Below are 144,179 nucleotides of genomic sequence, written 5' to 3'. Positions count from 1 at the left end.
GTGCTCTTCCCCGTTCCAGACCTGGGATAACACTGCCCCTAACCCAACGTCTGATGCATCAGTTTGTACCACGAAGTCCTTAGAGAAGTCTGGTGAGTACAACACTGGCTGGCTACATAAGGCTGTTTTTAAGGACTGAAATGCTTCTTCAGCCTCTGGGGACCATTTAACCATGACCGACTCTTTCCCTTTTGTCAGGTTGGTGAGGGGCACAGCCTGAGAAGCAAAATGGGGAATGAATCATCGATAATAGCCAGCGATTCCCAGAAAGGCTCGTACCTGTTTCTTGCTGTTGGGACGTGGCCAACTCTGTATGGCCTCGACTTTATTGACTTGGGGTTTTATCACCCCCCTCCCAATAGTGTACCCAAGATATTTGGCCTCCTCCTGTCCAATGGTACACTTCTTTGGATTGGCCGTAAACCCAGCTTCCCGGATAGAGTCTAGGACTGCTTGTACTTTTGGCAAATGTGAGACCCAGTCTGTGCTATGGATAATCACATCATCCAGGTAAGCTGCAGCATATTTCTGATGGGGCCTCAGAATCGTATCCATTTTCCGCTGGAATGTTGCCGGTGCATTCTGTAACCCAAACGGCATTCTCTTATATTGGAATGCCCCATCTGGGGTTACAAACGCAGTTTTCTCCTTGGCCGACTCGGCCAGGGGAATTTGCCAATACCCTTTGGGGAGATCAAGAGTTGTCATATATCGGGCTGTTCCCAGCTGGTCAATCAACTCATCTATGCGCGGCATGGGGTAGGTGTCAAATTTTGTAACTTTATTCAATTGTCGAAAATCGTTACAAAACCGCCAGCTCCCATCAGGTTTGGGCACTAGTACGATAGGACTGGACCAGTCACTCTGGGACTCCTCTATCACACCCAATTCCAGCATCCTTTGAACCTCCCCACGTATTGCCTCCCGTCGGGCCTCTGGTATTCTATAAGGTTTTAGTTTTACCCTTTCTCCTGGCGGGGTGATAATGTCATGCTCTACGCCAGTTGTTTGTCCCAGCAGCTCAGAGAAAATCTCTTTGTTACGAAGTACAAACTCTTTAACCTCCTGTTGTTGGGCTTTCGATAAGGTGTCTGCTATTCCAACCTCAGGAACTAAGCAATCAGGCTGTGCTTGTGAAAAAGTCTCTGCGACTAGGGATTCCCTATCCCTCCAGGCTTTCAGCAGATTGACGTGATAGATCTGCTCCGGCTTTCGCCTTCCTGGCTGTCTAACCCTGTAGTTCACCTCACTAATTTTTTCAATTACTTCGTATGGACCTTGCCATTTGGCCAGAAATTTGCTTTCAACCGTAGGGACTAGCACCAAGACCCTATCCCCCGGGCAGTGGCGGAACTACCGCCATAGCAGCACATGCGGGCGCTATGGGGCCCGCAGTCAAATGGGGCCCGGTGAGGACAGACGCTATGGCTCCGCGGGAGATAGCAGGCGGCTCCGCGGGTGGCCCGCGGGCAGTCCGCGGCTCCGCGTGTGGTCCGCGGGCGGCTCCGCGGGTGAGAGCTGGCGGTACGCGGGCGGCCCGCGGGTAGTCCGCGGCTCCGCGGGTGGACCGTGGGCGGCTCCGCGGGTGAGAAAGGGCAGTCCGCGGGTCCGCGGGGGGCTCCGCGGGTCCACGTGGGGGCTCCGCGGGTCCACGTGGGGGCTCCGCGGGTCCACGTGGGGGCTCCGCGGGTGATAGTGGGAGGCAGATGAGAGTGGCCGGTCCGCTGGTGAGAGAGTGGGCGTGAGCGGGCTGGCCAATCAGGGAGCTGATGGGCGAGGGAGCATAGAGATGACATCATCTCTCGCCGCCCTCTCATCCCTGCAGTGCAGTTCCCCCCTCACTGTGCAGGCAGCCAGGAAGCAGAGAGATGACATTATCTCTCTGCTGCCTGACTGATAATCTGCTGGCTGACTCTGTGACACAGCAGGAAAGTGGCAGAGCAAGTGACAATCCATAATGTGTGGCAGGCGACGTGGCAAGTGACAACCCAGGACGTGGCAAGTGACAATCCGTAACGTGTGGCAGGTGACGTGGCAAGTGAAAATCCATGACGTAGCAAATGACAATCCATAATGTGTGGCAGGCAACGTGGCAAGTGACAACAAGGGACGTGGCAAGTGACAATCCGTAACGTGTGGCAGGTGACATGGCAAGTGACAACCTGGATGTGGCAAGTGACAATCCGTAACATGTGGCAGGTGACGTGGCAAGTGAAAATCCGTGACGTGACAAGTGACAATCCGTAATGTGTGGCAGGTGACGTGGCAAGTGACAACCCGGGACGTGCAAGTGACAATCCATAATGTGTGGCAAGTGACAATCTAGGATGTGGTAAGTGACAATCTGTAATGTGTGGCAATCTAGGACGTGGCAAGTGACAATCCGTAATGTGTGGCAGGTGACGTGGCAAGTGACAACCTGGATGTGGCAAGTGACAATCCGTAACATGTGGCAGGTGACGTGGCAAGTGAAAATCCGTGATGTGACAAGTGACAATCCGTAATGTGTGGCAGGTGACGTGGCAAGTGACAATCCGTAATGTGTGGCAGGTGACGTGGCAAGTGAAAATCCGTGATGTGACAAGTGACAATCCCTAATGTGTGGCAGGTGACGTGGCAAGTGACAATCCGTAATGTGTGGCAGGTGACGTGGCAAGTGACAACCCGAGACGTGGCAAGTGACAATCTAGGACATGGCAAGTGACAATCCGTAATGTGTGGCAGGTAATGTGGCAAGTGACAATCCGGGACTTGGCAAGTGGACAATCTGCAACATGTGGCAGGTGACATTCTGCAACGTGTGACAAGTGACAATCTGCATCTGGTGGCAGGCGACGTGGCAAGTGGACAATCTGCAATGTGTAGCAGGTGATGTGACAAGTGACAATCCTTAATGTGTGGCAAGTGACAATCCAGGACTTGGCAAGTTACAATCCATAATGTGTGGCAAGTGACAATCCAGGACGTGGCATGTGACAATCCATAATGTGTGGCAAGTGACAATCCAGGACGTGGCAAGTGACAATCCATAATGTGTGGCAGGTGACTTGGCAAGTGACAATCCGCAACATGTGGTAGGTGACATTCCGCAACGTTTGACAAGTTACAATCTGCATCTGGTGGCAGGCGATGATGGCAAGTGACACGCTCAGGGATCCCACTGATTTTGCATTATGGTGAGTTGAACTATTTCATTTTATATAACAGAACAGAAATTGGTTAAAAGGCCTGGAGGTCAGCAATGTGTTCCCTTCAGGGGCTGCATAGAGTATACTGCATACTTTGTTGTTCAAAATTAATATAAGCCGTTGCCTGGGTACTGTGCCACATGGGTGTGGTAGTCTGTTGTTTAATGGCATTAGTTCATTTTTTTTGGTGGGGGGGGGGCCCATACAACATTTTGCTATGGGGCCCTGTGATTTCTAGTTACGCCCCTGCCCCCGGGGAAAAAGTACGGGTCTTGGCCCCACGGTTGTACACTCTCTGCTGTGCTAACTGCGCTTGGGTTAAATGTTCCTTTACGATTGGCATTACCTGTGCAATTCTATCTTGCATCAGGGCGACATGCTCAATCACACTCCTGTGAGGAGAACTCTCATTTTCCCAAGTTTCCTTGGCGATATCCAGCAGCCCTCTTGGGTGTCTCCCATAGAGCAACTCGAAGGGTGAGAAACCCGTAGAGGATTGGGGTACCTCCCTAATGGCAAACATCAGATAGGGTATTAGACAGTCCCAATTCTTTCCATCTCTATCCACCACCTTCTTTAACATTTGTTTTAGGGTTTTGTTGAATCTTTCAACCAACCCATCTGTTTGGGGGTGATACACAGATGTACGCAATTGTGTCACTTTGTACAACTTGCATAATTCTTTCATAACCCGGGACATAAAGGGTGTACCTTGGTCCGTAAGCAGTTCCTTACAAATACCCATGCGGCTAAAAACAAGAGATAGCTCTTTGGCTATGGTTTTGGCCGAGGTATTTCGAAGAGGAGTTGCTTCCGGATAACGGGTGGCATAGTCCAATATAACCAAAATGTACTGATGCCCCCTAGCAGACTTCATTATCGGATCTACCAAATCCATTGCGATCCTCTCAAAGGGGAGCTCAATGATAGGAAGAGGTACCAGCGGGTTACGGAAATGTGGCATAGGTGCCGACTTCTGACACACAGGGCAGGAGGAACAATAATTTTCTGTTTCCTTCATGACCCCAGGCCAATAGAATCTCTGCAGTACCCTCTCTCTGGTTTTCTCGGCCCCCAGATGACCTCCCAGAATGTGCCCATGGGCCAATTCTAACACCAACTTCCTGTAAGGTTTGGGCACTACAAGTTGCTCAATGGTTTCTTCTGCCCTTTGAGCCACTCGATACAGCAGGTCCCTTTCCATAGTGAAGTAAGGATAAGTGCAAGTCTTATCTGGGTTCACTAACTCGCCATCTATTTTCACCACATTTTCCCGTGCCTTTATTAGGGTGGGGTCTTTTAACTGTTCTGTGGCAAAATTTTCCCTGTTAACCTCAAGATCCAAAAACTCCACAGACTGCATGTTTTCATCTGAGGATGTTGGCTCCTCCCCAGTTTCTCGAGTTTCCCCCGCCAATACCGACAAGGGAAATTCAGGAGAGTCCTCACCACTCCCAGAGGAATTCTGGTCATCTTCCTGGTTTATAGGGGCACCAGTGGGGGGGACAATCCCAGAGTTCCCAGAATTTTGGAAAATCCCTTCCCACAATAGCATCATGTGGTAAGTGAGACACTAACCCCACCTGATGAGAGAGGTTATCTTTGTGGGTCTCAAAAAACACTGAAGTTACAGGATACTCTCGGGTGTCCCCATGCACACAAATGACAGCCACCCTGTTCTTCCCAGAGACCTCTGTAGTAACTAATTCAGCTTTTATCAATGTTACCAGGCTACCTGAATCCAGCAACACATCAACATTTCTACCATTAATACACATTTTACATAAATGTTTCTCAGGTCCCCTAATGGCAGTGCATGCAACTGTCGCAAACAGCGACTGACGTCTCTCCCTTATAAAGTCACATTGCATAGGCTCATCCACAACGGGGCAATTGGCTGCAATATGTCCCTCTTGCCGGCAGCAGTAGCAAATAATCTTTTTCGCTGCCTCTTGCAGCATGGGCTTCCTGGGCTGCTCCCGCCAGACCTTATGTAGAACTCCCACCCTCTCACTCTCTCCACCCTCACCCCTTGGAGTCATCTTACCCGCCACTGGGGATGATCTGGTCTTAGGGTGGAAAGTCCGTGAGTCCCTGGAAGAGGTGGTCAGGTTCTCTGTAGCCAAGTACCTCTCAACCAGATCCACAAGTTTATCTGCATTTTCTGGGTCTCCATGGCTTACCCATTTTTGGATGGCAGTAGGTAGAGTTCTCAGGAAACGATCCATAACAACACGTTCCACAATGTTTGGTGCGGTCAAAGTCTCTGGCTGCAGCCACTTCCTGCTCAGGTGAATGAGATCATACATTTGAGACCTGGGGGGTTTTCCAACCTGAAAAGTCCAATTATGCACACGCTGAGCCCGGACGGCCAGGGTGACACCCAGCCGTGCCAATATTTCTGTTTTTAGCACCACATAGTCTTTTGCTTGGTCAGGCTCTAGGTCATAATAAGCTTTCTGCGATTCCCCAGTTAACAGAGGGGCCACCAGTCCAGCCCATTGCTCCTTAGGCCACTTTTCCCTTTCAGCAGTCCTTTCAAATGTGGTCAAAAACACCTCCGGATCATCCTCTCCAGTCATTTTTGTCAATAAACGGCTCACACCAAAGGATGCGGTATTATTGTAACCACTTGCTTCATTGGTCTGCGGACGTTGCTGTATTAATGTCTCTATTTTCTGTTGAAAATTCTGCTCTTGCTTCTGCAACAGGTCTATGAAGCGGGCTTCAGATTGCTGCTGGGCTTGTTGCTGAGCTTCCAGACTCTGCAGGTGAGCTTTCTGCTGGGCTGCAAGGCTCTGTTGTTGAGCTGCAAGGCTCTTTTGTAAAGCCGCATTTGTTTGCTGCTGATTTGCATTTGCTAGAGCCAGCTGTCTCAGTATCTCCTCCATGCTGGCCTTTAAAAAAAATGAAAAAAAACTGCCAAAATTCTCCACCAACTGTGAGGGGTTAGCTCGGCAGCGGGTGTGTGTGACCCCCTGTATGGGTTCACAACACAAAATCAGGCACAGCAGACAGCGTTGTAGGTGCAAAAAACAAAAGATGCGGTTTATTTATGCTACATGCAGTGATACATATAACAGCCAAACAAAAATAAAACATGAAAATAAATCCTGGTAAGCTTGACCTCTAACTACACACTTAGGCCGCGTGAACACGCGGGGACTGTTCGCCCAACTTTGTCCGTCAAACAGTTTCGGCAAACAGTCCGCTCAAAATTAGCATGGACGGACATGCCCACACACGACGAACGAACAGTTTGCTGAAACCGTGCGCGATGACGTGAACGGCACGTACGACGGGACGAAAAATACGACGTCCTATACACTGCATTATAACTTTCGGCGTGTAAATCCTTTCTGAGCATGCGCGGAACTTAGTTTGACGAACAAGCCTACACACGGGCGGACTGTTCGCTCAAACAAGGTTTCAGCGGACAGTTTTACGGAATTTCCGAAAAACCTTGTTCGTCAAACTGTCCGCTGAAACTGTCCGCTGAAAGCCCACACACGAGCGGACTGTCCGCCCAAACACTGTTCAGCGGACAAAGCCTTGTGCTGCACCAGTCCCTGTCTCTGTTGTAGAGGTTTGCCACACAGGCGTTAACTCACCACACAGAACAGATATCACACTCCCCAGTCTATACAACACAAAACTGGTTCCAGGATGGAGCATCTCCCTAAGCATGCTGGGGTTTTTTGTAGAGGTCTTAATGAGCCCACTTACTTCAGCTGGGCTCATTAACTCTTCCCCTCTAATTGTACAAGTCTGCATAAAGCCTGAATCTAGGGCACACATATTTCCCATCCTGGATACAACCAGGTGATTTTACCTGCGTGTTGCCACAATATATATATATATATATATATATATATATATACACACACACAAAAAAAACTATGGAATGTCTAGACAGTTTATGATATTGTAAACACATATGAAGTCCTCTTTGCACCCAAAGGGGCTTAACCATAAAGAATTTTTTGCATTATAAATACTTTGTATACTCCTTCCACTATACTTTATGTGCCTTTAAAGTCCACCTTAGGGAATATTTTCTTTTCTGCTTGTAGGGTGAAAACCCGCTTGGGAGCGGAGTTACCAGGAGCACAGCGTACCACCTGGGCAAAAGTAGGCTTATCAGGGGCAAGGCCCCACACTGATGTTACAGTAGTCTGTATATTATCATTAATTGCTTGGACTGAGCTGGGACAATTGTCCATCACACTTGTACTGGGACGATTGCTATTAGTCACACACACACATTCAATTTCCCATCCGGAACAGTCACAGTTTCTGCTGCAATACCAGCTGTCTCCTGAAGCTGCGCTGTAAGGACTTCAGCAGCTGTGGGACAAACAGCTTTAGACTCAGCTAAAGGAGGATTAATAGGTTGGGCTGACACCTGTGGTTCCTCTACAGAAATTAAATTTTTTTAAATGTAACTTTTGCTGCACTGCAGCATCAGCAGGCACACCATTGCTGCACAAAGGATTAGCAACTAGACACGTGCAAAAGGAAAAAATTTGTTTAGTTTCATTTTAATTCGTTAATTCATTTTGTTTAGTTATATTCGTTAAATTCATTTTTGGATTTCGTTTCGTTTTCTACCGAATTCGAAAAATCGGTCACATTCGAAAATATTTCAACCAAATTCGAAAATATTTCTACCGAATTCAAAATAATTTCAACCGGATTCGAAAATATTTTGCGACCCGATTTTAGGGCCATGTATCCCGGGGTCACTTGGGGATAGAAACCCCAAATTTGGAGATGTTGTAGTGCTAGTTCTATTGTTTGCATACCAAATTTGGTGTTTCTCGCTATAAGTGACCGAGATATGTGGCCCCAAATTCGGGTCGCAAAATGTAATTATCTGCTGCAGAAAAGTGCTTGGCATATTGCCCATATCTGGGGGTCACTTGGTGGCAGGTGACGTGGCATGTGGACAATCCACAACTTGGTCACGTGGCACTCGTGGCCGGTCACGTGGCAAGTGGACAATACACAACTTGTAGCAGGGGACAAGGCAAGTGGACAATACACAACTTGTGGCAAGTGGACAATGACATACAGCATATGCACTTGCCTTGCGATCGACATCCCTGACTTCTTCAATCAGGCATGCTGACAACTTCATTGATATCATAAATATAAATGAAATAAGATGTGTGTGTTTTTTTTGCACTGGTACACTGCAAGTATGAAAAGTTACATTTTATACGAAGTAGGGACTTTGAGGAAAACAAAGCCTGGTAAGGCCCAATAATTCCATCCCTAGGGACTTTAAATGATAACACGGCCTGGTAAGGTCGTGAATATCCATCCCAATTACATTAACCAACAAGGGGGGGGGAAATAATTTACAAAGGGGGTGGGACTTTAAATGCAGCACATGGAAGCAAAACAATAAAAGGGCGAATGTGAAGGAGTTTTATTGATACATCAATCTAAATATACAAAAATACATAATAATAGTACAAATAAATAAATACAAAATAATAATGCAAAATAACATACATATAATGATACATATGATAGTAAATCCATTAAAAATACACTACAATTAAGTGCATTTATAATATAAAGTAAACAAAACAATATAAATATAAATAAAAATAATGAATTCATATGATGTAAACAATAAAACTTTTCCTCATTCGTCTCTAAAAGACATGGTATATGACAATACTTTAAAGGTAAAATCCGCAGGACCTCTGACCTCACTAAAGCTGAAGGGGGAGTAAGAATTCTATAATGACATAGAGGTCTTAATACAATTTGGTAAATACATAGAAACCGGTAGCTCTACGCGTTTCGTGGCTAACCGCCACTCATCAGGAGCAAGCATATATGGGATCTAGGAAAAAGATTTTTTTATATGAGAATAGAAAAATTAAATAAATATATAAAGAAAATTCTATATATAAATGACTAAAGAGGCAAGGTTGAATGGATAATTACCCCAACCAAAGCTAACTTACTAGAATTCGCTGTGTGGCTGATGCGGTAGTGGGACTGGAAAAGCGGTCCGGAAAACAGCCCTAACCGGGAGCTGAGGTGGACAAACACCCAGCACCGATATGAGCGGTAGCCAGGGTGAGTGACTTGCAGGGACATTCTAAAGGGAAGGGAAAGAAATGAGAATGTGGGGGGAGGGGAAAGGAGAAGGGGGCTGAGGAGGAAAGGAAGGGAAGGGAGGGGGATTAAGGAAGAAGTAGGGAATTTACATGAATATGTACAAAAGATATAGAGGGAGGGAAGCAAAAGGGGGGAAAAAGAGAGAAAAGGTGAGGTTTTGTAAGTGGTGAGTAAAACACAATAGTGTGCAAAAGAGGGAGTGAAATTTGTACAGGTGTAAACTGGAAACCAGTGAATTAGAAGAATCAAAGTAATAGTGTTAAGTGAAAAAAAAAAAATTATACCTGGTAAACATGATGGTCTTGGTGAAAAGAGCCGAAAAAGTCAGATACTGGCTAAACCCAGTAAAGGTGGACATAACGAACGCCCTGCCTGCCAGGAACACCCGGGGAACAGCCCAGAAAAAAACATCGGTCACCGGGGAGTCCACCAACGCCACGCCATTTGGCGGAAGGGAGGGCGCCGCGCGCCGGGAACCGGAACCTCCGGTCCTTCGGCGCACAGCCCAGACACTCATCGCCAATGAGCATGGTATATACAGGCCATGGGCGATGACGTCAAAAAAGCCGCCACGCCTACAGCGTGCAATGCGTGACGTCGACACGTGTACACGACGCCTCCAGCCGCCCTGTACACAAAAGTTAAAGGAGAGGGAGGAGGCCCGCAAGACGTGTCGCAGCACCCGGAACAGGAAGAAACCAGACCACAATGCATCCCAAACTCGCACCCTCCAACACAGCGCAAACTTAACACAATACCAGTTAAAATAAAATAAAATAAAAGAGGAAATGAAAATTAAAAAATGATAAAAAATATATAAGGAGCAACTAATAGAATAATAAAAAATTGATAAAGGAAAAAAGAAAGATATATGAATAAATGAAATATATCGAAGGATAAGGATAAATTAGATAAATAAATAAATCAGGGGAGGATCAACATAGGTCATAGGCCGGGTTCACACCGCTGCGATGCGGGAACGCCGCGAATCCGCTGCGTTTTCCCGCATCGCATTACTCCCGCCGGCAGTTCACACTGCCCTATGCGGACGGCTGGGAGTGTCAATGATATGTTAATGACACCCCCAGATCCGTCCGCATATCGCAGTGCGATCTGCCGACTCGCACAGGAATCGGATCGCATGGTGTGAACCCCCATGCTATCCGATTCTGTTGCGGACCAAAAAAAGGGTCCCGTGCGAGTTTGCTGCGGGAGCGATGCGAATTCAGCCATACTATCTGTATGGCAGAACTCGCATCGCTACGGAGATCGGATGTGATTTGCGGTGCGAATCACATCCGGATCTCCCCCCGCAGCAGTGTGAACCCAGCCATAATGTGCAGACAGAGTACTATAGCTAAACTATGAAGAGCTAAACCATGTGGTGCCATCCCGAATTTCTAGAGACATTTTATACGAAGTAGGGACTTTGAGGAAAACAAAGCCTGGTAAGGCCCAATAATTCCATCGAATTTAGTATATAATGATTTTGATTTTAATTGGAAAAGATTTTAATAGAATATAAAAGAATGGACTAGAAAAACAATAGAACAGAACAGAATAAAATATAATATAATCTATTCTGTTCTGTTCTATTGCTTTTCTAGTCTATTTTCTATTTTATTATAATCTTTTCTATCCAAATTTAAAATTCATTAATTAAAAAATTTGAATTCCTACTATTCGAAATTCTAATGTATTCTATTCAAATTCGAATTTCAGAAGATGGTTGTATATTCTATTTTATTCTATTAAATTATATTTTTTTTCTATTCTGTTCTAATCTTTTCTATTTGAATTAGAAATTTTGGAAGATGGTTAGTTACTTATACTTACTCATATATATCTGTCACATCAACTTTTCATACTTGCAGTGTACCAGTGCAAAAAAAACACACACATCTTATTTCATTTATATTTATACATCAATGAAGTTGTCAGCATGCCTGATTAAAGAAGTCACGGATGTCGATCGCAAGGCAAGTACATATGCTGTATGTCATTTTCCACTTGCCACCTCATCTGCCACAAGTTGTGTATTGTCCACTTGCCACGTCACCTGCCACAAGTTGTGTATTGTCCACTTGCCACTTCACCTGCCACTAGTTGTGTATTGTCCACTTGCCACGTCACCTGCCACAAGTTGTGTATTGTCCACTTGCCACGTCACCTGCCACAAGTTGTGTATTATCCACTTGCCACATCACCTGCCACAAGTTGTGTATTGTCCACTTGCCATGACACCTGCCACGAGTGCCACATGACCGGCCACGAGTGCCACGTGACCTGCCATGAGTGCCACGTGACCAAGTTATGGATTGTCCTCTTGCCACGTCACCTGCCACAAGTTGGTTCCTAGCACCAAGTGACCCCGAGATAGACAATATGTCAAGTACTTTTCTGCAGAAAATTTGGGGTTTCTAGCTCCAAGTGACCCAGAGTTACAGGGCCCCAAAGTCGGGTCGCAAAATGTCAGCACTTTTCTGCGTCAGAGAATTTGGGGCCCCGTAACTCGGGGTCACTTGGAGCTAGAAACCCCAAATTTGGAGATGTTGTAGTGCTAGTTCTACTGTGTTTAGGGTTTCTAGCTATAAGTGGCCACGAGATACGTGGCCCCAAATTCGGGTTGCAAAATGTCATTTTTTTAATTTGATTCGAAATTTCGTTTGAATTCGTTAGCATTGTAATTCGGTAATTCGGATGCATCCGAATGTCAGAATAATGAAAATTCGTCCGAATTTCGATTCGGAACGAAACAAAATGCACATGTCTATTAGCAACTTGATTGTCACTGGGCACACTTTCAGCATTACTCATGGTGTTAAATGGAACAAAAACTGTTTTATCCCCTGCTTGGGGCTTGACATTATCAGGCACATCATCAGTAATGTCCTCATCACCAAACGCCAGCTGATCCCCCCACATAGGAGACTCCATTGCCTGGATGGCCCTCAGCATGCCTCTTGAGTCCTGGGAAAGGGAGGCCTGCAGTGGATGGACTAAAAGGGAAGTAATGGAGGGACGGGCATGACAGGGATGTTTAAGGAAGCTAGGGGGTTAAGCCACAGTGAGAATAGGCTGTGGGGGAGGAGCCGGGGGAGAGTGTGAGGGATGGGGAAGGAGCCCTATAAAAGGTGGAGGGGCGTAGCAAAAGGTCAGTTCGACGGAGGGGACAGAGAGAGGAGGCAGTTTTTCCCACCCTCCCTCGTTTTAGGTTTTTGGGGTATGCTGGTGTTGTTTCTGTTCTTCTTTTTCAGGTGGCGTTGATCGGATGTCATGACTAGGGATGAGCTTCGTGTTCGAGTCGAACGTACGTTCGACTCGAACATTGGCTGTTCGTCCGTTCGACGAAATCCGAACACTTGGTCCGTTCGCGTCAAAATTCGCGTGGCGCTCACGGCCCACAATGCACTGCGATGGCGCAGTGCATTGCTGGCTTATGATTGGCCAAGCATGCACTGTGACCCTGCATGCTTGGCCAATCGCAGCGCCAGCAGCGAGGAGAGCCATGATTGGCCACAGGCAGGATGCCTGTGGCCAATCATAGCTCAGGCTGTGTAGTGCACGCCCCACACTATATAAGGCCGCCATTGAGGCGGCCTCGTGTAGTATGTTGGCATCTGAAGCAGTGGGTGTTCTGTGTACCTTCAACACAGTACACACCGATCGTTTTTGGCTGATTTCCTATCTTGCTGTTGTGTAGTGGTTATTGTCTGTGCCCTGACCGCAGTATACACCACTATATTCACCTCACCTATATAGCTAGTGATCTATCTTTAATAATAGAGCTTGCAGTCAGTAGTGTTAGGAGATAGTGCGTGCTGTCTGCGTGCTCTGTACCCAGTACATACCGCTATAATCCACCTACATAGCTGTTCTCTATTTGAGCCCAATTGCCATCTGCAGGAGTTATTGGAAGTTGTGTGTGCCTCCAGCACAGCACAGTATACATCTGTATTTTCCCCCTTTATCTCTGCTGTTTTCTGGTTATTGTCTGCGTGCCCTGACCGCAGTATACACCGCGATATTCACCTCACCTATATAGCTAGTGATCTATCTTTAATAATAGAGCTTGCAGTCAGTAGTGTTAGGAGATAGTGCGTGCTGTCTGCGTGCTCTGTACCCAGTACATACCGCTATAATCCACCTACATAGCTGTTCTCTATTTGAGCCCAATTGCCATCTGCAGGAGTTATTGGAAGTTGTGTGTGCCTCCAGCACAGCACAGCATACATCTGTATATACCCCTTTATCTCTGCTGTTTTCTGGTTATTGTCTGTGCCCTGACCGCAGTATACACCACTATATTCACCTCACCTATATAGCTAGTGATCTATCTTTAATAATAGAGCTTGCAGTCAGTAGTGTTAGGAGATAGTGCGTGCTGTCTGCGTGCTCTGTACCTAGTACATACCGCTATAATCCACCTACATAGCTGTTCTCTATTTGAGCCCAATTGCCATCTGCAGGAGTTATTGGAAGTTGTGTGTGCCTCCAGCACAGCACAGTATACATCTGTATATACCCCTTTATCTCTGCTGTTTTCTGGTTATTGTCTGCGTGCCCTGACCGCAGTATACACCGCGATATTCACCTCACCTATATAGCTAGTGATCTATCTTTAATAATAGAGCTTGCAGTCAGTAGTGTTAGGAGATAGTGCGTGCTGTCTGCGTGCTCTGTACCCAGTACATACCGCTATAATCCACCTACATAGCTGTTCTCTATTTGAGCCCAATTGCCATCTGCAGGAGTTATTGGAAGTTGTGTGTGCCTCCAGCACAGCACAGCATACATCTGTATATACCCCTTTATCTCTGCTGTTTTCTGGTTATTGTCTGTGCCCTGACCGCAGTATACACCACTATATTCACCTCACCTATATAGCTAGTGATCTATCTTTAATAATAGAGCTTGCAGTCAGTAGTGTTAGGAGATAGTGCGTGCTGTCTGCGTGCTCTGTACCCAGTACATACCGCTATAATCCACCTACATGAAAAAACCTTAGTGTTAATGATTCCAGAAACTGAACATCAGTCAGACTGTGAAACCCATAGAAGTACACAGCATAGCAGGGGAGCCAGGACATCACATCCAGAGACGGACAGGAGACTCAGCCAGAATCTGAGTGATACGACACCTTGAGACTTTCGAACTGACCGGAACGGACTACGATCTCGGAACACCCGAAGGTGTGGGTTGTGTTTTACCTTCCCGTCCGGAAAGAGGATTCGAGTCGTCCGAGTCAATGTGGAGTGTCTGAGGAGCGACCTTGACCGATCCAAATGGTTTGGGAATTCGTATCTGCGCACATTAATAGATGTTCTGGTAAGCCTGCATTACTTACTTAAGTTGCTGTAGTAAATGATTTTACGTGGTCAAGCACTCTCACCGGAGTTACATGGGATCAACTTCATTTGTGTTCACTGATATTTCACTCAACCAATAATTATCTTCACTTGTATGGGACTTTGAAAAGTCACTTTCGTATATTCAAGGGAGAGGACTTTCTCTTTTGATTTGATTTCTCTGTTTTGTTCTTTAATTTTTTCTGTTTTCGTTTCTTTTGTTTTTTTAGAAGTAATTTTGGTAAACACACTTGTTTGGCATTTATATATATATATATATATATATATATATATATATATATATATATATTTTTTTTTTTTTAGAAAAACATTTTTTTGGTTCACAACCAAACATTTTTTTTTTTTTTTTTTTTTTTGCAAATTAACTTTTTGCACAATACCTTTCTTCACTGATGTATAATATTTTCCTTCACTGATGTTCAGTTTCTGGAATCATTAACACTAAGGTTTTTTCATTAAAGATCACTTAATTGTATTTAGTTACATGTTTAATTTATGTAATAGCAAGCGCTGCACTGTTTTTCACATTTTTGTTATTTGGGCCTAGTATCTGGGTTATTGTGTTCAGCTGCTGTTTTTTTAATTAATTTTTTACCAAGCGCAGATTTTATATTTAAATCCACCTACATAGCTGTTCTCTATTTGAGCCCAATTGCCATCTGCAGGAGTTATTGGAAGTTGTGTGTGCCTCCAGCACAGCACAGTATACATCTGTATATACCCCTTTATCTCTGGTGTTCTATAAAAAAAGGCATCTGCAGGAGTTAGTGGGTGTTGTGTGCCTCCAGCACAATATACCCAACTGCTGTTTTACCCAACTCCCTTCAGGCCATTACCATGTCTGGAAGGCCAGCAAGGAGAGGCAGACAGGCATGAGCCGATAAAAGAGGGCAAGCAGGCTCTGTGTCTAGAGACAACAGTGCTGGTCGTGGACGCGGTGCATTGTCATCAGCACGTGGCCATGGGACATGCTTGTCCTTCTTTTCGGCAGCTGGACATGTTGAACCGCAACATGCCAACGACTTGGTAGAGTGGATGACCAAGCCCTCTTCATCCTCCTCATCCTCTCTCACCCAGTCTCAGGGTAGTAGCAAAGCAGCTGCCAACGCATCGTCTTCCCTCCTCTCAATATCATCATCAGTGACTCCTTCCCTAGACCCACCACGTCCTCCTGACGAGTCTCCTGAACTCTTTGAGCACAGTGTTGGGTACATGCTCCAGGAGGATGCCCAGTGTTTGGTGGGCTCTGATGATGACACTCAGCTAGAGGAAGGCAGTAGCGTGAGCGCAGAGAGAGGGGATGCTCAAGAAGGACAGCAATCTGGCAGTCATGTTCCACAAGCTGCAGCATACTGCCAGGTTTGCTACAGCGATGAAGAGGGAGGGGATGATGAGGGCACTGACTCCACGTGGGTGCCTGGAAGGAGGGAGGAGGAGGAGGCACATGTCCAACGAGGCAGGATGCCCTCCGGGGGCCAGCTTAGGGGCAGCACACCGACTGAATCACACCGCAGAGCTCTGCCTGTGCAGGGCGCTGCCTCTGCGCGTTATTCTAAAAGTTCTTTGGTGTGGGCCTTTTTTGAGACGAGTGCATCAGGTCGCACCGCTGCTATTTGCAACATATGTCTCAAGCGTATCTCGCGTGGCCAAAACATCAGCCGCTTGGGCACCACATGCTTGACCAGACATATGTTGACCTGCCATGCAGCTCGTTGGCAAGCGTACCTCAAAGACCCACACCAAAGAACAAAGCGGACCTCTCCTTGCTCCTCATCAGCTGGCATCTCCAACCCCACTAGACCTTCAGTCCTCTCTGAAACCTGCTCTTAGAGGAATGAAGGTGTAGAATTAGGTGTGTCACAGCCAAGTGCTTCCGGGAACTCTGCTAGTGGTACACCCACGTCCGATTATAGCAGGCAAATGTCCCTGCCCCAGCTGCTGGACCGGCGGAAGAAGTTTACTCCCAGCCATCCACATGCCCAGCGGTTGAATGCTAGCTTGGCTAAATTGCTAGCACTTCAACTGCTGCCTTTTCAGTTGGTAGACTCTGCCCCCTTCCGTGAGTTTGTACAATGTGCGGTTCCTCAGTGGCAGGTCCCCAAATGCCACTTTTTCTCACGGAAGGCGATTCCGGCTCTCTACCGGCATGTGGAAGGCAATGTCCTTGCCTCGCTGGACAGGGCGGTCAGCGGTAAGGTGCATATTACCGCTGACTCATGGTCCAGCAGGCATGGACAGGGACGTTACCTGTCTTTCACGGCCCATTGGTTCACTCTTCTGGCTGCTGGGAAGGATGCAGGACAAGGTGCAGTAGTGTTGGAGGTTGTTCCGCCACCACGCCTCCAAAATGCTACTATTGGTTGTGACACACCTCTCTCCTCCACCCCCTCCTCTTCTTCTTCCTCCATGGCCTCTTCCAGTGCTCTGTCCTCAGAACCAGCGGTGCTCCGTAGGCGTTCCAGGGGCTACGCAAGTACGCAGGCAAAACGATGCCATGCCGTGCTTGCGCTGGTTTGTTTGGGGGACAGGAGCCACACTGGGGCGGATGTTTTGTCAGCTCTGCAGGGGCAGGCCGAGAGGTGGTTGACGCCACGCCAGCTTAAGCCAGGAATGGTGGTTTGCGACAATGGCACCAACCTCCTCTCCGCCCTCCGACAGGGACAACTGACCCATGTGCCCTGTGTAGCTCACGTCCTTAACCTGGTGGTGCAGCGGTTCTTGGGCAGGTACCCCGGCTTACAGGATGTCCTGAAGCAGGCCAGGAAAGTCTGTGTGCATTTCCGCCGATCATTTAATGCCTGTGCTCGGCTGGCTGAGCTCCAAAAGGAGTTGAACCTGCCCAAGAACCGCCTTATATGTGACATGCCCACCAGATGGAACTCAACATTGGCCATGCTGCAGCGGCTGCACACGCAGCAGAGGGCCATCAATGAGTACCTGTGCGACTACGGCACCAGGACAGGGTCAGGGGAGCTTGGTTTTTTCTCACCACGCCAGTGGGCATGATCAGGGATGCATGCACTGTCCTGTCACCGTTTGAGGAGGCCACAAGGATGGTGAGCAGTGACAGTGCATGCATCAGTGACACTGTACCTCTTGTCCACCTCTTGGAGCATACGCTGCGTGGAATAATGGACAGGGCACTTGAGGCAGAACAGAGGCAGGAAGAGGAGGACTTCCTTGCCTCTCAAGGCCCCCTTTATCCAGACAGTGTTCCTGCTGTGCCACCCATCACACAGGAAGAGGATGAGGAGGAGGAAGAGGAGGAGGAGGATGCATCAGCATCAGCATCAGCAGCAGTCTTATAGGGATGATTTACAGTCCCAAGAAACATGTGGACTTGTACGTGGCTGGGAGGAGGTAGCTGCGGATCATGTTGTCCTTAGTGACCCAGAGGACTCCGGACCGAATGCCTCAGCTAACCTACGCTGCATGGCCTCCCTGATCCTGCAAAGCCTGCGGAAGGATCCTCGTATTCTTCGGATCAAGGAGAGGGACCATTACTGGCTGGCCACTCTCCTTGATCCACGGTACAAGGGTAAGGTTGCCGACCTTATCTTGCCATCGCAGAGGGAGCAGAGGATGAGACATCTCCGGGAGGCCTTGCAGAAAGGTCTGTGCAACGCGTTCCCAGAGACTGGGAGGTTACAAACTCCTGGTCCTGGACAACGTGTTGCTGAGGCATCAGTCAGAAGGAGCGGTGGAGAAGGTGGCCGTCTGACTGATGCTTTCAGACAATTTTTTAGTCCGCAGCCCCAAGGTATGATTGGTTCCAGCACCCATCGCCAGCGTCTGATTTACATGGTGCAGGAATACCTAGGGGCAAGGTCAGACTTGGACACCTTTCCCACCGAAAATCCTCTGGCTTACTGGGTCTTGAGGATGGATCACTGGCCAGAGCTTGCACAGTATGCAATTGAGCTACTGGCCTGTCCTGCATCCAGCGTTCTTTCGGAACGCACCTTCAGTGCTGCTGGTGGCTTTGTTACCGATCACAGGGTGCGCCTGTCCACCGAATCAGTTGATCGACTGACATTCATCAAGATGAATCAGTCTTGGATCACCCACAGCTACCAAGCACCTGAAGCTGATGTAACCGAATAATTTTTTTTGAAATACCACATCCCTTCAAGACTGCCTATGCTGATGCTGAGTGACTGTCCTGTTATGTTGATTGTCTATCCTCTTCCTCCTCCGCTGATATGTTGGAAGAACATTTTTGGTTCTGGGTGATGCCAGCAGCCCAATTTTTCTGCCCCTGTTTAACAGGGGCGTTTAATTACAATTTTTGATGCAATGCTTTGCAGCAGGGCTAATTCCTGCAATAAAACTAGAGTATATGGCAGAGGTTGCAGTGTGGTGGCACCAGCACCAGTGCCTAAGGCCCAATTTCTCTGCCCCTGTTTAACAGGGGCGTTTAATTACAATTTTTGATGCAATGCTTTGCAGCAGGGCTAATTCCTGCAATAAAACTAGAGTATATGGCAGAGGTTGCAGTGTGGTGGCACCAGCACCAGTGCCTAAGGCCCAATTTTTCTGCCCCTGTTTAACAGGGACATGTAATTACAATTCTTGATATAATATTTCACAGGAGGGCCCCTTCCTGTGCCCACTCAGAGTAACGGTGAGGACTTATAGTGTTGTGGCACCAGCACCACAACCACCAAAGGTCAATTTTTCTACCACTGTTCAACAATGGCATGTAATTACAATTCTTGATATAATCGTTCACAGCAGGGCGCTCCAGCGCCCACCAAGAGTCACTTTGAGGGCTTACAATGTTGTGGCAAAACCAACACCTTGTTCCGCCATTTCTGCAGAGCATATAGGGCAGGCCCCTACTTTCAAACATCCAACTTACAAACATCTCCTACTTGCAAATGCAAGGAGACAGCAGCAAGTGAGATGAAAAAAGATGGACGACAAAACAAATTATACAGGGGTGATAACCCTTCCCTATGTTTTCCAAAAAGCTTAAAAATAGTTTTTTTGACTGGAGCTACACTTTAAAAATGTACCAGTTGAAAATTACAAACAGATTCAACTTAACACAACAAACCTACACAGTCCCTGTCTTGTTTGCACCGCCTGTATACTGCTGTTCTGAGTATATAGGGCCTGGGGGCCACACGCATTTCCTTTTTTTAATATGGGTACAGGGTTCCCCTTAATATGCGTACAAGACCCAAATAGGCTGGTAATGGGCAGGGAGGGCTACCCATGCCATTTTTCTGAATGATTTTCAACCATATTGCAGGAACCAGATATAACATTAAAACCGCAAGCAGTTTTAAATGGTGTTATTTCCGTTAAATGTCATTTTGTGCAGGGACTGTTCTAAACACGGGAAACACGTGGCACTTCACAGGCATACTACAGACACCCCACAGGCACCATATTTAAAGGAATATTTCACTTTTTTTTTTCACTTTAATCGTCATTAAAATCAGTGCTCCCGCCAAAACGGACGTTTTTAAAACTTTTTTTTGCATTGACCCATGTCCCCTGGGGCAGGAGCCAGGTCTCCAAACCATTTTTAGGACAGTATCTTGCATATTAGCCGTTAAAATTAGCACTTTCCATTTCGAACGTTCGAGTCCCATAGACTTCAATGGGGTTCTAATGTTCGTAACGAACGTGGGGTCCGTTCGAAAGTTCTGGTGCGAACCGAACCGGGGGGTGTTCGGCTCATCCCTAGTCATGACAGCTGTGCGGAAGGAATTGGACACTGGCGGTGTGTGTCTGGTGGTCTTTGACGGTTGGCGGTAAATCAGAAGTCATCTGATAAGGGGTGGGGGGCCCATTGCTAGTATGGGTCCCTCCGGTGTATTCCTGAACGTTGGATGGAATACCGTTATGGTTATCACTGCGGAGGTTGTCTCCGAGCGGTCACAGCTGGAGGCCTGGGAAAGTTGGAAGTGGGTACCACAGTGAGTTGTTTGGTTGGTAAAGTTATGGGTCACCGTCAGAGATCACCAGACCGGGCATGTTAGCTATATGCTATTCGTTACCAGATGTGCGTTATGGTTATATGTACTGTATATGGTTATATGTATATTGTTTGGTTATTTATATATAGATATAGATATATATATATATATCTATATATATATATTTTTTTTGATTGGAGTGTTTGAGTATTGTAATAAAGACTGTTATGGCCATTTTACTCCAAAGCAAGGTGTGGTCTCATACTTTATGAGGTTAAAATGGGGTGGAGGTTGGAGTGGAATGGGTAACAGGTAAGAAAGGGACCTTTAGACTACCCTGGTCAGGCATGGGGCTGCTTACCTCTCCCTGAGGGGCGGGGGGGGGGGGTCAGAACATTGATCCGCAGTTCCGGCTGTACAAGCCCTCACGCTGCCTTCATAAACATCTTAGCTCCACACTCAGTTTGTAGAGTTTGTGTCTCTCCCTATTCAGGACTTTAATCCCGACCACCACTCACTCCTGACTGGCCTCTGAGCCTTCATCCTCACCAGGGGCAGAGAGATCACCAGCCATGGCTTGTATAGGGGCAGGCATGCCATCCAACAGCCCAGGAGATATCTGCGAGCTTCCAGCAGGAGAGGCCCCACTGACCTCCATGGCTTCCCCAGAAAGGGGCTAGGAGGGCTGGGAGAGATTTCACCACACTCTCCTCTCACACAGATCACCTGCAGCAGCCTCAGAATCACAGCAGGAGAGACACCTTCCTCCTGACACACCTGTGCTCCAATGATGGGTGGTGCACTATTCCTCCCACTGACACCAATGATGGGGCACCATTTCTTCCACTGACACCAATGATGGGGCATTATTCCTCCCACTGACACCAATGATGGGGCACTATTCCTTCCACTGACACCAATGATGGGGCACTATTCCTCCCACTGACACCAATGATGGGGCACTATTCCTTCCACTGACACCAATGATGGGGCACTATTCCTTCCACCGACACCAATGATGGGGCACTATTCCTTCCACCGACACCAATGATGGGGCACTATTCCTTCCACCGACACCAATGATGGGGCACTATTCCTCCCACTGACACCAATGATGGGGCACTATTCCTTCCACTGACACCAATGATGGGGCACTATTCCTTCCACTGACACCAATGATGGGGCACTATTCCTTCCACTGACACCAATGATGGGGCACTATTCCTTCCACTGACACCAATGATGGGGCACTATTCCTCCCACTGATACTAGTGATGGGGCACTATTCCTCCCACTGACACCAATGATGGGGTACTATTCCTCACACTGACACCGATGATGGGGCACTATTCCTCCCACTGACACCAATGACGGGGCACTATTCCTTCCACTGACACCAATGATGGGGCACTATTCCTCCCACTGACACCAATGATGGGGCACTATTCCTCCCATGGATACCAGTGATGAGGCACTGTTCATCCCACTGACACCAATGATGGGGCACTATTCCTTCCAATGACACCAATGATGTGGCACTATTCCTCCCACTGACACCAACGATGGGGCACTATTACTTCCACTGACACTAATGATGGGGCACTATTACTTCCACTGACACCAATGATGGGGCACTATTACTTCCACTGACACTAATGATGGGGCACTATTACTTCCACTGACACCAATGATGGGGCACTATTCCTCCCACTGACACCAATGATGAGGCACTATTCCTCCCACTGATACCAATGATGGGGCACTATTCCTTCCACTGACACCAATGATGGGGCACTATTCCTCCCGCTGACACCAATGATGGGGCACTATTCTTCCCACTGACACCAATGATGGGGCAATATTCTTCCCACTGACACCAATGATGGGGCACTATTCCTTCCCCAAAGGATGCATTGTTTACTTCCACTGATGCCAGGACAACTTCTACTCCCATAGGCCACCCCCTTCCTCCTCAAAGTCTGAAGAACAGTAAACTGGCCTAGTGTTTCGAAAATTAGGAGACCTCTGATCTATTGGATTATTAAAAATGGCTGTTTATATTGTTATTACAATGCTGATATTATAATGTGAAAGTTTATGCTGTGGCCACCAACCGCCACGCAAATGTTAGTTAGTTTATCAGAAAATGGCCAACGAATATCTATTATCCTGAATTATTTTTGGCCTGTCCTTATGTACCACCTAATATCTCTATTTTTATGTGGAATATCTCTGAATATATGTGAGATCCAACGTTAAAACCACTTGATCTTACCGGATCTAATGAATATCTATTAGCCTGAATGATTTTTGACCAGAAAACGTGAAAAGGTGGGGCCAGCCCCCCTCCTTAATCACTTAACCACTTCCGGACTGCTGCACGCCGATATATGTCCTCACTTTGAGCTAGCTGCCATAACCTCAGTATCCTCTTCTTCAGCGGGTGGTCCGGTTTCCAATAATAATGGTCTCTGCGGCGGGCCACCCTCCTTCCCACCGCTCTCCGGTGCCCTCCACCGCCCTCCACCACTTTCCGAAGCCATCGGTAGCGGCAGAGGCAATTGGATCCTTCTCTTTCCTGGGTAAGGGGATGAATGAGGGGAATATGGCCCCCATCCGTCTCCATACCATTGCAAGGTGGAAGCGATATCAAAACGTCACTTTCATCTATAGCTCTTAAAGTGCCTTTTGTTTTTATTGCATACTAGGCGTCCACGCAATATAGCTGAAAGACGGCTGCAGCGCGGATGCCAATTGTCGGGAGACCATCCCTGGACTTCCTCCTGTTTACTTACGCAATGTGCGATACCGTGGGCGTGCACCGGGGAAGTTCTGTGCTGGCCGTGTTCCTAGGACACAGCCAGTCACAGATCGCTGTAAATGGCCAATCACAGCAGCCGTTTACAGCGCGATCGGCGTGTCCAATGAGAGATGATCTCATATGTAAACATATGAGATCACCTCTCATCGCTGGCTCTCCCTCCTCACACTCTGTCACTGTGTGAGGAGGGAGAGCTGAACGCTGAAATGTGAGTAGAAAAAACACAAAAAAAATGCAAAATTACGTGCCCACATGTCCCCACTGTCAGTGCTAGTGCCATCTGTCCCCACTGTCAGTGCCATCTGTCCCCACTGCCATCTAGTACCAGTGCCATCTGTCCCCAGTGCCACCTGTTGTCAGTTCCATGTGACCCCAGTGCCCCGTATAAGTGCCACATCAGTGCCACGTGTCAGTGCCACATAGTGACATCTGTCATCAGTGACACATCAGTGTCACTTGTCATCAGTGCCACATATTAGTGCCATCTGTCATCAGTGCTATCTGTCAGTGCCACCTGTCAGTGTCACGTGCCATCTGTTATTAGTGCCACGTGTCATCAATGCCATCTGTTATCAATGTCACATGACATCAGTGCCACGTATTGGTGCCATCTGTCATCAGTGCCACTTATTAGTGCCACATGTCATCAGTGCCACATATAAGTGCCATCTGTCATCAGTACCACGTATTCGTGCCATCTGTCATCAGTGCCACATCAGTGTCATGTGTCATCAGTGCCATGTATCAGTGCCATCTGTCATTTTGGTATACTCATGCCATGTGAGAGAAATAAGAATTTTTTGTGGAAAAAAAAATCAAAAAAATCTTCATTTTGCAAAGAATTGTGGGAAAAAATTACAACATCAAAAACCTCACTATGCCTCTTACTAAATACCGTTGAATGTCTACTTTCCAAAAACGGGTCATTTGGGGGGTATTTGTACTTTCCTGGCTTGTTTGGGTCTCAAGAAACGAGATAGGCCACCAGTACATCAGATGTGATCAATTTTTTATGATTTGCACCATAGCTTGTAGACTATAACTTTCACAGAGACCAAATAATATACACTAATTTGGGTACAGAAACAAAGAAAATGAGTTTTTTTCAAAATTTTCGGTCTTTTTTCATTTATAGCACAAAAATTAAAAAACCTAGAGGTGATCAAATACCGCCAAAAGAAAGCTCTATGTGTATGAAAAAAATAATAAAAAATTAATTTGGGTACAGTGTTGCATGACTGAGTAATTGTCATTCAAAGTGTGAGAGCACTGAAAGCTGAAAATTAGTCTGGTCATGAGGGGTGTTTAAGTTGTCAAGTGGTTAAGAGGTCCTGTCATGCTTTTTTCCTGTTACAAGGGATGTTTACATTCCTTGTAGAAGGAATAAAAGTGACACTTTTTTTTTTTTTAAAACAACAGTGTAAAAATAAAAAATAAAAGCTGAAATAAATAAGTAAAAAAAAAAAAATGTAAACCTGCCTGCCGAGCTTGTGTGCAGAAGCGAAAGCATACGTGAGTAGCGCCCGCATATGAAAACGGTGTTCAAACCACACATGTGCGGTATCGCCACGATCGGAAGAGCGAGAGAAATAATTCTAGCCCCAGACTTCCTCTGTAACATAAAACATGCAACCTGTAGAATTTTTTAAATGTCCCCTATCAAGATTTTTAAGAGTAAACTGTCGCCATTCCACGAGCGGGAGAAATTTGGCGCGACATGTTGGGTATCAATTTTCTCGGCGTAACATTATCTTTCACAATATAAAAGTAAAATTGGGCTAACTTCAATGTTGTGTTATGTTTTAATTCAAAATTTTATTTTTTTCCAAAAAAAGTGTGCTTGTAAGACCGTTGCGCAAATATACGGTGTGACAGAAAGTATTGCAACAACCGCCATTTTATTCTCTAGGGTGTTAGAAAAACAATGTATAATGCTTGGGAGCTTGTGAAGTAATTTTCTAGCATAAAAAACAGTTTTTAACTTGTAAACCACAAATCTCAGAAAGCGGCTTGGTCCTTAAGTGGTTAATAAGTCTCTAACTATGTGAGATCTAACGTTAAAACCACTTGATTTTACCGGATCTAGCAAATAGCTTCCAAAATAGCTGTTTGGTCAATTTTTTTAGCCCCCCCCAGCAAATAACTGTAATATTGCTTCTTCTGTGTGAGATCTAACGCAAGCAACGGTTGATCTAACCTGATCTAACAAACTGCATAAGATTTTTGCAAAATTTTTAATTGGGGGGGGGGGGGGTCTAACCGGGCAGAGGTAGGTTTTGATGCTCTTCCCACTCCTCCTGTGGATGATTATTGTACTGGTGATTTTGTCCCTGATGTGAGTGTGTTATGTTTAAGTCCTTGTACACACGGTCGGAGATTCCGACGGAATGTGTCCGATCGGACCGTTTTGTCGGATATTCTGACTGTGTGTGGTCTCCATCGGACTTTTTCTGTCGGAGTATCCGACGGACCAAGTTTTCCAACTTGTTGGTAAAATTTTCAGACGAAATGCTCCGATCGAACATACTCCGATCATGTGTAGAGCATTCCATTCGGACAAAGTGCCACGCATGCTCAGATCAAATTCCTACATCAAAGCTATTGGCTACTAGCCTGAACGTAGTCCCGTCGGAACGAAATAACGTCATCATTTTCTGAACGATCGGATTTTCAGACAACTTCATCCGACCGTGTGTATACAACAGTTTCGGACAAAATCCAACGGAATCTCCTACCGTGTGTACAAGGGCTAAGGCTACTTCCACACTGAGACACTTTTAACCGTTTTTTGTCTGCTAGTGGGGATTAAAACTGGCAGACTAGAGCCGATAAAATGGTAAAGCCCCGCCGGCGCCCGCCAGCCCCAGTGTAAATGCAGACTTACTTTGAGGTAGATGAGGCTACTTTCACTCTGAGGTGCTTTACAGGCGCTACAGCTCTAAAAATAGTGCCTGTTTGGCACCTGTAAAGTGTCTGTCTTGTGTCTCCAATGTGAAAGTGCACTTGCAGGTCGGTACAAAAAGTCCTGCAAGCAGCATCTTTGGATCGCTGTAGGAGTGGTGTGTTTACTGCCCCTAAAGAACCCCTTCCCATTGAAAACACTGGGGCAGCACCGATAAACCGCCAGAATAGCGCCGCTGCAGTGGCGCTATGCGGGCGATTTTAACCATTTTTCAGCCGAATAGCTGAATAGTATAGCACCGCTTTACAGCCGACGCCCACAACTCCCTAATCTGAAAGTAGTGAATACATCGATCCTATAACGCTGCAAAGATGCGGCTTGCAGGACTTTTTTGACCATCATGCAAGCGCACCGCTCCAATGTGAAAGCCTGAGGGGAGTGAATTGAGCAGATCTTTCAGGTCGCTTTGCAGGCGCTATTTTTAGCATTTTTAGCCATTCTTTATTTTTAGAATGGCTCCCCTGCACAAATTGCCGTAGCTGTATGGAGGCTGCTTTAAGGGGTATAGGGGGCACGAGCACACGCTGGCCGCGGTACTGAGGAGCCGATGCACATGCCCGGCGGCCACGATGTCCACCGGGCACCCGCAATCGCGTTTAACAGAGACAGAGCGAGGATGTGTATGTGTAAACACACATATCCATGTTCTGGCAGGGGAACGGAGACAGATCGTGTGTTCCTAGTATATAGGGACACCAAACAGTCTCCCCCCAGGCAGTCCCCTCCCCCTTAGGCCGCGTACACACGCGGGGACTGTTCGCCCAACTTTGTCCGTCAAACAGTTTCGGCAAACAGTCCGCTCAAAATTAGCATGGACGGACATGGCCACACACGACGGACGAACAGTTTGCTGAAACCGTGCGCGATGACGTGAACGGCACGTACGACGGGACGAAAAATACGACGTCCTATACACTGCATTATAACTTTCGGCGTGAAAATCCTTTCTGAGCATGCGCGCAACTTTGTTTGACGAACAAGCCTACACACGAGCGGACTGTTCGCTGAAACAAGGTTTCAGCGGACAGTTTTTCGGAAATTCCGAAAAACCTTGTTCGTCAAACTGTCCGCTGAAACTGTCCGCTGAAAGCCCACACACGAGCGGACTGTCCGCCCAAACACTGTTCAGCGGACAAAGTTGGGCGAACAGTCCGCCCGTGTGTACGCGGCCTTACAGTTAGAACACAGTGAGGGGACACATTTACTTGATCGCCCCGTAGTTTAAACCCCTTCCCTGTCAATGACATTTATACAGTAATCGGGGGCTATTTTTTATCTCTGATCACTGTATAAATGTCAATGGTCCCAAAAAAAGTGTCAAAAGCGTCTGATCTCTCCGCAGCAATGTTGCAGATATCCGCCATTACTAGTAAAAAAAAAAATAATAATAATAAAATTCCCATAAATCTATCCCCTATTTTGTAGATGCTATAACTTCTGCGCAAACCAATCAATATATGCTTTTTACGATTTTTAAAAAATTTTTTTTACCAAAAATATGTAGAATATATATCAGCCTAAAATGAAGAAGAATTATTTTTTTTATTTAATTTGGGGATATTTATTATAGCAAAAAGTAAAAAATATTGTGTTTTTTTCAAAATTGTCACTCTCTTTTTGTTAGTTTTTTTTGTTTATTTTTTTAATAAAAACCGCAGAGGTGATCAAATACCACCAAAAGAAAGCTCTATTTGTGTCATGGTCAGTTAAAGTGACGCAGTGCCGTATTGCAAAAAATGGCCCGGTCAAGAAGGGGTAAATTCTTCCGGGGCTGAAGTGGTTAAAACAACAAGGGCAGAAGATTTAAAGTGGAAGTAAACCCACTTTTTTAACTTTTACCTACAGGAAAGCCTATAATAAGGCTTACCTGTAGGTAAAAAAAATATCTCCTAAACCTGTACGGTTTAGGAGATATTCCCCTCGGTATGCGCCGCTGACTGCAGCGGCGCATGCGCACAAGGGGGTTCTCTCCGTGAAAATCCGGCAGCGCTCGCCCGGCCGGATTTAAATCTCCCGCGCGCATGCGCGGGAGTGACGATATCGCGGCTCAGGCCACTCACAGCGCCGGAGCCGCGATACCCGGAAGAGACGCCGAGGGAGCATGTCGGCTTCCTCGGCGTGGATCGGGCGAGATGTCGGGGCCTCGTTCTAAGGTAAGTATTTCATAATGAGCTAGTATGCGGTGCATACTAGCTCATTATGCCTTTTGCTTTGCAGGTTTAAAAAAAAAAAAAAAAAAAAAATGCGGGTTTACTACCGCTTTAATAGATGGGAAGATGAAAAAATGACTGAAGATCTGCTTGAATGATGCTGACAGTGATTCAAATCGGAAGACTGAGGACATCTTGTGGCAGAAAAAGAATACTGCATGGAGACATTTCCAATAAAATCAGTGTGATAGAACACTAAAGAGAAAAGGAAATATTTTGTTCTCTGTATAATGAAATACAGAAGTAGCATAGTTGCCAACATTGCAAAAAAAAAAATCCTGGTCACTTTTTGGCTGCAGGCGGAGTTGTATTATGAGGGGGCAGGGCATGAGGTTTGGCATAGGGAAAAGCCAAGTGCGCTGTGGCGAAAAATGGGCGTGTTTACACAAAATAGTGGGCGTTGCTTAAATGGGCTTGGCTCAAAAGGGCGTGGTTAGAGTCTGAGATGAATGCGGGCTGGAGAGGGAAAGGGTGGGAGAGGGATGGAGGGACAGCAGCCCCAGATCCTACACAACAACAGAAATATGTGTATTCTAGAAAGTTTAACAATCAGCAGATACTCCAAACACCTGGTGTTAGCGCTTGATTGTTATGGTGTCAAAATGATTGAAGCACATTATTTATATTATTACATTGTAATAAAAAATGAAATCATTCAACTCACCATAATGCAGAATCAGTGGGAGCCCTGAGCGTGTAACTTGCCATGTTGCCTGCTACCAGATGCCATCAGGTGCCAGAGTCCCTCCTTACATCAGGTGCCCCATTAGCGGAGGTCCTTCCTAGTGGAGGACAGTAGACACCCGTTGCACGTTTTTGTGTTCACTCCTGATGTGTGTGCACTTTTTTTGGCACCAGGTGGAAGTTTTTGGGTGTGTTTTGCACGCCATACGCTTTTTCAATATAAAAATAAATAAATTTGCGGAGCCTTCCTCACATCAGTGTCCGAAGTAGCGGAGCCCCTCCTTACATCTGTGTCTCCATCAGCGCAGTCCTCCTTACATCTGGTGTCCCCATTAGTCCTCCTTACATCTGTGTCCCCATCAGTCCTCCTTACATCTGTGTCCCCATCAGTCCTCCTTACATCTGTGTCTCCATCAGCGGAGTCCTCCTTACATGTGGTGTCCCCATCAGTCCCCCTTACATGTGGTGTCCCTATCAGTCCCCCTTACATGTGGTGTCCCCATCAGTCCTCCTTACATGTGGTGTCCCCATCAGTCCTCCTTACATCTGGTGCCCCCCTGTGACATGCAGACTGCCCCCCCTGTGATATCAGTGTGGGTGGGTGGGTGGGTGGCGCCGCAGCTCAATTTCTATATGGCCAGCCTACTTTTACTACAGTCTTCTTGAAAATGGAGGACCACTAGCGGGCAGCGGCGCGGACCTTGGAGGCAAAAATCGGGGGAAAAAATTATTTCCGGGGACATTTCCCGGGAAACTATTAAATCTGGAAATTTGGAATAGTTGGCAACTATGAAGTAGTATTAGTGTAATAGAGGGTATATAAATACATTTCAAGTAACAACAAGGCCTGGGGAATGCCCAGGAAAAAGCCTACTTACCACCAGCTCGCAGACAACCAAACTGACCTGTCTAACAGTACGTTAAAAACAGGGGTTTAGTCAGCACGCATTTGCAAACGCATGCGTAAGCCACCCTTGTATCTGTGGTCCTAACACTAAAGTATGAGTGTCCCCACAGTGGAGGCACATGCATTCTAATGGATAGATGAGGTCAGGTGGACTGAAGGGGAGCCCACCTCTTCTTAAAGGTACATGCCACACACCAAACACCCAGCATGTAGCACAATGGCTGCAAAGGTTTTGGTGCATTGCTGCACCAATACAAATACGATATGAAAAAACTCTCCACCGCCCTCATCTATAGCTGGCTATAGCAGTAAGTGGCATTGGAAGGCTAAATCAGGTAACAACAAGGCCTGGGGAATGCCCAGGAAAAATCCAATAATACTTACCACCAGCTCCCAGACAACCAAATTGACCTGTCTAACGGTACGTTAAAAACAGGGGTTTAATCCGCACGCATTTAGCCTTCCAATCCACTTACTGCTATAGCCAGCTATAGATGAGGGCGGTGGCAAGTTTTTTCATATAAATGCATTTCTGTCTTTATACTCCTCATGGCACTATAGGGTGGCTTATTAAATGTTTACAAGGAAGCTTATAAGTTTTGCTTCCTATCTTTTACTTACAGACCACATTTCTATAGAAATATGGGGCTGCATTTGTGGCCTTGTTCGGAAATTGCTAGGTGTCTGCCTTCAAGTATTCTGAAATAAAGACACATCCAAGATCTCCTAAAGCCGCGTACACACGTAGCCGTCTGTCCGACGTACTTAGTCTGGCGGACGTCCGCCAGACTGTCCGTCGGAATTTTCGAACGGGCTACTTGCCCACACACGGCACTTTTTCAACGGACTAATACAGCGTACTAAGTCCGCCGTACTAAGTCCGCCGTACTTTCGAAATGAACGGACTCGCCCACACACGCGGACGAAAGTCCGCTCATTTCGAGCGCGTCTCCAGGTAGGCGGGGCCCGCGATGGAGACGTCGCTGGCCCCGCCGCCTGGTATGGACTTAAAGGGGAACCCCCAACGCCGAAAAAAATCGGCGTGGGGGTCCCCCCCAAGTCCACAACAGACCCTTGTCCGAGCACGCTACCCGGCCGGCCAGGAAAGGGGGGCGAGCGAGCACCCCCCCTCCTGAGCCGTACCAGGCCGCGTGACCTCAACATGGGGGGTGCGATGGGGAAGGGGGGGCCGCGCGGCCCCCCCACCCCAAAGCACCTTGTCCCCATGTTGATGAGGACAAGGGCCTCTTCCCGACAACCCTGGCCGTTGGTTGTCGGGGTCTGCGGGCGGGGGGCTTATCGGAATCCGGGAGCCCCCTTTAATAAGGGGTCCCCCGGATACCGCCCCCCCACCCTATGTGAATGAGTATGGGGTACAATGTACCCCTACCCATTCACCTGTAAAATAAAAGTACAAAAAAAAACACAACACACGAGATAAAATACTTTATTGCACAGCTCCGGGGGTCTTCCGTCTTCGGGGGTCTTCTCGCCGGACTCCTCCGCTATCTTCTTGTAGCTCTTTTGCTAGCGGAGGAGACCGGCTTTCTTCCTCGCCGCCGGTCTCTTCTCCCGACTTCGGGGGTCTTGTCCCCCTCTTCGGTTCTTCTGCCGGGCCACCGCGCCTTCTTATAGCTCTTTTACAGGCGGTGGCCCGGTCTTCTGTCGCCGCTGCCGCCTTCCGTTCTTCTTCTTCTTCTTCTTCTCCAGGAGATGTTGACTCGACGATCTCTCCGGCTGCAATGCCAGGGACGCCCTGCGCTGCCACTTATATAGGGTCAAGGGGCGGTGTCACATGGCTTTATGTCACATGGGTTGGTCACATGGGTTGATGTCACATGGGGACTGTGACATCGTAAGGGGGCGGGGTCACCATGTGACACCAACCCATGTGACATAAAGCCATGTGACACCACCCCTTGTCCCTATATAAGTGGCCGCGCAGCGCGTCCCTGGCATTGTGGCCGGAGAGAGCATCGAGTCAACATCTCCAGGAGAAGAAGAAGAAGAACGGAAGGCGGCAGCGGCGACAGAAGACCGGGCCACCGCCTGTAAAAGAGCTATAAGAAGGCGCGGTGGCCCGGCAGAAGAACCGAAGAGGGGGACAAGACCCCCGAAGTCGGGAGAAGAGGCCAGCGGCGAGGAAGAAAGCCGGACTCCTCCGCTAGCAAAAGAGCTACAAGAAGATAGCGGAGGAGTCCGGCGAGAAGACCCCCGAAGACGGAAGACCCCCCGGAGCTGTGCAATAAAGTATTTTATCTCGTGTGTTGTGTTTTTTTTTGTACTTTTATTTTACGGGTGAATGGGTAGGGGTACATTGTACCCCATACTCATTCACATAGGGTGGGGGGCCAGTATCCGGGGGCCCCCTTATTAAAGGGGGCTCCCGGATTCCGATAAGCCCCCCGCCCGCAGACCCCGACAACCCTGGCCGTTGGTTGTCGGGGTCTGCGGGCCCTTGTCCTCATCAACATGGGGACAAGGTGCTTTGGGGTGGGGGGGCCGCGCGGGACCCCCTTCCCCAAGGCACCCTCCCATGTTGAGGGCACGCGGCCTGGTACGGCTCAGGAGGGGGGGGGCGCTCGCTCTCCCCCCTTTCCTGGCCGGCCGGGTAGCTTGCTCGGACAAGGGTCTGTTGTGGACTTTGGGGGACCCCCACGCCGATTTTTTTCAGCGTTGGGGTTCCCCTTTAAGTCCATACCAGGCGGCGGGGCCAGCGACGTCTCCTTAGCGGGCCCCGCCTACCTGGAGACCCGCTCGAAATGAGCGGACTTTTCTCCGGGCGGGAAAAGTCCGCTCATTTCAAAAGTACGGCGGACTGGCACACACACAGCCGGATTGTCCGCCGAAATGCGAGTACGGCGGGCAGATTGATGTGCAACACGGCATTCTAAGTCCGCCGTACTTTCGGGTCAAAAAAGTATGCCGGAGGCTACACACGGGGGGGGGTTGTTTGGCGGACTTGAGTTTGCCGGACTTTTCCACCGGATTGTTTGATCGGGTGTACGCGGCATAAGACACTTATTTGTACAGAGCAGTGAAAGAGAAGTAGATTTCTCCACTATGATTTCAGGTTTATTAAAAGAGAAATAAAAAATAGTGTAGCGCTTCTAAGGTGAAAAATATGTTGAAGGAATGCTCCTATAACAAAGAACATATAAATGTGTAAATAAACAAAATAAAGTCCAAAGAAATGGATGTAGGCTTCCGTGGAAGGACCGGCACAATGGTAGTCAGACCGTATCACAATACGAGGCAAATCTCATTAAACGGACATGTCCATGTACGACAGCTTGTCTGGAAACATTGGGAAAGAATAGATGGGTACTTCTTACCAGATCTGTTGGACTCACACAGTCATATGACGGTTGAGTCAATAAGGCTTAGGGTCACAATCTGGGACCGAGGAGTGGATCAAAGTGGGTTCATCAGCCTGGTGGAGAGACTTCAAAAGACCGTATATCCAAATGATGAATCTCACCGATGGAACTTCGGAATGGTTAAGAAATCCAACTCAGGTATAGCTCACTGCACTCCGATACTCCAAATACCCCAAATGGAAGATATTTAAAGGGTTTAGACCAAAAAAGAAAAAAGAAAGAAAAAGCTCCACATGGTGCGGGTCAGGCGATAAAAAATAGTAATTTATTAAAAGTCAAAAGAGTAACAAATGACTTAGTGATCACAAAGCAATAAGGTAAAATTTAAAGTAAAAGCAATGTGGGGTGCCAACAGCTAGCCCGACGCGTTTCGACACATATGTCTTCAACAGGGGCATGCCCCTGTTGAAGACATATGTGTCGAAACGCGTCGGGCTAGCTGTTGGCACCCCACATTGCTTTTACTTTAAATTTTACCTTATTGCTTTGTGATCACTAAGTCATTTGTTACTCTTTTGACTTTTAATAAATTACTATTTTTTATCGCCTGACCCGCACCATGTGGAGCTTTTTCTTTCTTTTTTCTTTTTTGGTCTAAACCCTTTAAATATCTTCCATTTGGGGTATTTGGAGTATCGGAGTGCAGTGAGCTATACCTGAGTTGGATTTCTTAACCATTCCGAAGTTCCATCGGTGAGATTCATCATTTGGATATACGGTCTTTTGAAGTCTCTCCACCAGGCTGATGAACCCACTTTGATCCACTCCTCGGTCCCAGATTGTGACCCTAAGCCTTATTGACTCAACCGTCATATGACTGTGTGAGTCCAACAGATCTGGTAAGAAGTACCCATCTATTCTTTCCCAATGTTTCCAGACAAGCTGTCGTACATGGACATGTCCGTTTAATGAGATTTGCCTCGTATTGTGATACGGTCTGACTACCATTGTGCCGGTCCTTCCACGGAAGCCTACATCCATTTCTTTGGACTTTATTTTGTTTATTTACACATTTATATGTTCTTTGTTATAGGAGCATTCCTTCAACATATTTTTCACCTTAGAAGCGCTACACTATTTTTTATTTCTGTTTGTTGAACTTTGTTTGTTTGAGTGTTGGCTGCTGTACTTTTTCACGTATATTTGATCTTAGCGCAGTTGGCTGCTGTGCTTTTTATGTATATTTGATTTTAGCGCAGTGTTTTCCCCTATCCCTATTATTAAAAGAGAACACCATTGGCGCGAGAATGGGAGGACGTCCATTTACCCCCCCCCCCCTGCATTTTAAGCCAGCGCTGTAGCCATCTTTTGGCTATAGCATGGGCACAAAGTGGTTAATGACAATTCATTCACTCCCCTTCTCTCGGCACTAAGCATGCTAGTGCATCGGTGTGGCTCTCCCCCTTAACCTGACACAATGGATGGAGCCAGGATGGGATTGAGGGGGGTGGATGGAGCTGGGATGGGATCGTGGGGATGGATGGAGCCACTTAGGGATCGGGGTGGTGTGGTGGATGGAGCTGGAATGGGATTGGCGGGTGGATAGAGCCGGAATGGGATCAGGGGAATGGATGGAGCTGGAATGGGATGGGGGGGATGAATAGAGCCAGAATGGGATGGGGGGATGTATGGAGCCAGGTGGGGATCAGGGGATGGATTGAGCTGGGATAGGATCAGGGAATGGATGGAGCCGGGATGGGATTGGAGGGTGGATGGAGCCAGAATGGGATGGGGGTGGATGGAGCCGGAATGGGATTGGGGGTGGATGGAGCCAGAATGGGATTGGGGGGTGGATGAATCCAGAATGGGATGGGGAGATGGATGGAGCTGGGATGGGATCGGGGGTGGATGGAGCCAGAATAGGATCGGGGGTGAATGGAGCCGGAATGGGATTGGGGGGTGGATAGAGCCTGAATGGGATCGGGGGAATGGATGGAGCCTGTATTTGGATCAGGGGGTGGCTGGAGCCAGAATGGGATCATGGGGATGGATGGAGCCAGGTGGGGATCAGGGGATGGATGGAGCTGGGATGGGATTGGGGAATGGATGGAGCCAGGATGGGATTGGGGGAATGGATGGAGCCGGAATGCAATTGGGGTGGTTGATGGAGCCAGGATGGGGTGGTGGATGGAGCCAGAATGGCATCAGGTGGGGGATGGAGCTGGGATGGGATTGTGGTGGTGGATGGAGCTGGAATGGGATGGGAGGATGGATAGAGCCATAATGGGATGGGGGGATGGATGGAGCCAGGTGGGGATCAGGGGATGGATTGAGCTGGAATGGGATCGGGGAATGGATGGAGCCGGGATGGGATTGGGGGGGTGGATGGAGCCAGAATGGGATGGGGGTAGATGGAACCGGAATGGGATGGGGGGTGGATGGAGCCGGAATGGGATTGGGGGTGGATGGAGCCAGAATGGGATTGGGGGGTGGATGGAGCCGGAATGGGATTGGGGGGATGGATGGAGCCGGTATTTGGATCAGGGGGGTGGCTAGAGCCAGAATGGGATCAGGGGTATGGATGGAGCCGGGTGGGGATCAGGGGATGGATGGAGCCGGGTGGGGATCAGGGGATGGATGGAGCTGGGATGGGATCGGGGAATGGATGGAGCCGGGATGGGATCTGGGGAAACGATGGAGCTGGAATGCAACTGGGGTGGTTGATGGAGCCAGGATGGGGTGGTGGATGGAGCCAGAATGGCATCAGGTGGTGGATGGATTTTTTTATGATACGGCACTGCGCTATTTTAACTGACAATTGCGCGGTCATGCAATGCTGTACCCAAACAAAATTGATATCATATTTTTCTGACAAATAGAGCTTTCTTTTGGTGGTATTTGATCACCACTGGGTTTTTTTATTTTTATTTTTTAATTATATAAACAAATAAAGGCAGCAATTTATAAAAAAAGAAAAACTATATTTTTATTTTCTGTTACAAGATATATCCAATATATTTTTTTAAATAAATAAACTTTCTTCATAAATTTTGGCCAAGATGTGTTCTGCTACATGTCTTTGGTTAAAAAATCCCAATAAATGTATATTGATTGGTTGGGCTGAAAGTTATAGCACAGGGGTCTCCTGACTTTCTAATCAAAGGGCCAATTTACTGTCCTTCAAGCTTTGGGGGGAGGGGGGGAGGGGTGAGGCTAGTGGGTTTAGTAAATGCCCTGGCATTGATGCCCCATCATTGGTTTTAATGAGTGAAATAGTGCCCCATTATTGGTGTCAGTAGGGGGGGAATGGTGCCCCGTTATAAAGACAAGCAAAGAGCCACAACCCATCCCCCGGGTTGCAGTTTAGGGACCACTGTTAGAGTGTCTACAAATATATATATATATATATATATATATTGCCTTTTTTTTTTCATTAAACTAGTACGGCGTTGTTTAAGGCTTACAGTGGGATTGTGCAAAGGGAAGTCTGACACTAATTGACGTTGGGGGAACTGACTAACTGCCACTGATATCACCAGTGACACTAATACAGCGATAATACTATACACCAGGGATATGCAATTAGCGGACCTCCAGCTGCTGCAAAACTACAAGTCCCATCATGCCTCTGCCTCTGGGTCATGCTTGTGGTTGTCAGAGTCTTGCTATGCCTCATTGGAATTGTAGTTCTGCAACAGCTGGAGGTCCGCTAATTGCATATCCCTGCTATACACTGTCACTCTACTAAAGGCACTGGCTAAGAAGGGGTTAACATCTGGGGTGATAAAAGGGTTAAATGTGTGCCTAACGATGTGTAATGTGTGTGCTTTTTACTAACAGATCTCTGTGTTTCTTGCAGATATAAGAAACAGAGAGATTGTTCCCTCTGTTCAGAGCTCTGTGTTGATTGCCAAGACAGGGTTCTGGGCTGTAATTGGATACAGCCGATCAGCAGGTCCCGGCTGTGAATCATTGGCTGGGACCTGCTGACAGACTCTCGCTGTGTAAAATCGAAGCGGGTGTCGGTGGGGGGTGGGGGTGTGTGTGTGTGCGCGCACTAAACCCGGAAGCAGGCAGCGATGTACCTGTACATTGTTTTGCCTGTGCTCAGTCAGAATCAGTGACCCGTCAGTTTAGGTAATGGAAGCGATGCTCTGTCAGCTGCACATGCGTTCCACCATTATCAGGTTTGCTAATCTGACAGAACACCTGCAGTCAGAAGAAGGCGGCAGCAGACATCTTACTGCACCCAGCTACATCTTGAATTTCACTGTAATTTTAGCAATAAAGTGAGCAGCTATAAATAAATATAATATGTTGACATCTGTGATGCTGTTAAAAATAATAATAATTTTGAAAAAAACACAATATTTTGTACTTTTTGCTATAATAAATATCACCATTTTTTTTAACCATTTCAGCCCTGGAAGAATTTACCCCCTTTCTGACCAGAGCACTTTTTGGGATTCGGCACTGCAACGCTTTAACTGACAATTGCGCGGTCGTGCGACGTGGCTCCCAAACAAAATTAACGTTCTTTTTTCCCCACAAATAGAGCTTTCTTTTGATGGCATTTGATCACGTGCTATGTAGTTTTTCTAAAATTAAAGTTGCCTAAACTGCAGTTTGGTTTGGGTGTAATTATCTAAATTGGGCCTCAGCATCAGTCTGACTGGACTGTGAGATGTTCAGCCTGGCCACAGGGGGCACTGTCTCTTCTGGCAGGCATTGAACTGTGGTTTGGTCAGGCGCTTAAGTTACTCTCTCTTGGAGCCTGCCCAGTGGGAGTGGAGCTCTCGCTGTGCTTCTGGGAGAGGGTACATAAGATGCGGATGTCATGTGGTTTGGGGTTCCAGTCCAGTAGGATGTGCTGACTACTTGGTCCTGGTCCTCCTGACAAGCCCCCAGGAAGGCTATGGCCTGGGGTGCGGATCCACCCGACTTTAATGTCTTGGAGCGGGCTAGCCCAAGGCAAGGAAACGAAAGGAAGATTCTGAGGTGGATGGGTGCCATCTCCGGTTCGGGAGAGACCCAGTGTGCTTCAAGCATTCCAGGGGAGGACTCTTTAGAAGAACATCACGTACGGATTGGTTTTCTTAACAAGAGCCTGGAAGGGCTGAAGTAATCAAAAGAATCCGGTCTGGTGGATATCGCCAAGCAGGCTGAAATATCCAGGTATCCTACAAGTGCTTCAAGTTTAGTTTCCTTACATGTTCTGCAATGTCTGTGCAAAGACTTTGTTCCTGAATAAGCACCTTGTTGGCTGCTAGGCCTTGTGAGAGAGGGACTGTCCAACCTGAGTGATCATCCAGCTGCGAATGGCTATTCTCTGGATGTAGTCAAAGTAAGCAAGTTCTTTAACGTTTTTGGACTTTGACACAAGAGTACCTGAACTTCCTTTTCCAAATTTCTTCTCAGTTTAGGCCGATATGTATTCTTTTACATATTTTTGGTAATAAAAATCGCAGTAAGCGTATATTGATTGGTTTGTGCAAAAGTTATAGCATCTACAAAATAGGGGATAGATTTATAGCATTTTTATTATTTTATTTTTTTACTAATAATTTTTATCGGGACTGTGACATTATGGTGGACACTTTTGACACATTTTTAGGACCAGTGACAATTATACAGCGATCAGTGCTATAAAAATGCATGGATTACTGTAAAAATGTCACTGGCAGGGAAGGGGTTAACATCAGGGGCGATCAAGGGGTTAATTGTGTTCCTTCTCTGTGTTCTAACTGAAGGGGGGATGGGACTGTCTAGGAGAGATGACAGATCGCTGTTCATACTTTGTATGAACACAAGATCAGTCTCTTCTCCCCTCAGAGAACCGTGATCTGTGTGTGTAAACGAGTGTGTCACGAGCGAACGCACCCGACGGGCACTCGCATCGGCTCCGGGGGCGAGCAGTGGGTGCCGCAGTGGCCACAGGGTGAAGCGATGTAACATAACATTGTTTCGCCCAGCCGTCTTATATTCGGCCACTGCAGTGGTTGGTTGGCAAGTGGATAAAGATTTTCTTCTTAACTCAAAGAACAGACTAAAGTTATAGATCCTGTAATATCCGGGATGATGCAGTCACACAGGTCATCACACATGTATTGATGATACTGTCACTCAGTATATAGAAGGGGTGACGTTATAAATTGGGTCACATTTCCCCTTGGACACCTCCAGTCACATGACCTTACATGACATCACCACGCTGGGCTGTGCCCGCAGAGGACTCTGGGTGATGTAGTTGTGGGGTGTGTTTCCTTCTCCGGCAGGGGGCGCTGCTCTCAGCGTTCTCTCTAGAGCTGTGTCCTTGTGTGTGCGTCGCTCTCCGCAGACCAATCCCCTCACATCAAATCTGCACCGTCACCGCTGCACTTCATTTCCCGACATGCTCCGCGCCGCTCCGCCTTCATCAGCTGCTGCTTTGCTTTCCTCAGGTCAGCTGACTGGTGACTTCTGGGCTCTACAGACTGAGAAACTTGTGGTGTGCTGAGGAAGAGAGCTGCTGGGGGGTCCGGACATCAAGGTAAGGGGGAGGAGGGGATGGCAGCATGGGGTGCACACTGGCACAGCCTCCTGTGCCTTTTCCTTGCCTGGCACTTCTTTCTATTGTTTGCTAGAATTGCAGAAAATGAATGGAGTCCAATTAAGTGTCATTAGTTGTGTCCTGAGGGCTCATGTAGATGGCACACTTCTCCTTCCATTGTTCCTGGGAGCCCCTCCATAGACATGAATGGGTGAGATCCCAAACACAAGCTACGTCCCGGGACTTATACCCAGCAGATGTAACTTTATCACCACTGCCAGTAAAGTGAAAAACTTTGATTACTTGGATACAATGGCACCTTTAAAGGGATTGTAAAGTCTCAGGCTGCATTCACACCTGAGCGTTTTCAGCGCATAAAACGCCTGAAAAACGCCCAAACACGCAAAATCCCATTAATTTCAATGGCACCTGTTCACATCGGAGCGTTTTGTCACCTGAAGCAAAATGCCCATAGCTCAAAAAAGAACATGAGCTTCTTTGGAGTGGATTACAGGCGTTTTTCTGTCTTTTACATTGGTGACCTGAACAAAATCGTGGTAAAAATGCGTGTCTTTGAAATGCTTGGCTGTGACTGCAGCCGCAAAGTTTTTCACCTTAAGGCCCCTTTCACACATGCAGATATTATGTCCTTATTTCATCCATCCGTTTGCGGATGAAATACGGACATGTATGCATTCCTATGGGATAGCGGGTGTCTGCGGATGAACATCCGCAGACGCCCGCTATCGTCCGCCTCCGCTTTTGTCCGATTCTGCAGACGGAGGAAAATCCTATTTTTCTATCCGTCTGCAGAGCGGATCGGTTGAACACGGACAGACGGTCCGTGCTCATCCGATCCCCATAGAGGAGCGCGGAGAGCGGCGGTCCCTGCACAGTGGGCAGGAACCACCCTGTTATCCGCCGGCTCAGCGGGGACAACGAAGTGATCCCCGCTGAGCAAGTGGATCATTACTGATCCATCCCCTGTGAAAGGGGCTTTATGCATTCTATGAAAAACCTTCTGTCACTCGGCAGCCCCCGTTATACTTACCTGAGCCCTGTGTTTCCCACAATGGGAATGAGCACACCAGCTCCGGCTGGTGTTTTGTGTCCTGATTGGATAGATAGCAGCACAGCCATTGGCTCCTGCTGCTGTCGATCAAATCCATGACCTGTGGGGTGGGGCAGAGTTCTGCTTTTGTATCAGTAGAAACCGGACACGAGCGTGCCCGCCTGGGTGTCCGCGAAGGAGAACGCTTCTCAGATGGGGCACCCGAGAAGAGGAGCAGCCTGGAGCGCTGCTGAGGAGCCCCAGAAGAGGAGGATCAGGGTCATTCTGTGCAAAACCAACTGCACAGCAGAGGTATGTATGACATGTATTTTTTATATATTTTTTTCTTAAAAACCCTGAACCTTTACAACCCCTTTTTTAAAGGGGTTGTAAACCCTTACAGACCACTTTGACCTACAGGTAAGCCTAGATTAAGGATTGCCTGTAGGTCCTTGAAATATTTCCTAATCCTACACGGTTTAGGAGATATTTGCAAAAAGACAGGCGCCGCTGTCTACGGTGCATGCGCTGCAGACAGAGGCACGCAGGCGCACTGAGCATGCTGCTGTTAGCGGCGATATGCCGTTAGTGGCAGCTCCTGTACGCATGCGCGGGAGTGATGTCATCGCTGCTCCGGCGTTGAGTGGCCAGAGCAGCGATACCCAGACAAAGATGGACGCTTTGCGCTACAGGGGACAGCGGTGACATCGTCATTGATGATCAATGGCACCTTAAAGAGTTGATAATCAGCTCAGCCCCCATCCTAGGTGCCCTTCACAGCTGCCAATCACTGGCCATCAGTAATGCCTGTCAGTGCCCTTCACAGATGCCAATTAGTGCCCATCAGTAATGACTGTCTGTACCTCAGCATCAGTGCTGCCTACCAGTACCGCCTCTCAGTGCCCATCAATTCTAGAACTTAGTGCTGTCTCATCAGTACCCGTCTGTGAAGGAGAAAACTATTTTATAACAAAAAAATTTTTTATTATTTAATTTCTGTATTTTGTTTAGCAAAAAATAAAAACCCCAGAGGTGATCAAATGCCACCAAAAGAAAGCTCTATTTGTGGGAAGAAAATGATAACAATTTAGTTTGAGTACAGCGTTGTATGACCGCGCATTTGTCATTGAAAGAGCGACAGCGCTGAAAAATGTCCTGGGCAGGAATGGGGGGAAAGTGCCCGGTATTGAAGTGGTTAAGTGCAGGAGAAGTTACATGGAAAGTATTTAACCCCTTGCCGCCCGCCATATAACAAAATGATGTCGGCAAAGTGGTTGCGATATCCTAACCGGACGTCAGGTGACGCTTTTCAGGATATCAAGCCGATGTGTGCCACCCGGGGCGTGCATAGCGGCGACTGTTCCAGCCTGTCAGTCTGCCACACCGCAACTACGATCTAGGTAAAGAGTCTCTGACAGTGACTCTAGCACATGATCAGCCATGTCCACGATGTGAACAGGAAGAGCCGCTGATCGGCTTTTCATCACTCGCATCTGACAGACGTGAGTAGAAGAGTGTCGATCAGCTGCTCTCCTGAATGGGGGGGGGGGTCTGTGCTGATTGTTTATCAGGCGCAGCCCCCCCTCGGATGCCCACCCTAGACCACCAGGGAAATGCCAATCAGTGCCACCTCATCGGTGTCGCCTTATCGGTGCCCATTAGTGAAGGAGAAAACTTACTTATTTACAAAATTTTAGAACGGAAATAAAAACTATTTATTTTTTTCACAATTTTCAGTCTTTTTTTTTTTTTTTTTTTTTTTTTTTTTTTATTGTTTAGCAAAAAAAAAAACTGCAGACGTGATCAAATGCCACCACAAAGCTCTATTTGTGGGAACAAAATGTAGCAGTGTAGCATGACTTGGCAATTGTCATTTAAAAAGTGACAACTCTGAAAGCTGAAAATTGGCCTGGACAGGAAGGTGCGAAAGTGTTCTGTATTGAAGTGGTAACATTTTTAAAAATATAACATGTACTCTAGAAGCCCTCCTCAAACCTTTTGTATGGGGTCCTGACAGACACAAACTGGCATGGCAGACGCTAAAAAACCCACCTGACCTGGGAGGTATGGCACTACCAGATTTCAACTTGTACTATATTTCGTCTCAATTATCACAACTATACCACATTGACAAGACAGACAGGGAGAGGTTCCTCCAGCTGATGTGCCCCAAGTGGGCCAGATACACTAAAGACCCTATTTATGCGATAACAATAAACACCGGAAATACTGCTTTGAGGACTGGTGAGCTGGCCCTACTGCGTCAATACAGACGCATATGGGACATTGCCTCCGCTAAACTAGAGATTCCCCAATATAACGACTTCACCCCATTATGGCACAACAAGGTCCTACTTGAATTCTTGCGAATTCCTGATGTAGATTGCTGGTCCACCTATGGAATCTTCTATCTCCATCATTTACTTACCAATGGGACTCTAAAAACCTTCCACACACTCCAAGAGGAGTACAATCTTCCCAATCATATGTTCTTTAGATATCTGCAAGTCAAGCATGCAATTCGCACTCAATTCCCATTGTCCCCCCCCCTAAGCCCACTTCAAATGTCGCTATGGCAATCATCAAAAACGAATTTCAACCTTCTACAACCTACTCTCCACCCCAGTAGCAACTAAAATAGCTTATGGACTTAAACCTCGCTGGGAAAGGGCGGTGGGACCTATCGAAGACGGGGAATGGGAGGAAGCTCTGGAATTCTGTAAGGCAGTTTCCCCAAAACTGTCGGACAGGCTGACTCAAATTTACATACTCCATCAAGCGTACCTTACCCCCCTCAGGGTTGCCAGGTACAGAGGCTCCCAGTCCACTTTGTGCCAAATGTGTGGAAGGGAGACAGGAACATTCATTCACTTACTGTGGTCATGCCCCAAAGTACAGGGACTATGGACACAGATAGTAAGATTCCTACATGACGAAATGGGCTCTCCGGCCACGCTGGACCCAAAAATTTGCCTTTTAGGACTCTTGCCAGACTCGACCGACAGGTACATGAAGACATTTCTACACGAGACGTTATTCACAGCACGAAAGACATTAGCTAGGAAATGGATGAGTACTTGTCCCCCGAGCATTGCAGAAATAAACACCCTCCCCTACAAAAAATTAATATACACCAATAGGGGATGTCCTGAGAAATACTACAAAATCTGGGACAGATGGCTGCAGGAGTCTAGCACTTGTTCATAGCCTGTTTATGCACAACACATAGTAATGTAAATGACAAGTAGATCCTCCGGCCCATGGGTAGTGAAGTAACCCAAAACACTGACACAAGGTACCTTTTTGCTTTATTTATTTCATGCATAAAATGTGATGTGACATTGAAGATTTGAGATGGTTATACAATGGTTATTTGAGGATCTGTACGATATGTACCATTTTTGTAAATGTAATCTGTAACATGTATGCACTGTAAATCGAAATAAACCTGGTTGATTTAAAAAAAAAAATATATAACATGTAGGCCTCATTCACCCAACTGTATTGATTTACGTATGCTGGCAGCAAGATCCTGCATAAAACGTTGACTGTACACTTATAATGTCTGCGCTAGTGTTTACATGTGTACAGTTTACATGGACCCTATTGGCCGCTGCTCAGGGTGACATGTAAATATCAACATTGTGCAGCCAGCAGAACCACCGCTGTGATTACACACTATTACTGCTGATTACACGCTATTGATGTTTACATGTCAGCCCTGAATGAGTCTTTGATAGGGCAGCATGTGTGCATAATGACCTCAGATGATCCTGAATGGCTGAAGGCCAAGATAATACTGCAGATTCATCAATGACTTTATTGAGGGCCAACATTTTAAACTTCAAAGTGTATAATTGGTGCCACTGACTATTTTTGTGTCAGCCCTGAGCAATTGCGGTGGCCAATGTGTGTACTAGTAAACCTTAGCAACATCGTTTACATGTGTACTGTGTAAAATATGGCCCAGGTCACAGGTGTGGGTTTTTTTTTTTTTTTTTTTTTTTGCTTTAACCTGATTAACGCAATGCATCATTAAGCTGATAGGCACAACTGTGTGAATTGGCCCATAGCCTTCTATACTTCTGTGTATGGGTGTGTACAGAACTGTAGAGCATACTCCTCTGTAGGTGGGGTTTGTGACGCTTGCTTGAAAGGGACCTTGTGCTTCTCAAATCAAGTTCTCCTGCATTTCGATGCCTTTGTGAGTGTTTACACATTTTAGTTGCATTCAGAGTATCTAATCTGCTTCTGGATGCACAGAATTTCTTTTAACTCCACCAAATTGTTTTCAGGTGAATTTACAGAAAAAAAAGTGCAGCGCTATAAACTCGGTGACTAAAGAGAGAGATTGGTGATAACAAGTTGTATATAAAAAGTTGTAGCCACAAAAGAAATGAATGAATTTAAAAAGTCCTCACTTAGCTCCTACCTCACTGACAACAACCTTCTTGACACCTTACAGTCTACTAAAACCTCGCTAATGACCTACTAAAGCCAATGGCCACTACTCCATGCTCATACTAGTTGACCTCTCTACAGCCTTTGATACTGTCCCCTCCGCCTCAAACGCCACACTTGGCCTTCAAGACTCTGCTCTTTCCTGGCTCTCCTCCTAACTATCACAGCGCTCCTTCAGTGTGACCTATAACTCTGTTTCCTCCTCACTTCCTCTTTCTGTAGGGGTTCCTCAAGGTTCTGCCCTCAGACCCCTTCTCTTCTCTATTTACACCTCCTCCCTTGGTCTGTTAATAAACTCCCATGGTTTCCAGTACCACCTCTATGCTGACGACACACAAATCTATCTCTCTACTCCTCACCTCACTCCTTCAGTCTCCTCTCGCATTACTGACATATCAACATGGATGTCACACCACTTCCTCAAACTCAACTCAATCTTTCTAAAACTGAGCTCATAATTGTTCCTCCAGCCTGTGCCCCTACCCCCTGATTTCTCCATCAAGATCAATACTCCCCTCGTGCTAAGTTACTAGGTGTAATCCTAGACTCTGACCTGTCCTTTCAGCCCCAAATCCAATCGCTGTCCAGATTTCACCTCCAAAATACGCCCCTTTCTAACCGTTGAGACCATTAAGCAACTTATTCACTCCCTTGTTATCTCTCGCCTTGACTATTGTAACTCCCTCCTCATTAGCCTACCTCTCTGCAAGATATCCCCTCTTCAGTCTATCAGGAATGCTGCTGCCAGCCTCATCCACCTTACCAACCATTCAGTCCTCTGCCAATCCCTCCACTGACTTCCCACTGCCCAACGAATACAATTCAAATCACTAACAATAACATACAAAGCCATTCACAATTCTGCCCCGAGCTACATCACCAGTCTTATCTCCAAATATCACCCAAACCGTCTTCTCCACTCCTCACAAGACCTTCTGCTCTCTAGCTCCCTTGTCTCCTCCTCCCTTGCTTGTCTCCAGGACTTCTCCAGAGCCTCTCTCATCCTCTGGAACTCACTACCCCAATCTGTCCAGCTATCTCCTACTCTGTCCACTTTTAGGCGATCCCTAAAATCTTATCTCTTCAGGGTGGCCTGTCCTGCCTCCCAGCTAACAACCGAATCTTCTACTCCTCTCATCAGTTCATCCCTCAGTCCCTACCTTTTTTTTTTTTTTTTTTTTTTTCACCAGCCCCTCCCTCTTAGCCCACGTACACATGGTCGGAGATTTTGCCAACCAAATCCGTCGGATTTTGCCCGTCGGATTTAGTCTGACGGATTGTGTCCGAAACTGTTGCATACACACGGTCGGGCCAAGTTGGCGAAAAATCCGATCTTTCAGAACGTGATGATGTAATTTCGTTACGATGGGACTAGATTCAGGCTAGTAGCCAATAGCTTTGATGTAGGAATTTGATCTGAGCATGCGTGGCACTTGGTCCGATGAAAATGCTCTACACATGATCGGATTAGGTCCGTCCGGCCCAGTTGGTCGGGAAATATTTCCAACATGTTGGAAAATTGGGTCGGACGGAGATTCGGACGGAATCAGTCCGATGCATACCACACACAGTCGGATTATCTGACGACACGGTCCGATAAGACTCATTCCGGCAGATTCTCCGACCGTATGTACAAGGGCTTGGACTGTAAGCTCGCAGGAGCAGGTCTCCCCTAACCCTCTTGTTTTGAAGTGTAGTGTTTTTCTACATTGTAAAGTGCTGCGCAAACTGTTGGCACTATATAAATCCGGTATAATAATATTTAACAGGAATGAGTAGAATGAACAGTGCAGCTGTTTAAATCAAATGTTGAGTATTAACATACCGTGGTATACAAAATAAAATGTTACTAACATGTACAAAAACTCTGAAGCCTCGTACACATGATCAGATTTTCTGATGGGAAATGTGTGATGACAGGCTGTTGGTGGAAAATTCGACAGTGTGTATGCTTTATCAGAAAAATGTTTGCTAGTAGCAGGTTTTAAAATTTTCTGCGAACAGATGTGTGTTGTCGGATTGTCACACGTCCGTCGGACAAAAGTCTAAAGTACAAACACAGATGCTCGGAAGCAAGGACAAGCCAGAAGTGGTCAGTCCTCTAAACTAGTGTTCATAATGGAGAATTGACATTCGTGGATGAAGCTGCTTTGCTGGTGATACTGATGGAGTTATTGTAAACAAATTTTCAAAGGCTTTTTTCTTTTCTAGTGATATCAAGAATAATAATATGTGATACCGCAGCACCATTATCCCGTAGTTGTATTTTTGATCTTAAAAAACTATGTTGGTGTCCCTTGTCAATTTTACAGTTTTTTTTTTTATTTATTTTATTTTTTTTTGTTATGTAACTGCCTACTCCCCAACTGTCATTTTGAAGTAAAACATAGCCAGGTATTATTCTCCACAATGTTTTATTTTTTTTTTTTTTTATTTTTTTTTTTTTGTGCATTAAAAAAAGAAAACAAATACAATTAGACCTCCTATCTGCCAATAGAACTTTAAGGGATTGTAAATTTTTTTTTTTTTTTTTTAAATAACAAACATGTTATACTTCCACTGTGCAGCTCATTTTGCACAGAGTGGCCCCGAACCTGCTCTTCTGGGGTCCCTCGGTGGCTGTCTCTGCTTCCTCCCGCAGGTACTTTTCACTTTCATGTGAGCTCCCTCGCATTGTGAGAAGCACCTGCGGGCGCGCTCCCGTGATACAGCGAGCCGCTATATCTGCTGACTGTATCACATGGCCCCGCCCCCCGGTGCTCCACATCAGTGTATGTGATTGACAGCAGCGCGAGCCAATGGCTGCACTGCTTTCCATCCATCCACTCCAGCCAATCAGCGGCCAGGCTGAGTGGTGAAGAATGGCGGGGGCGAGCGCGGGATTTACGAGGGGTGAGGTAAGTAAAACGGGGGGGCTCGGGGCGCAGGCACTGTCAGATGTTTTTTCACCTTAATGCATAGAATGCATTAAGGTGAAAAAACATTTACCTTTACAACCCCTTTAACCAGAAAGTGCATTCTATGCATCCAAAAATATAGAAAATATACCAAATCAATAAAATAAAAAAAAGTCAAAGCAATAACTCCAAGGCCAATAATAAATAACACGTTATCTCCTCTGATTCCGCAATATGTCTGGTTGACGAACGGCCGTTCAGAAACGAAATGAAAAGCGCAAATCGACACTCGCCAAACTTCTACTAACACAAAATTATCAGAAGGAGCCAAAAGGGTGGCGCTAAAGAGCTGAAAAACAACGTAGTACATCACTGTTCGTATTTGTTGGCCGACAATTTCTTGGCGTCTTGTATGCAAGACAAATTTGGGCCAGCGCCCTTTGGACAAAATTCAGCGGTTTTGTTGGCGAATGATCCGATCGTGTGTATGAGGCTTAACACCATCATTTAATTCATAGTATGTCCAAATAAAGTGCGCTGTGCAAATAGCGAAACAACATTTAGTTGTGCAGCCCCCTTGGTGATTTAAAAAGTATATATGTGTATATATAATGGGAGGAAATCCAAGAGTGTAGGACTAAAGGAGTCACCAACGTGTGTGCATCCACCACCCAGGGGTGAAGAATAAATACGCCAACCAGAAGGTAGCATCAATCGGGCAAGTGATATCAAAGCTCTGGATAGCGAGTGGTGCAATTCCTCCCTCCTCCTGACAACCCTCAACCCAGCATGTGGGAATATGGATCCAGGATGGTAGTGTCCAAGATGGTAAGAACCACCTTCCACCACAAAAAACGTTTGGTAGGTTTATGGTTAACGGCATCCATAAAAGACAACAAAAAGCCTCCTCATAGTGAAAAACCGTATGTTACGGGTTTATTTAAAATAAAAGGCTTTACATAGATTCCGAGATGTATTGCATAAAGTAAAAAAGCTCCTCTGATCGCAAAAGCATAAGATTCAAAAAAGGCGCAATGGCATGGAAAGGACTTGTCAAAACTGAAGCGTTTCATCTACAAAGACTTCAACTACGGTATGAGTCCACATCCACACAATAATCAGTGGTAATTGAACAAACCTGTATACAGCATATTGACGTGGCTATATTCAACATGGTGTCCGGCGTGTGTTCCAAGCCTCAATGTGGCCACCAGTGATGGTAGGCACTAGACCACATGAAGGCTTGGCCTAGCCCTAAGCTCCAGACATCGCTCAGTTGCACAGCCACCTCCGTATCACTTCCGGGTGGCCTCCCCCACCTCCTTTTGAGGCTAAATCGGTGTGGATCAAACCTCAATACAATCATCAGCTGCAATCATAATTCCGGCTGAATATCTGTCATCTGGGTGGCTTCTTTGACATTTAATGGAGCCACACAAATGTATCAGCTGACGATTGTTTTGAGGTTTGATTCACAGTAATTTTAATCCCGTTTAGCCTTTTTTTTTTTCCTTTTTCTTCTTTTTTACGATTCATATGAATTGGCGACTTTTAAGGTGTCAGACAAAAACAATAGATTACGTCATATGTTAAATTCATATCAAATTATTATTATTATTATTTTTTTTTTAAGAAAATATGAATAGAACCGCTGGTGCGGTGCAGTTTGTAGCGCGGTGTACTTGCTGGTTTACTGCAGTTTAGCTGTATAAGCCAAACATATACTGTATTTCATGAAGAAAGGACACAAAGCTGGATGTACATTCCCTGACATGTGGTACAGATTATTGTCCCTCTTGTTGGACTGATGGAATTCTTTGTTTGTTTATTGGCAGGAAGGTTTGGGAAAAGTGTACAGATGCTTCTCATCAGGGAACTTCTGAACCAGAAATGATGGGGGATGGGCAGGCATTAAAGCTTAATCACATAGGTGCGGAGGCACACACAGCATAAAGAAATGTTGGTGTTTGTGTCTAGCGCAGTGTGGCGCCGCTTGCAGGCAGCCTGTGTTAATAGAGGCACAGGGGTTGCACAGACATCTGAGTTTGACAGGATGGGTGCATGGCCTCGGATGCTAACTGCCTACGCTTGAGGTCAATGCGCCCGCCCTGCATACAGCATCTGTGTCTCCATTTTAGGCCGACCATACACTGAACAAACTTTTTTCCTGCAACCACACAGTGATGATAGGGGGCCATTGTCTGCTGCGGGCAGGGAAAGCCAGCCCCATGGGAGAAGATGGTGATTACCGCCAGAGGCTGTAGCAGCCGCTAACAATAATCGAAATTAGCAAACTGGTTGTACCCAAGTGGTATGTTTAGCCTGCCCATTAATGATTCAAATCTCAGCCAGTTCAGCAGGAACTGGCTGAAATTCGAACAGTGTATGGTTGGCCTAACCAAACGGCTACCTACAAGCAATTCCATGCTACATACACTTGAAAGGATATTAATGTTTTTTATAGTTATGCTTAGGGGTGTACCTAGAACATTTGGCATGTTTTTGTAACGTTTTGGGTAGATCCTATATGTAGCACCCCCCACCCCCAAATTTAAAATGTAAATGTACACAAAAATTTGTCATTGTGAAATATGAATTTAGCCTACCTTAATCCTTTCCCAACCAGCCACTGCAGTTATAATGTGGTAGCTGCCGGGCACCCGCGATCACTCGTGTCAGAGCGAGAACTGGGATCTGTGTGTGTAAACACGCACAAATCCTGGTTCTGTCAGTAGGAACACACAATCTGTCTCCTCTCCCCTAACTAGGAACTCTGATCTGAGGAACGATCCAATCCGTGAGGTGTTTTTTTTTTTTTTTTTTTTAAATCCATTGCACCCCTAGTATTCAGTGGCTATTTTTAGCTCTGATCGCTGTATAAATGTCAATGGTCCCAAAAAACTGTCAAGGGTCTATCGCAATGTTGCAGTCCCGATTTAAAAATCGCAGACCACCGCTATTACTAGTAAAAGATAAAAATGGCATAAATCTATCCCCTATTTTGTAGACACTATAACTACAAAATACTGGGGGTTATTTGCGAAAGGCAAATCCACTTTGCACTGCAAGTGCACATGGAAGTGCAGTTGCTTTAAATCTTAGCCCTTGTTCGTACGGTCGGATTATCCTACCGTGTGTGGGCTCCATCTGACTTTTTCCGTCGGAATGTCTGACCAACAAAGTTTGAGAGCTGGACATAAAATTTTCCGACAACATAATCCGATCGGGTTTTGTCTGATCGATTGTAGAGAATTCCGATCGGACAAAGTGCCACTCATGCTCAGATCAAATTACGAGTCCAAAGCTATTGGCTACTAGCCTGAATGTAGTCCTGTCGTAACGAATGAACGTCATCACGTTCTGAACGATTGGATTTTCCGAAACTTTGACCGTGTGTATGCAACACCAGTTTCGGACAAAATCCTTCGGAAAAAATCAGACGGAAAATCATCTGAATGTCCGACCGTGTGTCTAAGGGCTAAGGTGTAGATCTGAAATGAGTGGAAGCTCAAAGCTGATTTTATCATCCAATCATGTGCAAGCTAAAATGCTGTTTTTTGGTTTTCCTTGCATGTCCCCCTCGGATCTACAGCGACTTTACTTCCAAATGCACTTGCAGTGCAAAGTGGACTTTTCTTTAGTAAATAACCCCTAGTGTGTGTGGTTGTTTTATAGCGCAAAAAAAGCCAAAAACCGCAGAGCTGATCAAATGGCACTACAAAAAAGCTCTATTTGTGGGTGAAAAAGGGCATACATTTTGTTTGGGTACAACGTCGCATGACCACGCAATTGTCAGTTATATTGAAGCAGTGCCGTATCGCAAAAAATGGCCTGGTTAGGAAGGGGGTGAATTCTTCCAGGGCTGAAGTGGTTTAAAATCCTTGCACCAGCCATGCAGCCCCCTATTTATTTATTTTCTACACAGATGAAAGTGCAATTTGCATTAGTTGCTCCACAAATATTACAAATAGCAAAGCACACCTCCATACCCAGCACATCTTTGTACCCCTTAGCATGCCTCTGTGCCCCCATCTCAATAGCCATACTTTTATCTTTGCACACCTTCACAGCCCCCAGCACACTTCCATCTCCCCCACAATACTCTACACTTCCAGCACACTTCTGTACATCGCTGCAACCCCCACACACACTGCTGCATTACAGATTAGTAGTTCTGTGATGCTTGCTATAGTGACCGAGCAACTCGCTGCACAGCCAGTGCTTGTCCCAGTCAGACGCTTCTCCCCCTCCACTGTAAAATGTGAACTGCTGGCCGGAGGTGTAAAAGGAGATGTCGGTGTCACAGAGCTTCTCCCCACGCCACTGTCCTCTCCTGGTGTCTTGCAGAGAAAGTTTCCCCCGGCGGATAAGGACCCCCCCGTACTGCGCATGCATTGCGCAGTGTGAGCGACTACGGAGCCGCCGAAAGTCTCAGAAGAGGAACAGCTGATCGTCAGCTCAACATGGCGCCTGCGCACTACATTCTGCCCTGAGTCAAGGTTCAAGCCCCACCATCTAAGTGGACATAGCATTAGAATATAAATATGCTGAGCGATGTAAGGCTGTTCCCGAGGCATGGCGAAGCGAGCCCACGAGGGGCCCTGTTACAAAGTGTTTTTCTACAACAGTGTTGGCACGCAAGTGCCGTGTACAGCTGACTCACAGGTGTTCAGCATTGGCTATGTTCAGCGGCCCCATTGTGGTTAATGCTGCGCCTGCGCAGTATTGGGGGGAAGGGGTCATTATCTGCCAGGGGGAACTTTCTCGGCAGAACACCGGCTGTCTGCCTCTCTGCACCCATAGGGACTACTACTACTACTAAGAAAAAAATAAAAATATGCACCCAAGACGGACCCGGATGTAAACCACAACAAAAAATGTCATCTATAGTGATTTTTTTTTTTTGTTTTTTTTCCTCCATTTCAGGTTTTTTTCTTATTTTAACTTGCTGATTCTTCCAGTAATACACTAAAAGTCCATAGTGTGACAACACTAACTTGCTGTACTGTATCGGGACATCAGTGATGGGTGGCTCACATGGACACCCCTGCAGGCTCTTCCTATGGTCCCTTAAACCAGCCATACATGGTGAACCGACAGGGATTTGAACCAGGCTGATTGTACCCAAGTTGATCGCTCAATCAAAACCAGCATGTTGGATTTTTCTGCGATTTTTTTTTTTTTTTTTTTTTTTTTTTTTTTTTTTTTTTATTTATTTTTTTTTCTGCGTAGGGTTACTGCCAGCATGTATCCTTGTACGAGGAAGCAGATGCACTGACAGGTCTGCAGGAGACTTGCATGGCATCAGCGATCACTGGTTCACTAGTGCTTTATAGGCTCCTGCAACAAAAAAATAAATGCACTTTTTATTTATTTATTTATTTTTATTTTTTTCTTGCCTGCAAAGAAATGTCCATTTATTATTTTTTCTGAAAAGGTGAACTTATCCTTTAACCTCTTCAATATCAGACACTTTTGTCCCTTTCTGACCAAGCCAATTTTTTTAGCTTTCAGTGCTGTCGCAATTTGAATAACAATTGCGCAGTCATGCTAAACTGTACCAAAACCCTTTTTTTATTTTTATTTATCGTTTTGTTCCCACAAATAGAGCTTTCTTTTTGTGGTATTTGATCACTGCTGGCATTTTTTATTTTTTGCACAACAAATAAAAAAAGACCGAAAATTTTGAGGAAAAAAAATAGTTATTCTTTGTTTGTTATAAAATTTTGTAAATAAGTTTTCTCCTTCGGGCACGGATGAGACTAATGGGCACTGATAAGGTGGCACCAGTGAGTTGTCACTGATAGGTGACACTGGTATACGGCACTGATTGGCACTTATGGGGGGCACTGATGGATGCCACTGCTGGGCATCACTGATGAGACATCTGGCAGGCACTGACTGACAAGATGTGTGGGCACTGGCATTATTTGGGCACTTACTGGCATCCCTGGTCATCCATCTGTGGGAATCCCTGGTGGTCCAGTGTGGGGGGACTGCACTGATAAACAAGGAGATCCGCCGATCGGCTCTCCTCTACTCGCATCTGTCAGACGCGAATGAATAATAGCCGATCAACGGCTCTCCCTGTTTACATCATGATCAGCCGTGATCGGATACGGCTGATCACATGGTAAAGAACCTCCATCAGAGGCTCTTTACAGAGATTGGGGTAGCGGTGTGTCAGATTGACACACTGCACCACTGATTGCAGCGATGCGGGCGTGCAGCTGCTGTTATCCTGCTGGACGTCATGTGACGCCCAGTCAGGATAATCTTTAACAACTTCCCACCTGGCCTATAGCAGAATGACCACCGGGCGGGAAGTGGTTAAAGATTTTTACCTTTAATGCATTCTCTGCATCTGTGCTGCAGGATCCCCCTCAGCCCACTCTTATACTTAACTGAGCCCTATCTCGATCCAGCGACGTGCACAAGAGCAGTGTCTCTCTGCCTTACCTTCTCATTGGCACAGATACAGCTGTGTCTTATGGATCAAACTGAGGGAGCGAGCACTCACAAGCCCGGGGGGGGGGAGTCCAAGAAGAGGTGGATCAGGGCTGCTCTATGCAAAACCATTGCAAGGAGAAAGTATAACACATTTTGTTTTAAAGAAAAAACACTTTAAGGTTTACAATCGCTCCCATCAACTTGCTAATGAGCGACGTAAAGTACCTAGAAATGAAAAATATGAGTGGACTAAATAAGATTAAAATGGAGAGAGCTTGTAAGTCGCAATGTTTTTATTAAGTTGAGAAGAAAAATATACAATCTGTAGAAACACAATGATATTTTGGCTTAAAAAAAAAAAAAAAAAATGGTAAAGATATACTGTATTTATTGCTAATGGAGATTTCTCTGTTTCACCGTTTTTTACAGGCTTGTGTCCTCTGTTCCTTTTTTAATCAATCCATTCTACAAGAGAAACCATGACTCCAGAACAGAAGAAACTGATGAACATCTTCATCTTGGGCTTTGCCTTTATGTTCATGTTCACTGCCTTTCAGACTTGTGGCAATGTTGCGGTATGTCTTTAAGAAGAAAACTTCTCAATGTCCTTTTTAAATCTTACATGTTTTGTTTCAGAGGAGAACTGTTTTTATCACTTGTATGTCTTATCTCCGGTTAACAGATCCTTTTGGCTTTAGGCACAGTGAATTTGGAAAGTATTTACAGTGCTTCACTTTTTCCATGTTTTGTTACAGCCTTATTCCAAAATGGATTACATTCATTAGTTTTCATTCTACAAACAAAACCCCATAATGACAACTTGGAAGAAGCTTGTTTGAAATCTTTGCAAATTTTATTAAAAATAAAAAAACAAAAATCACCTGTACATAAGAATTGACAGTGTTTGCCATGACACTCAATTAGCCTCAGGTGCAATGTTTTTCCACTGATCATCATTAAGGCTGGGCTCACACTGGTGCGATAAGGCTCCGACATTGGGAGCTCATGTCGCATGACGTGTGAAAATCAATGTTTCCCTATGGGAGCCGTCTTAACTGGTCCGAGACAAGTCTGTCTGACTTTGAAAATGCTCCCTGTACTACTTTGGTCTGACTTTGATCATACTTCAGCCCATTGAATTGCATTGAAGTCGGATCGCCGCCTTGCCTGATCTGACTTTGGCATGTGACGTGTGCTCTGATGATCTGGAGGGGGAAATCCACACCAAATTTTAATTAAAAAACCGGCATGGGTTCCCCCTCCAAGAGCATATCAGGCCCTTCGTTCTGATATGGATTTCTAAGGGGAACCCCCTACGGCGAAAAAACTGCGTGAGGGCCCCCCCAAAATCCATACCAGACCCTTATCCGAGCACGCAGTCCGGCAGGTCAGGAAAGGTGATGGGGACTAGTGATTGGGCCCCCTCCCTCCTGAACCGTACCAGGCCGTATGCCCTCAACATGGGGGGCCGTGGGTGCTTTGGGGCAGGGGGTGCACTGTGGCCCCCCCACCCCAAAGCACCTTGTCCCCATGTTGATGAGGACAAGGGCCTCTTCCTGACAACCCTGGCCTTTGGTTGTCGGGGTCTGCGGGTAGGGGCTTATCGGAATCCGGGAGCCCCCTTTAATAAGGGGGCCCCCAGATCCCGGCGCCCCACCCTATGAAAATGGGGTACGTCGTACCCCCTACCCAGTCACCTGGGGGGGAAAAGTGTAAATTAAAAAAAAAAAAACTAGATTTTGTTTTTTGTTTTTTTGTTTTTTTTCGGCATAGGGAGTTTCCCTTAAAATCCATATCAGACAAGGCCTGGTATGCTCTTGGGGAACCAAACCCATGCCGTTTTTTTTTTTTTTTTTTTTTTTTTTTTTTTTTTTTTTATTGAAAATTTGACGTGGAGTTCCCCCTCAAAATTAATAAAAAAACACAGTGCCTGCTATTGGCGGGGATGCAAGTCGGATTCCCGTTCATTGAAGTCAGACACGTCTCTGACTTCAAGTCGCAGGGTAAAGTCGGATCCAAAGTAGGATGAGTGTCGTGTCGCAGCAGTGTGAGCCCGGCCTAAAATGTTTCTACAACTTGATTGGAGCCCACTTGTGTTAAATTCAATTGGACATGATTTGGAAAGGCACACAACTGTCTATATATGGTCCCCCAGTTAGCAGTGCATATCAGAGCACAAACCAAGCCATGAAGTCCAAGGAATTGTCTGTAGACCTCTGAGACAGGATTGTATCGGGGCACAGATCTAGGGAAGGGTACAGAAAATTTTCTGGAATCCTAATGCTTGTAAATGAACGTGAAACCTCCCACAATGGAAAGGCATTCATGGGACAGTACAAAGTAGCTAATAATAATAAAATAAACAAAACTGACACAAAATATCTTTAAATGGTCATAAATATTATTCAAGGGGTTACCTAAATTTACTATGATCAAATTTACCAAAATTTTAGCTTTCAGCATCAAATTAAATTTTAAAATTAACAAAATGATCCGATACCAGATCTCAATCACCATGTCCCTGCAGACTTATAATGGAAGATGAACCCCCACTGAATAGCACAGTGACATATAACATTAATGATAAGAGGGAGGGTGGGTAGAAGCGCAGACCGCTCCTCTTCAGGTGGCTGGCAGGTGTAGCAGCAATCTGGCTTTTATAAGCAGTCAGAGGGTGAGCAGAACAGCCTGCCAAATTCCTCCAATGGCAGCTTGTTACTAAGGGAGATTGCACCAATAGAACCTGCTGAGAGAACGGCACAGGCAAAAGAGCCCTTTGCCCTGTCCCATGCAGGTCCCCGGATAATGCCGGGAGCTAAACATTCTAATGGATAGATAGATGGCAGCTGAGCCTGGAGGTATGACATGTATTTTAATAAAAAAAATAAAAATAAACAAAAAAACCAAGGGCATTTACCATAACGTTAAAAGAGGAAAGAACACTTGGGGCTTTAAATGAGGCCGTGACCTAGTAATATTGATTGCCTCCATCCCTATCCTAAATAAAATGGGGGTGGGGGGGAGCGCAAGGAGTTGGGACTTTAACCACTTAAGGACTGAGCTTCTTTCTGAGATTTGGTGTTTACAAGTTAAAATCCTTTCTTTCTCTTTCTTTCTTTTCTTTTCCTTCTTTCTTTTCCTTCCTTTTTTCTTTTCCTTCCTTCTTTCTTTTCTTTTCCTTCCTTCTTTCTTTTCTTTTCCTTCCTTCTTTCTTTTCTTTTCCTTCCTTCCTTCTTTTCTTTTCCTTCCTTCCTTCTTTTCTTTTCCTTCCTTCCTTCCTTCTTTTCTTTTCCTTCCTTCCTTCCTTCTTTTCTTTTCCTTCCTTCCTTCCTTCTTTTCTTTTCCTTCTTTTCTTTTCCTTCCTTCTTTTCCTTCTTTTCTTTTCCTTCCTTCCTTTTCCTTCCTTCTTTTCCTTTCTTTATTTTTACACTGTTCTTTAACCACTTTGCGCCCAGGCCAATTCTGACATTTCTCTCCTACATGTACAATTCATAATTTTTTTGCTAGAAAATTACATAGAACCCTCAAACATTAGATAGAATATATATATATATATATATATATATATATATATATATATATATATATATATATATATATATATATATATATATATATATATATATATTTTTTAGCAATGACCCTAGAGAATACAATGGCGGTTGGTGCAACTTTTTATCTCTGTATTTACGCAGGAAAAAAAAAAAAAAAAGATACCCAACATGTCAAGCTTAAAAATTGCACGTGCTCGTGGAATGGCGCCAAACTTTGGTATTTAAAAATCCCCATAGACGACACTTTAAATTTTTTTTACTGGTTACATGTTTTGAGTTGGAGGTCTAGGTCTAGAATTATTGCTCTTGCTCTATCGTTCACGGTGATACCTCACATGTGTGGTTTGCACACCGTTTTTTTTTTTTTTTTTTTTTTTTTTTGACACTTTAAAAAAAAAAAATTGATTACTTTTATTCCTATTACAGGGAATGTAAACATCCCTTGTAATAGGAATATGGCCTGATTGGACCTATTTACAGTGAGATATGGGGTCAATAAGACCCCACATCTCGTCTCTAGGCTGGGAAGCCTAAAATTAAAAATAAAAAAAAACGATCACGGCTTCCCAGCCAACGTGGTGCTGTTATTTGAATGCAGAGGCCGAGCGTGACGTCATAACATCGTGCCCGGCCTCCGAACAATCATAGAGACTCCGGTGACCATCTGGTCCGCTGGAAATCTCTGTGATCACCATCTGGGGGCTGGCAGATCCTGTGTACCACTCACCGATGGAAGCGGTGAGTCAGTAGAAACACTGGAGGGAGGTGGGGGGACGCCCCCTCCGCCGCCCTTAAGAATGATCAAGCCGCGGAACAGCCGCTATAATCATTCTTATGGTGCAGAGAATCGCCGGCTGAAAATTACGATATCTGAATGATGTCTGTAGCCTCGGGCATCATTCAGATATAACCCCGGAAAGTCAAGGATGTCCACTCGGCGCAAAGTGGTTAAAAAAAATTAAAAATTGTCACTTTTATTCCTATTAAAAGGAATGTAAAAATCCCTTGTAATAGGAAAAAAAAGCATGACAGGACCTGTTAAATGAGATCTGGTGTGAAAAAGACCTCAGATCTCATATTTATACTAAAGTGCAATAAAAATAAATAAATAAATACAATTTTTAATCTTTTTAAGAGCGGAAGTGATGTTTTGACGTTGCTTCCGCCCTGCAATGATATGGAGTTGGGTGGGAGTCATCTTCCCCCTCGCTCAGCTCCACATCTAACAGGGAGAAAGATCCGATCACCACAGCCAATGGTTCCAGTAAGCAGCGGAGGGCACCGGACCGCCACCGATGAAAGTGATCAGCTAGCTGCTGCCATAACGATATTCCCCTTCCAAGTGCCGATGTATATTGTCGTCAGCCGGTCCGGAAGTGGTTAAATGAAGCATGTAGGTACCGTATATACTCGAGTATAAGCCGAGATTTTCAGCCTCTTTTTTGAGGCTGAAAGTGCCCCCTCGGCTTATACTCGAGTCACCGCTGTCTGACTGCTCGATCAGCGTATCGAGCAGACAGACAGCGGCCATTCTAAAATTCAAAAGCCGCGCCTCCGTCTCCGCCTCCGCCTGTGATAGGCGGAACACTGAATTTCCCAGCAGTCAGTGTTCCGCCTATCACGGACATCCGCTCATCCTCGTACTACGGACGAGTATGAGAGGATGTCCGTGATAGGCGGAACACAGGCTGCTGGGAAATTGAGTGTTCCGCCTATCACAGGCAGAGGCGGAGGCGCGGCTTTTGAATTGTAGAATGGCCGCCGAGAAGAGCGGCGATCCTGGAGCGGCGATCCATCGGCACGGCACGGGACGGAGGAGGCTCGGGACGGAGGAGGCTCGGGACGGAGGAGGCTCGGGACGGAGGAGGCTCGGGACGGAGGCTCGGGACACAGGTAGGCTGGACACACACACAAGGCTGCACGGACACACACAGGGATGGGCACACACACACACACACACACACACACACACACACAGGGATGGATGGATGGATGGACACACACACACACACACACAGGGATGGATGGATGGATGGACACACACACACACACACACACAGGGATGAATGGATGGATGGACACACACACACACACAGGGATGGATGGATGGATGGATGGACACACACACACACACACAGGGATGGATGGATGGATGGACACACACACACACACACACACACACACACACACACACACACATCCATGGATGGATGGATACACACACACAGGGATGGATGGATGGACACACACACAGGGATGGACAGCCATGTCTCACCCTCGGCTTATACACGAGTCAATAAGTTTTCCCGTTTTTTGGGGGTAAATTGGGGGCCTCGGCTTATATTCGGGTCGGCCTATACGGTATACAAATTAAATTTTATTGAAAATCAGTATAGTAAAATATAATGGTAAGCAAATCAATACAATAAAATTCATATAAATCAATGCAATTACAATGAGGATAGTTGGCCACATGATTGCAGACCGTTGGTATCACATAATACATATTCTAAAAAATTTTTAAAAATTATATATATATATATATCTCTATCTATCTATCTCTCTCTCTCTATATATCTCTCAAGTAAAACATAAGAACACGGCATATAATAGCTCTATGCATTTTGTGTATTTATCCACTCTTCAGGAGCATGCATGTGGATTGGATGAGTAGTGTAATATGATGGGGATAAACACTAATGGTCTGACCCTGCCAAGGAGGAAAAAAGGAATGCAGTAAATAGACTTAAGATAAAGAGAGAACATGCAGCTAGTGCAATAGGAGCCACCACCTTGGACTTTTAAGGCAGAAATGGAAGTAATGAAGTATGTAAAAGGCAACCAAGCGCCACTTTTATCAAGTACAAAAGATGAATTTTATCATCAAACAGTCACTTTAAAATACACAAAGTACATCAATGAATTGGTGTGTGCGATACATAGCGCAGCCCTAGGAGCGCATCCTGCTCCACCTAGTGGCCAAACAGACCAATAGCAGCCAACATGTATACAGTGGAGAAAAAGAACCAAAGGGAAAAATAACTGACAAAAAATGAAATAAGACCATGACAAAACAAAGGAAATGTGAAATAAATTGAATACACATACATGGCGGTTAAATATCAAATAAACATGATTGACAATAGAGTAAGTCATCCACAGTTCAAACATGCAGTTATGAAAGTAATCATATATTTGTAAAGCTATGCTGTGAAAAATCAACAAAATTGTATTGAAAATACACAACCCCCCTAGCAGTAAAGATCTCAGAGAAAAATGTATAGTTCAATCACTTATTGGGACCTGATGGTACAGTGGCCCATAAGCTGAATCTCCTATAAGATGGAGAAATAAAAATATGGCTAAGGATGGTACATTCACGGTTTGAGATGAAAAGGGGCTATACATTTTTTAATTCCTTTCTCCCGGGCTTTCATCTGGGGGGGGGGGGGGTGTGAATTGAATGCCTCATTTAGGCCAGGTGGGGAGGTGGCCTGTAAATTAAATTTTCCTATGCTATTCCAATGAGCCCTGTATAGAAGTACCCTTTTAGCCTAAAAATATTGTACAGCTAATTTATATAAAATTACCCGTCTCCATGTACCACACAGAATTGTTGAAATTTTTGCAGATTTATTAAAAAAGATACACTGAAATATAACATGGTCTTAAGTATTCAGACCCTTTGCTGTGACACTCAGATATATATATCTCGGGTGCTGTCCATTTCTTCTGATCATCCTTGAGATGGTTCTACACCTTCCTTTGAGTCCAGCTGGGTTTGATTATACTGATTGGACTTGATTAGGAAAGCCGCACACCTGTCTATATAAGAGCTCACAGTGCATGTCAGAGCAAATGAGAATCATGATATCAAAGGAACTGCCTGAAGAGCTCAGAGACAGAATGGTGACAAGGCACAGATCTGGCCAAGGTTAAAAAAAAAATCTTTTGCACTTAAGGTTCCTAAGAGCACAGTGGCCTCCATAATCCTTAAATGGAAGACGTTTGGGGAGACCAGAACCCTTCCTAGAGCTGGCCGTCTGGCCAAACTGAGCTATCGGGGGAGAAGAGCCTTGGTGAGAGATGTAAAGAACCCAAAGATCACTGTGGCTGAGCTCCAGAGATGGTCGGGAGATGGGAGAAAGCTGTAGAAAGTCAACCATCACTGCAGCCCTCCACCAGTCGGGGCTGTATGGCAGAGTGGCCCGATGGAAGCCTCTCCTCTGTGCAAGACACATGAAACTCCGCATGGAGTTTGCTTTAAGAAACACATGAAGGACTCCAAGATAGTGAGAAATAAGATTCTTTGGTCTGATGACACCAAGAGAGAACTTTTTGGCCTCAATTCTAAGCGGTATGTGTGGAGAAAACCAGGCACTGCTCATCCCCTGTCCAATACAGTCCCAACAGTGAAGCATGGTGGTGGCAGCATCATGCTGTGGGGGGGTTTTTCAGCTGCAGGGAGAGGACGACTGGTTGCAATCGAGGGAAAGATGAATGCGGCCAAGCACAGGGATATCCTGGACTAAAACCTTCTCCAGAGTGCTCAGGACCTCAGACTGGCCCGAAGATTTACCTAAAAATTGCTGTCCACCAATGTTTACCATCCAACCTGACAGAACTGGAGAGGATCTGCAAGGAGGAATGGCAGAGGATCCCCAAATCCAGGTGTGAAAAACTTGTTGCATCTTTCCCAAAAACACTCATGGCTGTATTAGATCAAAAGGGTGCTTCTACTAAATGCTGAGAAAAGGGTCTGAATACTTGGGTGATATTTCAGTTTTTTTTTTTTTTTTTTTTTAATCTGCAAAAATGTCAACATTTCTGTGTTTTTCTGTCAGTATGGAGTGCTGTGTGTACATTAATGAGGGAAAAAAATTAACTTTAAATGATTTTAGCAAATGGCTGCAATATAACAGTGAAAAATGTAAGGGGGTCTGGATACTTTCCATCCCCACTGTGTGTGTGTGTGTGTGTGTGTGTGTGTGTGTGTATGTATGTATGTATGTATGTATGTATATATTGTGAGGGGGTTCGCTCGGTAGCGGGTGTGTGTGACCCCCTGGATGGGTTCACAACACAAAGTCAGGCACAGCGGTGTAGGGGCAAAAAACAAAAGGTCCGGTTTATTTAGGCTACATGCAGTGATACATATAACAGCCAAACAAAATAAAACAAGAAAATAAATCCTGGTCAGCTTGACCTCTAACTACACACGTAGACTCCCTGTCTAACAACTGGGTGCAGCCTTGTGCTGCCCCAGTCCCTGTCTCTATTGTAGGGGTTTGCCACACAGGCGTTAACTCACCGCACAGAACAGATCTCAGACTCCCCAGTCTATACACACAAAACTGGTTCCAGGATGGAGCATCTCCCTATGCATGCTGGGGTTTTTTGTAGAGGTCTTAATGAGCCCACTTACTACAGCTGGGCTCATTAACTCTTCCCCTATAATTGTAAAAGTCTGCATAAAGCCTGAATCTAGGACACACATATTTCCCATCCTGAATACAACCAGGTGATTTTACCTGCGTGCTGCCACTATATATATATATATATATATATATATATATATATATATATATATATATATATATATATATATATATATATATATATATATATATATATATATATATATAGTGGTGGGCTCCTGAAGAGCACGTGCATGTGTTTTTTCAAAATTAAACTTTACCCAAACTACAGTTTGGTTTTGGTCTATTTTCCTAAATTAGACTTCTTTATCAGTCTGACTGGACTGTGAGATGTTCAGCCTGGCCACAGGGGGCTCTCTCTTGGGTGTCAGGCGTGGAACTATGGTCTGGTCAGGCGCTTAAGTTGCTCTCTTTCGGACCCAGGTCAGTGGGAGTGGCCCTCTCGCTGTGCCCTCCGAGAGAGGGTATTTAAGATGCAGACGTCACATGGTTCGGGGGTTCCAGTCCAGTATGATGTGCTGACTACTTGGTCCTGGTCCTCCTGACCAGCCCCCAGGAAGGCTATGGCCTGGGGTGCGGATCCACCCGACTTTGATGCCTCGGAGCTGGCTAACCCAGGGCAAGGAAACTAAAAGGAGGATTCTGAGGTGGTTGGGTGCCGTCTCCGGTTCGGGAGAGACCAATTGTTCTTTGAGCATTCCAGGGGAGGACTCTTTAGAAGAACACCAGGTACGGATTGGTTTTCTTAACAAGAGCCTGGAAGGGCTGAAGTTACTGAAAGAATCCAGTCTTGTGGATATCGCCAAGCAGGCTGAAAGATCCAGGTATCCCACACGTTTTCTACAGCTTAGTTTCCCTACGTGTTCTGCAACAACGTCTGTGATAAAGACTTTGTTCCTGAGTTAAGCACCTTGTCTGTTAGGCCTTGTAAGAGAGGGACTGTCCAACCTGAGTGTTCATCCAGCTGTGAATGGCTATTCTCTGGATGCAGTCAAAGTAAGCACGTTCTTTAATGTTTTTGGACTTTGACATTGAGAGTACCTGAACTACCTTTTCCAACCCTCTGATCCCAAGTTGAAAGACTGTTCAATGGTTTGAGTTTTTGCAAATAAATCCATTCAAGTAGATCTATTGTCAGTCTCAAGTTACTGGGCCATCTACCACGGGACATCCCCTAGATGTTTCACAAGGAAGGTAACTGTAAGCCCAACAATAACCAGCAGCTCCGGGGGATATATGTATGTGTTAACAAATGCTTTAAGTCTTACCTTGTCAGTATTGTATAAAGAAACAAACACCCAGTTGTGTGTTTTGTGTGGGTGTGGTGTTTTTTTTATTTTTTTTTCCCCATCATGCAAATGTCCAGTTATAATTTTTCATTTAAATTAAACATAACCAAGACAGAAAAAATATGTTCTCCAGAAGTCCTATGTATAACTAGCATTGTTGCTCTTTTCTGTGTGGGTGTAAGGCCTTCATGCTGGAACTCTGCTGTTCTCCATTAGTATAGCGTTTAATAGGAACTAGACTTTGCATTTCTTAATACTTTTCTGAAGAACAGATGGGGATGAGGGGAGATAATTGTCCTCTGGATACCTCAAATCGGCAAGCAAGAAGATTCACCAGTTTAACACAAAAGTGCTGGAATAGCAGCTTCAATCTCTTTAGTAAACCCTTGTGACAGCCTGAACTTTGTCATGTTGACTTTTACAGTCTTCTAAAACCTGCATCCTGCTGGCATTCTAATTCAGAGATTGGTCTTCGCATCTGTTGGTGAAATCGCAAGTCACTAAGCAGCCTTTTTTTTTTTTTTTTTTTTTTGCTATAACTTTCTTGGAGGATTGGAAATCTGGTCATAGCTGAAATGTAATGTGAAGGGCAGGTTATAGGACAGGGGTATAGGATTTTAGATACTATTAAGAAAATAAAAAGTAGTATTAAATATCTAATTGTAAGATAAAGGCATTTGATTATCAATACAGATTGAGATGACATTGAAGCTAAAGCTGGCCATACACATTACACAGTGTAGATGGATAAATCTCCAGCTGCAGCCATTGTATTCTGGCACTCAGCAACACTGGCTATCAAAATACCCGAACAGCAGGTCCATCTAGTTTGGATGCAGCAGCTATAAGGCCGACAAGGTTCCGTACGTGCGCGCGTGTGTGCGTGCGTGTTCTTTTTTTTTTTTTTTCCCCAATTGAGGGATCGTGGGCGGGAGATGGCTGTCAGGTTCATCAGGAATGAGATTAGTTAGGCTGACCTTCAATCACTTTGAAGGCTGAGGTCACTCTGTGTATGGTTGTTGCATAGATTTATTAGTAGGAATTGATTTTAAAAAGAATTGGTTTTGAAAAATTTCTAAAAAAAATAGATTTGAACTGATTGTGTTACTGTTATAAGGAAGCGAGAAACAATAGACCAAGACGTTGAAATTCAAAGTGGCTCCCGACAGCTTAGTGATATGAGACTTGTGCAGAATGAACATGTTCTGTTTGTATTTTAACCTCCTGTATAATTTTTGTTTTTCTTGCTTCCTCACAGCAAACTGTTATCTCCAGTTTAAATAACACAGAATTCCGTGGCAGTGGTTACACAAGGTATGTAAAATGTCATCTAAAAAGGACACCATCTGAAATGTATAGTAAGGTATACTACACTCCAGCAAAAATGTTTTAGTTTTGGATGGAAACAAGATGATCATTGTCCTAGATGCGGAGCATCAGGGGATTTCATCCACATGCTTTGGAGATGCCCAAAGCTATTTAAGTATTGGATTGAAGTAGTAGACAGTATAAATAAAATCTTTAACGCTACCCTGGAACCAACGGCTAAGATCTGCTTACTGGGAAGTGTGGAGAGGGGCAGAGCTCCGAAAGAAACTCTGGAGCCAGTTTTGAGATGCCTTTTTCAGGCAAGAAAAATGATTACACAGAAATGGCAGGCACATACCCCCCCCGCTGCTGCAGAGTTGGGTCGATACAGTCAATTTAGTAGTGGGAAATGAGAGAGTGATGTATACTCGACAGGATACTTATGGGAAATATTATCAGAATGTGGAAATCCTGGCTAGAGGAGGGGGGGGGGTATCCCCCTTAAGGGGGGATTGGGACGTATTTATATTTTTCACAGTTTTTTCTTTTTTCTTCTTCTTTTTTTCTTTTCTTTCCTCCCCCCCCCCCCCCCCTTTCTTTTGTAAATTTTTTTTTTTCTATTTTTGGATAATTAGTGGATATAAGTACTATATTGTAACATTTTATGTCATGAAGAAAGTATTTTTTTCATAATTGCTATTTTTTTATACTGTCATTTCTGTTATTGCTATGTTCTTGGTGTTAAATTATTATATAAATGAATAAAATAAGTAAAAAAAAAAAAAAAAATGTATAGTAAAGGAAATGATCATTTAAGCCATTAAGACCTATTTTTAGCTCCGCTTTACCGTAGTTTTAGCGGCGCTATTCGGCTGCTAGTGGGGTGGTTTTAACCCCCGCTAGCGGCCAAAAAGGGGTTAACTCCACCCTTAAAACGCTGCCGCAGTGCAGTGGTATGACAGTGCTGCCCCATTGATTTCAATGGGAAGGAGCAGTGAGTTCACCTCTTTCACCGCTCCAAAGAAGCTGCTGGCAGGACTTTTTCTGATGGGCTTTCACACTGGAGTGAATGGAGCAGCTGTTTTAGGGCGCTTTACAGGCGCTATTTTTAATGCTATAGCGCATAAGCAATAAGCATATATTGTTTGGTTTGTGCAAAAGTTATAGCGTCTACAAAATAGGGGATAGTTTTTATGGCATTTTTATAAAAACATTTTTTTTTTTTTTTTAATCATGACTGCGACATTATGGTGGACACGGGGGAATTTTGACACATTTTGGGACCATTGGCATTAATACAGCGATCAGTGCGAATAAAAATGCATTGATTACTGTAAAAATGTCACTGGCAGTGAGGGGGTTAACACTAGTGGGCATTGATGGGGTTAATGTGTCCTAGGGAGTGTTCTACCTGAAGGGGGGGTGGGACTGTGCAGGGAAACTAACAGATCGCTGTTCATACTCATACTCTGAACAGACGATCTGTCAGCTCACTGCTCAGAGAACCGGAAACTGTGTGTTTACACAAACTGCTCCCGGTTCTCCGTATGCCCGAGCGATCGCGGGAGCCTGGCCGTGATCGAGACTGCTGGGCACTTGCATCAGCTCGGGTGGCGAGCAAGTGCCCCCCTAGTGGCCCTTTATGTTACCGACGTAGCATAATGGCGATTCGCGCAGCCGAGCCATGTTGTCGCAGTACAACTGCGGCAGCTGGTCAGCTAGTGGTTAAATTCACCTGTCAATGAATTTTAAACGATTTCTGTAGCATTTCAGATGATGTCAAATGCAACAGTACAAGTAGGAGAGGCAAATAAACCTACTTTAAAATGCTTCTTCCCCCAGTATCCGGTCTACATTTCATCATATAACACAATGTAAATGCCACTTTTTTTTCCCGGGTTTTTATTTATTTATTTTTTATGCAGTCACATGACTGCAAAGTTCTGGCTCTTCGGTGTAACTATGTTGTTAAACTCCTTCCTTTACCAGCCACAGCTGCTCATGAACACACAGGAGCAATAATTTTGCAGTCACATGACCACACAGAGAAGCTTCTGGGGGAACAGGTTTTTACATTGTGATGCATGCTAAAATTGGTGCACTGGGGAGGAAGTAGATTTCTTCTTCCTTTTTTATATAAATATTGTAATTTAAGATGACTACTGTAGTCTGTTTTTAGAATGCTACTGCATACTCAAGACATATTTGTGTTTTTGTTCACAGCATGGCCATCATATATGGAGTGTTTTCAGCTTCCAATCTTATAGCTCCTTCTGTAGTTGCCTTGATTGGCTGTCAACTTTCAATGTTTGCGAGTGGTTTATTTTATAGGTGAGTATCTGCTCTTTTTAAATATTACAACTGTATTCAATTAGAATTCTCTGTAGTGGAATCAACCATGAAACATATAAAATCTATAATTTATTTGCCTAGGTGGATGCTGCATCTGTCTCCCACTGCTGGTAATACTGAGAAATGAGTGATCAGAGACTGCTGATCGCTTGGTTCTCTGTCTTCACTGAGCAGAGAGCCAGTGACTGTCCTGGCAGTTGTTTCTTTCTTTCTCTTAATTCCATGAGCGCTGAGGCTGGTGCATGCTGAACTGGGCTGCCACCTTCTCAGGCATGTATGTCTTCTGTTCTCTTTCTGAATATATTGCTAATAAGGGGGTCTTACTATTGTGATGTACTCCAGAGAAAGTTTGACAAATGCACCCCAAGTGTGGTAACTTTACTTGCTTTGACTGCTGAATCTGTTTCAAAATGTGCTTCTGCCTGATCCTACTGTTTTTAGTCATGTTTAACCACTTGCTTACTGGGCATCTTAAACCCCCCCCCCCCCCCTCCTGCCCAGACCAATTTTCAGCTTTCAGCGCTGATGCACTTTGAATGACAATTGCGCGGGCATACAACACTGTACCCAAATGAAATTTTTATATATTTTTTCCCACAAATAGAGATTTCTTTTGGTGGTATTTAATTACAGCTGGGAGTTTTATTTTTTGCTAAACAAACAAAAAAAGATGCAAAAAAAAATAAAATCATGTTTAATAGTTTTGTTATAAAATTTTGCAAACAGGTCATTTTTCTCTTTCATTGAAGTGCGCTGATGGGGTGGCACGGATGGGCGGCACGGATGGGCAAAGATGGGCACAGATAAGATGGCACGGATGGGTGGCACTAAGGGGCACTGATAGATGGGACTGATGGGCACGGATATGTGGCACTGGGGTGCAGCACCTTTGTTGAGGCAGACTGTGGGCACTGCTGGGTGGCACTATGGGCAGTGCTGGGTGGCACTGACAGGGGGCAGGTGGGCACTGGCAGGGCTGGCCGTGATCGGGACTGATGTCCCGATCAGGGCCGCCGGTGATCGGCTCTTTTTTTTTTTTTTATCCTCGCGCTGTCAGTGCGAGGAGGAATAATAGCCGATTACCGGCTCCGTTGTATCAAATGATCAGCTGTCATTGGCTGACAGCTGATCACGTGATAAGGGGTCGGGATCGACCCCTTGCTCGGATCAGTGATCAGGTGAGTCTCATACTCGCCGATCACAGAGCGCGCAGGCCGCTCGTGCACGGGACGACGTCAATAGACATCGTCCCGGCAAAGGAGGTCTGCGCTGTAGCCGTCATTCCGCTATAGCGCGGGTCTCAAGTGGTTAACTGTATAAACTTCCCTGTGGGTTAAGGCCACACTCTGTGATTCAAAACCAAAATTACTCTTGCGGACTGCCCCCCAGCAGAACCTGGTTAGGCTTTTGTATGAAAGATCTTTTGGTGGTCAGATAATCTGTTTGTGTCTGTCAGTATGCAGAATTAATTTGGCCATACACATTACAATCTGATTTTAGATTGTACAACCCCCAGTTTTGGTCAATCAAACTGTAATGTGTTTGACCTTTTGTAGCACTCATTTATCAAGGACGCTGATTGCAACATATGAAATTGTACTGTCTGTATATTGTAAACAATTTCACTGTACAAGGATTTAAAAATGACTATCATGTTAATGGGTATTACAGCGTGTGTGTATGTGTGTGTATTTTTTATGTATGTATGGATCTTTTTCCTTTTCCATTGTCTTATCTCATGTATTTAATTCTGAAATAGTTGTATGCTTTCCCATAACGTTGGAACACCTCGCTGCATATGGTAGGAGCCAAACATGACAACATGCATTATTTAATCACACTGACGACTTCTGTTTTTTTTCTTTTAGTGCCTATATTGCAATGTTCATCCAGCCATACACCTGGTCATTTTATACGTTATCTGTTTTAATCGGGATAGCTGCTGCTGGTGAGACTTTTCTGCTTTTACTTACCGTAATATATATGCTTCTCCAACCTTAAAGCGACCATCCTTCTTTTTTATTTTTATTTATTTATTTTAATTTTTTTTGATGAATGAAAAAAATCTTAACAAATTTCTCCATCTATGCTACAGAGTGTGGATGGACAAATCTCCCACTGTGGTGGATTGGATGCAGGCGCTGTTCGGCTGACTCTTTCTTTCTTTTTTTTTTTTTTTTTCTGGATGACTTTTTTTTTTTATTTTTAATTCCTCATTCCTCATGATGGTTGAAAAACGTGCTTTTAACAGTGTTTTGTACTAGTGTGTTTATGGGCGTTTTTTAATAAAAAAAATACACAGAGGACACTCCAAAGTCCCACAATGCATTGGAAAAAATAGAAAGCCGAATGCTAATTAACATGCGTTTATCTGGGTAGCTCCCCTGTATGATAGGCCGAGGCAGACAAAGATATGTCATCTGGTGCTTGTTCTGGCACCAAATGATGCATGGGATGTGCACTAACGCCAGGACCTTTTTGAAGCATGGGTGTCTATCCTTCAGTACCATTCTATCTTTTTCATACATCATGGGGCACAGAGTCGGGCTAATATTCAACTGGGTTATATTCTATCTCCAGGTAAATGGACACTGGTAGACCAAAGGTCTTCAGACAGGAAGTGATCCCTATATAACCCCTCCCATACAGGAAGCACTTCAGTGTTTTTTTTTTTTTTTTTTTTTTAACCAGTGTCTGCAAGGTGGATGGCACGGTTTGTGTGAGCTTTCTGAGCTCCAGGTCTCTAATCTCACAAAAGTTTCTTAAATCAAGGGATTGACCGATTGGATCCATTTGACACAGGCTGTATATGCTTAGGCTACTTTTACACTGGGGCGGTATTCAGGCGTTACAGCGCTAAAAATAGCGCCTGTGTAACGCCTGAAAAAAAACGGCCCCTTTAACTCCAGTGTGAAAGCTGGAGGGCTTTCACACTGGAACGATGCGCTGGCAGGACGGTGAAAAAAGTCCTGCCAGCCGCATCTTTGCAGCGGTGAAGGAGCGGTGTATTCACCGCTCCTAAACCGCTCCTACCCATTGAAATCAATGGGACACCGCGGCAATACCGCCGGCAAAGCGCCGCTGCAGCCGCTGCCGCTAAAACGACGGTAAAGCGCCGCTAAAAATAGCGACACTTTACCGCCGACGCCGCCCCCGCTGCAGTGTGAAAGCAGCCTTAGATAAATGGTACCCGAGCCTCGCAAAGAAAACTCAAGATCCTGTGAGATTTTGCCTGTAATGCCGCCTCCATGCGATGGACCCTGCGAAGTGGAATCCTGGATACCACAGCTCTAAGGCATTCCTGCAGGGTGCTGTACAGGTCCAAGGGAGTGGACCCTAAACATGAAAAGGGTACCTAGTCCTTGAAGCTCCTCAAGTGACAGGAATGCTGCGTACACACGATCAAACAATCCGGTGGGACAAGTCCGGCAAACTCAAGTCCGCCGGACAATCCGCCCGTGTGTAGCCTCTGTCAGACTTTTTTTTTTTACCCAAAAGTCCGGCGGACTAAAAGTATTTTTGCACTCCAATCGGGGGACAAGGTGCTTTGCGGTGGGGGGGGCTGAGCGCCCCCCCCCTTTCCCAAGGCACCCCCTGGCACGGCTCGCTCGTCCCCACCCCCTTTCCTGGCTGGCCGGGTACGCCACACCAATTTATTTATTTTTTTTGGCGTAGGGATTCCCCTTTAAGTCCATACCAGGTGACGGGGCCAGCGACGCCTCCTTATCTGGCCCCGGCTACCTGGAGACGCGCTCAAAATGAGCGGACTTTCCTCCGCGTGTGTGGGCGAGTCTGTTCATTTCTAAAGTACGGCGGATAGTCCGGCGGACTTAGTACGCCGTATTAGTTCGCTGAAAAAGTGCCGTGTGTGGGCAAGTAGCTCGTTCGGAAAGTCCGGCGGGAAGTCCGCTGGATAGTTGGCTACGTGTGTACGCGGCAGAACTCGCCATGAAGGGTGAAGATTGGGATCTTAGTTTATAAGCTACCCTGTGCCTGGGTGGGTAAGTGAAACCTCTTTACCATTATTGTGGGGTGTCCCAGTTACTGTAACAATCAGTCAAGCTAGCTAGAGGCTTGACACCTATGTGGGGTGACCATATGGGGGATTTTAAGGCTAGCTGTGGGTGTTTGCTAAGTGTACCCTCCCCCCCCCCTTTTTTTTTTTTTCTTGTGTCTGGCTGTTTCTTACCTGTATGATGGAACACGAAGGTGCGCCATTTTGCCTTGGTTCACCAGGGCGCATGTGCGTTCGCAAGAGTGCCGCTGTGTTCAGCAGTTGTTGTTTGGCGGCCATGGCGCACATGCATTTGCAAAAGCACCACTAGACTTAGCAGTTGTTTGGCACCATGGCGCACGAGGCGTCGCCGCACATGCGCAGTAGCCTTTATCTGGGCGCACAAGGATTCATGTCATATGCAAAAACCACGCCTGTTCGCCGGGACCATGCACGCAGCGCACACACAGCTTATTTAAGCTGCATAGGCCAAGCATGCAGTGCTTCCAGAAGGCAGCTGTGGGACACATAGCAGGCTCTGGACAGACACTTGCAACAGTTCATTCTTTCCTTGCTGGGTCACGCGAGTCACCAAGTGTTGCTTGGCAGGCTAAAGGTACTTAGCAGGATTGTTACATAGGGGCTTGGGAGCCCTATTAAAGGGTCTCCCTTCTGAGTTGTTTTAATACTACACCCAAGTACTCTCTCTTTTTGTGGCGGGTAAATGTCTTCAAAAAAGAGAAGCAGCACTAACACTATAGGGAAAGGCACCCAATGTCGTCAGTAGTTCCTGATGAACCTAGTCATATCCCCTGAAAGACCAGATGCTTCTGGGCAATCTACGCCGCTGCGTCTTTCTGGTATTGTGCATACAGTCAACGCTGCTGCTTCACCCTTTATCACTAAGGATGAACTGTCCTTGGCCCTAGCCAGGTTAGAGCACAGGATTTCTGGCATGATTGCCTCCCTCCCGCAGGGTAGCAGGAAGCATGACAGATCCCCCTCCCTGGAGCCTCCTAGTCTGGAGCAGGAATGGGTTGAGGTTCAAGCTCAGGACTCTGTGGCGGGCCTGGCAGATGAGTCTACTTCTGAGCAATCTGGACAAGAAGATATTCCGTTAATGTCTGCCTTTCAGTCACAGAGGCTTTTGATCCTGACTCTGACCGAAAAGGTTTGTTCTGCCATTTAAGTTGCCTCTGGCAGAGGTGACTGAGTCCCCCAGGGTCCTCTTTGGGATCTCTGAGGTCTCTTCAGGCTGCACAGGCTTTCCCGTTACACCCCCTGTTGGAACAGGCGGTGTATGCTGATTGGGAACATCCTGACAGGATTTTTTGTTCCTCCTAAGAAGAGGTTTTCCCTTTTTATATTCCATGGATGAAAAGTTCATTAAGACATAGAGCATGCCCGCAGTAGATGCAGCAGACTCTTCCTTAAACAAGAACGTAACTTGTCCAGTAGATGACGCACAGGGTTTGAAAGACCGTGTTGACAAGAAATAGGAGTTGTTATTAAAGGCTTCCTTTTTTCTTTGGCTAGTTCAGCTATTCAGCCAGCTGTTGCAGCAATTGGTATCTGCCAGTCAGTAAAGGATCAGGTCAAACGCACTGATGGGGCCAGGAGGATGATCTGCCTGAAAGTAAGACGGACGTTTCTCGAGCGCTGTATTTTGCTATTGACGCCTTAAAGGATTCAATACAGCAGTTTTTCTAGTTTGGCTCTCTCGTCTGTACATATGCACAGACTTTTATGGCTTAAGAACTGGTCAGCCAAGCTTTTACAGAAAGACATCTTGTTGGCCTGGACCGGAAGAGGAAAGACCCTGGATTATCCAATATGCTTGTCTCCTCAGGCATACTTAAACCTAAACTGGTTGCAGGATCAGAACCTGCAAAAGGGAAAATCCTTTCTCCCAGTAATTTGGAGAGTACTGACTACAGATGCCAGTCTCTCAGGCTGGGGAGTGACCCTAAAAGGCCTCACAGCTCATGGGAACTGGTCAGGGACAGAACCGATCCTGCCCATCAACGTCCTGGAATTACAGGCAGTACATCTGGCCCTATGGTCCTGGACGGTGGAGCTTCAGGGCTGCCCTATCAGGGTTCAGTCTGCCAATGCCACTGCACTGGCAATAATAAACTGCCTGAAGTGGCGAAACGTAAAAATTTTGAGTTGTGGAAAAAGGTAGGCATTCTGTTTCTTAGCCAACGCTATGATAATGATGCTTTCCAATCAAGAAAGACATATCAATGGATTAAAGCAATTAAGACTAATTTGAGACGAGAGGAACTGACCTTTTAAACATAGATGTCTTAAGACATTTGGAAACATCTGGCATTGGTGGTTAGTGTCTGATCTGATGAGTATATTAATATGGAACATTAGGTAAGAAAGTCAACATTGGAATGAAATGAGTACATATAAAACTGCTATTATATAGGAATAAGGTGAAATAGGGAATTGGGGGGGAGGGTACAGTCGACTAAAGGAGAAATATATATATATATGTGTGTGTGTGTGTGTGTGTGTGTGTGTGTGTGTGTGTGTGTGTGTGTGTCTATATCATAGCTCATAGCTCTGTACTCTGTATCTCTACACGAAATGCGTTGATTTCATTGATACAATCTCACAGCATTTATGCTTCTATCATGCAACTCCCACCTTTCAATGCGGGTGTATTTATGTATTATGCTACAATTTTTACCATGATATGATTAACCAATCATGTTTGTTTTATTTTTTTATGCCATTTACTGGGATGCATTTTCTTGTTTTGCATGTATGCCCACATGTATCATTTTAAATATGTAATTTAATATTAAATGATTTATTTTATTCCAGTGGTGTGTTTCATATAAAGTCCCACAAACTTCTTTATTCTCATGTTCCCCTTTTTCTCCAAGCAACAGGGCTGGAGACATATGTACTTTATTAGTCATTGTCTCCATATAAAGTCACAAAATTCATTTATATGACCATTCTATTCTGGGTTTTGATTTCAGATTTAGGTAGATGCTCCTAAAGGGTTAATCGCAACTAAAGGAATTCAGACCTTGCCACTTTCCTCATTAGAACCCTGCAGGTGCCGTAGCTGATCACTAATAAAAACCTCACTCACAGGGTAGGAATCTGCAACAAAGTTTGCTAAAATACCTGCAATGTACATACTACATCACCCAGAGGGGAATGTTGTGCGCCCCCCCCCCCCCCCTTAACAAAAGTGGAGTTACTTCTTAAAACTGTTTTTCATAGAGTATTATGATGTCCACGTGTGGGGAATGCTTTCATCAAACCGATGTTCTTAGATTGTACACTTTCAGTTGTCGTATGTTTGCCTTACCTTGTAACAGAGGACTCCACTATGGTGACTGCAGTTTGTAGTGTCATAGATGATTGAGGCTATCAATGGCATTGTAACCACAGATGCCTCTCATCCTCAAATGCTAATATTTGCTGGACTTTCCCTATTACTTGTTTACTACAACTGGTTGTGATTGGCAGCACAGTGATGTCCATATAGCCTGAGGAGTAGAATAATCTGGAAATGACATGGAGCACCCTCTCTAATTTCTCATCCAGCTCTGATCCTCTGTTTTTTTTTTTAAAAGAGTATCTGAACATTAGTCGCTCTCTCGCTCTCTCGCTCTCTCGCGCGCGCTCTCTCGCTCGCTCAAAAACAGGCCAAACAATGTACATTATTTAAGCTGCAGTAAGTATTTTCTTTCTTTTTTTTTTGTAAGTGAAATCCAGTTCATGCTTTGACTGCTCCATAAATACTTTCCATGCATCCTGTATTTATGGACTACTAGAAACATTTTGTTTGCAGCATGGGCCATTTTTTATATAATTTCATTATTCCCTTTCCTAGTGCTGTGGACTGCACAAGGCACCTGTTTGACTGTAAACTCCGATGACAAAACCATTGGACGGAATAGTGGTATCTTCTGGGCTCTACTGCAGTTCAGGTAATCTATGGCTTCTTCCTGTCTTTTAATGCGTAAACGTGTAACAACCAAGTAGTCAATGTTTGTTAGTCTGCAAAAAAACAGTGGCAATAGTTTTCAGATCCTGTAGGTTGCAAAATTGTATTGTTCTAATGCCTTGCTATTGAAAATATTCCAGTGAGTTGTGATTTGTTTTTGTTTTTTACAGTATGCTTTTTGGAAACCTTTATATCTACATTGCATGGAAAGGCGAAGCTAGCATATCAGGTATGCTGTGTTTTCATTTGTGGTCTGATTTACTGAATGAAGCCTCTTGTGTGTTGAACTGGGATGGAAAAACCTAAACCCTGGAATTCACAAAGACTGGCGCAGGAAGACTTTGTAAAAATGAAATGATGAAAATAATAAACTTGCTCCCAGGGTGAAAAAAAAACAAAAAACCCCAAGCCCCCCAAAACTTCTGTAGGACTATTAATGAATTGGGACAACATGGGAACGGGTGTGACATTCTAAAACATTAAAATTAGAAATATAAATAATATAAAAATAATTATTATAAATTAATTACTTGCATTCCCTTTGGATAACCAAAAAAGAGAGGCGTCTCTACAGGGGTAAAGTAGTGTTGTAGTCAGTGTATCATAATGTAAAAAAGCCCAAAAGGAAGCAAAAAATATAGGGCAGGAGAAAGGAAGAAGGGTTATGTAAACTGTAATCTGTGCAAAAAAAACAAGATTATTTTATTTTTTTATATATCTATAAAGAGAATTTTTCATAGATGATATATTATCTGCTTCTATAAAATTTTTAATTAATGTTACTTAGTACAAAGTGGGTTTTTTTTCTTTTTCCTGTGATCATATCATAAACATAACTACTTAATTAAATTTATTCTATCCTTGTGTATAAATTTGCTCTTCAAATGTATAATAAGTTACTGTTGTTTATAAATGTGTTAGAGTAATCACGTAGAGTAATTGTGTAATATTTTAATATTCATTTTTTTTTTTTTTTTTTATATAAATATATATTGGGCCGCCTTTATATAAACAGATAACCCCAATATTGTGTTAGAGAAAGGTGTAGTCAAGTAAGTCATAAAAGTTTTTTTAATTATATATATTTCCGAAAAAAAAAAAAAAAAATTTTTTACCACCACCCGAATGAGAGCCCACAATTGCCTTACAATTAATCCAGCCAAGGTTGCCACAATGTCCTTGGGGCAGAGGGGGAAGAGACAATCGCCCCTCAATGATCTCCTCAGTCTCACGCCCGGGCTTCTGTGAAAAAACGCTGACCCTCCGCGTCCGTCTTGTGCACAGCCGTCCCGGTAGTGACGTCACTCCACACACTGCGGCAGTGACGCTCACTAACCCGGCCACTTCCCATCAACTGACGTCAGCAACCCCGTGTTTTGTGGATAGGAGCAGGCGGCTCCAGTGGCCGGCGCAGACGTCGGAGGACAGCGGGAGGAGAGCCCGCCCATTCATCAACCATCATGCACCAAAGCAAATCCCGGCGCCCGACCACTCCCGCGCCTCTCCAGCACCCGGAGGCTTCTGCAGCTACTGGAAAACCTGAACCAAGGGACAGTACATCCATCCCCTAGCTAGATAGTGCCGCCTAGCCAGCCTATTAGGCCGATGATGGCGGCGCTTTGTGGCCGCATATTGTCCTCCTTTCCGCCTACAGAAAGAAAAAAAAAAAAAAAACCCGGGGGATTTTTCAAGGAATTTTTTTTTATAATTGCCTTGCATGCAGCGGGCTATATTTAACCACTTGGCGCCCATACTACGTCTATTGACGTCATGGGCTTTCGGTGGTTATATCTGAATGATGCCTGAGGCCACAGACATCATTCAGATATCAGCGTTTTCAGCCGGCGATTCCCTGCACCATAAGAACGATCATAGCGGCTGTTCCGCCGCTTGATCATTCTTGCGGGAGGGGGCGCCCCTTCCCTCCCGCCGCCCTCCGGTGCTTGTACCGACTCACCGCTTCCATCGGTGAGTCGGTCACAGGATACACCGGCCCCCGGAAGTTACCATAGAGATTTCAGGCGGACCAGATAGTCCCCGGAGTCTCTATGATCGTTCGGAGGCCGGGCACGATGTTATGACGTCACGCCCGGCCTCTGTATTCAAATTAACGGCGCCGATTTGGCTAGGAAGCCAGGATCTTCTTTTTTTTTTTTTTTTTGGGGGGGGGGGATTTTATGCTTCCCAGCCTTATTATTGACCCCATATCTCACTGTAAATATGTCCGATCGTGCCATATTCCTATTATAAGGGATGTTTACATTCCTTGTAATAGGAATAAAAGTCATCAATTTTTTATTTCTTTTTTTAAGTGTCAAACTAAAAAAATAAGAATAAAATGAACAATAAAAAAAAGCTTGTACACAGAAGCGAATGCATACGCAAGTCCCGCCCACATATGAAAACGGTGTTCAAACCATACATGAGGTATCGCTGCGAACGTTAGAGCGAGAGCAATAATTCTAGCTCTAGACCTCCCTCTGTAACTCAAAACATGTAACCAGTAAAAAAATTTTAAATCGTCGCCTATGGGGATTTTTAAATGCCAAAGTTTGGCGCCATTCCACGAGCGCGTGCAATTTTGAAGCGTGACATGTTGGGCATCTATTTACTCGCCGTATACTTCTCTTTCACATTATGCAAAACTTTACTGTTTTTTTTTTTTTTTTTTTTTTTTCGGAAAAAAACGTGTTTGAAAAATTGCTGCGCAAATAGTGCGAGATAAAAAGTTGCAACAACCGCCATTGTATTCTCTAGGGTCTTTGCTAAAAAAACATATATAATGTTTGGGGTTTCTATGTAATTTTCTAGCAAAAAAAATAGGAATTTTACATGTAGGAGAGAAATGTCAGAATTGGCCTGGGCGCGAAGTGGTTAATAACCACACTGGGAGCAGTTTTTACAGCATACATCAAACAAAATACCATAATAACCATAAAGAAATAAAATAATAATTACTAAAAATATAATAACAATATAGTATAATATAAAAGGAGAAACCCCTAGTGTCATGCATATCAGTTCCAATATTGCACATATTTGTATGAAAACCATGTATCGAACATGCTGGCACTAGGGATTAGTAGACAAACCAAAAAAAAAAAGGGGAGAAAGAGGAGAACCAATGCTCCTATAGTATAATTCCTTATAGGAATGATTTATACAACTGTGTCTTGTTCAGGCCTGGAGCTTGAGTAGCATTCAATCGTTCAATCCATAACGTTTCTTTCTGTAGTATCCGTTTGTCCCAATTTCCTCCACGTGGATCTTTTGGGTATAATTTCCAGGACACTAAACGTGACACAAGTCGCATCAAATGCATGACAAAGGTCAATATGTCTACTGACCGTTGTCTGCATTTTCCCATAAATCCTTAATGTGCTGCCATAGGCACCGAATGGTCTTTCCAACATAGAAAGCTCCAAGTACACACCATTAGATAAACTAGGCCTTGCGTTCTACAGTCTGCTCTAAACTTCAAATGAAAAGGTTCCCCATTTGGAAGTGTGATTGCTGTACTCTGGTTTACCCAGTGGCAGAAATCGCAGTTCCCACATCGATATAGTCCATTGCACCTCCTTTTGCGTTGTGAAGTTGCGGAATAGTGACTAGATACCAGGCGGTCCCGTAACGAAGTAGTACGCCTATAGGTTAACCAGGGCCTCGTGCCTACATGTTTTTTGATTATGGAATCTTGTTGCAATATATGCCAGTGATTACTGAGAATGTCACATACCTCCTCATGTTGCGACGAGAACCGCGTGATAATTCTCAAGTTTGAATTAATTATTATCTGGCATACAATCTTTTTGGACGTACAAAAGGGTATTTCTTGACTGTCTAAGAGCTTTGTTGTAGGCCTTTCGTAGCAGGGATTTACTATAACCCCTAGCTAGGAGGCGTGTTCGGAGAGATTGAGCTTCAAAAATAAAATCTTGATCGCGGGTACAGTTCCTTTGTAGCCTGATATACTGCGCATAAGGAATATTGCGAACTAGAGCTGCAGGATGAGCACTAGCTGCATGTAGAAGAGTATTCCCTGCAGTCTCTTTTCGGAAAAGTTTGGTAGCCAAGCAGTTATATATTAAAGAGGGATTATCGCCAGAAAAGTGCTGCAGAAGTTTTATTGAATTCCCCCAATGTGTTCACAATTATTGATATATAATTCACGCCACATAGGTTGGCGGCTTGCAAATGTATGCAACAAAAACCTCTAATCTCAACAACCTAATATTCAATAAATTATATTCATTACTAAAACTGCTTTGGAAAAAGCCCTGCATATAAGATTTACAATGCAACGGAAATTATGTTGGGCCTGTGTTTATGCTTGCTTGTTTTAGTAGGGCAGTTCAAAGTTAAAGTGGAATTCCAATCACATAAGTTTTGGTCATGATTAATATGCTAAATATGTAAAACTTTGATCATCTGCATTATTATGCTAGTTGATTGGCTTAGAAAGTCTAAACTAAGCTAGACAATCAGTTGCTTCCTGTTCTTTAATGACAACGGTTTCCCTCTTCAGCTGAATTTGACCGGCTGCCATGCACTTCCTTGTTGGTATTTTTTTTGATAAATTCAGCTTGGCTTTCTATAAACCTGCCCCTGTCCTGCCCAGCACCTCCCCAGCCCTCCCCGCTTTCTGCAGAGTGTGCAGAAGCTCCTTCTTTTAATCAGCGAGCTTCCTTGGCATTACTATGGGAGTGACACCATCGGTGGGTTTTCAGGTGTCACATCCTGTCACGTGTTCCCCTTTGTGCTGTCGATTCTAGCAGTGTTTTTTTTTTTTTACCTGGTATCCTAGACGCTTGGATGCTCTTTTTCTGTTTTGTTGAGAAAAGTATTTCCTTTTTCATAGTCTGTTTATTCAGTCAAGACCCCTGGTACATTATTGCTGAGCTGAGCAAAAAATGCAGCTATTCAAAATGGCCTCTCCTCAGTCTGGTTTTGAAGTACCTCATCCAGACCCCACTTGATGGGATGATTGCAGGGCTCGCCCGGACCATGGTCTTTAGGCACTGGGCTCTGCTTTGCACTTTCCAGAGAGTGTTCTGGGTAACCTAGCTAGAGAGCAATCTCTAAGTTCAGAGCCATGGCACAGGTGTGACCTGGTCTCTGAAGATTCGCTTTGTGAGTAGGCTGTGTGGGATAAGCACCAAGACCTATCGCTTTACTAGGACAGCTGGGCAGCTTTACGTTATTCTGTAAATAACCCTTTCTGGTCTTGCAGAAGGATAAGGTGATGTTGAGGCCAGGACCTTCCTTCCATCTTTCTGCCTCTCGCCTCAATTAAGACCTTGTTCCTCCAGGCCTCTGTTGCTCCAGTACATCAAGAGATCTCTCTCCTGAGTTTACCTCACAGCCACTGCTTCCATTTGTAAAATTGGCTTGGTCATCCCTACTGGTCCTCGTGAATGATGAACCATAATTACATTTTATGGTCTTAGGAAATTGTGGAACCCAATCCCTTATCAAGGCACATTCTATTTACTAGATCTATGAATGCTTTCTGGGCTTTTTGGGATCAGGCTACTGTTTGATTTGTACATGCTGCCTACCTGGTCTTCTGTTCACTTGTTCTCCAAGTTCTGGAAAGCGGATGTTCACACCTCTATTGTTGACCGCTTTGCATTTAAGGTTGTTCAGGTATTGAGCTGCAAGCAGCCTGTCGTTTTAATTTTTGTGAGCCTGTTGGTGTCCGATCCTCAGTCGGACTGCTTTTGAATGCCCCGCCTGTATCTGAATTCCTGTGCCTGGAAGATATAAAAAATTTTTTTTTCGAGTTTGTATATTAATGTTTGATTATTGGATTCAAATATTCCACAAATAATAATTACAGGGTGCCTTCATGACACATGGTTTGTAGTGTGTGTTGTGTTTTTCTAATCAGAAACTTGCATATGTGCTTTTCAGCATTCTGACTAGTTAAAAAGAATTGGACACATTACAAGATGGACTTAAAACTACTTTCTTCTCAACCAGGTCTTAATGAGTAAGTTAAATATCATTAAACAAAAAAAAACACACATTTTGATGATACTGATAATGCTAATAGTGGTACTAGAGAGGGAGCCATCTATACAACACTAGCATTTATGCCCCATCAATAACCACCAGACTACTACCCCTCCAGGTTCAACAAATTGTATACGACATGTCAAATAAGGTAACCAAAATCTCCTATTTATTCATATACATTAAAACAAACGAATGGCCCCTGCCCCCACCTATAACAGCAAGGAGCACGTGGAAGGGCAACACATGCAAAACAAACCTAAGATAATTTCCAGCTCAGCTCCCCAACCAGTAAAAAATCTTTGGCCAAGGAGTTATTACAGTAACAGGCTGGTGCCACAATGCCTCATAAATAATACATATGATAGACTATTATAGGTTTAATAAGCAGTATTGCTGAAATTATTCCGTATCGCATATGTAAATTGCAAAAAAGTTGTAGGAAATGTAATCTAGCAGACTGAAAGCCTATAGTTGTTAAGTTTTAGTACACTTAATTCCAAGATGGTTCTGTGCAAGGGATTAATACATATATTGTATTGTGTTCCAAATAGGGCTATAGTATGCAGTGATATATTCCAAGGAGCCAAATGGGATGAATGTCCACCAGAAGCAGATGTGGTATATCATATGCATGCAGTAGTCAGTCTGGTGGTTTTTATTGATGGTGCATTATTTGTCACCTTACTTGGTCAAGGAAAAGTACCAATTCTTTGGACAGGCCATTTTATGATTCTTCCCTTTTTTCTGCATTCCTCTGCTGTTCTATTTTGTCTTTCAGAGCCCTGAGCCAAAAACCCTGTGAAAGCTCCAAGTTGTTTAGTGTTGGAACTTGCGCAGAGATAATGGCGGCTTTCCCTTCCCCACAGAAATGTTTGGGCCCATGGATTGGTCACTTAAGCCCAAGCACTTTATCGTAGGCATAAGAAAAATGTTCCTCCATACCTAGCCATTTTGACAGGGCCGGACTTACCATTAGGCTTGAGCTGAAGCCCATGGGTCCCGCCTGTTTACATTTTATACACTAAGCGTCCGTGCTATAGCCGAAAGATGGCTGCAGTGTGGACTCCAATTGCCGGGAGGACGTCTCTGTTTACCGTGCCACCGCGCATTGGGGAAGTTCTGTGTTGTCCGTGTCCCGTTGACGTGCTAAATGGACAATCACAGCGGCCATTTAGAACTCGATCGCAGTGTCCAATGGGAGGTGATCTCATATGTAAACATATGAGATCATCTCTCATCGCTGGCTCTCCCTCCTCACACACAGTGTGTGAGGAGCGAGAGCGAACGGCTGCAGCGTCCAGGTAAAAAAAAAAGGGGGGGTAAATAAAGTGCTCAGTGTCACGTGTCATCTGTCAGTGTCACGTATTGGTGGCATCAGTGCCACTTATTAGTGCCATCTGTCAGTGCTACGTATTGGTGCCACGTGTCGGTTCCACATATTAGTGCCATCTTTCATCAGTGTCACGTGTCATCAGTGCCATCTGTCGTCAGTGTCGCATGTCATTGTCCTGGTGCTCCAGGGCCTTCAAAAGTGTAATAGGTAGTCAACAAGTTAGATGTGTAATTTATGCTCCAAGAACGCCTGATGGTGCTCCCTGCATGTTGGGCCTCTCTACGTGGCTAGGCTGTGAAAGTCCCACACATATGGTATCGTAATATAATACTCAGGAGGAGTAGCAGAATGTATTTTGGGGTGTCATTTGTGGTATACACATGCTATGTGAGAGAAATAACCTATTACAATGAGAATTTTGTGGGGAAAAAAAATCTTCATTTTCAGATTCATTTAACATTTTAATAGACTTCAGCAATTAACATAAATTATGTAATTTTGTTTCTTTGTTTGTTCAGACTCGTGATCTCTATTTTTATTCTCAGTTTATCCTGAATTGTGTAGCTCTAATACATGGCTTGTGTATGTATCATTTTGTTCTATTTAAAGTAATGTATAGAAGGTAGGGCCCGAAAGTGACTCAAGCCCAGGGGCCCCCACCACCCCACCCTAAGTTCTGCCCTGCGTATTGCTAAAAGGAATGGCAAAATAGCTAACTGTTGCCCAGGCATAGCAGTAACACAGTAAAATGTATAGTTGTGAATGGGCACTTTATGATATAATTTTATTTATTTTTGCTTTTTACTTAAAATATATATTCAGACTAGACTTTGTGTAAGCTCGGAAGGAAGGGAAAGTTAAGATGATGCCTGCAGAGGCTGATTATATTTCAGTTGCTGCTTTTCTAGTTGATGTTGCAAAGTTAAACCTAATGCATGATTATTTTCTACATGCATTTTGTTCTAATTTCCTGTCCTTGTTATGTTTATAAGGGATAATGTGTTCTGACTTGCAGTTTTAAGATCACCACAAGATAAAGCCGATGTTTTGTACATTTCTTGTTTTACTGATAGTTTGGAAACTATCTTCAAAGCAGAACAAGGAAGAAAAATTGGCATTAAGCAACTTGCAGCCAATGCAGAGAGAGCGGTGATGATTTGAAAACAGCAGCTACCATAGCAACCTATCCGATTTCGTCTTTCATCAGTTTAGCACAGTGAGGATAATGAAAATCAATTCTAATTGGGTAATAAGGGTTCCTGCAACAGTGGTTACCTTGTCTTACTAACAGGCTGTAATGAAAGCTGCTTTCACAGCCAACCCAATAACCATTTAAAAGGTGTCCAGTGTTTGAGTAAGTTTTAATTTTATTTTTTTTGTGCTGGAACACAGGAGCAGAGTCAGGAATTGTGGCAGAGAGATCTCACTGTTGGTGTATCCAAGACAGAGGAAGCCAGGCGCTGCTGCCTTTTAACTAAAATTCCACTTTTTTTTTTTTTTTTTTGTGGACTGAACCTAAAGGATTAACATTTTTGTTAGTGTTTTTTTGTAAAGACCAAATGGTTTTTCTATTATGGCTGTGCATGTAGGCAAGACTTCCTGCACAAATGATCAGCAAAATGCTTGCCTTTAGATACATTTTCAAAATGCATAAAATTGTAGTTCTATATTCTCCTCCTGCTTCCACCCCCCCCACCAAGATGCACTTTTTGCATATACACATGGTTTTTACATTTTGTAAGTGCATGTCTCCACAGTTGTTTTGGTTAAGGATCTGAACACTGCTTGTTTACACTACTATACATACCCACCATAAAATAGAGACCAACCATCATTCACTTCCTTTTTAAAGTGTCTGAAAAGCAGCCAATCAAATGCACACTACCAGATTCTGGCACACAGCACCTCCTCGGGGACCAATGCCATCACAAGCCAGAAGATTGCCGACATGCAATAGCAGCCTCTTCACTCAGCGTGAGTGGTGGGACACAGCCGCCTGCAACTCCACCCCCCCCCCCCCCCCCCCCAGCCAATAAAAGGTGGAAAACCTCCCCACCTGATGCCATAGGGGCATGAGCTGGCCAAGCTCGCTCTCCCCCACCTCTCACCATTGTAGTCTGGAGCTGTGCTAGCTATGGAGAATTGTGGGAAATGTAGTCCCGAGGTCTGGATATTGCAACTCCACCTGAAGATACTGCAGCCCCCAGCATGCCCAGCTGGAGAGGAGGGAGAGAGCCAGGAGCTCAGGAGAGCTTTTGGGGAAGTACACCCATGACTCCAGAGAGAGAAAGAGAATCCCACTGCACTGCACCACCAGGGGAAGCCATACAGCCTAGCACCATCCCTTTTGAAGAAAGGCATGAAGTTATTTCCAGAATACACATCTGGGTGCTAACCAGCAGAATCGCCACAAGCAACCCAGAATGAGCTAACTCCTGATCAGAGGAATCATTGTTGCTCTATCCCCAGGTATGGTAAGAGGGTCGGTCATTACCTACTGCCATCTATAGGAACTGCCCACCCTGTTCTTCTTTGGCCCTAAGGGTGTTTTCACACTGGGGCATCGGTGGTAAAGCGCCGCTATTTTTGGCGGCGATTTACCGCCATTTTTGCAGAGGTTTTCAGCCGCCAGCTAGGCGCTTTTAACCCCCACTAGCAGCCAAAAAAGGGCTGCAGCAGGACTTTGCTGGCGTTTCGGCGGTGCTGCCCATTCGTTTTCATGGGCAGAAGCAGTGGAGGAGTGGTGTATACACCGCTCCTTCACCACTCCAAAGATATTGCTTGCAGGACTTTTGCAGCGCAGCACCTCAGTGTGAAAGCCCAGCACTCGGGCTTTCACACTGAGACTGCAGGAGAGCCATTTTACAGGCGCTTTTTTTAGCCCAAAAGCACCTGAAAAATGCCTCAGTGTGAAAGGGGTCTTATACTGCCTGCAGGGCCCTATTCACAGCTGCAACGTGCACAAATGATTAGAGATGAAGATTTCAGACTTGGTGCTAGTTCACACTGCAGCGATGTCCAACATCGAATGTGATTTGTACCAAACTGCAGTGCAAATCGCATGTGATTTCTGTGTAATGCGATTTCAGCCATACAGCTACAGCTGATGTTCTGCCTGCCAGTCAATGAGGAGTGATGTTGCGTCCACGCACGTCACTTCTCCCATCCACCGCACGAGGATCTCAATCTGGGAACGCTTGCTGTGTATTTTAAGGGCATCAGTGGGGCCTCATGTCTAAGTTTTTTTGCCTAAGGCCTCACAAAGCCTAGAGCCGCCTCTGTGTTCAGTTTACCATTGACACCAAGACAGAATGGGGGGGACAACCAAAATTAGATGTGTAAGCTGAGCAGTAGGTGAGGGTAAATTGTGCATCTAAACCAATGGAAGTTTTGCCAATGCATGCGAATTGTACCTGTACACCATCCGAAATCAGCGGCTCCTAGAGCGTGAGCCCGGTGGTTGCGGTGTTCCCTATACACATCAGATCACATGGCTGGGTACAGGATCAATGCAATATGAAAAATTCTAGTTCCATTTGAGTGGAAACCCGTCAGTTAAAGAATTGAAAGTGTCTCTTGGCCCTGCATTAAATATAGGACTATTTGACCACCCAGATATACAATTTCTACACTTCAATGTCCAGTCCCTGCGCACTCCCCAAGATCACCCTGAATTCGACAAGCTTTATAAAATTAGGCCACTCTTCCATTATTTTACCCAAAACTAATGTAAACGCACAAAAGTCTTAAGGTGCTCTCTGGGTTTTAGGTCTCGCTCATTTTCTTTCCAAATTTTCAAAAAAACCTGTGGCAAAAATGGCATTTCCTAAAGAATTAGTTTGTCTTAGAAAATTCCTTGGTGTTTTGTTTCCAAAATGTGGTCATTTTTTGTTGCCATTTCTATTTTGATGCTCCAGGGGCCCCCAAAATCACCTGCATGGAGTTCGGTATTTGATACAGAACCCCATATGGGGCATTTTCAATACAAGATCTTTGACTCGCATCATTTTAGTAAAATTTGTAATAATTTATTTATTTTATTTTAAAGACGTAAATGTATAATAAAATACTATTATGAAACGGTCATTTTAAACCACTGCAGTGATTTATAGCAAGTCTCAATGCGTTTCATGGACATGGTCCTCTTCATCAGGAGCTAGCAAACTTGAATTGCTGCCATCTAAATTGTGACAAAATTGATCTTAACCACTTCAATACAGGGCACTTTCACCCCCTTCCTTCCCAGCCCAATTTTCAGCTTTCAGCGCTCTAGCGCTTTCAGTGACAATTGCGCGGTCATGCTACACTGTACCCAAATGAAATTGTTATCATTTTGTTCGCACAAATAGAGCTTTATTTTGGTGTTATTTATTCACGACTCCGTTTTTTTTTTTTTTGCGATATAAGCGCAAAAAAAGCGGAAATTTGGGAAAAAAACAATATTTTCTTTTTTCTATTTGAAAAGAAATCCAATAAAATCAAATTTTGTCATAAATTTAAGCCAAAATGTATTCTGCTACATGTTTTTGGTAAAAAAAATTCCGTTAAGTGTATAATAATTGGTTTGTGTGATCACGGACATATGTACGCAAATGATCATGTACATATGTGTGCAGGTGATCACGTACATATGTGTGCAGATAATCATTGGGACATGTGATTTTAGTGGGACATATGTGGGGGACATGTTTTTATTATTAGGGACATGTGTTTTTATTATTTGGGGACATGTATGTTTTGGGGACATGTGTGTTTTGGGGACATATGTGGGGACTGTGTTTTCACTGTGTGGTGTGTTGTGTGTTTACACTACACTGATGATCAGTGAGTAAAAAGCTGTGAAAAGCAGCCCATACTCACTGATCATCAGCCGGCTGCAGCGTTCTGCTCTCCTCTTCTCAGCGGTGACTTCCGTGTGAGGAGAGGAGAGCCGATTGCCTAGCAACCGGCTGTTTGTTTACATCACATGACGGCCGTGATTGGACACGGCCGTCATGTGATCAGGAGGGCCAATCACAGAGCCCTCCTGCCGATCTGAGATGTGCCGTGTCCGGGTGACACGAGCACATCGGGATCGCGCCGCTGCGCGGGCGCGCGCGCGCGATCCCGCTGCTCCTGAATGACGTTCCTGAACGTCCTATCAGGAGCAGGCGGCTCCCACCCGCCGTATATATACATTGGCCGGGTGGGAAGTGGTTAAATACAGTAGTCATACAAATATATTGCATTGTCATACATCATGCCATAATTCCTCCCTGTGGCCTGCAATAATGTGTATCCAGCTATTCCTCGCAGTTCAGCCTTACATGGCACAGGGGTCCCAAGATGGGGAATCTCCCTCTCCCCCTTCCCCCTCCCTCTCCCCCTCCTACCCTTACCATTTTTGTCACTCTATTTGGCAGCAATTCAAGTCTGCTAGCTCCTGATGAAGAGGACCATGTCCATGAAACGCATTGAGACTTGCTATAAATCACTGCAGTGGTTTAAAATGATTGTATTTTATTATGTTTACTTCATTAAAAGAAATTAATTTTGAATTATTACAAATTTCACTAAAACGTTGTGCCTCAAAATTCCTATATACATTACTACAGATACTTTTTTGATGCACCAGATTTAGGGATGTGGCATACAAATTACACTCGCTTTGTTTGACCCTGCTATATATATTGATTTGTTAAAAGGTCCAGAAGGAATAGAGCTTCTGCAAACACCCCGCTGAGGGTTTACTGTTAAGATGTCATCTCGCTACATAGCAAGCAGGGTATTTTTTATTAATTTTTTCCTCTTCTTGATGTTACTGGCCTGTTTATTTTAATAATTTACGTTGGCCAAAGCAATTTTTAAACTTGTTTGTTTTATATTATTTTTTTCTATTTGCTTTATGAATAAATTATTTTGTGGGTTTAATATTTGTGTATTTGGTTTGTAGTTTTGCGGGTGGAGTCTAATATAGTATTGTCACGTGTGTTTTCTGTATTTATTTTTGGGATTTTTATATGCAAGCCACGTTTTTTTGTAAATATCTTTTGGTTAGAATTTGCTTAACCGGCATCTCCTCCCCTTTTTTGTTTTATATTCTATTTGTTGAGACTTTTGAGGTTTTATTTTTCTCTTGTAATGGTTAATATATATACCCCGGCACAAACAAAGGAAGTAACAGTTCTGGCAAGTAGGGGTAGTCCGTGCTCCATCTTGGATACATAAGAATAAAGTTTGCTCTACTCACAACGTAAGTGATCACAGGGTTAATCCACACTCAGGATGGCACATGGCCAAAGGTAATCCACTCTCAAAATGGCATACAGCCAAGGGTAATCCACTCCCTGGATGGAGGCTGCAGGACTGACAAAAACGCACAACTGCCTTTCTTCCAGCACATGTTTTTCAACAGAACAAAATCCCTCAGACACAATTAACCCCCCCCCGGACACATGGCGGTTTATACACTTCTTCCAAGGCAGACACAAACAATGGAATACAACTACACCCCAAACGATCCTAGCAGGGGACAACTCTCTGGGGTGTAAGGGACAGGGAGGGGCAGAGACCATGACGCGATGTATTAACATACTGCTGAGCATACAGGACTGATTTTAGAAATCTAAAGAAGGGCCATGCATTGCTATCAAGCCAACTACACCAGCCAGTCTTGACAGCAATATCTAAAGAAATTTAACGGGTAAAAATTTTTTTTTAATGATTTGATTGTAAACAAAGCCTTTTCTTTCTTTATTTAGACAGAGATCGTAGGACACTGTTTATTGCCCTCACTGTCATTAGTTTGGTTGGGACGTTCCTTTTTTTCCTTATTCGAACCCCAGCATCCAACACAATCCAACTGAGCGAGGACGACGACGGAAGCTCTGACATCCTTGAAAGCAACTTGTGAGTGTATTATAATGTCCATTCTTTGCATTCTTTTAAACAGTGTGGCTTTTAGATGCATGTAATACTTATGAGGCAAATCTGACTATATCCTGGAAAGGTCTTTCATCTTTTAAATGACAGAGACCTTGACTTAAAACTGAGCTCCACCCCAATGAGGTAGGTCCGCTTGTCGCCCTTCCCCCCTACCCTCCGCTGCCACACTTGCCACTTTTTTTTTTTTTGGTTTGGTTTTTTGATTTTGACAGGTACCTGCTCCCAGTTCTGGCTCAGATCACCGTCCCATTCAGAAAACGCAGCACGCTTGGCACAAGCCTAGTAGGAAGCCGGCAGTGAAGGCTTGCGGTTTCCCTTTTTCAATTGATATTCGATTGAGAAATCGGCTCAGGTGAGGACACTGCTGTATTACGGGACAGGCAAGTGCCTGCCCTAATAAGTCAGCAGCTACAGTATTTGTATCTGCTGTCTTCAAATTGTTTTTGGGATGGGGGGAACCTGCATCCCACTTTAAAGAGGAGCTCCAGTCGTTTTTGTTAGTGTAGCTGCTGGCTTTTTATAAACAAACACTCACCGGTCCCAGATCCATTGCTGTTGTCACCCCAACCATCGCTTCTCCCTCTCTCCTCTCCCCGGCACCAGCATTTCAACTGTGCGCACCCGTCTGACAGCTTGCGCCTTCACAGTTGGGAGTATGCTGTGCCTGCTGAATGGTTCGGCAATCTTCTGGGACCTGTGATGTGTCCAAGAAGACTGCAGGAGTAGAGGAGAACTTCCGCTCGGATTGTCTAGGTGATCCAAGTATAAGTGGGAGCGGGCACCTGTCAAAACTAGGTACCCGCTCACCCAACCCCAAAAAAAATGAGCTCCACTTTAAATATCAGTCTTTGGAGGAATTATGCTTTTTCTGGCAGATGATGGCTAGTTATACCACCTGACTGTTATTGTCTTGGGGGCAATATTGGTCTACACATCTACCATGACTGTTAATGAATGGTTCCTTCTCCCTCTGATCTCTGAGAGGGCAAAAAGAGTTACTGGAACACCCAAAACTCCCTGGCGGACAGGAACAGAGTCTCCAATTGTGACTGGGACTTATTCCTGTTCGAGTATGCAAGACTCGACCTGCCAGGCTCTGCCTACAGAAAAAAAAAGTTAATTTTTCGTACACCACCTGACACAGCCTTGTTAATGAATGGGTTGTATAGCTCACCAATCGATGATTGGACACCGGCACACCCAATAAAGACAAGTCTCCCTCTATATAACCCCTCCCATAAGTACCTCCCAGTTTTTTTTTTTTTTTCCGCCAGTGTCTAAGGTGTTGGTCACGGTTAAAGATGTGCTAAGAAGAAAGCTCTATTGAAAGATCCCTCCGGGGGTCAAGGAGCTATGCAAAAAAGCCCACAAAAGCTAAAACGGATGGTACTCGAGGAAGAGCGAGGTTTTGCCTGTAATGTCTCTCTTGTAGGACTGGGATCCAGTACTTTGGGCACGTATTAAATGTTAGAAATAAATAAGCTGCGCTAAACCCAAAGTGTGCCGTAAGGAATAGTACCTCCCGTGCATATACTTAACATAAACAGTAACATGGGTAATATAAAAAAATGAATAAAAAATGAAAAATAATCGTGAATCACAATCCAAAAAACAGTGCAATAAACACCCCACTGTGCAATTATTGAACAGTATAAGAATGAATATTAAAGTCTTTCAAATAAACTTGAATATAAATAAAGAAACAAATTCTTCCACTTGTAGATAGTGCCCAATCCACCACCAAGGTGTATAGATCTACTTCTTACCAGAAGTTCATGACCCCCCACTACAGAGGGTCACAAAGTGCATGTATATGTAAATATATCCCCCAATCAGAAATGGATCTTTGCTGCTCTCCTTAAACCACCTCTTCCGTCAGATGGATTAGTAGGCACATCTCTTCATTAAATCTCCCATGTGGTTAAAACTCGAGGATACACATCATTTGCATGGAAGGAAAATAAAGCTCCAATAGTATAAAACCTTTTATTATTTGACTCCAATAAAATATAAGTTGCACTTACAGTGTACAGGAAAATCATCAGCCTTAAGTCCGCTGCGTATTAAATGTGCAAAGATACTCTGGCAGAGTCTTCTACAGGTCCAGGGAAGAGGCCTCCTTTAAATAGGAACACAGGACCCTGAAGGTTGGCACAACACTACCCACTGTGATGGGTGAAGATTGGATCTGTCTGGTCTTCAGCAGTTCCTGCGGCTGGGATAAGTTAAAGCGGGAGTCCGCCGGGACTCCGCGTTTTTTTTTTTTTTTTAAAGCCAGCAGCTACAAATACTGCAGCTGCTGACTTTTAAAATAGTGACACTTACCTGTCCAGCGCGCCCGCGATGTCGGCACCCGAAGCCGATCTCTAGATCGTCTCTCGGGTGCTGCCGCCGCCATCTTGGGTATGGGAATCAGGAAATGGAGCCTTTCGGCTTCATTTCCCGGTTCCCTACTGCGCATGCGCGAGTCGCGCTGCGCAATAAGGACGGTCCCCGCTGCCTCCGGGATCTGTGTGTTTCCCAGCAGGCAGCGGGGCACTTGCGGAAAGGGGCGGGCACTTGCGGAAAGGGGCATAATCTACGCCCCTTTCCGCAGAGGGCTATCCCGGAAGTGGGTGCAGATACCTGTACTGTACAGGTATCTGCACCCCCCTCCCCCCTGAAAGGTGCCAATTGTGGTGCTGGAGGGGGGGAGGGTTCCGATGAGAGGAAGGTCCACTTTAGGGTGGACCTCCGCTTTAAGTGAGAAAATCCTAAGAAAACATCTTGAGGACTCTTCTCCTATGAGTAGCTGCATGTCTTACCTGTTTCCGCCACTGGTCGGAGTAAAGAGCCAAACCCAATGTTCTACTTACCATGCTCTCCAGGGAATGAAAGCTTAGTGTCAGCCAGTTCATTGATTGGCTCACTTCCTCCACTGCAGGCTCTGCCACAACTCTATAGGGGAAGTCCTTCGTAGTCCAGGGTCCATGGCGCTCTTTGGGGGAGGGGGGATCTCGCTTTCTCCCCCTTCTCGCCCCCGCCGCCATTACCCTATGCGCGTGCACAGGGGGTGTGCTTTTGAAGCCAGTTTGGCGGGGGGGTGGGTTGTGGTTGCTGTGGGCGTGCACGCCAGTCACGGCACAGGCACAGGGCGGAATTTTTTAAATAAACCCTCAGATGCCGGAGCTCTGCATACAAGAGGGACGCAGCAGCTTGGAGCACTTAAGCAACTCCATGTTTGTTGGATGCAGGCACACCAAGACGCCTACTTGGCATCATACTGTGCAAATTAGCAGCATATTGTTTGTATTGCTAGGCTAACTCCACAGGTGATGCACCTGCTAGTACCTCTGCTTTTTATTTTGTAGCTTAGGACTATGCCTTCCCATAGGAGTTCAGGGGCAGGGAAGAGGGGCACTATGGTGTCACCATCCGGATCGGGGGTGGTCCTAGTCATGCTTGCCTGGTTCCATCCTTCCCTGCTGGACCGAATGCAGCCGCACAGGATGAGCCATTGCCCCTGTCAGGCTTTGCAGTTTCTCCTAATATGGCAGCTCCTGTATATGTCACTGCAGACACTTTTAGCAGCCGCCAGTCAAGTCTCCTTTGTGCCCATGGGATTTGAATTTAGTCTTGTCTGTTTTACAAAAACAGCCCTTTGAACCTATTCACCATATTCCGTTGTGCCTTTTGAGTCGGAAATTGGCCTTTCTAGTCACTATCTCCTCTGCTAGGAGAGTATCTAAACTGGCAGCTTTCTCTTGTAAAGAGCCTTATTTAATTGTCCACAAGGACAAGGTTGTATCTTCACCCCACCTTTCTCCCTAAGGTGGTGTCGGGTTTTCATCTAAATCAAGATGTTTTGACTTGCCTTCCTTTTTTCCAGACCTGCAGTCTGCGGAGGAAAAATGATTGCATTCTCCAGATGTAGTGTGAGCAATAAAGGTCTATCTGAAAGCAACTGCTCAGGTACGGCAGGCAGCAATGTAGGTCCTCGTGTCCGATGGTAGTCTTCTTTAAATTTGTGTGTCCCTCCCCTCAAGTTGAGCATTGCTCTGGGACATCCCATTAAGTAATTAACAAGGTTTTGTGTCCCGTGGTGTACGAAAAAGAAAATAGGATTTTTAATAATGGCTTACCTGTAAAATGCTTTTCTTGGAGCACACCACAGGACACAGAGGGACACAGATCCCCTATGGGATCCTTATTGCTTTGCTACAAAACCTGAGGTACTCTCCTTTATGGGAGGGACTATATAGAGGGGGACCTATCTTCATTGGGTGTGCCAGTGTCCAGTCACCTATTGTTGAGCTATACAACCCATTAAGTAATTAACAAGGCTCTGTGTCCCGTGGTGTACTCCAAGAAAAGGATTTTACAGGTAAGCTGTTATTAAAAATCCTATTACTTCTGCATGATCGGACTATAGACCCCACTCTACAAGAAGGCAGAAATCACGCCACTCACTATGTTTTCACTTTCCCTTAAGTCTATACTATGCATCTTGCAGAGTGGAGACTTGTATAATGCGGACATTTGAATCTAGAAAAGTGTAAACCATTAAAAAGACTCTGGCGCCAAAAACAGTATAGTTTAATTTCAATTTTTAAATTCAGTTATTTTATTAAAGTATTGAGAGGCAGGAAAAATATGAGGACAAATTGAATGCTTTTGGTTGTGCCGACTTTCCTTCATCCTTTTTTATTTTATTTTTTTGGCTGCCCTCAGCTTCTCCCAACACCGTACCAACTCCTATGTAATGACAGCTGAGGATGTGTGCAGGAGAACCGCTCCCAGGTAGTCTTTGCAAATGTAATTGGCAGTTGCATTCCTGCACATAGCCTCAGGGCAAGTAAAAAAAAAAAAAAAAAAAAAAAAAAGCTAAGCCTGAGCACAAGAAAACTACCCCAATCACAGGCTGGCTCTTTATGGCAGACCATACGTTATACAATTTTCTTGTACAATTTTAGATTTACAAATACCATATAATGAGTTCAAACTGAAACCCTTTCAATTTTGTATGCAATCAGGCAGGTCCTTGCACTACATACTTAAAGGTAAATCTAAAGGAAATTGTATATATGTTTTTGTATATGCTTTTCTTCTACTACACACAGCCTCAGCGTTAACAGCCACTGTTGAAGTTTTAATAGTTTCACTGCTCACGTGCCACACTTCCGCCCTCTCTTCCATTCAGAGAGTATAACTGTGTTCTCTACAAATGGGCAGAGGAATCCTATTATTTGACTACTGCTTCTCCATTCACAGAATGTGAGTGTGAGAGAATAGTATTGCGAGGCTTGTGAATGGTGGGAAGGGCAGGCGTAGGTAGGTGAACAGATAAACTGTTACAGACTAGCAGCGGCAGCTGTTAACTCACAGCATCAGGAGACGGTTACATGGGGCAATATCCAGCAGCTATAAAGGAGTTGATGAATGAAACTTTTTAACAAGAAGCAGATGCCTGCAGGTGATGGAATACAAATCACTACACATAATGTGTATGGTGTATCCCCCAAAAATGCTAAATTTCAGCTCTAAAGGGTTAGTTCACCTTTTGCCAAAAAACTACCTATGCGGGCAATGAGCTTTGTTAGATGAAAACAAGTAGCTTTGACTAGTTGAATGCCCTTGCTATAGGTGTAGGCCATTTTCTGTACCTTCCAAAGCCTGACAAAAAAAAACTCCTCCTAGAGGTGGCATTATACCATTTGCTTTGTTGCTAAGGCACTCCCCAGCCAATTCAGACCTCCTCACATGCACCCCCCCCCCCCAGTATCTCCAAGCTAAATGATGCAAAAATGGAGGATATAGTGGACCATGTGTGGGGGTGTGAGAGTCTGCTATTGTGATAGTGGCGATGTACAGTAATGACTAGGAGTGTTTTAGCATCGTCCCAGCAACAAGGCAGGATGGGATGCCATTTCTGGGAGTTTTTCAGTCAGGCTTCATGAGGTATGCAAATGGCCTACACCTACAGCAAGGGCATCATTCAACTTTAGTCAAAGCCACTCGCTTTTTTTTTATCTACAGGCTCCCCTTACCCTCACCTGGGTAAATGTGAAGTAACCCTTTTAAAGCTGACGTTTTATCATTTTTGTTTGTGATAAATCACCAGACACATTATGCAGGCCATGCATAGTCGCATTTCAAACAAAAACATTTTTTTTTGTTTGTTTTTTTTGATCCGATGATGCCACCATTGATTTTCGAAATTCGGCTGACGAAGCCTTCAATTTCACCTCCATTTCTCCATGTCCCAAACTCGCCACTGTGTGCATTAGGAAGTAGCTGTCAGCCACTGTTTTTAGAGAACCACAACCTTCTGTTGCAGCTGTTATGGTGTGTCTGCTTGTGTATGTTTGTTTATTTTCTATTTTTTTTGAGTAATGAGTTTTGTTAACCTAAAGGGGGCAGTGATGCACTGCAGAATGAATTCCATATTCTCTGCCTTCACGAAGAAAAGGATACTGGTAACAGTTGCATGCTATGAAACGTGCCTGTCATCCACCTCCTATTTCAATAGCAATGGAAGTAGGGAAATATTTTAATCCTTAATCCTGAATGAAAATGATGCACTCTCCTGTGGATTATCCTGTATTTGAATTTGGTCTCTACAGTCACTGTCAGTACACTGACTGCACTGCCTGATAAGCAGCCACTTGAGGGAGAGACTACAAACTAGCTTTTGAAATGCGGCCATGGAAATGTGGGGGAAAAAAATAAAAGTAGTTATCTACATACACACACTTAAAACAATTAAAAAAAACATTGAAATATACCAAATTAAACTTTTGTCTTTGAAGTGCTTGTTACCCCAACATTTCATATTCCTGATATGTGCCTGCTGTACCATGTACTTGTATGGCAAGCCTGTTCTTTTCTCTTTGTATTGCTTTCTTTATGTGAAATCCCTGGTGATTGTGCCAGTCGCTCTGCTTGCCTAGTAGAAACTGACCACACTGAGTTCTTTCATGCTGAGGCATTGGGGGCATCAGCGGTAAATGCTATGCGGCCGATAGCGGGGTGCCTTTAACCCCTGCTAGCGGCCGAAAAATGGTTAAAACCGTCCGCAAAGCGTTGCTGCAGCAGCGTTTTGCCGGTGGTTCGGCAACACTGCTCACTGATTTCAATGGGCAGGGGCGCTTTAGGAGTGGTGTAAATACCGCTCCTACAGCGCTGCTAAGATGCTGCCTTTTTTTTTTATTTATTTTTTTTTTTTCCCGTCCTGCAAGCGCAGCGCTCCAGTGTGAAGAGAGGCTCTTTACAGGCGCTATCCAGGCACTATTTCCTGAAAGCGCATTTAATGTGAAAGCAGCCTAAGCATGAGAACACACTGGTCAGTTCTCGGGCTCTGCTGGGAGTTCAGCCTGCTCTCCTCCAATGATCAGACTTATCCTGACACGCCATCCTGCAAAGCTGAGAACAGAGATTATGTGATATATATAAATATACCGTATTTATCAGCGTATAACACGCACCCCAAGTTTAGGAGGGAAGTTTAAGGAAAAAAAAAAACCTTACATTTAAATGCCCATCAATGCAGCCTTATCAGTGTCCATCTGAAGCCTTGTCAGTGTCATTTTCAGCCTTGTTATGCAGCCTTGTCCATCATTGCACCCTTGTCAGTGTCATATGCAGCCTTGTCCACCATTGCAGCCTTGTCCCCTTGTCTGTGTCATTTTCAGCCTTGTCTGTTTTATTTTTAGCTTTTCTTTTTAAAAATGGCGCCGCGGAGATGTCCTGTGTATCTCGGCGGCGCTTTCTAGTTCTCGTTGGCTTTCGGCCGCCTTCGGCCCTTCTCGACTGCTTTCGGCCGCTCTCAACCGTTCTCGGCGGTTTTCGGCCGCCGGGAAGGGCTGAAGGCGGCCGAAAGCTGACGAGAAGGGCCGAAGGTGGGTAAAAGCCATCCAGAGGCTGCAAAAATGGTGGGGGATCGGTGTATAACACGCACCCGCGATTTTCCCCTGATTTTAAGGGGGAAAAAAGTGCGTGTTATACGCCGATTAAATATGGTATATATATTCTTCAGGAAAAAAAAGTGTTGTGTTTTCTTTGTAATCTATACACAAATGTTTTGCCTTTCATTTCAGTTTTAAACTGAATGGGTTGTTTTACAATCACTTTAAAGTGACTTTGTAGATATTAAAAAAAGAAAATATTAGCGCCTGCAGCAGTGACATTGAGCCGCTGGAGGGCTTTGTTTTTCAGGAGAGTCGGTCATAATGTGCTAGTATGCACATGGTATGGTTTACTACCGCATTAAAATCTCTGGGGTTTTAAATCAAAATGTCCTTTGGCATGACGGCCAGTGGTTCCCAACCTTAGTAATCAAGTACCCCTAACAGACCATTCGAGAAAAGGGCTATAATAAATGGCAAACTATGGTCAATGCCCCTGTGCAAGGTGAAGGAAATCCTGAAAACATGATCTTTTGGGGGTAATTGGGGACTGAGGTTGGGAACCAGTGGCTTGGGCTGCATTCAAATTTATGTAGTAGGTAAGGTTGAATAAAGACAATAGTCCATCCAGTTCAACCTGTGTATGTGTGTCAGTGTCCCATAATTTCCCATATACCTATATGTTTTGTTGTTTAAGATGCATGTCCAAGAGCCTTTTAAAAATATCTGTTCCCTGCTGACACCACCAATTGTGGAAGAGCGTTCCACATCCTTACCGCCCTGACAGTGAAAACCCCCTGGGCATCTTAAGGTTAAACCGCTTCTCCTCCAAGCTCATTGTGTGGCCCCATGTCCCCTCTCAAGCATCTTTTCTCCTCCAGTGAGAATAAATTTAGTGCTTGTAGTCATTCCTCGCAATTGAGGTCCTCTAATCCCTGTAATAATTTTCATTCTTTGGACTCTCTCCAGCACATTCATTCTCAGGACTGGTGACCAGAACTGGATGGAATACTCCAGATGTGGCCGGACCAAAGTTTTATAAAGTGGCAAGATTATAGTTTTATCTCTTATCTTTTATGCATGTTAATATTCTGCTGGCTTTGGTAGCTGCAGCTTAACATTGCATGCTATTTCTCGGTCTGTCTTCCACTAGAACCTCCAGATATTTCTCCATCCTTGATTCCCTCAGAGGTTCTCCCCCTCGTGAGTAGTTTGCATTTGTTTTTAGCCCCCCAAGTTCATTACTTTACATTTCTCCACATTAACCTTCCTGGCGGTATTCCAGACTCTGGATTGCATTGCAGGACTTACCTTGTCCACTGGATCCTGTGATGTCTCCCCGCTGTGATCTGCAAGCTGCTGTGACTCGCTCGATCTGTCACAGTGGCGAGCTCCGTTCCCTGTGAGCATTGCCACACACGGGGGTGTAGTAAAATCAAAAAGTAAACACAGTATACAGTACTGTCATCTGTAAGATTACCGTATACTGTATCAAATAATTACACATCCCTTTTGTCCCTAGTGGTTTGTCCAGTGTCCTGCATGCAGTTTTATACTATTCTACCAAAAAATGTCCATTTAGATCAAAAGGGGTTTTAGACCAGCTAGAAAAGTAATAAATTAGAGTCACTAGCAGAATTGAGCGATTAGTGATTCATGGGCAAATTCATCATCACACTAAAAGTAATGACCGCAACAATTCTGCAAATAAGCACATTTCTGGGTTTTTGATTTGATTACATTGAATAATTTTTATTTGTTATTATAGTTATGTTAGAATTTATGATTTAGTGTTTCAAACGTTATCATACCCGGGATGTCTACTAGACTCTGGTTTGGACAGATTTAAGTCAGTTATTTCTAAGAATTACAGGACTACAATATAAAACTCCAAATTTCCATGCAAAATAATTTGACCACTTTCAACACCTAAAATCTGAAATAATCATACTGCCAGGGAGGTTAAACCTCATTTGACATGTAGTTGCCCACTCCATTATTTTTGTTCAGGTCTTCCTGTAAAATTTCTATATCCTAATGTGCAGTTATTACCCTGCTTATTTTTGTGTCTTCCGCAAAAACTGGGATTGAGCTATGTATCCCATCAATGTATGTCATTGATGAATAAAGTAAACAGAATTGGTCCCAGGACGGAACCTTTTGGTACCGCACTTACCACTCCAGACCAGTCTGAGTATGCATTATTAATCACTACCCTTTGGACGTGCCCGTGTAAGCCGTTTTCTATATGAGAACAAACCACCTGGTCCATGCCTGCAGACCTCAGCTTGTAGAGCAAGAGTTTGAGGAACTGTATCGAATGCTTTTGGGAAATTCAGATACACCACATCCACGGGCCTCCCCCCTATCTAGATGACCGCTCACTTCGCCATAGAATGTTAACAGATTGCTGATTACTACTAATGATACTGTTTTTTTTTTTTTCTTTAGCAAATTCTTGGATATAGTCCCTTTATCCCCCCCTCCAGTAATTGACCTACTATTGATGTTGGGCTGACTGGCCTGTAGATTCCAGAAATATGTCTATGCCTTGTTTTGAATATTGGTACCACGTTGGCTTTTCTCCAATCAGCTGGTATAACTCCTGTCAGTATGCTGTCCACAAAGATTAGAAACCATGGTCTAGATATAACCTGACTGAGTTCTTTGTAGAACTCTCAGGTGTAAGTCATCTGGTCCTGGTGTTTTGTGTTTTAAGCTAGTCTAGTCTTTCCTTGATTCCATAAATATAAGTAGTGCAGCGCAAAAATGCAAAAGTCCACGTGTATTGATCTTATATAACACCACGAAAGGCATGTAGAGTGAGAACACCACGTGGAACAGCCGCTGATTACTTGTATGTGACACTCCTTCCCCCAGTAGTAGTGAACGCTTACCAGCTCAGTTGGACCTCTGAAAATTCAGATGGTCAAATGCGCATGTTCACACTCCCCGTGTGTAGGGTTCGTTATTTCCACATACAGATACAGCAGTCCTCCAACACTGTTTTTTCCCTTTTTTTTTTTGCTCCCGGATTTTGTTCATGCAAACGCACCGACTGACATCTGGAGTGAATCCATTTTTCTTTCCTGGAGCTGGCTGCAAGTAATTTAAAAAATTGGAGGACTGCTGTATCTGTATGTGGAAATAACGAACCCTACACACGGGGAGTGTGAACATGCGCATTTGACCATCTGAATTTTCAGAGGTCCAACTGAGCTGGTAAGCGTTCACTACTACTGGGGGAAGGAGTGTCACATACAAGTAATCAGCGGCTGTTCCACGTGGTCTTCTCACTCTACATGCCTTTCGTGGTGTTATATAAGATCAATACACGTGGACTTTTGCATTTTTGCGCTGCACTACTTATATTTATTGACTTGTGATTAAGGTGTTTTTTGTATTGCTCCTTTTGGTGTTCAGCTTGCAAATTTGTTTATCGCATTATACATGTGTGCGCTGATTGTTTTTCTTTTTTAAATATTTCCTTGATTCCAGCCTCTGTTAGCCATGTGGGTACATTCTGTGATGTACTACTAACAATGCTGTTATCAGTATACCCCTCTTTTTTTCTGTGTAAAAACCTGAGGAGAAGCAAGCATTTTTCTTCCCAATAGAACGAACCATCCCCATTAAGGTGCAGCCCATCCATACTAAAGAGCCGGTAACTGACTGAGAAGTCTGCCCAGTTCTCCAGGAACCCAAACCCCTCCTTCCTACACCAGTTCCAGAGCCATTTGTTCAGTTCCCAAAGCTCCTTCTGCCTCTCTCGTGTGTGTGTTGAGGCACAGGCACTGAGAATACTACTATAAAGGTCCTTCTCAATCAATTTCCTAAGTCCCTGAATTCATTTTTTTAGGAGACTCCACCTTCCACTTACTTTGTCATTGGTGCCGAAGTGTACCATGACAGCTGGGTCCTCCCCAGCCCTACTCAATAATCTGTCATAATCGTTCAATTCCATGATGTGCCAAACCTGGGCCCCTGGTAAACCACATACTGTTCCACAACGACGATCTTTTTGACTGATTGTCTTCCTAATAAGATTTGCCTACTACCAGTACCTGTCTAACCTTTCCTGCATCTCTGCCTCCCTTACTGGAGCAGTCACTCCCCTGGCAGCTAGTGGAGGGGGCCTGCTCCAGCACTGCCACCCCTGAGGTTATATGCCAAGTTGTATGTTGGGGATAGTTGTTGGGGTGTAACAACTCAGGACTGGCCTCCTTATGCTCTTCCTTCTACTCCTTCTCTCACCCAGCTACCTACCTCTGGCTTCTGTGCCTCCATGTCTCCAACCTCTACACTGGACATTAACCAGCAGGTGCTGGCGGGGGCCAAACTCCTTTCCAGATTGTTGATTCATTGGAGCAACAGGTGAGACTTCCAGAGTCTTTTAGACCCCAGCTGTCTCATTAAAGAGAGCCTGTCTCCAAAAAATCACATGGGGGACTTTTTGCAAAAGGGTTAATGAATACTGGAACTGCATTCATTTGTATCTTGTATCAGCCTGGAGTTCATATTTAATACTCACCTGTCAACTACCTACGCCACTAAAATTCCCTCTTTATTGACATTAATAGTGTTGAAGATACTTAAATCAGTGTTCCGTTTAAAAAAAAAAAAAATCGGCAGCTACAAATACTGCAGCTACTGACTTTTAATAACCGGACAGTTGCCTATCCCAGGGTCCAGCGATGCGGGGGTTCGAAGCCCCGCTCATCTTCCCCTCTGCTCGGCGGTGCTGGGATTCTAACTGTGGGCGTCTGGCTGTGGCTTCACAGCTGGCCACCCACTGTGCATGCGTGAACTGCGCCATTTACTGGCTGCGCAATCATCTGGGACCCATCACGTTTCCCAGATGGACAAGAGGGAAGGGGCGGAGCGGATATCCCTTCCTGCGCTGAGGGAAGTGACATCAGGAGCCCAGACGCCGAAGGAGGCAGACTACGAGGGACCCCCTAGCAACAGGCATTTAGAGGCAAGTAAAACGTTTTTCTCCAAATATTTTTTCTTTTTTTTTTTAAGCAAGCACATTACTAACTTTTTTGGGGGGTGGAACTCCACTTTAAGCATCTGGTACACTTCTGGATGTATCTGATGTCTGTCCCATTTGTTGTGGTTCCTTCCACTGACTGTGACCTGTAGTGATCTAGGGGCCGACAGATGAAACAACTAAGTACAGGGGTGGTCAGGATTCTTTTAGCCATGGCTTTAACCACATCCAATCAGCCGAGGTCACCACTCAGATATTCTGTAAGGAATAATTGATTTCTCTTTAGCCCCTGGGTCTAAGCAAAAGAAACCTAAGCATGCATGGATAGCCTTATCTGGAAAAGGACTTCTGACTTTTCTGATACTGTATACTCATTCTGGATAAAGACTCTGAAGGTACTTAAAGCAGGGGTAAGCAAGACAGCCGGGTAACTAGAATTTTCAGCCATTGGAAGTAGTCTCCCTATTTCAGTCAGGATATGTTTGTTAGTGCAACTCTTTTTTGATACCTTTTAAAAAGTAGATGCAATCAGTCTCTAAGAAAATGCTTAAAGAATATGTAAACCCAACATTTTATATTCCTTATATATGTCTGTGCCATGTACTTGTATGAGAAAGTATCCTCTTTGAACAGAAAAGCGCACTCGCATAGCCACATCCGAAAATTAAGGGAATAAACAAGAAAAAGGTGTGCTATAACAGTAAACCTAGGTCGAACTTTGAAGGCATAGGAAACAAAGAAAAGGTATGAAAATAAACACTATCTATTGAAAAAATACACAACATGAACAGAACAGTACATAAAAATTTAAAATCATGTATACTAATACATAATGTGCAATGAGCCCTTGTGTATCTACGCGTTTCACTGTTAGGCTTCTTCAGGATCCAGTCAAGGTTCTACAGATAGCAAATAAAGAAAACTGGCCTCACTGTCTTACAAAGAGATAAGTCTCACTTATAAGTATCCGTAAACTAGTTCGGAGTGTACCATCACACTGGAAACGACACCACTATCGGGATCTATGCACAGATAGGTCAGGCCAGCCCAATCTGCTAGTAAGAGAAGAGCATGAAAAGCCAGACAGTTCCAGACAGTTCCAGACAGTTCCAGACAGTTCCAGACAGTTCCAGACAGTTCCAGACAGTTCCAGACAGTTCCAGACAGTTCCAGACAGTTCCAGACAGTTGTAAGACAGTGAGTTCCATTCTCTTTATTTGCTATCTGTAGAACCTTGACTGTATCCTGAAGAAGCCTAATGGTGAAACGCTTAGATACACAAAGGCTCACTGCACATTATGTATTGGTATACATGATTTTTTATTTTTATGTACTGCTCTATTCAGGTTGTGTATTTTTTAATAGTGTTTTTATTTTCATACCTCTTGGTTGTTTCCTATGCCTTCAAAGTCCGACCTAGGTTCACTGTTATAGTACACCTTTTTCTTGTTTATTCCCTTAAAGTATCCGCTTTTGTATTGCTTCCTTTGTGTGAAATCATTTGGTGTCCCTGTCGGTCCCTCTGCTTTCCTATTAAAAACTGACCACTTTAAGCAGGGGAACACAGCATGGTCACAAAGTCTGCTGCTTCAGTGTTTTTACAGTTTGATACAGCTTTTGTCAGATATTACTATGGTATACTGAAGTATAATTACAATTTCATAAGTGGCAATTACATTACGTTTATGCAGAGAGACAATATTTGCAATGTTGACCCTTCTTTTTGAAGATCTCTGCAATTTGCCCTTCATGCTGTCAATCAACTTCTGGGCCACATCCTGACTGATGCCGTTCTTGCCTAGTCAATGCTTGGAGTTTGTCAGAATTTTTTTTTTTTTTTTTTGTTCACCTGCCTCTTGAGTATTGACTACAAGTTTTACCCCTACAAGTTCTCAATGGAATTATTCTGGGCAGTTTCCTGGCCATGGATCCAAAATGTTGATATTTTGTCCCCCAAGCCACTTGGTTATCACCTTTTGCCTTACGGCAAGGTGCTCCTTCGTGCTGGAAAAGGCATTGTTCCTTACAAAAATGTTTGTTTTTGGATGGTTGGGAGAAGTTGCTCTTGGAGAATGTTTTTGTACCATTATTCATTCATGGCTGTATTAGGTAAAATTTGTGAGTGAGCCCACTCCCTTGGCTGAGAAGCAACCCCACACATGGACGTTCTCAAGATGCTTTACTGTTGGCATGACACAGGACTGATGGTAGCGCTCGCCTTTTCTTCTTTGTACAGGGTTTTTTCCAGATGCCCCAAACATCCAGAAAGGGTATTCATTAGAGAGACTGACTTTCCCCCCGTCCTCAGCAGTCCAGTCCCCCGTACCTTTTGCAGAATATCAGTCTGTCCCTGATGTTTTCCTGGAGAGAAGTGACTTCTTTGCTGCCCTTCTTGACACCAGGCCATCCTCCAAAAGTCTGTCTCTCTGTGCATGTGGATACTCACACCTGCCTGCTGCCATTCCTGAGCAATCTTTGCACTGGTGGTGCCTGATCCTGCAGCTAAATCAACTGTAGGAGATGGTCCTGGTGCTTGCTGGACTTTCAAGGGCACCCTGAAGCCGCCTTCTCCAATGCAGTGGAAATTTTTTTTTTTTTTTTTTTTTTATGGGATCAAGTTATTTTTCATGGCTAAGAGGGACTTTGTAATTTTAATTGCAATTTTGTCTGATCACTCTTCATACATTCTGAAGTACATGGAAGTTGTCGTTATAAAAACTGAAAACTTAATAATTGTGTCATTCTCAAAACTTGGCCACGGCTGTACTGTTCTGCTGACAATTTTCCACCCAGCTCCTTTGAAATTTAAATTTGAAGATTGTGGTGCCGACAGAGTAACCCATTGCTCAAATTTTTACTGAGTCAGCAGGATTTGGATGGAATTTGAGCCCATGTATGTATGGCTAGCAAAAATGTCTGAGCGTCAAAGCTGGGTTGTCCTATTGGCCAGGTAACAAGCAATTTCACTTGAAGAGGCCAGCAGTTGTACTCCATGTTTCACCCATTACGTCAAAGAGTTAAAGTCTTGCAGGTTACACTAAAATGTTGGAAGTTACAAAAAAGTCGGGGACAAATCAGGACAGATCAGTGCTTGTGGCTTGGATCAATATCTTATCTCGGTCTGTCTGCTTATTTCAGTCCAGCGCTTGTCTTCGCCTGACACTGATACATAATCCTAGTTTATTAAACTCGACCTCTGCTGTGATGTGTTTTTTGCTGATATTTTTATGGAAAACAAAAATAAAATTTAAAAGTTTTCCACTGTACTTTTCTATTCTTCCTGTCTTATAGTAATGTCAGTATTTTTTTTTTGTAACCCATATTGATGTAAATCTTATCAATATGTCAAAACAGGAGGAAAAACAGTTGGGCTAAGTGGCTCATCGAGGGTATGATTTACATTGGAGCTGTGGAATTTTGGGAAACCAAAAGAAAGAGGTGACATTCCTCACTATGTTGGAGGTTCCTCCTCTAAATTTGGGGTACCATTTTTGGTCGCTTTCCTTTAATTTGTAATATGAAAACAACCCTGTTAGACATGAGTGGGCTCCATTAGGTGGCTGTTTTTAGAGCTTTTTGGTTGGTAGATTTGGTTTCCCTGTAGAAGATGTAACACTAACCCCCGAAGGAGCTGCTGATTGGTCCTGCACTCTTCTTGGAAACCCCACTAACTTAACTCAATCCCCTTGGCACAGCTGTGGTGCAGTGTAATACAGTACAATATAAAACAATGCAAAGTACCTGTATTGCACCCTCAGGATCCACTGGCTTCACCTGGGGGAAAGAAACAGTACGCCACACAACTGGATACTTATCCAGATATCTTTACTGCAAAATATTTACACAGGTGATTACAAGAATTATGCCATTATCCCAACGTAGGACGACAGCACAATATATTTCAATATAACCCAATACAAAATGTGTGTATATATGTATAACCTGGGAGCTCCCCCTGCTTTAAAGCTATATGTGAGGCCTCACTCAAAGTACTTTATCTGGGGTCTTCTTTTCTTCGCTAGCTAAAGTCACTCCTTTTGGATTACAAATACATGTTCATGGAGGATTAAGCTGAAATGCTCCTGGTGCAACTCCAGTAACTTATTTACAGCGCTTGAGGCGCCAAGGTAGATGGGCCTCAAGCCTGCTCAGTGTCAGTTGCTCTGCTATGCCTCTGTGGAACTACAGGTTCCACTGAGGCCTGTATGTGAGTCTAACTGTGTGCAAAAGTTAACAAATGGTGGGCTGCAACCCGCTCACCAACTGGATCAGAGTTCCGCGTGATCACCTTGGTCCCGTGACTGTAGCTTGCCTTTCTGTCAGCTGTCGACCATTGTCTCCGAGAAACCTCTCCATAGATCCGCACAGGCAGCGTGGTCCCAAGAGACCTAAAATGGCCGCCCGGGTCCCCTTTATTTCCTACCCAGCATGCACTGCGTAAAAGAGTGTTAATGGGTAGGTCACACGGACTCCTGGGTAACAAGGTCAACCTTCAGAATCCAAACCACAAACAGTCACTTCCTGTACAAGTCTTTAGGTTGTTCTGAGGTAATAATAAACGTGCGTTACCCATATTTGGCCACTAGATGGCTCTGGTACGAAACCACAGTAATGTCCATAAACCTTACATTAACCACTTGCCGACCAGCGCACGCCGATGTACGTAGGCAGAATGGACGTACCTGTACGTCCCTTTAAATTTGTGGCCCTGCCATCGGGAGCGCGCCGCCGCCGGCGAGCTCCCGCGCTGGTCGGGACCCCCGTGAGTCCGGTCGCGGGATCCGCGGACTCGATCGCCGCGGGCATACCCGCGATTGTCTCACGGAGTGGCCGAATGAAGAAATGCCGTTGTAAACAACATGTAAACAACATGTAAACAACATTGTAAACAATGTGGGAAAGGGAAACCCATCCCACCTAGGTTCACTCCCTATGAATTATGGTCAGGACAAGCCACGGATCAGAGGGGTGGAATCTCTATAATATACCAATCTCTAGCTCAGCAGGCAGACAAAACTTATGTCTGCATGGGAAACTGATCTCCAAATTCAATGGGATCTCGACAAATGGCAGACATAATTTTCCAGAGCACATAAAGGGATATAGAATATTTCCTTAATAGAATCTTATCTCAAAGTGATGACCAGATGGTATCTTGCACCTTCTTCTAAATTAGTCCTCATGTATCCTTCCGCAAACCCCCAGTGCTTTCGGGGCTGTGAAATGATTGGCTTTGTGGCCCATATATGGTGGAAATGCCCCAAAAGCAGGCCTTTCTGGCAGAGGATATTTAACCTAATCCAAAGAGTGATGGACCTCCAGATCCCCAGAACCCCTGCGGTAGCCCTCCTGAATGCTAACATCCCAAAGACTCCTAAATAGAATCGCAAACGAATCCACTTTATTCTCCTGGGTGGTAAGCTGACAATAGCCAAGGCCTGGAAACAGTAGGGGGGGGTATCTTTCTCAGCTGCCAAGCGTAAAATATCATGGCTGATGTCCCAAGAGAAATTTACCAGTATTTTGCTAGATTCCAAAGCACAGTTTGAATCCACCTGGGAACCTTGGGCCAAACCTGTGGGTATTTCCCTCATCCCTGGGATACAAACATAACAAGTAAGCTTCATCAATATTCCTACAGCCGACTACCTGCTGGATGGCTCATAGTTCTTTCCCCTCCTCCTACCCCCTCTCATCTTCCTCTTTTAACTCTTTCTTTTTTTTTCTTTTTTGTCAGACTTTCCTTGCTTAGGTATAATGTGGACCTATACTACGCCCTAGATATAAGAGCAGTTCAAATGCCTCCAAGCTCTTAAGTAGAGGAGCCCCCCCCCCCCCAGAGGCTCTGAGGCTAGGTGTTCATACAATCTCAACACAAGCAGTGCTTGTTACCCACGGCTACGAGTGGCTGCAGTCCGGATGTCCCGGCACAGTCTAAACCCTTTAGGGGTGTAGGGGGAGCTCCCCGGGACACCTGGAACCAGGCATTTCAAGGCACGTGTATCGTGAGACATCGTCTAACCCGCCTCAGAATTCTCACACTGAATGTTATTTCTTTGCTTTTCATAGATGTGAGTTTGCCCATTCCAAGCCTATAGTATTTGATGTTATGCTGCATTGTATCTTGCTATGGATGTATAACAATGTATCTGTTTCTTTTGAAAATAATAAAAACTTTGAAAGTCAGAAATGTGTGTGTGTGTGTATGTGTAATATATATATATATATATTCCGTGTACATTACCAAAGCATGTATTTACCTGGGCATTTGGTGAAAATGAGACCCAACATCCACTTTGTGGTACATGTTTGGCAGAACCACTGGAGGGAGCATTTTTGAAACTATAGATTAAATAAAATAAGTGGGATAACATGAAAATAAAAGGTACTTTAATTTAAAAAGGAAAATATGTGTCACTCTTTAATTCTGTTTTTTTGTTTTTGTTTTTTTATATTGCTATAATAGGATTGGTTCAAAACGTTTTCCTAAATCTGCTTTTCTTTCAACTTAGGCCTTCACAGGGCAACGTGTCAAAAGCAACGGATGCCTTTGGTAAGTGTCTGCCTGTAAATTCAGATAACTGCTCAATGGCCAAACTGACCATCTCCATTAACCTAACTCTTATGTCCTATTTCAGTAAAATCTTTGAAGCTGTCCATCACCAAAGAAATGCTGCTGCTAAGCGTATCTATGGCTTACACAGGTAACGTCCCTTGGCGCTGGAGTAGTCAGAGGTCACAAAGCTCAGGCTGTGTGTTCAGTGTTTGCGAGGCTTATGATCTGTGTAATGTAGAATTTCATTCAGCTTTAGAAGTAGCCATGGAAAATAATCAGCATGAAATCTCACACTGTGAGAAGAAACTAAATGAAAACTTGGTATATACTGTGTTTATGTGTAAACCTATAGCTAGATTCTGATGTGAGACCAGTCTCTAAATAAAATTGCACTCGTATGCCATTATTAAAACTGACCTTGCATTTGCATGCAAGGTCCTCCCTGTTATATTTGAGCCCCCACCCTGTCATTTAATAGCTGTTCTTAAAATAAAATAAAAAAACTGGCAGGAAAACTGTTACTTGATATACTTTCTCCCAGTTTTGACTCGCATTGCATAAGCCCCCCCCCCCCCATCCTTCCTCTCCTCCCCCCTATCCATGCATTTGTTTTTTTAAGCCCCTGATTAGAGCCGAAGGCTCCATTAGGCTTCAGAATAGGGTGGGCTCGGGCATAGAGAATGTGAACGGTGCTCACCCTGGTGTTACAACAGCGAATGAATATTCGCTATTGTAACACTGATCATCCTCCCTGGCCAACCAGGAAATCTGTCACCCGATTGGCTGAAAGGACAATCAATCCTATTGGATACCTAAGAGGAGCCTCATGCTGGAAGCTGCTTATGGAGGAGAGGACACGGAGCCACTGCCCGCCTAGATGGGGTAAGTGCCAGACTGGCAGGCAGTAGGGGGAAGGTGCAGGCAGCCACTCGAGGGGTGGGTGGTTGTTTGCGCTTCCCCAAAAACTAAAAAATAAAACACCAGCTGCCACTGTTTCATTCCATATTTTATACGTTTTATTCGCTGGCAACAAAGTTGGATCAATCTCACTGGGAAAGCCACTATTTGTCATGTTGACCATTTTTCACTAGAACCGAAGGCAATGGCAAATTTTATGGATGTCACTGGAATGGTAGAAGTGCTTTTCCCATTAAAAAAAAAAAAAGTCTCCTGTAAAGGAGGTGATAGAAAAATAGGTATATGTTTGAACATTTTACATTGCTGCTGTCTCCTACCATCATTTCATGCTGAAAGCTCTGGAGTTTAATCAAAGTTCCTGGAATATATCAGTGGCTACAGGTGAATAGGGAAGCCATACATTTTCCTGCTGCTTTTCTGCTGACCCTTTTTATATCAGAAGTCTTCATTATTGTGTATTTTTCTGCATTAAAGGATAAGTTCACCTTGCAGGTAAAAAAAATGTTTGTTTTTGTTTTACCTGGAGCCTGGAAAGCATTGCACCCACAACAGAAGATTGCGGGTGCTGTGCAAAACTCCTGCAGACTTTTCTCAGTGTATCTGCTCGTACCTCGTAAAGGCAGGCAGATGCACACTGACCCAAAAAGACAATGAACTACCAGAGCGCGCAACAGCGCCATGATAGTTCTTTGAATTTACAAGCCGACAGCTGCAAAGGCTGTCGGGACTTATAGTTTTCCATTGGACTGTGCATTGTCCAAAAACTATAAATAGTCAAATGGGACTTTTAAGGCACAACTTTTTACTTAGAATATATTTCAGGTTTATAAAACCTTACAAGAACATCATTGTGGCATATGAAAGGTTTTATAATATCGCAATACACAATTACAAAAACAATTTAACATAGTATGTCATATACAAGATTGGTGATCCTAAGGCTCAACGAGTTTCCTGCACTTCTTGAGGAGACATTGAAATGTTAATTCACCAAACAATCTAAATAGAATAATAGCCATCATTATTTATAATCGTATAATACACATCCCTTTGAATATTCAATAAAAAAAAAACCTGAAGGGTGCCAACAAAGGTTGGTGAAGCAGATCAGCCCATAAGGAGAAAACAAGTGGAAATCCAGAGGGTTGAAAAGAATGATGTAGCCGGACCTGCATTGCCACATTGTTTTCAGACATTGACAGCGGGACGAGTGTGCCTGTTACTGGAGGGGGAGGGGGGGTTCTACCCTAAATACAGATGGGACAGGTAACGTGTTCCAATAGGTGAATTTAACCTTAAAAGCCAAACTGTGGTGCAGTGATCACTGGCTTTGTGAAGAGCCATGAGTAGATGCGGCTTCCAACAGCCTGTCATTGTAGTGTACATGCTTGGTGGTCACTGTTATCCTCATACAGCTGTCCAGACCCATCAGTGGGAACCAGTAGATTGCCATTGGCATTCACAGTGTAGCAAAACACCTGTGACTGGAGCCTTACAGTTCATAAGCAGTCAAAGCCTGTCCCGTGCCAGCTTGCTGTCCCTTGCTTTCTGTGTGGAAGCAGTGGTCTGTCTGCAGAGGTATGACACGCCCCCTAATGGAGTCAGATCTCCAGCACTTTATTTGGCAAAGCTCATGCTCTCTGCTGATCAGAGAGGTCTAGGTTTGACTTGGCCAAGGTGTGTGGGACCCCTCCAAAGACAGACCTCTGCTTCCACACAAAAAACAAGGGTCCCACTCTGCAGCATGCCAGCAGGGGACAGACTTTTCTACTCAGGCTGTGGCTGCTTTCTAAAGAAAAAACAAAATGTAAAACAAAAAAATGTTTTGATGCACGTAGAATTTATTTAGCTCATTTAAATAATAAAATGTTGCACATCTTTTACCCAAGCTCCTGTTCTGTAATTTTGCCTTCCTTGATTTTACCTTTTTTTGTGTTTAAAAATATTGCTTTTCACAGGGTAGCAGCATTCATCACCTGCTATACATGTAGCAGGCTTTTCCAGCAATGAAGATAAAAGAATTGGTTTGCTGTACAATTACTTCTTAACCCAGCTTTATTTTCCTGCAAATGATTGTAGAGGTGAAAATTGCTGAATGAATTATTGATTATCTCCACCTTCAAAGCCATTTAAGCTAGGAAAACAAAACATGCTAAAGATTTCTACCAGAAAGAAGCTACCAGATAGCATTTGATGAGAGGAATGTTGCATAAATAAAAAGATAGTATTAGGCTGATTTTTGTCACATTTTTTCAATGGATGCCTATGGGGTTTCAGCAAGAACCTTTTTCTACGGGACAGACAGCGAGCATGAGATTTAATGTGACAAAGGCAGAGGCCAGTAGGGTAATAGAAAATCTGCTACACCCAGTAGCATGCAGACTCTTGCACACTAAATGGCCATCTTTACAATCCATTACGTACTTTCTATAATGAGACGGAAAAGGCAAAGCGGCATTAAATGTTGTTTTCATTTGCAGCAACCAATGAGGGCCATGATTTTTTTTTCCTTTGACGTTTCAGTGTGAGGCATTAATATCTGGCATTTCTGATGGCACTGGGTTTCATGTTACGTTTTTATTATATTACGTGTGCCGGAAAATATCTCATCTCCACCTGCTCTATATTCATGACAAATAGAGACTTGTATTTAGGTGGATCTGTGGTGGACTTTTAAATTAATTGTGCTACGTATTTATTGCATCTGTGTATACAGGCAATTTCAGTTTTATAAATATTGCGTTATGTTTTTTTGCCAAGGGTTCTATCTGGGCTGCTTCTTCCTCCTCAATTTGATTTCTTCCCAGCATAGATTAGAATGAAAATGCTTTCATCTGTACAAAGCTCTGGAACATTCACTTATCAGCATTCTGTATTGTGACTATCAGTTTAGATTTGAGTAGAAAGGAGGGGATGGGAAAATAATATTTTTGCAGGGGCTAGGACAGTGATCGTTAGATTAATTTTTTTATTTTATTATGAATGGCATTATTGTCAGATTCACACCCTTCTGGTGTGCTGCTACGAGCACATTGGAGAGGTCATGTCAATTCTCTAAAGGTTTAAATTCAGGAACCTCTTGCAGCATATAGTTGCTTTTTTGAGGGTTAGTTTCTCCTATCACTACTCTGTTGAAGCCTCTAAAAACCTCTTTGGCATTCAATACTTTCAAGGAGTGTCAGGTGCCTGTGTGCCCCAATGCATGCTATTTTTATTTTATCTTTTCTTGACCCTTGTGCCACTGCTGAGTTCTGTGGTGCCGTGGGGTCAGGGTGCCACTTGCAGTGCTGAAATGGAGGAAATTGAATTGGACTGTCAGTGAAGGGAGTATATGGTCTTACGATGAAACGCTTATGCCACGTACACACGGCCGGACTTTTTGACAGCAATTCGGACAATTTGATCGTGTGTGGACTCCATCGGACCTTTGCTTGCCAAAAATCCGGCAGACTTTAGAAATAGAACATGTTTTACATTTTCCCACTGGAACTCCGCCGGACAGAGCAATCCGTTCGTGTGTATGCTAGTCCAACGGACAAAAACCGACGCTAGGGCAGCTATTGGCTACTGGCTATGAACTTCCTTATTCTCGTCCGGTCGTACGTCATCAGGTTCAATCTGTCGGACTTTGGTGTGATTGTGTGTGTGGCAAAGTCCATCGGAACTCCGCTGAAAGTCCGTCGGAAAGACCGTCGGACCTAGTCCGTCGAAGTCCGGTCGTGTATGTGGCATTAGAGACCCAAGAGGGTTTCTGGAATGTGTGTTTTGGCAGTAAGGTAGTCTGTTCTTCATACAGTGGGCTGCTAACATCGTAGTATATTTTTAATGCATGCACATTTGTTCTCCATCCACCTCAATTTAGCAGATGGAGAAATCCTGTTTAGTGTTTTGCCACCTAGCTGAATAAAAAAAATATCCATCTATGGCCGCTTTAGTCTGTCTGCCTTAAGGACAATAAAGGGGCAACGGCACCCTAATTAAGTTATTCTTCTGTTTACTCTTTCTTCTGTTTCCACATTCATACATTCATGATTGGTATTGAAATCGTTTTTTTTTTTTTTTTTTTTTTTTTTTTTTTTTTTTGTGAGGAACCTCTTCTGCTGCCGTCCTGATGAATGAATAAAATAAATACAAATATATGTGTGTGTGTGTGTTCTGAGTCATGTGGGTTTTAAGTGTTTAATTGTGGCTTTAGGGTTATATAAACGTAGACCTTTTTTGTTATTTGTTAAATCGTGATGACCTGTGATATATTTTTTTTTTTTTGTTTCATTTTTTTTGTTTATCACGATTTAACAAATCACAAAAAAGGTCTATGTTAATAAAACCTTAAAGCCACACAATTAAACACTTAAAAACCCATATAACTCAAAACACCTGAATAGGCACGCTTTGCTAGTCTCTTTAAAAAATAAAATAAAAAATGTTTTAAAGGAATAAATCTGAAGTGAAATAACCTATGTTTTCATCAGTTTCTGTTTTTCACTTCAGTTTTATTCCGTACAAAATCAGTCCCTTCCCCCCCCCCTTCAAATATCTATATGCAAATTCAGCAAGCCTTCAGTATATTCCCAGTCCTGTTTCACTTGCCATTACATAAAAGTGGAAAACACTTTATGAAAATGGATCAACAGAATGAAAGTGGACTATGCCTTTCATCTGATTCCCATAGGCTACAGTGTAAACATTTAAACACATGCGAAATGAGAACTATGATGTGTTGTAATTTTAGAATGCAAAAGGGAAGAACAACATTACGCAGATGTTTGAGGGCAAAATGAGAACTAAAAGACCCCAGTTTTACTGCAGTTCTTTCCAGATTTTAAGATAAAAAACACTAAGAGTGGAACAGTAAAAATGTAGCACGAATGTCTTGATGAAACATAGCTTAACCTTTAGACTTTAGGATGTTGTCTATATACTGTATTATATGTACTTTCATTATCTTTCAGGTTTTGAACTCACCTTTTACTCCGGTGTGTTTGGCACTTGTATTGGTGCAATCAACTGGTTTGGAGCCGATGCTAAGAGCTTAATTGGTCTATCTGGAATATTTGTTGGCCTTGGAGAAGTTTTAGGTTGGTATTTTTCATCCCAGTTTTCATTTGCTTTAAGTAAATGGGCATTGTGTGTTTCTGGGAGCTCAGTCCACTCGAAAATGAAGGTTTTCTTTTGCTTCCATTGAGGAACACATGAAGTCTTTAACCTCCAGATTATACTACTGCCTACAGGAGTATCAGACAAACTGTAGGCCAGCCTTTACTTCTCCCGCTATCAGCATGCATCCGTTTTTTGCCAGATTTCTATTAGGATTCTGAATATAGAAGTAACAGTAGTAATCAATAGATGTGATTGCCAAGTGCTAACTTCAGGAGATAAAGTATGTGAACTATGTGGAACTGTTTTCTGTAGTAGTTTTTTTTTTTAATAAAATGTGATCTGATCCTCATTCAAGTCACAACAATAGACAAATGCAATGTGCCTAACCATTTGACCCCCCCCCCCCTTTTTCATGACCAGGCCATTTTTTGCAATGACAATTGTGCGGTCATGCACACATAGAGCTTTCTTTTGGTGGTATTTGATCACCACTGCTTTTTTTTTCTTTCTTTTTTGCACTATAACAATGACTCTAAGCATCTAAGTAAATCCACTACAGACTGGCTTCAGTAAACTAAAATGTGCCTTTTTGGAGTGGCCCAGTCAAAGCCCAGACCTTAGTGGCTGTAAAGGCACAAGGTTTTTTTTTTTTTTTTACCTCCATGCATTCTTTGCTTCGAGGTAAAAAAAACCTGTGTGCAGCAGCCAAGGGGTTCACATACTTTGTTTCACACTATCCCATAAACTCAAAGTGGGTCGAAAAAATGCCCCCTCCATTTGGGAAAGGGGGGGGGGGAGAGTTCGGACACTCGTCACCCATTGACCCATCATGGTGTGCAGGCCACAGGGGCCTTAAGGGACATGACTCCTCAGCTGGGGACCACTGCCCTCGACTTGTATAGCATTCTGTCAGGCCAACAGGCAATCAAAGGTTTGTACAGGGTTCTGGGTTATGCAGGGTCCAGCTATGAAGGCAACGTTACAGGCTTTCCTTAAAAGTCCACCATGGGGTGTGGGTACCATTCATCTTCATCTCAGGCCGTAGGCAAAAGCTACAGATATACTGTAGTTCCTCCCCTGTGCGTGCTGGGAATCTTGAGAAAAACCTATTTTGAAAGCTTAGTGTGCACAGCCGTGACCATGACCTAAGACATTAACAAAAAATATGCTGTGCCTGACTTGGGTTATGCCTGGTTTGGAATTACTTTCTTATTTGTTTTGCCAATGTCCAGTCACCTGAAGGTGGCAGCAAACCCTATAATAATGGATATGATGGCCTGCGATGACTAATTTTGTACTTCCTGTAAAATAATTTTCTTGGATTCCATTGAGGTCCCACTCCTCTGTTCGTTTTATGGTCATGCTCTTGGTACTGCTTTGTCAGTTACTCGTAGTGCCAGAGGTGTCCTGGACTGGCCTACAGATTTTTCTTGTTTGCCAGTGTCCAATCCTCCAAGACAAATCTAAGGTTTAAGGATTTTCGCTGTGGGCGCATAAATGCTCTTTTAGGGCCCCTGACAACTTTTTATTGAACACAAAGGCATTACCATCACAGTGGTGTTTTTAAGCATCACACACAATAAACATATTCAGCTTCCTGGCTATTTTGGAAAGTTTAGACCCGCTCTAAGGTCAGACAGGCCTGGACACGCGCTCCTTGCGTGTCTGTACAGACACATTGCTTGAGCAACATCTTTTCTGTGGAGTAGGGAGCACTGATTGTCTTTTGTGGGCAACACTGGCCTGTCTTTAATTGGTCTCAGGCCTTTTCACCATTTGATTGCTGAAACAGGCTCTATCATTTTGTCAGTCTATCACAGCATGCAAAATGGCCTGATGAAAGGTTTACTGTATTCTTTTTAAACATCCATCACTCCTAATTCTCTCCCTTCTCCTGCTTACATCCTCTCCCCCACTTTGTTTGTCCTCACTGGTTCATTTTAAGGTAAATTCAAGTGGATTTTCATATTTATCCAAAAACACTGCAAAATGTGGTTATTTTTAACAGTTCAAAGATTGTATTGACTTGTTGCATATAATTGCTCTTTAAACACGAAAGGTAAGCATTTTCAAAGCCTTCCAGCTGTGTAAAGATTCATTTTTTTTTGTACTGCAAACTGATGAAAAATCTCCCTGTCTACTTTATAGGTGGAGCAGTCTTTGGATTACTCAGCAAGAATAGTCGCTTTGGCAGGAATCCAGTTTTTCTGTTTGGTCTTGTTGTTCATTTTCTTGCTTTCTACCTGATCTTCCTCAGTATTCCTACTGATGCCCCTATTGCCTCACGTGATGGGACTTACAGTCGGGCATATGTAGATCCTAGGTAGGAAATCAGTTAAAAAAAAAAAAAAAAAAAAAAACTATTTCTGCCTTGATAAAACCCAATATGAATATAGTTTACTTATTTCCCATATTTAGAGAGCAACAACATATTGTATTGGTTTTTAGTCACTTCAGTTCTTGTTCCAGAGTAGTTATGTCTTTTGCCCCAACCACAATCAGACATGCATACTCTAGAGCCACTTTGGTTAGGAGCTACTTCAAGGGATTGTAAATGCTATTATCTTTTTTTTATTATTTTTTAAATACCATGTTCTGCTTACCTGCTCTGTGCAAAAGTTTTGCACAGAACAGCCCCGATCCTCTAATCATGCTCCCCCGCTGGCGCTCCTGGCTCATCCTCTTCTCGGTGTGGCACCATAGGAGAACACTTCCCATTGTGGCACACCTGTGGGCTCAACCCCAAGCTTTGCTGTCTGTGTCCATTGACACGGTGTGGCTTGGCCCTGCTCCCAATCTCTCATCCCAGGATTTGATTCAGTGGCAGAAGCCAATGGATCCCACAGCTATCAATTTGCCATGTAAGGAGAGAACCTCTGCTCTTAAACACCATGCTAGATTGAGATCGGGCTCAGGTAAGTATAGGGGTAGGGGGTAGTAAAGATGCACACAGCAGGTGTTTTGGTCTTTTTTTTTTTCCCTTAATGCATAGAATGCTCTAGACTACTTTCACACTGAGGTGCTTTATAGGTGCTACAGTGCTAAAAATAGCGCCTGTAAAGTGCGTCTCCAGTCTGAAAGCCCATGGGCGCTGGTAGGACGGTAAAAAAAAAGTCCTGCAAGCAGCATCTTTGCAGCACTGTTGAAGCAGGGTATACCCCGGTCCTAAAGCGCCCCTGTCCATTGAAATGAATGGGGCAGTGCCACCAAAGGTTTTAACCTTTTTTTTTGCCTGATGGCGGGGGTTAAAAGCGTTCCGCTAGCGGCCAAATAGCGCCTCTAAAATGATGGTAAAGCACCGCCCAAGTGTGAAAGTAGCCTTTACCGCCAATGCCTGCCCCAGTGTGAAAGTAGCCTATGGGTAAGAAAACATTCTACCTTTACAACCACTTTAATCATGTTTTTGGACTGAAGGGAGAAACCAGGGCACAAAGAGACCATACAAAAATGAATACACAAACTCGATGCTGATAAAATTACTTGAACCTAGGATGCCCATACAGCAAAACAAATGTGTTAACCATTTATCCAGTTTGCATAGCTGACGTGTAGTAATACAAGCAGAAAGTGGTTATAAAGCCTAAACATTTTTTACCTTGATACATTCCTTGCATGAGTGTAAACAATGTTTAGGCATCCGTTTCCCCTAGTTCAGTCCAGTGCTGCGCACATGTGAGGCTCTTCACTCCTCTCACTTCTTGGTCTTGCATTGGCTCCTGCTACTTTATTAAATCAAACCCGGGGGCGGTGGCAGGGCTGAGTCCTGCTGTCTGTGTCTAAAGATGCAGAGAGCGAGGCTTGCTTTAGGGGCACTCGCCGGAGAGGAGGAGCCAGGAGTGCCAGCGGAAAGCCCAAGAAGAGAAGGATAGGAGGACATTCTGCAATTCCACTGCACAGAGCAGGTAAGTATAAACTTTTTTTTTTTTTTTTTTTTACATTTACAATCACTTTAAAAGTGGATAGGGGAGAAAGGTTAATGTCTACTAACCCCGCTATCGACATCAGTGAAAGTTGTGTCTGCACACTAGACTATAGGTCAGTTTACCCAAAGCTTTCATTTCAATTTTACAGTTTTTGGCAGATGTCTGCAAGTGACTGCTTTGGTTTAGAAATTTAAATCCATTCCCAGGTCTGAACACATACCAAGGCAGTCAGAAATGATTCCCACTCTCCTTCCTGAGTTTTTTGCTTACTTTTTATATGATCGTCATTAACAGCATAATAGGAGGAGTGGGAACAATCTAAACTCTGAGATGAAAGCGGGAGCAAACCCAGGAACAATGGTAGGGATCATGGTGCTGGAGTATCCAAGATAATTAAGCTCACCACACTACAACTATAACTGAAACATCAGTATTGGTTGCACCAACAAGGAGAGAACATGTGTTATCAGCACGAGGCAAGGTAGCTTACAGGACAGCAGTTGGCGTTTTGGTTCCCTTTCACCTCTGACTTTAAGGTTAGAGAATATAACTCAAATAATGTAAGGCAAATAAGGGGACACGTGCCATTTTTTGTTTTAATAAGTCTACAGGGATGTAATAGACTGAATATTTATTTTATTGCGACAAGCCCTCTTTTTCAAATCTGAGAAGAGGACAATGAATGAAGGCTTTTCACCAAGCAGTTGGCCTGTAGAAAAGGTGAATCCTATTTTTTAATCTTGTAGGAAGTATGTGGAGAATAGTCCATTCTTATTGCCGCTCAAACTTCAGTAGCAATAATAACAGCACAATTTGCCAGGAAGTTTATTGAAGGCAAGCAGTTTAAGAAATCAATCGGTATATTCAGGTTTAATTCTACTTTTTTTTTTTTTTTTTAAGACCAGCGGAGCCGCATCTAACCATTTCGGTTTGTTTTTCATTGTTTCTTGTAGCAAAATCCTGTCCATGTTCTGCAGCTTTCTGTTGGGTTTAGGAGACAGCTGCTTCAACACTCAGCTCCTCAGTATTTTGGGGACCTTGTACTCTGATGACAGTGCACCTGCTTTTGCAATCTTCAAATTTGTACAGGTAAGAAATAAGCGAGAACTCCCTCTTGTGTAAATAAACATGCACATAGTTTATTGCTATACATATCTTTTTTTTTTCTGTGCAATTTTATAGGAATGTGTAGTGGTTTTGTATTTCATCTTTTCTTATGGTTGGGACTAATAAATAAAATGGTACTTTTATCAGCCATTAACATATACTGGAATTTGAAAACTGTCAGGTTATACTGCTGCCCACAGGAGGTTGAGACACTGGCAAAAAATGGGAGGGTCGCTTGTGTTGATTTGGGTATCTGTCAGTTTTTTTTTGTTTTGTTTTTTCAGCCAACCGGTTGAATGAAAAAACAAAAACTGTACATTTATACCCAGCTTTAATTGGTTGTGAGCCCTTACATATACACAGTAAAGCAACTAGCCTCAGGTCATACAGACAGGCATAGCATACTAGCTCATTATGAAATACCTTGTAGCTAAGCCCCCTTAGTGGTCCCAGTTCATGGCCCCGCCCGGTGACATCGCTCCCAGAGATACTTCCAGGTATCGCGGGCTCCGGCGCTGTGATTGGCCGGGGGCTGCGATGACATCACTGTCACTAACTGAAGCACTGGCACAAATGTGCCATTACTTCAGTGCGCATGTGCTGATGACATCAGCACATGCAGATACAGGGCATATCTCCTAAACAGCGCAGGTTTAGGAGATATCCTGGTTTAGCTACAGGTAAGCCTTATTATAGGCTTACCTGTAGTTTTAAAGTGGTTGTAAACCCTTACAATCCACTTTTAACAAATCTCCTTACATAAGTTTTACATGTACATCTGCTGTCCTTTTACCTTTCTACATTCTTTAGAAAGTACACGTTGTTTTACAAATCTTTCTTCCTGTTTCAGGAGTGGGTGTGGAATCTGGGCATACACTGTGTGTTAGACCTTATTGGAGGAAAGGCACCCCCCCCCCCCCCCCCACATAGGCAGAGGAACTAAGACTTGCAGAGCTGCAGTCTGAATAGACAAGCTTTGGAGGGAGAGAAGTAAACAATACAGATATATGTGCCCAGGTCAGATTTCATGAATAGGATTTACAACCACTTTAAACATCTCTTGGGTATACATTGAGCCCTTGGTTAAACTAAAAAAAAAAAAAAAAAAAATGCAAATCTTATAATCCAAAATGCTGATTTACCTTTTTTTTTATTTAACATCTCTTTTCAAAACATAATGTCATGATATGTGTTATCATTTTCTAGGTAAACTATCTCTTGTGGAACATCTACAGAATATAAACCATTAGGCCCCTTTCACACGAGCGGACCGATTGGGTCCGCCTGTTCATTTTCCAGGCGGATACGATTGAACCACCTCTTTATCGCTATGGGGCGACGGATGTCCGCTGTCACCGTCTGGAATCGTAGATCCGATATTCTCCACTAAAAACAGATGCGTTTGTCCTCCATCTGACAAATCATATGGAAACGGACATGCAGTGAGTTTCTATCGGACATCCACATAGAGGAGAAGCGGGCTGTGTCTGTTCTGCTGAGTGGACATGGACCTGCCATCCGCCTGCTCAGCGTGGATCAGCAGAGAGATTTCTGCTGAGCAGGTGGATCCGCTTTGTCTGAAAGGGGCCTTACAGAGTTGCTGAAGAAACATTGAGGTTGATTTACTACAACTGGATAGTGCAAAATCTGTGAAAAAAGTTATTCCTGCGCCACGTCAAGGGTAGAGGGAGATAAGGTACTGCTGCACACACTGGAAGGGAAATATCTGAGCCCCGGGAAATAGTGGATAAGGAAGGTAGTGGTGCGCTGTACATAGGGAAAGTATATCTATTGGTAAAAACAATATATAAAATCCACAATAAGGGGATATGCAGCAAACAATACAGGTATACTAAAAGGGTATGCCTATGTGGCTAATTTAAACAACACTCATTTCTACTAATAATCTTCAACATAAATACATAAAATAGTGAAAATTCATAAAAAATCCGAAGTGCAGCGTGTTGCGATCTTGAAATCGCATAAAGTGCAGGTGTTCCACTGTGCCAATGTGGCTGATAGTGCAAAATCTGCTGCAGCTCGGCATAGAAACCAATCCACCTCCCCAGGTTTTATTGTCAAAGCTTAATTGAACAAGCTGAAGTTTGATTGACTACTATGCACAGCTGCACCAGATTTTGCACAACATTTTTAGTAAATCGACCCCATAGCGTGGATGGTGTCTAAGCTGTCATTCATAATATTGGCCACATATTGTACATGGCAATTTTCAGATGATTCCAAACACATTCATGTTTTCAGCAGGCAAAAATGGACTCGATTTACAAAACCTACCATCAACCAATTTTAGATTTTTTTTTTTTTTTTTTTTTTTTTTTTTTGATATCCATAGATGGGTCCCTTTCACACTGATGCGCTTTTCCAGGGCGACAAATGCTCATGAAAACTATTCCCTATTAAATCCTATGTAACTGTTCACACTGCAGGTGTGCTGTGCTTTGAAAAGTCTTTGCATGCTTCATCTTTGATGTAGATTCTCAAAAACACACCAAAAAAGCACCTTCCATGGTAAGTCAATAGGCGTGCATCATTGTGAAAGCTGCACAAAACGCATCAGTATCAAAGGACCCAAACTGTATGTGGTAGGTTATTTTTCATTTGAAATCGGGTTGAAAATCATGAAAATTGTTGTGTTTATGGCTAGCATTGGGCATGGCTAAGACAAATCCAGAGATCTCCTCATTCAGGGCAGCTTTGTTGCAAAATTTTATTATGCCTGTGCCAAGCAATGGACATGGCGTGACTTATTTCCACTGCTGTAACAAGTTTACTACTTTTATTTGTAAGGAAATTCAGTTGGATTTAGAACACAGTTGCTCTTTAAACATATTAGAAATATTATGTCTAGAGAGGTCTAACTGATGATGGATTAAATCTGGCTCATACATAAGCAATCGCCGCCGAATTTTAGATTGTGAACGTAGTAATCAGCTAGTCACTACTTGTTCTGATTAACACGTATCTGTTAATTAATTTTTTTTTCTGAGTACGTATATTTATAGAAATGTTAGTGATTCATGAAAAGCAGATGTATGGTAATGAACTATGTCAGTAACACTCTTGTATCTCCCTCTTATTCAGTCTATCAGCGCAGCTGTTGCATTCTTTTATAGCAACTACCTCCTCCTGCAGTGGCAGCTGTTAATCATGGTGATATTTGGATTCTTTGGCACCATTTCCTTTTTCTTTGTGGAGTGGGGAACGGTCAGCTTGAATCCTCAAGAGACTCGCTACGGCAGTATCTGATGAAGATATGCTGCTCTGCAGCTGCTGGTTTACGGAGTGAAAAGGTTCAGAGCTTGTCTGGCACCTTAGAGGTTAATTAAGGAACATTTGGATATGCGCTGGCCGCAGAACATTCCCTAGAGCTACTCTGTGCTACTTTTTTTCGGATTCAGGACAACTTTGACATGACCATAATGCACTCTGTCCCCAGTGTCTTCTGGAAAAGAGAAAACATATGGCAGTGATTCACAGACCTTGATAGTGCAATAACTGCTACGCTCCTTTGCCTGCTGTTATTACTTGATCATGTTTTACTTCTGACAATTACAAAGTCTGATTACTCACAACCCTTTTGATCACTGAATGCAATGAACTTTATCAGGCATCACACTCCATGCCCTTTTTACCATGTGATATTTTAATGGCAGTTTTATATATGGATGTGGGGGTCTACCGCACTGTGACTATTTAGCTAAAAATACTTGACTGCAAAAAAATTGCTGTTATGTCCGATTTTGAAATTGTGTTGGTGCCAAATTGTACCCCCCACACACTTTTTTTTATTTACACTTTAAGGAATGTATAGTTAGCCTTTTCAGCCGTCATCCAAAGTTTTTGGTATGTTTTACACTGCTCTTGCTATTCTGTAAATTGTTTGCACTCAGGTCTTTTTAAAAACGAACATGTTGTATTTGTTTTATATTTCTATGAAACCAGCAGCTGATGACCTCTTTAGTTTCTCATAAGGAGAATGTCTACAGCAGCCAATTCACCTCCAGAGGTTCCATTCTGCTGTAGCTTAGTGCAGGGCTATACAGGTCCCTTTTAGTAACTGTCTCACTACTATTATCACAAGTGATTCATTGCTACACAGAACACGTCGCTGTGCTGGATGAGCTTCACCAGTAACAATCGCACAATTCTTCAAATGTGTGCGATTGTTAGATACTCAAATCTGCTGTGTACTAGATAACAGCAAAGGGAACTGTTCTTTGTAAATAGTGGCTAAGCGATAGTTGAGGGATTGAGTTGCTATAAACTATCCCAGTGCTTATGCATTGGAAGCCGAATTGTAGCTTTCTACTAAATGTAATAGACCTAAGCAGGGTCCATAAACATTGCTTTTTAAATGTCTTATGTTTGTTCTGTAATTGTGCTCCAGCTAAAAAGACTGCATCCGCCGCAAATTGGAGGTACACCTCGTACAGTCCCAACTGCAGGTCCTCTTTAGCAAACATTGCTGATTGTACAGCAGTATTTGGACGTTCGGCCTCCTTCCTCCGCTGCTGGGCCATTTGCAAAGCACAGTGAGCTTTGTGCATGCACAGTAGGCAACCGGTTATGAAGCCTCAAGGCTTCACTGCTGATTTTCCTTACAAAGAATGGCGGCGGTGGCAGCACCCGAGAGCCTATTGAAAAATTGGCTGGGTTGCTGACATTGAGGGATCCCTGGACAGGCAAGTGTCCTAATATTAAAAGTCGACAGCTTACAGTATTTTTGAAGCTGCTGAGTTTAAATGTTTTCGTGGGGCGGGCTGGAGCACAATTCACATATGGGAACATGTTACATTCCCAATTCTCCCTGCACCCACTGTCACTATTTGAAAAGAACGTGGCTGGTTGGGCAGAGCTCTATGATTGAATGAACTACAAATACCAACAGCCTTTGTGGCTGTTTGCTTGTAGTTTCAATGAACTACCAGGGTGCTGTTGAGTACACTCTCATTACTGTAGTAAATGGATTCTTCTTGTCATTGTGTAAGAGCCTGCCTGTATGTGGCAGGAGCAGACAGCTTACCTTGACAGTCTGCAGGAGCCCTGCATTACACCTGCAATCTGCTGACCACGGGTGCAATGCTTTCCATGCTTTCCTACAAAACCAAATAGTCAATGCAGATTTTTTTTTTTATTCAGCTGCCAAAAAATGTGCATTTACATAATTTTTTTTTTTTTTTTTTGGGCCAGTTCACACCAGATGCAGTTACGTTCAGTTTCGTGCACTTTTTTTCTGCACTAAAAATGCATGCACAGTGTTTTGCATGTATTCCAATGGCTCTAGTTCACACCATGCAGTCAGTTTCTGGTGCAGAATCCGGCCGGAACTGACTGTATTGGTGCAGGAAAAACGGAACTGCATCTGGTGTGAACTGGCCCTTAAAGAACAAATGATGCCATTATTTATGCCATTTTTTTTTCTTACTGGTAATGGCAGTGATCTACGATTTTTAGCGGTACTGCGACGGACAGATCGTAGACTTTTGACACACTTTTTTTTGGGACCGCTGGCATTTATACAGTGATCAGTGCTATAAAATGCACTGATTACTGTGTAAATGTCACTGGCAGGGAAAGGGCTAACACTAGGGGACGATAAAGGGGTTAACTGTGTATTCCCTCAGTGTGTTCTAACTGCGGGGAGATAGGATTGACTGGGAGAGGAAGGAGACTCATCCTTTTTCCTACTTGGTAGGAACAAATGATATGGCTCCCCTTCCCTGACGGCACAGGGATTTGTGTGTTTGCACACACAAATCCCCGCGCTCGTGCACGTGATCGGCGGCGATCGTGCCTACTGGCCACATGCATCGGGTCCCCCTCGGTGAGGCAGGCGTGCCCTCTGGTGGCCGCTAAAGGAATGGACGTGCCCTACGGGATTTTGCCCAGGGGGAGCCATTCTGTCACAGTATATCTGCATGAGCCAGTCAAGAACCTGTTAAAAGACAATGTTTATGTATCCATTCTATTATGTTTTGGCAAAAAGCTACAATTGAAACTTAAAACTATTTTATTTTTTTTTCAATTACTATTATTATTTTTATTGTTAATGGCTGGCGCATAAAATTAGCTAACAATATATGTTGTGCCTCTTAAGTATTCTGTTGGTATATCTGTGCTTTAGTTAATGGGTCTGCATATCTTGTTTGGTCATTATGACGGAGTCACACACTCTTGTGCTGGATTTTTAATTTATTTCATATTGGGCACAGTGCACCAGGAAATGCTAGAACAGGTAGAGGTGCGTAGAAACAAAACTACCAGTTGGATAGGAATAGAATTAAGGTGGGTAAACACTAAGAAAATTGGGCGAACAATCGGCTGGTTTTCCTCGCTGTATCACAGCAAGTCATAACGGAGGATGGCACTAACGTGCAGAAAATTTTTGTACAACTAAAGCCCCATACACACTATCAGATTTTCTGATGATTTTTTTTTTCTTTCAGATTTAACAAAACCATGTAGTGCAAGGGCCTGTCTGATTGCATACAAATTGAAACTCCTAAGGTTTGACCTCATATTATATGGTTTTGGAAAATCTGATAGTTTCTGTGTGTAGCTTTTAAGGCTTTTTTTTTATTTGTTGGTGTGTGTATTGTCTCTGATCATGAGCAGTCTTTCATATCTAATTTTTCTCCAACATCAAAATTTTTCTCGTCTGAACAGAACTGACAATTTTCGAGTTTGTCCCTTCTGAAATGTTAATTTGAAAAGTCTAAATAAGATGTTGAAAGCTGTGTACACACTATACGAAAATGGAACAATTGTGCCTCGTATGGAATTTTTCTTCCTCCCTCCTTTTTTTATTTTATTTTTTTTTTTCCTTTTTCTTACAGTGTGTCCCCTTTTTAGAAACTGTGGCAGGAAGATCCTACTATTGGACTTTCCATGGCATATAAAAGGCTAGGACCTAAGTCAGTCACCACACTCTGTCTAGGATTAAAATGTCACTTTTAAAGGTTGACTGAGCCATTCCTTTTTTAAGTTGGGGGCTTTCATTTTGGTGCATCTTGCTCTTGGGGTCCAGTTTGATGCTATTCCTCTGGAAGTCAGTGCTGTCCACTGAGAGCCATAAATCTCTTAGCATTTATCGTTTTAATTTTTATACATGCAATACGAAGCAAAAATCAATAAATTGAGCAAAATAAATGTGTGTCTGAAACACTTGCCATCTATGCAGACCTTAAAACTGGATTTGTACAGCCTTTTCCTAGAGAAAAATCTGACAACTAGGAGACTCAAATAACTGATCTTGGGACCATGTGTCGGGTCTTGACCTAAAGGTTATTGTCCCATTTGGGGAGAATCTGGTTGCCATGGATAAAACAGATTTCTTACCTTCAGTCACTTTCTATATATGAGGCCTAGTGTAAGTGTTTGGTTTCCATGATCAAATGGTTTGTCTTGGTGGCTGCATTTGCCTCACTTTCTCTCCTATTCTAAAGATCTGTCAAAGGGTCCCTGTGGGTACCATAAAGGAGAGATGACAAGCCTTTTCATTCCGTTCATATTCCAGGTCATATTGTGTATCCTTGCTCTAGGTGGTGCTTTTGAAATCCACAAAGAAGCTGTAACTCTGCTTATCTCCTCTGTGCCATGGGCAAAATTCAAGAAGCTATTTATCACCTGAGGAAAAAAAAAATGAGATTTCTGTATTATGAATACTAGTAGTCATCAATTTGAGCATGTGACAGAAGGGAAAAAATAACAATGCTGATTCATCTTTTATAAGCTTTTAGGGATTCTATTTTTAAAAATTTTAGAGCTGACCTGTACAGGTGCAATTTAGTTGTACAACGGCCTAACTTGAATTCTTTACTGAATTTCAGACAGCAGGTTGGACATGGTTCTCATTGTATTTGAGGAGTGTCAAGTTGCACTGCAAAGAACCATTTTGTCTCGGTTGCCAAAAATGTAAATATTAAGGGGATGGCATCCTGATTGATGTTTATAGGGGCCCCTCTGCTTTCCTTTATCAGGGATTTCAAGTCGATAAGGAATATCTCCTATATAGTGTAGATAGCCTTTGTAAAGCAGACCTATAACCAGGTGTTATCTTGAAGTGCATCAGTCTGTGCTTGCAAACTTAAAGTGGTGTTCCACCCGCAAATTCTATATAGATTTTTTTTTTTTTAAAGTCAGCAGCTACAAAAATGTAGCTGCTGCCTTTTTAATGAGGTCACTTGCCTGTCCAGGGAGCCCCTCGATGTCGGCCCCCCGAGGCCGATCTGTCCATCGGATCAGGTGCAGGCGCCGCCATTCTAACGCAAGGAAACCGGCAGTGGAGCCTTGTGGCTTCACTACCAGTTTCCTACTACGCATGCGCGAATCACGCAGCGCTTTGTGAATGGCCAGCTGTTTTTTGGAACACACAGGTCCCAGAAGACAGTGCAGGTGCTCGCTGCACAAAAGGAAATTACGTCCTGTGCTGCGGACCGGATGGATCGGAAGTACAGGCTGTACTTCATAAAAAGATATGATTATAAGAAAATTGTTTTTTTTAATATCCAAAAATGAGGGATGTAAAGATGGTCTTTCGCTTAAGACCACCTCTCAAAAGTGGCCATAGATGAAGCAATTAAAAAAAAAAAATTTTCCCTGTAAATCGCTTGATTCCCCTGTTGCAATACATAGTGGTGCTCAAACACCTGAGTGATAGCAATAATTTTAGTACCAGAGCTCCTGCACAACTTTAAACTGATAACCTATAAAGGCTTTTAAAGCGTCGCTTATGGAAAATAAAGGGTACTGCTGTTTGTCGCCATTTCACGGATGCAAGCAATTTTAGGATGTGACATGTTTGGTATCTCTTTACTCAACCCAACCTCATCCTTTTATATTTTATTTTAAAAATGGGTCATTTATTGCGTTGTGTGCCCAAAATGTAACTTTAGTGTTTTTTTTTTTTTTTACTGAAAACCCTTTGCGCTAATATTGTGTAACATAAAAAATTAGAAGTGCCACTATTTTGTTCTCTAGGGTGTCTGCTTTCAGAGAATATATTATGTTTGGGGGTTTTATGTAATCTTTAGGGCTAAAATGTTTTTTTTTAAATGTGCAAAAATTGCTGTCGCCAAGAGGATTAAGCAGACTTCACCAGTTGCCTGCACAAATATTTATTTTCTTCTCAAAGGACCCATGGCACTTTGATTTGGAAATTGTGATCAGACTTTGTTTACCCTGAGGTCTGCTGCCCTCCCTTCCTTTCTGTTAATCAGTTAGTGTGATAACATTCTGGAACAGCACTGAGAATAGGAGGAGTGGGTCACAGGTCAAGTATGGACCAGCCTACATGTTTTGCTTCAGAGCAGAACTTCAGTAGTGAAGTACCTATAGTTGCAAGGTTACTGATGATACGGAAGGTGTACTCCTGCAAACTGACCTCCCTAGTGTTCACTGTGTATAGCATACACACAATTGGGCATTTTGTATCTTTCAAACTGTAATGTCATTTTTTTTTCTAAATGGTCCTATGTGTCAATTGACTAGGCTGCTGTACTGATGCCGGTGGAAGGACTGGTTATGTCACCCAGTTATTTTGATATTTTTGAGAAGGAGAATTGTGGGGTACATCTGTGGGGAAAAGGGACTCTGCATGTCCAATGCATCTACACACGATTCTGTGCTGTTTTCTCAAAAAAAAAAAAAAAAAAAATGGCTGATGAACTAGTAAATACAACACTAAAGGATGTAAAGGAATTTGACTTTGTCGGAAAAATTTTGCTAAAGCAGGCTTGCTGGGGTCTACAAATAAAAAGCAAAAGAAACACTGATATAACATTTCTGGAGAAAATGCTGCTCTCAGCGCCTCCTAGTTCTGGTCACATGCTTGGGTATATGATCTCATGTTTTCAACTAAAGGAGAGCATCAATCAGTTTAGAGTGATTTTTCATCCCTTTCTTTAGAGATCATGTGTCCAGCACAGGCAAAGTTTGGCACGGCATTTTTCAGGCACATCACATGCGATATCTGCCATGAGAATTCAGCCATGCAAAATGTATTGCTGAAATCGCATTGTATTTGCACCTTTTTTTCTTTTTTTTTTTTTTTTTTTTTTTTTTTTTATGGGTCCGCACTGGAATTTGATCACATGGGTATTCAGACCCATGCAATCTGATTCCTGTCCGATTTCAGTTCACACAGGGATCTGTGAACCGATTTAGGGGCGTCGTTAACTTTTACATTGACACCCGCAGTGGTTTGCAGAGAGCCGAGTGAAATGTGATGCAGGAACCCGCCCGGGAATAGCACTGGTTCCTGCATCGCACAAGCGTGAGCCAGGACTTGGTGTATCCTGTAACACCGATGCCTTTCTCTGTGCGTAAAGTAAACATTGCTTTGTACAGTGCAGACAGGGAAAATGTAACTTAGAGAGCATCAGGACTGCAGACAAAGACCAAAAAGAGTAGTGTTTGCTACAATAACCTATTAGATTTAATGCTAAAAGCCAAAAAATATTCCTTTCAATTCCTACTACTCTTAAATAGTCGCTGACAAAACATCAAAAGCAGGCTACCTTTTTATGCCATGTGATTCCTGCCATCTACTTGTGGAAAGCAGAATTTCTATCTAGAGTGGTGCCTGATGGTTTCCTTGTTTTTTGGGCTGGCCATATATGACCAATTTTTTATTTATTTTTTTCCTCATCACACAGTGGGCTAATGGGGGGGGAAAAGAAAATGAATGAATTCCCCCCTTCCACACAAGATGGTAGATTGAGGAAGCCTCCCACTGTGCCTTCGTATTCTGACGACAGGATTCCTCTACGGTCAGAGTCTAAGAAAAAATTCCGACAGTTCCAAGCAGAAGTGACTACACATCGACTTTAAATTTTGCCATTCCCTGCCAAAATATGGACCCATCTATGGCCAGATTTAATCTCAGGTCATAGTCATGTGCCCCCCTCAATGTTACAGCGAAGACAAGCAGACTGAATGTAAACAAAGCAATGTTTACAATGGCCTGGGCCTATGATAATGGCTCCTGTGAAAATTGCTGGAAAGGAAAAAGTAAATACACTGCCTGCCTACTTCTAGGACAAAATATGGAATCCAGGCCATAACAGTAGCCAGAAATCATAAGCTTGCCTATACATGGCTAAAAACTTAGATTCCTCCATCTACACACAGAAGTGGATGGATTCTCCCTGCCAGGACATTGTATTCTGACCGTGGTACCCATGGCTCTCAGAATACATCAGCGGCTGCAGCCAACTGATGGAGAAATATTTTCCAACATGTCTTTCTGACATAAATTGATCAAATTATTGACTTTTGTTGAGTGGGGGATTGCCACACACTGATTGAAATTCATATTGTCTGCTGAACTAACCAAATTTTGATCAATGTATGGCCAGCTTTACACGTGACAGGTTGCCATTAACTAAATCAAGTTTAAATACAGTATTGTATGGCTGTTCGAGAAAGATGAAGTAAGCATTTAAATTGAAATTGCTAATCAGATTGGAATGGTCAACAAATGTACCTCTTTATTTCAGCCTTCAAGTGACACTATTGCACACTTTTTTTTCATGAACATGTTAGTAAAAGCTAACTGTATGTTTACACACAGATTAAGTGGTTTGAATCCGTGAAAGATTACTTGTTTTATCAATCATACTTAATAAATTTGATTTTGAAATCATGAGCTTGAATATATGGGACTTATTCTCTACAGATTTTTGACAAGAAAATCTAAAATGTTACATTTTCTGAATGGTTAGTCCCCACACAACTGACATAAAAAATAAAACTACACACCCAGCTGGGTGGTGATCTTATGGTCTGTGAGTAGCACCCAACCATGCTCACTAGTACTTCTTTTTTTTTTTTTTTTTTTTATGATGACCAATTTTCCCTTTTCCTTTTAATAAACTGGATTCATCCTCCTGCCCCCCCCCCCCCCCCCCCTACGGTTTTACCCACTCTTTTTCTTCTTTGAAATTACTTTAAAGCTCTGCAAAGCTTACAAGTCCATAAAGTGCTGTGGTGTAAGCATGCTTTCTAAAATCTATAAGCAGGTTTAGTAAGATTCTGAAGATCCTTCTTTGAGGGCAGCAGAGGGAAAATGTCCCTTGGTGTGTTCAGTGCTTTGCCTCTCAACCCAAAATGAAGTCATAAAGCACTTAGCAGGCACTGAGGCAGATTTAAAGACATGGGAGCTTAGATGGCACTGGAGAAGTTATGTGTAAGAAAGACATGGGTTATGTTAAAATACCCACCAGCATTTATCTTATCTGAACTATTACTTTTTATGGATTAATTTACCTGTGTATATCACTCCGCCAGTGGTTCTTAACCTCAATCCTCAAGTACCCCCAACGGCTTAAATTTTGAGAATTTTCTTCACCTTGCACGGGTACTTTAAAGCAATGGCTTGGTTTCATGGGAGCTATGTTATCCAAGGGAAATTCCCAAAACGTGGCCTGTTTGGGGTACTTGAGGGCTGAGGATGGGAACCACTACACTATGCTTATCCATTTCATCATTAGATTATCCATCTTCTGCTGTGACTGTGGAACCATGACTCTTTATGTTCTCGATGGCAATATTATTGCAAAGCAGCAGTTATTTTGAAGCTTTCAAAGTAATATATCTTATACTAGAGTATATCTGTAAAACGGATTTTGCTGCATTAAACAGGTTCACATCAGAACGCATAATGAGATTTTTAACCTCATTAATAATTTTGTGGTTTAAATGTGATTCTGTTTAGAAATGTATACGGTTATGAAAGTGATTGCCTTCAAGATCTCATTACTGGAGTAAAGAGGCTTTTTTTTTTTTTTTATCATGAAACCAATGTTCTGGAAATGTAACTTCTAGCTGCAACTATATTGTGTGTTATTGGAAAAGGAAAACAGCAGGGACTCGGACTATTCTGTGTTTTATTATTATTTTGTAAATTGTAGGAATTGAGTACTGATCAATCACTCATTTTGCAACAGAACACATTACAAACAACACGAGTGCCTGGCATCAGTAAGTCAAAGTAGCGGGCTGCTTACAGATATGGCTACCAAATTGAACTGCTATCTTTATTAAGTGAATTCTGCCTAATCGTCTCTTGCCTCTATGGCAACCACACATGCATTCCTTAGCCAGGGAAATCTCATGGTAACTGTCACTTTAGTCACTGCTGGCATTATTCCAGGACTGCTGGTTTCCTAGCACCCACTCTGTTTCAGCATGGACATCCATTTACTCATTAGGCAACAGCCTAGTCGGAATGCCTGTGTTTCAGGCCAGAGCACACCTGCTCTCTTGTAGTATAATGCTGTCCTTGGCAGAAAAGCCCTTACCTATAGTCTGTACCCATACTAAAAGGGCTGTACATGACTGCACAATCGGGCTAGTGGTTACCAACAAACCATAGGCCTAGGCCTGAATCAAATAATAATAAAAAAAAAAAAAAAAGTCTCTGGGCTCCAAGGCCTAATCCAGGCTTTACAAGTCCCAGAGGTAATGGAAAATCCAGTTTCCTCCCCATGCCAACTGTCAGCCTTGCAGTGCCTCATGGGACTTGTCATTCTGCAACACCTAGAGGGCCACCAGTTTGATACTGGGGCCGGGGCACTGATTGATACTTCCTGCGTGTCACTTCCCAAACTGAATGCCTCAGACACATTGGGGGAGATTTATTAAAAATGGAGTACTGGTGCAGCTGTACACTGTAGCCAATCGGCTTTTAACTTCAGCTTGTTCAATTAGGCTTTGACACTTAAAACTGGGAGCTGATTGGTTTTGATGCAGAGCTGCACCTCATTTTGCACTCTCCAGTTTTAGTAAACCATTGTGTTGGGCACCTGCATCACCTTCAAAATGACAGAAACCACTGTTTAACCACATTGCCATATTAGCAAGCAGAAATGAGCCAAACACCCCCTGGTTCCGTTTACAGCAGAACATGTGAACAGGCAAAAAATTTGTGCGAACACCGTTAAAGTCTATGGGACGCAAATGTGAAAAATCAAAAGTTTTTAAAGGCTTACAGGCAAGTTATTGCCATATAAAGTGTTTGGGGACCTGGGTCCTGCCCCAGGGGACATGGCCACTGAACCATCAAGACTAGTGATGGACGAACTTCCGACGCGACGTTTCGCGAACCGTAACGTTCGCGGCAGGCCCCATTGACTTCAATGGGAGGCGAACTTTACAAACCTACAGGTCAAATTTGCAGCCACAAAATAATTACTAGCTGTGCACACATAGTCCCACCACATGGCCAATGACATAACACATGTATGAGGTGAATCTGGGATCGACAACTACAAGCATTCTTTTTTTTATATGTGAAATTGTGACAATTCAGGACTGTGGAGCGCATGAAGGCAATGGAGGAGAGGGAAGGTCGGGGTAGGCAAAGAAGAGGGTGCAGGAGATGATCACCAGCACCGTGATAGTGATCTGACACCAGCACCGTGATATAAAGCACTGACACCAGCACTGTGATATAGGGAGGAAGTCAGCATAGCACAGGGATGGTGGGAGCCCCTCATAATAAGCAGCCCCAGGAGGAAGTCAGCATAGCACAGGGATGGTGGGAGCCCCTCATAATAAGCATAGCACAGGGATGGTGGGAGCCCCTCATAATGAGCATAGCACAGGGATGGCAGGAGCCCCTCATAATATGCACAGCAGAGGTACAGCCCCAGGAGGAAGTCAGCAGAGCACAGGGATGGTGGGAGCCCCTCATAATGAGCATAGCACAGGGATGGCAGGAGCCCCTCATAATATGCACAGCAGAGGTACAGCCCCAGGAGGAAGTCAGCAGAGCACAGGGATGGTGGGAGCCCCTCATAATGAGCATAGCACAGGGATGGCAGGAGCCTCTCATAATATGCACAGCAGAGGTACAGCCCCAGGAGGAAGTCAGCACAGCACAGGGATGGTGAACTTTACAAACCTACAGGTCATATTTGCAGCCACAAAATAATTACTAGCTGTGCACACATAGTCCCACCACATGGCCAATGACATAACACATGTATGAGGTGAATCTGGGATCGACAACTACAAGCATTCTTTTTTTATATGTGAAATTCTGAAAATTCAGGACTCTTGAGACAATGAAGGCAAGGGAAGGTCAGGGTAGGCAAAGAAGAGGGTGCAGGAGATGATCACCAGCACCGTGATATAGAGCACTGACACCTGCACCGTGATAAAGTGATCTGACACCAACACCGTGATAGAGAGCACTGACATCAGCAGCGTGATATACGGCACTCACACCTGCACCGTAAGCAGCCCCAGGAGGAAGTCAGCATAGCACAGGGATGGTGGGAGCCCCTCATAATGAGCATAGCACAGGGATGGTGGGAGCCCCTCATAATATGCACAGCAGAGGGTGCAGAAGAGTAAGGCTGAGTGAGCCACTCAACCAATTCTGGTGCTTCCTTTGGTGTAATCGCACGCACCTTCTGCAATTTCCCACTTTGGCTCAAGCCTGTTGCTCCTGCCCTACCCCTACCACCCCTGCGGAAGGGCCTGCCTCTTCCTCTGCCTGTCATTTTTTAAATGACCCTGTGACAAAACTCTCTACAGAAGTGCAGTATGTATGTGGAAGAAGGTATATAACACCCCGCTTCAATCTGTTGTTTTTGGGGGCCACTGGTCTATCACACCAGTTACAATACTTTTTTTTTGGGTTGCGTTTGTCACTCTTTGTAGTATCGCTGCAGAACCGCTCAGCAGTAACAATGCTGCACAGTGGAAACTCACTATACTATGCTTTCTATATGTGCAAGTATTTTATACGTGTATTACACAACTATATACTGCACACCAAATAGTACGCCTATACCAGTCCTTAAGGACCTTTGTGGAACTAGTAGGTTGTGATTAGCAGACTGTACCTCAGTCCCTATACTGATAAAGGACTACTGCAGCAGAAGGGCAGCAGTCAGCAGTAGTGCACCTCAACCCTATATATTGTGGACCTATACCAGTCCTTAAGGATTAGCAGACTGTACCTCACTCAACCCTATATACTGTAGTACACTATACCTTACCAGTCCTTGGAAGGACCTTTGTGGAACTAGTAGGTTGCGATTAGCAGACTGTACCTCAGTCCCCATACTGATAAAGGACTGCTGCAGAATAGGGCAGCAGTCAGCAGTAGTGCACCTCAACCCTATATATTGTGGACCTATACCAGTCCTTAAGGATTAGCAGACTGTACCTCACTCAACCCTATATACTGTACTACGCTATACCTTACCAGTCCTTAGAAGGACCTTTGTGGAACTAGTAGGTTGTGATTAGCAGACTGTACCTCAGTCCCTATACTTATAAAGGACTACTGCAGCAGAAGGGCAGCAGTCAAGTATAATATTCTTTCTATATTTGGAAGAAAGAATATTATACGTGTACAACCCTATTACCATACCAGTCCTGGAAAGGACCTTTGTGGACCTAATAGTAACAGCTAATGATTAAACTGACTGTCCCTCATTGCTACACACAGCTTCCTGTCTGTCCCTATTTAAACTGACAAAACACAGGCTGCTGCAACAATAACTTGAATAGCACTCAAAACTATATCCTGTACTACTACACCATACCAGTCCTGAAAAGGACTTTTGTGGACCTAATAGTAACAGCTAATGATTAAACTGACTGTCCCTGCTACACACAGCGTCCTGTCCCTCCCTGCACTCACTAAAGACAGGCTGCTGGATTTACAAGCACAGCAGTTCACTCAACCCAATATACTGTACTACTCCTATACCATACCAGTCCTTAAAAGAACTTTTGTGGACCTAATAGCTAGCGATTTGTGTCACTGCAGTCTCTCCCTGCTCCACACAGCAACCTCTCCCTATAGTGACAGTAGAAAGAATGTAAAATGGCCGCCGGATCGGGTCTATTTATAAGTTAGGGGGAATGTCCAAGTGTCCATGCGCTGTAATGTCTCAATTGGCTGTCCTGTACCACACGATGGATGTGTCATCATAGGTCAAAGTTCTTTTACACAGTAAACACGTAAGTCCGCCGGGCGAACAGCGGCAATAGTCCGCCGATCGGGCGGACCGCGAACAGCCGAAATTCCCAGCGAACTGACCGCCGGGCGAACAGTCCGAACAGAACAGTTCGGCCATCCCTAATCAAGACTGAGGACCAAGTACAACTAGTGGTCGCATCCTGCACGCTATTTATCACACCCACAGTAGGCAACAGGAGGATAGGGATAGTGAGGGACAAAGCCAAGGTCGGGGCCACAAGCAGACAGGAATAGTCAGGGACACGCCAAAAGGTCAGGATCACAGGCAAACAGGAATAGTCAAGGACACGCCAAAGTCGGTTACAGAACAACAGCAGAGCACACCGCAGGTAACAGGAAGCTAACACACCAAGGAATACACAATGGTTGATCAGCAGGGCTGGCCTGCAGTGCACAGGTTAATATAGAGTTCTCTGATAGGAGCTAGGGTGGAGTCATGCCAGAGGATGGATTACAAAAGCAGTCAGGTGAGGGTCGGCTGGTCTCTAAAGATGAACACATGGACACAGGTAAGCAGACAAACTATTGCATAACCATGACACAGACCAAAAGTAGTGCAGGAACCTTTTTCTACGTCTGAGCAACTCAAGTCACACCAATTAGAACGGTTCCATTGCACAGAATGGGGTCCCACTTATGATGAGACAAGTGCTCCAAAGTTGGAGGGATTGTCGCATCAGTGTCAACCAGGCCTGAAGCAGGTCAAATGCACCTATTAATGTAGTCTAAATGATTCCAGATGCCTCCTGAACTAAAGCCAACTGTGTAAATACAGACGCTTTAAAAAAATATTTAACACTCTGGCATTATTACTTTTTCTTTATACAGTTTTCCAAATTGGTGCACTTTGCTAAGTTTTTTTATTTCCATCCCTAACTCATGCATCAGATTAAGGTAAGTATAATGCTGTGGAGTGACCTTTGTAGCCATCCTGCTTGCAAAATATGGACCTCCAGATAATGGATTTAAACAGCTAGGGTCTGTATACACACAGACCAACTACCAACTTTCACATTTATTTGTACTGCTCTAGGAGTGTGAATACTATTTAGTACTAGGACCTCCTTACCAAAGTGTATCTCAATCAGAAATGTATAGAACAGTTACTTTAAAAGAGACGTATGGGGTACGCCTTTTTTTTTCTGAATCATACTTACCTAGCTGGTTGCAGCAACGGTCCAATGCTGCATCTGTTCCCTGCCGCCTCTAACACTGAGAACAGAGTGATCTATCACCACCGATCACTTGGTTCTCGGGGCTCCCCAAGCAGAGAGCTGGGTGACTGTCAGTCACTGCTCTCTGCTCTGCCCCTTCCTCGCTCACTGGAGTGCTGGGCTGTGGAGGGGGCAGGAGTGGCTGACTCAGGCTCTCAGCAGCAGCTAAAAAGTTGAAACTGGTACACACATACACGTAAGTAAGATGTCAATTGCATACATAATGAAAATACATATCAGTGCAAGGGCATAGTATTCATGATAGCTCACAGATCAGTATTTAAAATCATGAATTGTTAAATGATAAAAGGAGGTATCTAATAGACATTAGTTAAACATATGAAGATACATATGTAAATGTTGCTCTAAATAGAGAACGCATTGGTATGGCATCCATAGCTTACACACACACACAAATCCACGTTCTGGCTCTCGTGCCCACCATTACCGGTGGCCTGAAGAGATCATGCCCACCAGCCAGCCTGCTACGGCTATGTTGGTTTGCGCAACGATGCGATTCTGCCAACGTATATCGGCATGAGCCAGTCGGCAAGTGGTTAAATAACATTTCCCTCTGTATGTACATTGCAAGGATTATAACAAACTGTTGCAGACCCCTGCCAGTTTCTGCTCTGAAAGAATAGCTCTTTGTGAGATCATATCTTGTGCAGGACTGATTCTGAATGGGAGAGACTAATTCATTAGAATAGTGAATAACCCTTAGCCACCATTCACACTGGTGCCATTTGTCATGTGATTTGACAGTTCCAAATTACATGACAAGTTGTACCCTATTGTCAGCAATGGAACCATTCAAATTGCCTCGAGCCATGTAGCAGTGATTTTGAAAGGTTCCTGCACTACTTTTTGATGACTTCATTGTGGCTTGCATAGACTTCTTATGTATGAAGTCGCAAGCCGCAATTAAATCAGCAGTGCAAATTGCACTGTGTGGCTTTGAAATGGCGCTGAAGTAGTGCCATTTCAAAGCCACACTGGTGTGAACGGGGTCTTAGGGAGTATGTTTCCAAAAATAAAATTTCTCTTATTTTCACCGACCGACACAGCTCCTCTCTGTAACTAAATGGGTTGTATAGCCTGCCATTAGGAGAACTAGGCAAAATTGTTACACAATACACAGAACTTTTAATCCCCCCCAGGGGGGCGGAACCTGTGCTATCAACCCTCCTCACTGCTCCCAGCAGCTTCAGCTTCAGTTTTTAGTTTTCCTAGTAAGGAGAATGACCTAGGAACCCTGAGGGCCCTCTCAGCCCATCTTTTTGCTGCAGGTTTGCTGCTTTTTGCGCAAGATGAAAGATCCTGAGATCTTCTATCAACTGCCTTCTGGGTGACAGCCTGGTTAATGATATCCTTGTAGTCTCCCCAGTCTGGCCATCGAGCTTGAGCAGGCCGCAGCTAAGGCTCGGCAGGCCACAACATGCCTCAGCTCCAGAGGTGGTCGGTGAGCTTCAATGCTCGAGGGTATACATATGACCGGGCTACCGATGTTTGGATCACAGTATACTGGGCCAACAGCTACCCTGTAACTGTGCAGGAGTAGGTCTGTGATGGAATGTCTCCCAGCTCTTCAGGACTAGTAAGTATGGCTCTCCCTGCCTCGGTGGGGTGAGCGGCTGGGCATTCCCTGGGGGGTTGATTCGGGGGCCACCTCACCTCCCTATCTTCTCTCCCAAGTCCCTATCACCCCTCCTTCCCCCCTCTGAGGGGGGTAGCTGCGGGCGGTGTGTGTGTGTGTGTGTGTGTGTTTGCTGTTTTCTCACCTGTGGGGGCTCTGTGCGACTGTCGTTGGTCCTGGTCCTGATCTGGGAGGTCTCAAAAGGTGTTTGTGGAGGTTGTTCTAGCTGTAGGCAGGCAGCATGTTTTTATTTTTTGTTCTGTCACTGCATGGTGCTGTCCAGCGGCCATCTTGGATGTGGGGAAGCTGGTATTCCCCTGGTGAGCTTCAGCAGCCATCTTCTTTAGGATCTACTTGTTTTTTTTCGCCGCTGTTCTCTTGTGGCAGCATTACATGTGTTCTCACTTGTTGTTTCTTTTGTCCACTGTGTGTTCAGGACGCTGGATGGCTCTTTGCTGAATGCTGAAGCTAGCTCTTCAGAACATTTCACTGCTGTTTATAGCTGCTGCTGCTGACACAGTTTTCTCCTCTCTGCAACTGGGCACCTCCTAGGGACTGCAGCCACTGCTAGTGGCATTCACAGAACGCCCCAGGGTGGTGAGTCTAAGTAAGCCCCCCGCCCCCCATGCGGCGGGAGCAGGAGCGTGGGACCTTCACTGTCCTAAGTCCCCTTGCAGGTGGCAAACAGGCTAGGGTCAGCATGGCTTGAGAAACTGGTGTTTCTTCCCCCGAAATCCAGGCTATAGCAACCGGGTCACCTATGGTTAGCACGGTGCGCAAGGACACCCTGGCGGCGGGTCCTTGACTCCTATGTTGCTAAGATAGAAGCGGCATGTGAAAGGAAAGGTGCATGTAAGAGGCCCCTGCCCCCCCCCCCTGTCCTCTGGGGAGAGCTCTGATGCAGACTCGGCCCTGCTGCAGCTGGTGACCCCTGCTCTGACCTATCAGACGTGGCTGACCAGGACCGTTCGGATAGTGAGGATGATTCCCCATCCGGGCACGACAAAGCCCTTGTTGGAGCACTTATCACAGCTGTACGTGATACCCTGAAGATACAGGAGCCAGCGGATCCCTCTGCTGATGTACCGGTCCCTTTTGGGTCCCTCAAGCCAGCACGTTCACCTAAGGTGTTCCTGTATTTGACTTATTTTGACAAATTAATCTACAAGGAATGGGGTCGCCCGCAACGTACCTTTTCAGTCCCCAAAAATTTGGCGGTGCGTTACCCCTTTGAGGAAAGCCTTCTCAAAAAGTGGTTGGCTCCTCCGGTCGTGGACCCCCCAGTATCTAGGTTAAATTAAGTAACCATGATCCCGGTTGAGGGGACTCCTGCATTCAAGGATCCCACGGACAGGAAGGCCGAGGCAGTGGCTCATTCCTTGTTTACGGTTGTGGGGTCAGCTGTGTGACCTGTACTGGCATCAGCACTGGTGTCGCAGACACTGACTGAGTGGGCAAAACTTTTGCACCGCGAATTGGAAGAACAGAACGCCTCCCCTGTCTACATGGAGCTAGCAGACCAACTAGTGCAAGGCCTTAAGTACATTTGTGATGTGGCCCTGAATACTCTCCCTCTGTTATCCAGGGCTTCAGTGTCAGCTGTGGTGCTGAGGCGCCTGATTTGGCTAAAATGCTGGTCTGCTGACCAGGTATCCAAGAAAGCCCTGACGGATCTTCCCTTCCTTGGCGACCGGCTCTTTGGAGCCTCGTTAGATGACATTATTAAAAATGCCACTGGTGGTAAGAGTACACTACCCCCACAGGCCAGGAAGGCTAAGGAGCCTCGCCGCAGGCAAGGGCCCTCTTTTTCCGCTCACAAGCTGCTTTTTTGTCTGCCTGGTGCTTCGGCAAAACGCGCTCAGCCGGACAGGACGACCACGGACAGTCTGAAGCGTCCCTGGAACCGCAAGCCTAACAAGCCTGCGAACAAAAGTGCTACCGCATGAAGGTTTGCCCCCACCCACTCTTCGGGAGTTTGCAGCCCAGTGGACCTCCCGGATATCTGACCAATGGGTCTGCGATCTGATTTCCACAGGCTACAAGATAGAGTTTCTCTCTTGGCCACCAAACAGATTCTTCCCCTCCAGCATACCTGTATCCCTGGTTTGCCAGGAGGCCCTGTTAGGGGCTGTAAGGGACTTGCTGAATCAGGGGGTGATTGTTCCGGTTCCAGAATCGGAACGCTTCCAGGGGTTCTACTCAAATCTGTTTGTGGTTCCCAAGAAGGAAGGGGGTACGCCCAATCTTGGACTTGAAGGCCCTCGATCACTCTGTAAAAGTGCAGAGGTTCAGAATGGAATCAGTTTGCTCAGTAGTCGCTGCACTCCATCAAGGGGACTCCCTGGCGTCCTTGGAAACCCAGGATGCTTACCTGCACATACCCATATGCCTTCGGCATCAAAAATTTCTGCGTTTGGCAGTCGGGGAAGCCCACTACCAGTTTGTGGCCCTTCCTTTTGGCCTGGCATCAGCCCCCCCGAGTCTTTACCAAAGTACTGGCTCCAGTATTGGCGTTGCTGAGGCAATGCGGGATCGCGATCGTGGGTTACCTAGACGATCTCCTCCTGAGAGCATCTTCCACCTCAGAATTAGAGGAGGATGTGGCGATCACCTTGCAGACCCTGCAAGAATTTGGGTGGCTGTTGAACCTAAAGAAGTTGGTGGTTGTACCGACTCAGCATCTGGAGTACCTGGGGTTACTATTGGACTCCAGGGAA

At 44.3% G+C, this 144,179-nt stretch overlaps 1 protein-coding gene across 1 annotated transcript; it reads left to right on the top strand.

Moving 5' to 3' along the window:
- The first annotated feature begins 39,938 nt into the window (after nt 1-39,938).
- Nucleotides 39,939-133,254, top strand: MFSD11 (major facilitator superfamily domain containing 11). Its single transcript, XM_077459279.1, has 14 exons — nt 39,939-40,061; nt 55,350-55,495; nt 66,460-66,515; nt 68,733-68,840; nt 70,730-70,809; nt 76,721-76,817; nt 77,005-77,063; nt 90,926-91,073; nt 110,498-110,538; nt 110,624-110,689; nt 116,412-116,537; nt 118,708-118,882; nt 121,436-121,571; nt 124,692-133,254. Exons 2-14 carry the CDS (start codon nt 55,400-55,402, stop codon nt 124,854-124,856), a joined length of 1,353 nt encoding a protein of 450 aa, XP_077315405.1. The 5' UTR covers nt 39,939-40,061; nt 55,350-55,399; the 3' UTR covers nt 124,857-133,254.
- Nucleotides 133,255-144,179: the final 10,925 nt, after the last annotated feature.

The sequence above is a fragment of the Lithobates pipiens genome, unplaced genomic scaffold, assembly GCF_037356315.1.
Source record: "Lithobates pipiens isolate NorthernLeopardFrog02 unplaced genomic scaffold, aLitPip1_a1.2 Scaffold_28, whole genome shotgun sequence".
NCBI classification, from domain to species: domain Eukaryota; kingdom Metazoa; phylum Chordata; class Amphibia; order Anura; family Ranidae; genus Lithobates; species Lithobates pipiens.
Note: the sequence above shows the minus strand (reverse complement) of the source record. Positions and strands in the feature narration are given on the sequence as shown.

Bases quoted from the DNA above. Each gene is read 5' to 3' on its own strand.
- MFSD11 (XM_077459279.1), top strand. From the start codon at position 55,400: ATGACTCCAGAACAGAAGAAACTGATGAACATCTTCATCTTGGGCTTT. The intron at 55,496-66,459 runs GTATGTCTTTAA...GCTTCCTCACAG, and splicing joins AGACTTGTGGCAATGTTGCG to CAAACTGTTATCTCCAGTTT. The intron at 77,064-90,925 runs GTATGCTGTGTT...TTCTTTATTTAG, and splicing joins AGGCGAAGCTAGCATATCAG to ACAGAGATCGTAGGACACTG.